This window comes from Haliotis asinina, chromosome 5 (genome assembly GCF_037392515.1).
Source record: "Haliotis asinina isolate JCU_RB_2024 chromosome 5, JCU_Hal_asi_v2, whole genome shotgun sequence".
Classification (NCBI taxonomy): domain Eukaryota; kingdom Metazoa; phylum Mollusca; class Gastropoda; order Lepetellida; family Haliotidae; genus Haliotis; species Haliotis asinina.
The window spans coordinates 40516450-40660628 of NC_090284.1; the positions used below are offsets into that span (position 1 = coordinate 40516450).

Consider the following 144179-nt stretch of genomic DNA (forward strand, 5'->3'; position numbering starts at 1 on the left):
ATTGGAACATATACCCTGGAGATATCGAGGATGGGGTGCAGTGTGTGAAGCATATTTCAAGTTTCCACGCCCTGGTATTGCTGGAATATGTCTAATGTGTACAACACAACTCATTCTCTCATTAGATTCATGGTATGTACATAGAAATTACTATTTTGAAGTACTTTTTAACATGTATATGGTTTAACATGTATATGGTATGACAATATTTTCACACATTTGATACAATGGCAACAATGCCTTCTTTCTAAATGTTATCTGTACAGATAGCATAGGTGCAATATGTAGATAGTTCTGTCTGTATTAGTAGATGTCATACCATTCTTAGTCTCTTAAGATGTAGCCATCTGGACTTCGTATAAACATGAGAGATGTAACGCTACAATGAGGCCATGATACATGTCCTGATAATATCGACACGATTCTTCTGATACGGCACAGTGTTTTGCTAAGTTCATATTATCTCCCTGCATCATAAGTTTTCAAATTCCTCATAGCATAGATAGGATGTTGTAAGAGAGAAACAAAAAGGTTTGGGGCACTGTATAAGAGCAATTTAATTTCATGTTTTACAGATCTGCCAGTTATATTATTCTTAAAAAAAAAAACATCAAATAAACAGAAAATAATTTTCACTGCTCAATAAATTTAATCCTAAAAAGTAAGGAGTTGTATATTTTTTATACACCTCATAAATTGTCAAAAACAAAATGCTTTCAGCATTTAAAAGGAGTATTGCTTTGACTGGTGATTTGTGAAACATTTTCTTCCCTCCTGCCTTTAGGTTTTCTGAGGACAAAAGTCAGTAAAACAAGAAATAAAATTGGTCTGATCTTACATGAAAATATAACCTGTTGTGACTTGCACTGCGATTCATGAGTTGTAAATCAACATAGTGTACTTTGTATTGCTACACCACTAATAAACTTATCAGTGCACTGCAACAAGGGAGATAATAGGGATCCTAAACTGGCTAGTGGTTTTGGAGGCATGCTTTGTCCCTTGTACTTTCATATTGTCAAACATGAAATATGATTGGGATCTGTTTAGCAAAATGGTTAATGAGTTTGTATGGTGTCTGGTTGTATCAACAACCAGAGAAAGACAATGCCATGACCCAGGATTTATTCCACTACACGTCATTCCACTACAATCATTCTGAAAGTGTGTAATGGATTCAAGTCCATTATCATGTGCTTGTCAATCTTCCTTTTTTTTGTGTCATAGTTTGTTCTGGTATTGAAACTCGTGTAAAGTCATCCTGTCATTTTAAATATCAGATGGGCGATGTTGCATAAAGTTGGATGCCTCATACTACATCACTGCATCGTACCTTTCATTATGTAATGTGTCACTGCCATTGGTGATGACTCAACTGTTGTTATTATGCCTTGACATAGACTTCAGTTTCGCACTGGTTTAGTTACACCTTTGATCATTCGGTTAATCAAATTATCAATAAGATATTTCTGTCCTTGTCCTTTCTGTTTGTCCAAGGTCCAGATCCGCAATGATCATACTGCTGTGACGATGATAAACTATAGAGTTACAACAGGTCATAAAGTTATGAAAGCTTTGTGTATCTGGGCCCAGTACAGTCTGTTATGATGTGGTCCCCGAATTCATTTCCCACAAGGCTTTGTTTCAGTCATTTCTACCACTTAGGCGGCACATCATTTCTCCATCAGATGATTGGATGGCTGGTTTGGGTATCATGTTATAGTCAGGCTCAGATGAAGCAATGCCAGCAAAAGGAGTTAGGATATTATCATAATATGTATACAGTGGAAGCTGCCAAAACCGGCATCTGTCTGATCCGGCAAGTTGTCAACACTGGCTTAAAATCTCAGTCCCGTCTGTGCCATGTACATTTATTATCAGCTGTACAATCCAGCACATTGTCTAAACCGGATTATTTCTTCAGTCCCAGTGAGTGCCGGTTTAGACAGCTTCCACTGTGGTTATTCCACTACTGCTCAATGACACGCTTATCTTTTGCATTGGCATGGTGTCCATCTTTAAATATGTCAATAGCTAAATATTGCAGCTGTATTGAAAATCTAGTTTTGGTCTGCAAGCATTTCTGTACAAATCTATAGTTAATCTAACAAACATCTTACCTTTTTCTTGGTTTGTTAGTGTTATTGTCAGCTGTAAACTTTGCTAACCCTCCCAAACTAATAATCATATGCTAAACTGAGGACCACTTCTTATGAAACTAAGCCAAATTTGAACTACCTATGCATTTTGTAGATTTGTTCAAAGTGGGCGATAGTGAATGTGGGAGAGATACTAGTAAGTACATAGTGCATGTGTCTGGTCAAGTAAGCCATTTGAGAACAATCCCAATGATAATCATAGCTGTTGATTTTATAAACATTACTCAGCTGTTGTCATTGCATGTAAATACTGAGCTAGGCTTTTGGTAAGACTGTACAGTGGGCAAACAGCATTCAATACAATGTTAAAAAATGAGAGAAACTTTTGAGTTGATTTTCATTAATGGTCCAGTCAACTGGAAGCAACACCATTTGTGAGATCTGTCTTCAGCTTATTTCTGTTTTTGTGTAAAATGTATGATGTGTACTTGTCTTTCATATAAAACACACTTCCAGAACAAAGTATTCTTTTACTTAAAGTTATATCAGTTTTCTTTGTATTAATATGTCTCTATTCTGCTAAAGTAGTTGAATCTGTCCATGAAATAGGACTTCTGATTCATGTTCATCTGTTAAAAAAGGTGTCTGTAGATGTGTTGATGGGGTAGTCATTATGAAAACAATATTCATGGTATCGCAATCCATTAAACTTGTTCTAAGATATATTAAAAAAAACTGGCACACTTCTGTAAACGAAAGGACAAATTTTTATGTTTTTAAACAAAATCTTTAGTCCTTACAATGACATGAGGACCTGCAGATACTATATCAAATAAAGCACCATTGAATAAACATTTCTCATTGTTTCAGTTTTAGAGACCCTCACTCACTGATGTTTATTTCCTTTTGTCAATAATATAGCAAAGAAAATTAATGTAGTCAGAAAACTGTTGAATTGCTTGAAAGTATGTCATTAGATGATCATTTTTTTAAATTTTCCTTATGGAAACAAAAAATGCTTTTTGTCAATTTAGAAAATGATAGTTGAAAGTGGTTTTGAGCTTTTTGCCGATGTGAATATTAATTTAGCAGAGCTTTGGACAAAACTAGAATATTGCCAAAAGTTTCGAGAATATAAATCTGTATTATCAATTATTTCATTTTAAAGAATACGTCAAGTACAATCTGTTAACATTAATGAGATTTCCCTAGATGGATGAAATATTTTTTACAGCTTCAAAGGTATGGTCATGAATTTGATCACGGATTTATGTGTATAGATTGTGTGTATGATAGTAGTGGTGTACCTGTTGTCTTTGAGAAGTGGAAAAGGGCATTAGACAGATTTGTGTTGTCTGGGTTGGTGCAGTTAAAGTGATAATGTGTGCCTCAATTCATTTGGACAAAAGCACTAAATGGGATTTGAAACCCGGAAATATTCTGGACAATTCATAGCATCACTCCTGTTCAATCCCAGTGGGATATCTCCTCGTCTGCAAAACTTTCAATGCATGAAACCAAGAGATTTCTAAGCATGAGGCATGAGACAGAGTTTGATTCTGATCAACATATAAAAAGAGACAAGGTTGTGTTTTTCAGTGCAATGAGAGTTTCAAATGAAATTTTCCGGGCATCAAATACTCAGCAGTAATTAACATGAAATCACTGTGTGTATCCTAAATGTATATTTTATATCAATGCCACAGAGCAAACTTCTGCATGCTCAAGATTAAAGTTTGCTTGGCGTTTGTAGAAATTTTCATTAAAATTTCCACAAATACACTTGTGTTGTTCTTGTTTCAGATAATAACTGTGAAGTGTTACATGGCAGGTCAGAGCTTGGTGGTTAAGGTGTTTGCTTGTGATGCCAAAGACTCAGATGTTGATTCTCCATCTTGGTGTGGAGTCGATTTCTGGTAGCATTAGAGGAAGATTGATGCAAGCAGTATAAAACCATACTCACTTGTTCTTACACTGGAGGAACATTGAAACGCAGGACTTCAGGTTTAAGTTATGTCCCTTGTTCTCTCAGTGGTATCTAGTTGGTGATTGGAACAAGGCAAGTTCTGTGGATATACTCCTTTATTATTAATACACTGGTCAAAAATAGTTAGGGATACATAAATTTTGAACCTCTGAATAATGGTCTATTTGTTCCTAGACGCACTGATAAAATGATCAATCCTAAAAGTACTAATATCCCTAATATATTTTGTCCAGTATATGAGTGACGTTTTACAGAAGTTACTAACACCACTTGCTTGATAGTGGTCTAAATAGTTACAAAAAGATATTACACATTTTAATATTAAAGAAGTTGTATATCCATAGAACTCTCCTTTTAGCTCCATGTAAACTGAGTGAGTTTAGTTTTACGCCGCACTCAGAAATATTCCAGCTATATGGTCTGTAAATAATCAAGTCTGGACCAGACAGTCCAGTGATCAACAACGTGAGCACTTGATCTGCGCAAATGGGAACCAATGACATGTGTGAACCAAGTCAGTGAGCCTGACCTCTTACGACCAGCATGGCTTATCGAAAGTCAATGGACCTTCATGAGTAAAAACCCGTGAAGGTCCCGGGGTAGAATAGGCCTTCAGCAACCCATGCTTGCCATAAAAGGTGACTATGCTTGTCGTAAGAGGCGACTAACGGGATCGGGTGGTCAGACTAGCTGACTTGGCTGACACATGTCATCGGTTCCCAATTGCGCAGATCGATGCTCATGTTGTTGATCACTGGATTGTCTGGTCCAGACTCGATTATTTACAGACCGTCGCCATATAGCTGGAATATTGCTAAGTGCGACGTAAAACTAAACTCACTCACTCACTCATGAGTAAAACAACATAATAGTATGACCTTGATAAGATTTCCATGTGGAACTACCTTTATGTCCTACTTACAGAAATTACATGTAGTACTCTCTCAACCCAAGTACGCCGTGCCCTCAATACTGCTTGGCTGATAGTATTACCTGATGGCTTGTTTGATCTTAACGCAGGCAGGCATCAGACCAGAATAGAATATCTGCTGATAACGTCATAATGGTTGATGTCTGTTTAATGCTGCACTCAGCAATATTCAAGCTACATGGTGGCTTGTAAATAATGTAGTCTTGACCAGACAATCCAAAGATAAATTGCATGAACTTGGATCTATACAACAGGGATACGATAAAATGTGTCAAACGAGTGACCAGTTAGAAACAGCATAATCCATGCAACACTGGGATACGATGACATGTCAATCAAGTCGGCAATTCTGACCATCAGTGATAAACAGCATGATCATCTATCTATGCAATAACTGCACACGATGTGTCCACAAATCAGTGAGCCTAACCATCCCATCTCATCAGTCACCTTTATGACTAGCATGGTTGATGAAGACATACTGGTTGAGGTCTTGCAATGTTAGGCCCACAGAGTCCTTGGATGGGTGACCGTGTATAGGAACTTGACTCCTGAGCGCTTTTGGGACTTCCATCCTGCCCCACAATGAAGCATACGTGATAGATGGGTTCTCACCTGAGGCAAGTGAGTTTGTTCAAAATGTCTTCTGTTCACCCATCAAAAAATGGGCACCAGGTGGAATACGTCACATAAGTGTAACCTTCTAGTGCCTTACAGTTTGGGTTATCCATGGTATTACTATGTGATGTGTTTTGAACATACTATTATTATTAATTCTAACACAGATCTTCAAGAGTTGGTATTTACGGTTGAAGTATACAGGATGCAAGAGGGCAGGCTGACACAACAGACCAAGGACTAGATGGAACACATATTTTATTTGTTTCTGTCATACAGCATTTAGCAGGCAGGCAAACAAACAGTACAGATAACAACACATGTACAATGGTAGATGGACAGCCCCTCCCTCCAGCTCTGAGTAACACCACATCAAAATACCGCCCTGGATGGAGTATGTAAGATTTTGCCCTAGTCTTGTTACATCTGGACATACATGCTACATTACGTACTGTGGTATATATAATATATCACAGGGTATTGTATGTCAGATTGCCATATGTTTGTTGTAGTAACCTAACTGTTTGGCCAACATAAATTTTTATCTTTGCTTTATTTAATCTAGGGTATGATAACTCCATTCTATATACCGAGGATGGCAATAGGAAAATCGGTGCTCAGCTGAAAGCCTTAATTTGGTGTCATCTAATAGATTTCAGACAATTCACAGAATTGATGTTTGAAATAAAATCAGCTGAAATCCGCTTTACTTTGTGAAAAATTGCCATCCCTGATATGATCAATACTCTGGACCCTTTCTTCAAGGTTTTGCCGTGAGACTGATACAAGACAGGTTTCATGGTGAGTGCATCACCTCCACATTTAAGGTCAAGTCTATAAGTCCTTGGTATTCATTAAAGAATGAATTTCCTATACACTTGACAGTTGTGGATTATGTCTTTCTTACATTATAGATTAAATCTGTAATGTACAATCTCACATAAGTCAGGTTCACTTCAAATGCATCTGTGAAGTTTGATGTACACAGACGCCTTCACCTGGCCCATGTCACAAAGTAATCATAACAAAGGGGATTGTACCTCCCATATTTTAACACAGACTTGACTGTAGCAATGCAGCCACCACTTTGTGAAACAGGGCCCCGTTTCGCAAAACTCTCATAAGCCTAAGATCTTGTAAGTTTTCTCGTAGCCATTGTGCCTCCTATACTGTAACACAGGAGCTACGAATGCTACGAGAAAAGTTACGAGATCTTAGGCTTACGAGAGCTTTGTGAAATGGGGCCCAGGACCATTGTGCGAAAATGTAACTGCTCTCACACCCATGTATGCACTTTCAATGAAAATCTACCTCATTGCCCTATTTAAGTATGGACTGATATTTAGATGGGTATGTTTGCTAGATTTCCACACAACCTTCAATAATTTACATACAAAATGTTTAGCATAACATTTATATATTTTACATATGTTGCTACAACATAACCTGAAAAATCAATGTAAGTATCATGTTCATTTCTATTTTTTTTTCTAATTTTTCACACATTTCATGTGACATATGTAACAGGACACTAACGATAACAGCAATCTGAGTGATCAGGAATAATTCTGTACATGTACATATGTTAATCTGCAGTGTAGGAAAGATGTAGAAAATCTAACCTGCCCACAGAACTGGCTGGTCAAATATTTTACCAATCCTGCCAAAATCTAGCCTCTCCTCCAAATATATATGAAGCACCTTTTCAAGACTTAAAAGTGGTTAGATTTATTTTAAGTTATCATTTAATATGCACAGACACGGCTTGGACAGTAAAATCTCTCCTAGTGGAGTCATATGGTTACAGCTTTACAGAACTAGTCTTCAGACAAGTCATCATCATCATCATCTCCATCAGGATCTGAAAACTTCCCCGGTATGAAGACGGACTAGATTTTTTTTTTAACTCGTCTTCCACAAATTTTCACCCATCTCCGACGTTGGGACAGGCTATCTTTCCTACACTGTAATCTGATTCAACATTCAGGTGCATTTTCAGCATACAACAGTCTACAAGAAGTCAGACGAACCTCACACCCTTGAGACCAGAAAACATTGTCTGCATAGATGCAACATCGCTAATAAAGGGATACTGCCAACATAAACCATGATTCATGGTAATACACATCAAATATACCATTTAACCAATTACTTGAGATGTTTGTAACATGCGAATAGTAAGTAATAGCTCAAAACAGATATATATATACCACTTGATTTCTGACAGGGAAAGTGTATTGTTAAATAAACATACCAGACTGACTACATGTATGTATAAGTTAAAAATATTTTTGGGTTAACAGATCAATATAGCAATTACATTTAGAAAACCAATACTCACATAACATTATTCCCCTACAGACAACTTTGAAAAAACAAGAAAAAAAACATAATTTATGGTTCTAAATAACTTGGACAGTGATTTGTTTTGATCCCTTGAACTGCCTATGGGCCAGGGCCCCATTTCACAAAGTCCTCCTAAGCAAAGATTTTTCTCATAGTATTCATACCTCCCATACTGTACCATAGAAAAGACAAATGCTACAAGAAACGTTACAAGATCTTAGGCTTGCGAACTTTGCGAAACGGTGCCCAGGACTCATAAAGACACACAAGTCATCCACTGCACTGCCCTTCAATTATCTCTAAAGCAAGAACAAACAGAGAAATAACTTGGAACATTCTACACAAAAGAGAGAAAGTGAGCTTTAAGCAATTTCATGGTAAGGGACACCAGAAATGGGCTTCACACATTGTACCCATGTAGGGAATGAAACCTGGGTCTTTGATGTGACGAGCGAACGCTTTAACCACTAGGCTACCCCACTGCCCTGAATTAGAAACACTTTAAGCATGGCATGTGTTTGATATTGTCATGAACACAGCCTCTTTTCACAAAGCACAAAGGTGTTCATAAGTCACTAAGTGATAAAGAATGGGCGTTTAGGTCAACCTTAGTAAAGGTTGCTTTGTGAAAGCGGTCCTGTTTGTGACAAAGATTGTCCTTAAAAATACATTTAACAATCAGTGTTTGACAGTACCCCTTCAGCTAAACTATCTAACAGCAATACAACCACAGCTATACAAATATCTATTGCCAGAGGCAGAGCAGCCAAAATTTTGACATTGGTAAGAAAATCCCACCTTTCCCAAAGTGAATGAAGGGACTTTTTAAAGAAATTTTGGCTGCCATGAGAATGACCATTACTGGAAGCAGATCGTGAAGACAATGGGTGTTTCACAACCAGTTTGTTTGACATCACAGGCAAAGATCATCACGGATGTCAACAAAGATCATTAATTACAGATATATTATACACATTTTGGAAATAGGACAAAGATGTTGTCAATAATTTTATGATACATTCATGTGCTTTTACTCTCTTTTGTCTACACTGTCTATACTCAGGACTACAAGTAACCACACAAGTTATTGTGAAATACCTAGAACACATGGAGTCATAGAGGCTCACTGAGAGACTATCTCTCATTTCTTTAACAATTTGTAAATGAATTATGACTATCATTCCACACATCATAAACTTCAAAACACTATATAACTTGAATCATTTTCCATATGCATTACTAAACTTTACAGCTCTACAACTTTACAGTTTTCACCGACAAAATCGGTTAAATGTTTCAATGTGCACTTAAAATATTACTAATCATTTTTCCCTATGTTTTGTCACTTCTATCTATTTGAAAGAATTATTCCTTTGAAGTAATGCATTCTCTACCCCAACATTATCAAAAACATAAAATTTGTACACATTTAACATCTCCTTGTAAGTCATACCAATGTTGGTCTAAACAGTAGTGACTGGAAAATAGTACTGTACCTCCTTGTACACATTACCACACAACTTACTTTGACCACTATGATGATACCACTAACTACAGAAATCACAACCATTGGAAACAGTTTAATAAGTTTCTGAAACTTTTGGACAGTAAGGCTCTCTGTAATGTTTTGGCATCCATCCATTCACCCACTAGGAAAACTTATGTCCCTGGAAACATTTATGGGTTTCCTGTTTCATAAGTAACACATCCCTCTGTATTTTACTGTAAGAGCATATAAAAAGGAAAGCAGACAAAAAGGATTAGTGAAATATTTTATTCAATTTTGACCCTCCATACTTTCTGTCATAAAAGATTTCAACACCAAATCTTTAATCTTTACTGTTTAAATGACAGTCACAGTGATGAAATGCAAATATCACCAACAACATAATGCCACATATCTTAAATGTCAGACAACTCTTTTCATGTTTTCTGTAACACATAAAATATTAAGGATGGCCTATGCTTAAAAGTGCATGTTCAAAATTTATTTAATTAAAATTATTTTTTAAGTTATATGAATGAGGCCCCAAACTTTGTAGAAGTTTCTGACTTGTTACTACATGTTTCATTTTAGATATTCATATTTTGAACCTATTCATGTTTTGCATGTTTTATTTGATGTGTATTTTGTATTGTCAAAGTCCTGTTTTAAGAAAATTATATGAAACATTTTTGACATGTTATTTTATTATCATTCTTTTCATAGTACAAATAGACCCTCTTTCCTTTCAGAATTGCCCTTTATGGTGACTGGTGACTTCCAATGGATGTTAGTCAGATCGTATCAGAGGAGATGGCTAAAGGAAATGTAGTAATACTACAATGTGTAGTATTGACTGGATCATATATAATGATGATACCATTGGAAAGTTGACTTACATTAATGCTCTGTCTATGAGAGTTGTTTTGTGCAAAACTAACTGATCTAAAGAATCAACAGGCTAAATGTTTTTATCAAGTAACATTAAAACCATGCTTATATAACCAACTGAACTGTGTTTGTGAATACTTAAAATATTTAATACATTAATGTTGAAATATATGGATGCTTAAGACATAATAGGAAACAGCATTGATAGAAGTGGACATCCATAAGTCTCATCCTTTGTGTGTATAACTTTTAAACACCATGAAAAGACTTCTATTGCAATTGTCATTCAAAAGACTCCTACAAAAACTGCTGTTTTCATATGTGCTTTGAATGTGTGTACAACTTTTAATGTCCAATAGAGGGGAAAAGATATATTTTAATAATGTTTTAGTCATGGATGAGGAAAGTTTACAAATCTTTCTAAGCAAATATTTATTGATAACTTCATCAAGCCTTCATGGGTAAATCAATCATTAACTGCAACATCAATCTGGGTGCCATTGTACAAAATGATCTTAGTGCTAAGGTGAATGTATCTCCCACACATTAACATAGACTTGAAACAGTCTTAGCACTATGGCAACCGTATCTCCCATACCTTAACACAGACTTGAAACAGTCTTAGCACTATGGCAACCGTATCTCCCATACCTTAACATAGACTTGAAACAGTCTTAGCACTATGGCAACCGTATCTCCCATACCTTAACATAGACTTACAACAGTCTCAGCACTAAGGTGACCATATCTCTTATACCAAAACATAGACTTACAACAGTCTTAGCACTAAGGTGACCATATCTTTTATACCCAAACATAGACTTACAACAGTCTTAGCACTAAGTTGACTGTATCTCCCATACCTTAACATAGACTTACAAAAGTCTTAGCAATAAGGTGACCGTATCTCCCCCACCTAACTTGGACTTAGTCTTAGCACTAAGGTGACCACATCTCCCATACCTTAACATAGATTTACAAAAGCCTTAGCACTAAGGTTCTGTATAAGAGCACCCAGTACCTAAGCAAGGACTGGCTGAACCAATAGCTGCCTTCCATATTGGAGTCATACCCAATTAATACAGATTCTGGTAACTTCAGCATATACACTGTCAGTTTGATATAACAATCATATCACAGACCCAGCCCATGTCTCCCAAAAGTAACCCATTTCAGTTTTGTTTGTTATTCATGTGAGTTCAAAAAAATCTGAATCAGTATGATGAGATCTCTAATGATGTGCAAATATTAAAAACACTTACTAGTATACCCTTTATCAAGAATATAGATGATAAAATGATTAATTTACACAAGCCCTATTGGTAACAAAGTGGCCTAAACTCAACGAAAACAAGAAAGAACTGGTGCATAGAATAAGGAGCATATCTTTGATCATGAAACCCTTTCCACACCTATCAATGCCACACAGATGAGCACCTTTTATCTGGGAGATATTATGCAGTATACATAGACACACACTGATAAGGGTCATATTTGATAATCAAGTGTCTATATACTGGATCCATTCGGTATCTTTATATGGATTCTGGTTTTCATTGACAAAAGGGACAGTGGAGAACCAAATGGTTAATGTGTTTTTATGCCAAAAATCCAGGCTTGACTCCCCGCTCTGGTTTAGTGTGTGAAGCTCATTGCTAGTGTCTCTCATTGTGATATATAAAATAGCTGCGTAACAATTACATTTTACATGTTTGCTCTCCAGCCATTTTGCTTTCTGTCAGAAGTACAAATATATCATTGTGCTGTGTAAAGACTTGTCTCTCATTTAAGTTCAAATTGACAGCTGAAAGTGAATTTTTTCGTCTTCTTATTCGATAAATATTTTGAGAGCTCACTAAGAATCTGTCATTTTGAATGCCAAAGTGACACTGAGAAGAGCCCTTTTGACTGGCTGTGGATTTCAAGATCAAGAAAACATAATGGTATAAGAGCTGGAGCTGCTGACATCACCGGAGAAACAAGTAAGGTTTTACGCCGCAATATTCCACCAATATCATTGTACCAATGTGGGGCATCGAACCTGCATTTTCAGCATGACGAGCGAATGTTTAACCATTAGGCTATCCCACTGAACTTCAAAGAAAAAAATAGGAAGTGGAAGTGAAATGGATCTGTACATGACTCTCTTCATCTTCCATTCAAGACCAACAGAAAGGGACATCACATTATGTTAGTAAGTGCATCAAATACTGGAGATATGCCCTCAAATTTCTACTTTGAGCAAGTTGGATATACCATTGCACAGGCACACCTTTCATTTGTACAGCACTATGAGAACAGATCAAACATGCATATTATCAAGATCATGCATATGGGCACAATAATTACAAGAAAAAACCATCAAATTCACTTATATAGATATTGTAGAAAAACCATAATACTAAAATCTTGAATACAGTAATGTGAATACTTTCATGAAAGGTACATTGTAGTACCCACACACATTGGATCTCCAGGGTCTTGGTTAATGAAGGAGAGAACTATGCCAACTGTAATCAGTGTAATCAGCAAACCTTGGTTTGTAGAAGTAAGGTCAAAGACGTCATTGTCATCTGAGTGAGTGCACAGTGAGAATGATATTATGCTGCCTTTACCAATATTCCAGCAATATCACAGCAGGGGACACCAGAAAAGGGCTTGCAGGTGGGAATCAAACCCAGGCCTTGTCATATGAGAACTACACTGTTCTGCATATAGGACATGAAGAATTATATGTGCTGCTACAACCCCACTGTTACTACATTTCTGCAACATCAGCAACTTTATGTCACAGGCAAACCTGAAACTCATTTTGGGAATTTAGTTCCTTCCATTGGCTAGGTGCATCCTCATTTCAGAGACAGACCAGGTTCTCAGACATTTCAGCATAATGTAGTGAGCAATGGCAAGTCTTAACTACACTGTGCTCAGTTTAATCACTGTCAGCCAGTTTGAATGATTGAGTTCAGTTTTAGCCTGAAGACTTGACCCTGTCTGGCTGAAAGAAAAGTCTGCCTGATACTGTTTCCTATGGAGTATGTTTTTGTGCCTCTTCTAGCAATATTCAACAACATCACAGCAAGGAACACGAGAAATGGGCTTCACACATTGCACACATGTGGAGAAGCTAACCCAGGTCCTTGGCAAGATGAGTGAACATTTTAAACACTAGGCTCCAGTTTCTACCACTTTCATGAAACCCTTGACCACAGCTATATGCCTACAAGTGTTGAAACAATCAGATTGAATCAGGATTCAGATTTTTAGCACATCCAAAGGCTGCCCCTCAAACTCCATAGCCACAGACATGTAGGCCATATCTGCCCTCTTATATAGGGAAATGAGTCAAAACCCAAAGGTATACCAGCCAGCAAATGCATAGCACTTTGGACAGTACTCACATAGTTTCAGTCAGGAATGATGTGACAGTGCAGCAGAGTCGTATGTCAAACAAAGTCATGTGGTGGTTTCAGTTGCATTAACGTTGTTAACCTATGTCAATGTTGTTAAAATTCCAGCCATATGGACCAGACAATTCAGTGAGCAACAGCATAAGCATCAATCTACACAACTGGAATACAATGTCATGTCAACCATGTCAGCAAGTCCAACCACCTGATCCCCTTATGTTCCTCTTACAACAAGCATGGGTCACAGAATATCAGTTCTAACCAGATCTTCACAGGTTTCAAGTCAAGTGACAACAGATCATGATACTGTTGATACTTTAAACAGATTCTTGGAGCAGGTTTCTGCAGATATTTAAAAAGAATTTGACTAACTGATACTATCCTCAAATACGCTGCGGACGTGTAGACCACACAAAAAGGAAATCCTACCACAGCAAAGGGATGTAACTCTGCATAGCAAATTTGACACTTTAGACCACATCTCCACTCAAATTATGACTGGAAGTACCAATGTACTTGGAGGCCTTGATGCTAATTACATTGACTACAATATTTTTCAGTTGTACATGATAAGCTGGCATGGTAATTCAATATGATTAGATAATGAATATCTGTGAGTAGACCCATGAGGTATCATAAGCAATCTTTCAGTATGTCCAAGGTATCATCCTCAGCAATGGAAGGTGTACTTTTCTTAACTTGATGCAAATAACAACCCTTATCATCAAGGAAACTATCACCAGTATACATCAGGAAATGTTTATATTGATTTTGTGTTAGTTGTGAAGGAGTCAGTTTAGTTATATGCCGCACTCAGCCAGGCGGACAACCCATCAGTCATCTCTTAGAACAAGCATAGTCACCTTTTTGTGACAAGTATGGACTGCTGAAGACCAATTCTACCTCGGATAATCACAGGCTGGGTTAGTTGTGCCTCCTATTAAAACTACCCTGAAACATATCAAATCATCTAGCTATTTTAATATCTCATGCAAAGATTTACCTTAAAATTTACTCTGGGACTAATACTTCAACTGTATTGGTGCAAGTTCAAGATATAGAATGGGGGTGCTAGAGAAATTTCAAAACTTGAATACTCTACTCAACCAATGACTTGCACTAAATTTAAAAGCAATCGACTGTGTATTGTATTTCTGAAATAAATAACTTTCCTACAGTGAAATAGCAGTACTCATTACTAACCAAGCATAAAAATTGTCTGCATCCTCCTGGACTCACCATTTTTATGTGCCCATTAGGATACAGGCTTTTACGAATACTACAACCACCATATCAAAGCTGTAATTCAGACAAACTTGAGAAAAACACAGATATTTTTGGATGAAACAGAATGTTGATCATCTACACGTTGGTTTCTGAACAGTAGGAGTGAAAAAATACAAGGTCAACATGATAGACATCATGATATATACGTCATGATACACATGTATGGATCACTTTGAAAGATAACTATACAAATGTCAGAGCAAGTGTCAAAGGGAAAATTAGCTCTTGATTCATGTTTGTTCATGCTATTTTAGTAGTGAACATTAAACACTAATAGCAATTCATTTTGTGATAACTGACTGAAAAAAAAATGCCAGGGGTTACAGTGTTATTTAACAAGATGTAAGTTAGCAAGCATATCACTTGATCGATTCAGAGAAAAAACTATTCCAGGACTTCTGTCCCACCCTACAGTGAAACACACATATGGTCTCACCTTAGGCAAGTGAGTTTGGTCATAACTACCTCTGTTCACCCAGCAGAAAATGGGTGCCTGGTGGGATAAATCACATAGCTATTAACCTTCTAGAGCCCATAAACTGGCAGCTTGGGTTATCTGGGGTAACAATAGCTTAGCCTGACTGTGTGCTTCGAGCATTCTTATCTTTGGAAACATAAAAAAAATGCACTATTATTATTATTACTGCATCATCAAATGAAACCTCACCACGTACAATGTACCAATGTATCGTCTCACCTTACTAAACACACACAATGCTATGCACCACTATGAAAATAGTAATAAACATGATCAACAAACCAATTAATACTATACTGAAATAAAACAAATGAAGCAAAACAACAAAAATATGCATGACATATTCCAACATGAGTATTTAATTGCATCATTCCATTAAAAGGAAATCAAAACAAGTACATATAAAACTTGAACAATTTTTACAAAAGTGTTGGTATGTAATTGCATAAACAACAAGCTCATTGATATTTACAAAATGCATATAAACTCCCTTACACATTCCAGCACAGACCATAAGCTCATTCTAAAACATGTTATTAAAATGAGAGGGTCAACTTGGATGTAAGAACAGCAACAAAAATGGCATTATGCTATTTAATTAAACTGTATTTAATAACTATAGCTCCAAAGATTGTATATAATAAAACAGTATCATAGCAACAGACATTTAATAGAAAAACAGGAAACGTAATTTTTTTCATAAAAGTGTTGCCATGGTTACTTCCAAATACCATCATCACAACTCTCCACAAGTATAACAGAGAACAAATTCACTAGACAAGCCATCTACCACATCGACACATATGGCTTATGTCCTGAAGCACAGCACTGTACATTTGGTTTTGACAATAATATAAACATAACAGTTCTAACAAAGTTTATGATTTCACCATGGTTAATCAAAATAGTGTTTTGTAGAAATATACAGATATTAACACACTGTCTAAGGTCTAACACGCATCAAGATTGACAACCAAATTACGCGTTGTACGAGTGACAAGACAGTTGTTTCCTTCATTCCACCTGATCAGGTTTTCCTGACGAGCCATACGATACTGAAGAGGTAACACAGGCATCAAGAGTAACAAACAAGTTCGTTTATATACCTACACACATGCATATTCTACAATGTATCATTAATTTGGTTAATAACAATGTACAAATTATATTTTCAAGAACTGAAGTGTGTTTGAATTCAAATACATGTACTTCTAACTGAACTCACAAATTTCATTAAGATGGAAGCCTGTTTGAGTATGTCTGTTGCCAAAAACTATATCAACTTAGAAACATTAGGATAAGCTGAAACAAGGACCTGTGATCGAAAAGAGCATGAACGCAAAAGATCAATGTCATAACCTTGATAGTAACATACCATTTACAAAAAAAATAGGGGATACTGGATTTACAAGTTTGATAAAATGAATCATGAAGCAAAGGAGGAAACAGATGAAGAGAAGTTATGGGAAAACGTGACTGTTTATTCCATGTTTCATTTGCATGATATATATTACTACTTCTCATATTCAAAGACACTGGCTAGTGGCATGCTTTCAAAATGGAATATAGCCCACTTTTTTTTAAATAGTAAAGTTAAGATATATAGGGGCAAAATTTATACCATACAAACAGTTCTCAAGGAAACGGTACATAATATTTGGAATTATCAATGCAAAAACACATACAATAAAAATGGTATCATGCCCCAATAAATATGAAGCTGCCCAGTCTTAGTAAATTTAGTATTATTCATTATACTGCTGTACTGAGTCTAACAAACCCTAGTTGAACGTCGCGTCTGTAAACCTTTGAGCAACCCATCACCATCCAATCAAACACTAGGTTGATGAGCAGATTTAACCAATCATACAAAGGCTGCTATTTGGGGTTTGGAAGGACTTATGGGTTCCCTTTCAGAAAAAAATAACCGATGACAGCTTTAATCTTTTCAAGTTTTTCAGAATTCTTTTTGTGTTTCTCAGTTGAGTGTTTTGGGATGTTCAGACACTGACCTCTAAACAGACAAAAATCTGCACAAAACATAGACCTTTAGTATATACACTTTGGGGTTTCTGATGACATGGTTACTATTAGCATATACTTCCACAAGATGCCACTCGGGAATATTGACCAAAACGCTATTTTCAGCAACTAATGACTCACTGTAGTCAATAATGGCATCCTCCATGTGTATCACTCGGAAACAATCATGTGGAAAATAGCATTTGGAATTGTTTGTGTACAAACGTTTTCAAGGTAAAAGTTCAAATGAGATGCAGAAATGTTAACTTTCATGATTTGGTAAGCTGTGATCTGATCGGTCTATTCAATAGGTTAGCTGACATGACCTTCCACAAGGGTTTGTTCAAATTAGTATTGCAGTGTAACAAATAATACTGAACAAAAAGATTGCCAAGTTGGAAATACTTTTAGGTTATAAACAATGACATAATGCATTCTTTGTCAATAAACTATTGACCAGTGTTGTCTTCTAACAATGAATCTGTGTTTCTGTCAATCATGGCTGCCAGTCACTACACACTTGCATTGAACAGCTGTCATTCCTTTCACATGAAACATGAGGGTGATAATCACCACGTCCAGCACATAAGCTGTTAGTCTGAGCCAGTGTTGTAAAATCTCACTCTTTGTCCACAACCATACCCAGAATACATTCTACCAAAAATGATGCCCAAAGAAAAGGGTTGGTTTGTTTACATCGTTGGTAAAGACCACTGAAACAATTTGAAGTATGTTATGTCTAATCCTATCTAATGTCACCAGTGAGGCCATCCTCACAGTCAACATTTTGATCCAGCTTAAGGAAGATACACAGTACATTTCTTTTTCTAATAGTAAAAAAGATTATTATTAATGAATATATAATTCCCTCATAAGTTGTGGATATTTGGGTTGTGGTATGACGACAAAAATCCATATTCGGAAAACTAATGAAGCTGATTAATTTACATAAAGAACCATGTTCAACAAACATAAAAGTTCAAAGGGAAAGATTTTAGGGATATGCGATTAAACTAATATAGGCCAAACTTTAAAATTTAAAGGATCTCTTTAAATTGAACACTTATGCATTACTGACAGTTCATTCATGCAATGATTTCTCACACTATTCTTGAAACAATCTCCACATACTTAGAGTTCTGTGATAATCCTAACAAGTGTGACTAGAGCAATACTTCTACCTCAGCCTAGCCAGCATGACAAGCCAGCACGACAAGCCAAAACGACAACTGTCATGACCCCTGTAGATGATTGCATATACCCATCCATAAATACATGTACACTATGTACAACAGTTTATATTACGGCACCAATTCACACAATACAAACAAACCACGTTTACCTTAGCATGTTTAGCCTGGCAAATTTGAGGTATTCATTCAAATTCCTGAAATTAATGATTTCTTGGTGATGTTCTCTACTGTATGGTACTACAGTTACCATGGTTACCACATGTTAATGATATAAGTTGTACAATCAGTATGATTACTTGGCAACGCAGACTAAGGTTGTGTGTTTACGTTGCTGGAAACCTTAGAGGATAAATATTTATATTACCTTTTGATATAAACAGTTTGAAAGATGTTGAAGACGTACAAAACAAAGAATCAGAAGAAGAATAAACAAGGAAATAAACATAAACATGAAATATAAAAATATCAAGAATATTCAGTGGTTATATCGTGCACATATATATATATATATATATATATCTGTTGAGGCCATCATGAATTATAACAATCTCATTAAACTTGGGGCTCTCACACTGATATGATACCATTCTGTATGAACGTCAGGTGGCAATTCCATAGAAGGTTGCATTCAGTCAACCCCAAGCGAAATTTGACCACCCACTTAAAATACATGGGTTTTTTGAGTCCAACAGACATTAGTTTTCCAAACTGTCTGGTCTCATTTCTTCATTGCTTCGACTGGAAAATGATTATGGCCCAAGAAAACTACAAACAAACCCAGAATACATACTCCATGGCAACCCGTTTTTTGTCTTAGATGACATGGCACTGAACATCAGAATACATAAACTGTCCACAATAGTACAGCCTGGACTTACTTTTTAACATTCAAATTTTTTCCCATATATTCTGGATACAGAAATCAGATACGCTTGTCTGAAAGCGTAATTAACTTTAATAGACTTGACACTGATCGATGGAAAAGAAAGTCTACATGATATTGTTTCCAATGGAGAGGGTGAGCATGGTTTTCAGTTGCTTTTAGCAATATCCCAGCAACATTATAGCAGGGACACCAGAAAAGGAGTTCACACATCATAACCAAGTAAGGAATCGACATCAGGTCTTCAGCATAACGAGCAGACGCTTTAACCATCAGGACACCCCACCAGCCCTGTTTCCTATGGAAGTGTGCATGACCTGCAGAAAGGTACCCTATCAGAGTTTAAAGTTATTTTAATGAGACTGGATTTATTACAGTTACATTTATTTCATCTAAAATGACAATATTACACATCTCAGCATACAGTACCGTTGAACAAGTCCCAGTTTCAAAATCAATCTAAAGCCAAATGAAACTTGATCCATTGTCATGAATGAAAATGCAATAATTCATAAATATCCTACAACATTTGAAAGAGAAAAATTTACAAATTTCACATAAAATCTTAAATCTATGTCAAGATGATGATTGTGTAACCTGTTTTCGAATGAATCCTAGTTACGAATGGCCATTTTGTTCGTGGTTTCTCATGTTATAATGAGCCATGTGACGTCACTGAGCAGTCGAATGACCAGCAGGAATTCTCTCGCGTCATAGTGCAATTTATGCTTGCATCCTTTTTTTGAATGCATATCAGTGATCCAATGTAAGGATATCTTAAATATACCATGCAAACCTCAATGTGAAGTGTCGTCTGCAATGTTTACATGTCACGTAAAAGTCATGTGACTGTCTCAGCAGGGAAGCCCTGTCACAATTTAAATCCATGGAAGAGTTCGAAAACTGGTGATGTCACTTCACTGATCGGATGTTATCATCGCATGCATCAGAATGTTTCTAACATTGGAAATTGTGTTTATTGACTGCTGGTATGTGTCAGGTAAGGTAGGAAATGCATTTTATTATTGTCTGCATTAATACTGATGTTGTACAAACGCCATCGCCTTATCTGTTCGAAAACCAGTTACACAAGGATACATCAGCAGCATGACTACAGCCATGACTGCCATGACAATATTTGACAATTCCAATAAAATCTGCATGACGTAGTGCATCAGTGAACTCCTTGAGGCTTGTGAATACGTTCTTCCCATAGAAGACTCTTGTCGAGCATGAAACACAATCAGGGACCATCTCAAACTGACCCATTATCCAAAACCACCGGATCAATATTTCTAAAACACTCTCATTAACAAACATATTAGAACACACATAAAAGTAACAAGATCCACATTCATGTATCTCTTATTGCAAAAAACAATTTGAATTAATAGCTTGAGAAATTTTGCGACAGCCCCTCATCAAGATGACATGCTTCTCAGTTTGTGCAATGGGAAAGACAAACACGGATCAGATCACAACACTATTGACGCCTGTTGTCCTTCTCATGGCAAACAGAGTTCAGAGGTCCGTTTGTGCGAACCACAGTGTGCGCTGGCAGACCATAGGACTTGTCCGTCACATTGTTAATAGGGTCATATAAGGGTGTCTTCCATGACCCTGAGTCCCCAACGTCCTCGGTCACCACCAGCAGGAGTTCCTTGTCGCCATCCTCCAGTTGATCCTGAAGGAACTCCTTCACTGCTGACTCATCGCCAATCAGCTCTGGACAGTCCAGCTTTGAGTCCAGGTTGAGGTATTGGTCCTGCACTTTCCGAACAGAAATCCAGTGTTTCCTATGAATGGGCAAGCGCACAAAGCCCCACTTATAGTCTGTAGGAATATTCAGGATGAAGCCCATGATGTTCTCTATTTTCAAGCAGTCGATGGTCCTGCAATGAAGGTATTATGGGCTGTTAGCTATTGTATTCAGATGATGGTGAATGTTTTGAATGCTGCACGACCACCTGGGACAATTTATTTTCAACATGGACAATCAGATTGTCAAACTCACCTGCCTGATGATCGGGTAAAGATTTAGACAGATATTTTGTGGATAGTAAGTTTTGGTCAAGGCCGACAAGATTTACATCTAACCGACTGTGGTCTGGCTGAAAATATTGGGAATTTCATACCCTGGAGTAAGAGTGAATTCAGTTTTACACCTCTTTTAGCAATATTCCAGAAATATCACGACGGGGGATACCAGAAATGGGCTTCACACAATGTACCCATGTGGGAAATCAAATATGGGTCTTCCACTTGACGAGTGAGTGCTTTCTGATAGGGCAACAAACACAACTTACCAGGAATACTGGCATTACTTGTTAAACTCAACCAGAGTGGTGGTCATTGAATGCAGTCATATGCAATTATAATGTTCAGGGTACACTTGCACAAATTGATCTCAGCACAATAACTGTCATATGACTATGACAGAGTATAGAAGGTAGATCAATGTAGTGGTACGGTTCTGGACCCAGAGAATACGTTTTCCATCTTAATAAACTAAATTCACCAAGTTTCCCAAACTGTACTGTTTACTCACTTAAACTGGTTGGTTGATTTGTTGCTTAACACCACACTCAGCAGCATTCCCCTATATAGAGGCAGATTGTCCAGACAATCCAGTCATCAACAGCATGAGCATTGTTCAATGCAACTGGGATAAGATGACATGTGTCTACTAAGTCAGTGTGTCTGACCACTCAATTCCATAGTCACTTCTTACGACAAACATGTTTTACTGAAGACCAATTCTAACATAGATCTTCATAGATTGTAAGATAACTGCTTCTGATCTGAGGTTGTATGTACGAAGGAAGCAATAGTTTGCATCTGGTTAAACATTGCAAACCACAAAGCAAATCCCCAGAATGCAGTGACGATGTAAAAACAAGTACTTACTTTCTCTTATCAAACCAGATAGTGTCATATCCTTTCCTCTGAAGTGCCGCCATGATCACATTTACGTCATAGTTACCAAGTCCGAGCAAACTTCGATGAGGATTGATGAAACTTGAAGGTGAAAGCCTGTGAAAAATCAAACTTAAAACAGAGGGGGGAATACAGTCGATCACTGACGTTCTACTCTAATTCCACTACCCACTACTGATCATGCAGTTTAAACTAGCTATCAAAAGTTGAGCAGACCATAGTTACGTTGTCACTTTATCCTTGAATGGACAACAAAATATTAAGCAGCCTGCCATTCTATTCAGGTACTTGTACACATAATGGGAGACCATCTTGCGTACATGTTACGTCCTCTGTCAGTAGACAGTCTCCCGTTACGTGTACAAGTGACTACCTGAAAGGGGGGTCACTCACCCACGTGACTGCCTGATCTCAGACAGAGAAATTCTGCATGTCACACAAAAGTGCGTCTAAAAGAGTTATTTATGAAAATAATTACACACAATTTGCCACAGTCATTGATAGATGTTTAAGTTATTGGATGACAACAATGAAAACAAAAAAGAAGAAATTAAGTGGTCATAAAATGACAAAAATGTGCAAAATTTAAGCAAAATATGACGATATTCAAGAGCGATTATAGCTTAGTAGTCCTATTATAGTATTAAGTTAAAATAAATGAAGGTTCAACGTCGATTATATATCACAATGGAAACTGAGACTAAATTCACTGGATATCTGACGTTGAACTTATGGCTGCATACTTGTAACTTTGTTCTTCTGTTTTTAGAATCCATAATCTATGGATGTCACATGCTAAATCTTCATCCAAAATGAAAGATGTCACATTCAGAATGCACAAAAAATTATTTCCACAACTATGACCAAATATCTGCAGGTCATAATGGCTGATGTTGATGCTGCAAAGGAGAAGTTGCATCTGCATTTTAAACTGAAGGTCTGTCAAATACAAACACACAAAAGATTAACTCCTACCACACACCAGCTACATATCAAATCTCACAGTAATAGACATAATACTGGCTGAAATAGCACAGCAACTGTCAAACATCACACTTATTATTGCTTCTGATGGTGTCATATTGTCTAAAACAAATGGATTTGTTTGAGTGGGATTTTGGATGTGCCAGCAATTACAGTCAACATAAGATATACTAGGCTTTGGTGTGTTAAAGGAAAAGCAGAGTCAGTAGATACAAGCACTGTAATGAAAAAAGAAAAACATAATAAATGTTATTCTGTATACCACATACTACCAGATGTACTGATAAACTGTGTATCTGAATAAATTACACAAATATTTATGTGAAAACCAAGTTCCTATTACTGGTAAGTCCACTGCATTCTAGTACACTTGAATTTTTGCAAATACTCAAAAGGCCAGACCAATTTTATTTCTTGTTTTAAGGATCCGCCTGTCGTTTTTTTCAAGAATGAGAAAAAAAATAAATATTGATTTTACCTGCTCCAAAAATAAAATCCTAATGTATTTATAGGCTAAAAATGTAAACTCACAAGAAAATACTTGTTAGGTTGGTTTTTTTACCCATATTCATTTCATAAATTGCCAAAAGTAAAATATTTAGAGTATTTACAAGGAATATTACTTTGACTGGAAATTTTATTTTTATTTTTTTTCAAGCCTGCCTTTAGGTTTTCAGAGGACAAAAATCCGTAAAACAAGAAATAGAATTGGTCTGGTCTTAAATGTGATCTTTCATGGGTACACACAAAAATGTCAAATCTTGGCTTGTGTACCAGTGGATTAATGGATAGATAAAATAACTGGATTGACAGGTTCTATTTCAGGACATGAACTTGGCAACTTGCAGCCGTGAACGCAACTCGATGACCCAAAAAGTTATCTGTAGTTCTGACTACTGAATAATGCATGACCCAGCTACAGAATAATATATGTCAACCGCATGACCTCAGCATTCTACATTCAAGTACATTAGCACACAAGTAAGTTATTTTAGCAACAGAAACTGAGTTTTAGAAACGTAATTACAAGGCCAACACAAAATAATAATTCATTTAACTTATACAATGTGCTAAGAATTTCACACAAATAACCCACAATAGGGTGCAAACAGTTTTGTGTGAGGAATTAAACAAAGAGCTGAAACTAGATCAATAACAATTTTCTGAAGCAGTTTTGTTTCATTTTGTCTGACATTATACACATTTCAGCACTTACCAAGTGAGTGAGTTTAATGCCAGTGTCAGAGTGCCCCAGCAGGGAACACCAGAAATGGGCTTCAAAGACTGTACCCATGAGGAGAATCAAACCCAGGTCTTAAGCATGATGAGCAAATGCTTTAACCACAATACCCACTAGGCTACCCCACCAATTACATAACGTGAACAAAATCACAGCTCTGTTTCCTTAACTTTCAGCATTTAGACCGCAAAATGGCAGCATTAGGCATTTTTCATATGACAAGGTTAAATTCAAGCCCATTCAAAAATCTCTGAAAACCCTGGATGAGCAAGATGAACATATCTGATCTGATGGAAACAAAGTTTCTTGATTCTTGGGAGGAAGCTGAAATTATATACATGTTATTAAAACACTCAGTGCAAGTTCAGCATACCAGTTACATGGTTACAAGAAAACCAAGTTTCTCAGATTTAGATTTATCATGCATACAGCAAGTTTGTAGAAGTTAAATCATACGGTGTCAAGTATGACACAAATTCAACTGAACAGCCTGAGTTTGTTGCTCAATGCTGCACTCACCAAATTTTCCAGGTATATGATGTCAGTCTGAAAAAAATCACGTCTTGACCAGACAATCCAGTGACTGACAAGGTGAGGATCAACCTTTGAATTTGGGACACACATAATGGTATGCATGAACAAAGTTGGCAAACTCAACAATTCTGTGAGTTGCCTTTTACCAAAAGCATGGGTTGGGGAAGACCAGTTCTTACCAGAATCTTCTTGGGTAACTCTATACACTATTAGAATATGACAGCCTACATTTTCATACTGTTAAATGCTCTTTTAAAGCTGCATTATGTTCATAATGCAGTTCAAATTACACACTGTACTAACATTAATTTCATTATTTATAGTGTTTAAGTTCAGTAGCCGGTAGGTTGGTTTGGTGTTTAATGCATCACTCAGCAGTATTCTTGCTATATGGTGTCTGTCTGTAAATAATCAATTCTGGACCAGACAACATGGTGATCAACACCATGAGCACCATTCTACGCAACTGGGATATGATGACATGTGACAACCAAATCATCCACCCTGATTTCATTTGTTGCCTTTTACGACAAAGCATGGGTTACTGAAAACCAATTCTAACCCAAATGTTCCCAAGTTTTAGTTTTGAAATCTTCAAGAGATGTATCATACTCATCATGATCTTATGAGTTCCTCAGTTTCCTGTTTCATTCCAGAAAACATCAACATAATGAACATTGTCTTACACATTTACCGACCCGTGATTGTCCAGGGTAGAACAGGCTTTCAGCCACCCATGCCTGCCATAAAGGCAACTATGCTTGTTGTAAGAGGCAACTAACGGGATCGGATGGTCAGTCTCGCTGACATGGTTGACACGTGTCATCAGTTCCCAGTTATGTAGAGCAATGCTCATGCTGTTGATCACTGGATTGTCTGGTCCAGACTCAATTATTTAAAGACCGCCGTCATATAGCTGGAATATTGCTGAAAGCGGCGTAAAACTGAACTCACTCACATATTTACCTTGTACAAATTTCATCCAGGTCTTTCTTAGTGAAAGCATTTTTCTGCTGGAAGAGGTTGTTCAAGGCATGCATTGCACACAGTTCCTTTATTTGGCGTTCATGGTAAACCCCTGTGTCAGCTTCCTCTGGCTCCCCCATTGTGCCGCACCTTGCAATATGCAGGCCCATACCAAGTACCCCACATTCAATCTACCACCTCCCAGACAATGGCACTGGAATATAGAGAATCATGTTTCAAAATATACTTCACACATCATGTACATAATCATGAAAACTTGTCACTAATTACAACGCTTGTCACGTCACAAATAATATCCAAAAAAGGGAGAAATAATGATAAATATTCATTTTAGCATTAACTTATTTTTTCTATGACTTATTTTTAAATATTCGTTCACGTCTCATTGAGAAGGATTTGACAAAACTGAATTGAACTGTTAATTCCTCAGAAGTATTAAAGGGCAAGTTCTTTCCAAAGAGGTATTAAAACTAATAGGGGCATGATACACACTGGAAATGACAAATGTTAAAGTTGCATAAACTGTTTTGCAATATTGGTATGACAATTAATACATGATACCTCAACTACTCTCTTTCTGAAACTTCAAACATACTTGCAAGTTATGGACAGTTGATATGATGAAATTATAACCTTTGGCCATGTTAAGGAATGAGAAAAAAGGACATTCACATGTTACCAATCTGATGAAGCAATATACAGATATGTAGTTATTTTCATCAAAGCATCAACAAACTGATTGATGAATAATCATGATGAAATTTAAAACAAGGCCCAAAATGTTGCTGATAACCATGATAATTCTCATGAACTAATGTATCCTGAAGATCTTACCATTGTTTGAAAAGTCAAATCAGCTAAAAGTAGTAAAACATCAATCTGTGATATGGAATGTTTTTCTGTCTTCAGCATATGTAATGACCCTTTTATGGGAGAATCAGTTTATATTTAATAATGAACAAGATATCCTGATATAAAGATATAAGAACAATCTGCACTGTTGGGATGCTTTAAGTTGCATCCCAAATCTACGTTTCATAAATCTACTTTACGTCCACTAATGCATATCCTGGATACTTTCTGTATTTCTCTTTAACTTTCAACTTTACGTGTAATGAATAAAAATGAAAGAACACTTGAATTGTACTTCAGTCACTAACACAGTATTAGTTAGGATCAAATGCTATGTGCAAGAAGGTAAATTCATTCAGGATACATCTGATAAACCTTGATATTTTTAAAATATTCATCTCAAATCAAACTTCATTATCGAGAAGCCCCCAGTATCTCACATGCTTCAACTTTGTTTTGTAAACAGCATTATCATGCTGTTCACAAACAATTGGTAGTTGAGGACTTTCATAATTACCAAGTATGATGTAATGTGTCGTAAATCGGTCGAACATAATCGTATTGACAGTTCAAATGTCACAAAGTGAGAGCACAACAAATCCAATCCAATCACAAAACCGGAAGCGGTAACAATTGCAGGATCGCAAAGAATATAAATGAATTTTCTTCCCATAATAGCTATGACGCTAGTGTAATATTCATATAACCTACATTATAATTATACTACATCATCTGAGTAATTCTATGCATCTAAAATATTTGTGCTACATCGATAACATCCTACAGTTCAAAGCTGCCGAACGATTATTGTAACTTCCGGTAGTAAAATAGTGATGACATGGTGGTGAAAGCAGACAGCGATCTAAGGTATTGAATGTTTCTGTTGCAACCACACGCAAGGTAGGTTTCATGGGTATTGCACCAGCATCAAAGTTCGTCAGACTATTCGCAGATATAGGCTGGTCGTCTTATTACTGGCGACAGATTAATGTATGAGTCTGTACCTAGCAAGAAGTCAAGAGAAACTTTGTTGCTCGATTCGATGTGGACAGAAACCATCTATGCAACAAAAGTTGTTGGGCATGTGACGTGAAATTGTTAAAGGGTAATGTAACTATGTAGTTACTAAAATGTGAAGAGCGTTCATTCAAGTCAATGATCTGCACCTGACTGCCAGTAATCAGGCTCGTCCACAGATGGTCAGTGAGGATCTGGTGAGTGGGCCAATTGTTGTAGTCGAGCCACATGTGTTCAACAGCTGTCGGGACAATGTATATACTCCGTTAAGAAGACAGTGATTAAATTAAATCATTCTAAATCGTTATCACCTTCTATGCTAGATTCAGAACTGTTGGAAGTGAAATATATGCAGCATTACAAATGTCAAATGTGAAGTGTAGGTTCTTGTGTCTTCTCAAAGTCAGTTTAGTTCTATTTGTCATGTCTATTAAATATTCAGTTTTGTAAATTGAGTTACTAATCATGTTAACAATCTCCCTATGATGTCGTCTTTCATAGCGAAACTGCTTATTCTGCCATCATGTAATGTGTGTTTCCATGTGACATGTAGAGTTTCTGTATTTTTAGCTTATTTTCTTCATTGACACACTTTCTTACAATTGTTAATGTTGTTTTCATTCTTTTTCAGATCTGACTGCTAACAGGTGTTTTTCCAACACCTATCACTTCTAAACATGATTTTAAGGATATGAACTGAACTTACATTAAAGAAGAAAACGTTATCTTGATTATATAATACATCAATCGCACAGGCAACTTCCTGATTAAGTGCACTCCTTGACCCTCAAAAGAAAAGGACATTTTGATCAAGCAACTGGATTGTTTGTTTCTGTGGAAAGAGAAGAACTAGTGTTTGCCACATCCGTCATGGCGTTTGCAGTTGATTGCAATGGTCGTGACTCTCCATCTTTGGAGAATGGAGAGAATCTATTTGGACCTGAAGAGGAAGTTGATATTGACATGGAAGTTGCACCATTGGTGTCTAAGGTATGTGTCTATGTGTCTACTTAATGTTAGCAGATGAAATTGCCTAATGTTTCTTTGTTTTTTCTGAGCCCAGACCAATTTTATTTCTTGTTTTACGGATTTTTGTCCTAAAGGCAGGCAAGAAAAACAATAAAAACAAAATTTCCGGTCAAAGTAATGTTCCTTTTAAATGTGGAGAAAAGTTAAAATTTGAATTCTACACAAACTTATGGACATTTTGAAGGCCCATTAGTAAGAGGTTGACCTGATTGGTTAGAGTGTTTAGAAATATATAATGACAATGAGGTAGTTTCTTTGTCACAATATGTAATACTGACACATTATTATCATGCCTTACTGTGGTGATGACAAATCATACTGTGCTCTGATGATAACCATGATAACAGCCACAATTGTCAGTAAGATGGAGAACACAATGGACAAGTAATCTATACACACTAAACTAAAGTTAATATAGTCAAACACAATTGTGTCAAACTCTGATATGTCAATATCTTGATTGTCTCGATAAAATTTCTCGGTCCCGGCAAAATCCTTAGTTCTTTTAACCCTTTTAACTCGATTCAGATTTCTCGATATTTTGGTAATCTCAATTATGGTTTCATGGTCCCAACAAGTAAAATTACCCATTTAACTCGATATTTACACGTAAAGTTGATATGCACCAACCTTTCTCAGACAAGTATCCATCTGAACTGTGACTATCTCCACACATTTACACACACGCTGCAGCATGAATCAAATGTAGAGGTAGTTTAAGCTAATTAAGGCTAACTGAGTTGTAGGTGACACTTGTTTGTTTTGTCTAATTAGGATGTAGTCGCAATTTCAACTTAACACTTCTGATAACGGATTATAGTATTGAATCAACATAGCAAGAATCTGATCAGCGACTTGTGTCATCATTTGATTGTGACAGTGAGACTGACAGTAAGGAACCAGCCCAACTCCCACCCTCACTTGAACAAGTAACCAACACCCTGGATATCCTGACTCGATTTGAGGAATCAAGAGATGGAGGTCGAATGACATAAGGACTTGTTATGTCAAGAGTGGTTTACCAGTTTTGCTTTCATACCAGCACCAGATGCCCATCAGTTAAAACTTCCTGATTCTTTACTTTGTAGAGGAAATCCAGCTTTTGTGTATTTCAAAATGGATACTGTGACAACATTACCATGTGTATTTGGAATCTCCAGTGGTCCCTGTTGTGTTTGAAATTAACACCTAGTTTGTGATAGCCAAGAACACACTGCAGTACTGTTTCAGCATGAGCTCTATCAGTATTATACTGAGACAAGTCAAATCATTTCAAATCACAAATTCTGTATAGTACTAGTAGGGGCAATGAGGTAACCTAGTGGCTAAAGGGTTTGCTCGTCACGATGAAGACCTAGGTTTGATTCTCCAAATGGGTACAATACGTGGAAGCTATTTTTAGTGACCTCTGCCATGATATTGCTGGAATATTGCCAAAAGCAATAACAATCACTGTTGATGCAAGTGACATGAAACAATTGACCTTTTGGTATTATTTGATCAAGTGCTCTTACAATACAGATCATGCTGATAAAAACACTAAACATGATTAATTTATACATTGTACTAGCATAATAAGGTATTAACTTAACAGTATTTAAATTATAGCTTCAGCCATAAATACAGTCCAAAGTGTCAACATGCTTTGGCACTTTGCTGTACTAAGAATGCTATTTAGTAGATGCAGTTATGCATTATGTCACTTTGCAGTATGCACGGTTCACCTAGACAAATACTTTGTATAAATGTTTCATGAGTCATGGCATGCCTTGTTATTGTTCCTTGAAGGGGGGTGTTTGGATAGCCCAGTGGTAACTTAAAAGTGTTCACTCAGCACTTCAAAGACCTGGGTTTGATTCCCAAAGCGAGTACTGTGTGTGAAGCCTATTTGTTGGACACAGCAAAGTCACAATAATAGTTTGTTTTTTGCTGAATTATTATTCAGTCGGACGTATTTTTAATTCCAGTTCAAGATTATTTAACATTTGCTTCAAACGCATCAGCCGATATCTGCCTCTGGATTAAATGAGAAAAGATACTGCTTTATTTTTTTCTAAATGAAATTACATTAATATGAGTTATATCAGCACAAAGTCTCATCATATTTATAAACATGTGTACAAATACAGATAAACATCACAAATGTAATGGACATTAAAACATGTTACTTGTGACCCTAGCAAATAAAAACTTAACAATTATTGTCAACAAAATCTGTCATCATAAAACCTAGACCTCGCAGTTGTGAATGAACTCCGGGCCCAGTCTGTTCTTACCATCAGCAATTAAATGGAGGTGGTTAGAAGAAAAAAAGTTGATACTCTAGATGTAAAACATGCAAGTTATCGCTTCATATTTTATTTCCTGTTCAAAAGAACTGCTAGTGTCTTGAAAAGATGCCAATATTTTCTGTGTTATGGGTAGTAGTGTTCCGATGATGGAAAATAGTGAAAAATGGATCAATAGGAGGATTAGAAATTATTGATCATTAAATAACATTCAATTTGATGAATATATACGAACAAATACAAGCTCACCAGCCAAAAGCTATGTGTATTGTATTCATAGTTTGTATGTATCATTGTGGAAAATATTACTGTAACCTGTCTATAAATAAATTTTACATATATTGTGAAGGTAATGACATATACCAATTAATGTTTGTTGTATTATAAACTGAATAATCACATTGGCATTAACAAAAAAATGGGGAAAACCCCTTAAAATGGTTATTTCAACAAAAATGTACATATTTCAATTATAATCGATAATTGTTACCACAAGTCCACAAAGAGTGAATAGTGGACTTTGTTTCCAATTCCTAACACTAGTTATGGGTGTGAAAGAGTCTGGTCATCACATTTATGGAGTGAACTAACAGCTCTCAGTGCAAGCTGGTTTTAATAGATCCCTGTCATATTCTATTGAATTTGCCAGTCACTGAAGTGTGACGCTATGTTTTTATTAGGACGGTTTTTGACTCAGTATTCACTCACCTACTAAATGGATGTGTCAAATGGTCATCTAGGTCCTCAGGGCTAATGCCTAAGGGATGAGATAATGAGACTTCATGTTCACGGTCTTGTTATGTTTGTTTGGATACTCCTTGCAAGATATTGGCAGGCATAAATAGTACCCTGTATACTCTATGTATTTATGGCCTTAACGCCTGATGACTTGTGAGACAGCTTTAAAACTAATAATATCATATATCAGTGAAAATGGACAGAACTTAATAGAGAAATCAGGAGGTGGAGGTTTTATTCATTTTTAATTGTAAGTTTATGGCTTGGTAGAATCCTGTGTTTATGACAGGCATTCATGGGTATTTCTGATTATGTTTCAACCGTCCATTTCTCTTATAAGTGGACTGATGAACTGCAGTCTAACTCAAAAAGCAATAAACATGAAATGCTCAATGAAACACTGATCATAATCAAAACATCTGACCCAACCATGAGGCTTTGGCAGAATTTTTGTCATAAAAATGAAAAATTTGTTAAACAGGGATTTACCTCAAGTCTTGTTTTTAGGATCCGAGGAACTCATACTCTTACTTTTCAGGGGTCTGGGCCAACAAAATGGGTGTCCAAGACACTTGACTATTATTATTATACTGTTATTATATTGTGTAACATGATCATCACTCTACTTGTTGCAGTAATTGAATTGCAAATGATACCATAACCCGCCTAGTAGCGAACTCTTTGATAACCTGATAACTTATTGTTACTTGATTGAAATTTTGTTAAAAGTATTTGCCTTTTTCCGCATCCCTGTGTTGCACCCACTATCAGTTTTATGCATATAGAACGCAGAAATTTGCATCCTGTAAATCCCAGGTTTAACAAACTATCATTCAAATACTGACACAGTTCATTATTTGTTACGAGGGAGGAGTGCAGAGAAAGGGACAGCCAGGTGTACAATAACCCCTTACTTTTTAAGGGGAGGGCTTTCCTCAAACATCAAACTGACATGCTATGATATAAGTAAAATACCATTCAAACTTACTTGCATAAACTTACTCCCATTTCGTCATAAAGCTTTCTTGTTGTCCAGAATGCCCTTGTGAGTCCTACCAATGAAGAGTACGAGTCCCTTCTGGAAGAGATCAAATCTCGGGCCGAGGATGGGCAGGGAGAGACGATATTTGAGATAGGAACTGGAGGTATGTAACACATTTTGTCATGATAAATTTCATACTACTTTTACCTCCAAAAATGCATATCCTCTGAAATGTTTCATTATGTGTCGGAGAGTGCTGATAAGCGAAATACACTGGTGCAGAAGAAGCCGTTTTAGTCATGTGAAACATCACATTAAGCTATGTAACAGTAAACTAACACATTCCGGGGCAGTGATGATGTAGAATAACATCACTACAATAGGTTCATTTGCATATCACATGACCAGACTTTCTTCTTGTTTATAAACAAACACGCATAATCGTAAGTAAAAAGATACTAGCCCAATGCAAGCGATTTGGCATGGTTATCATAATGTTTTACATTGTCACCAAATAATCTCCAATAACTGTGACTGTGGAGTTTATAACAATGCATATTTATTTATCAAAGGGGCTGGGTCGTAAGCCCTCCATAAGGCTTTGATGACAGCACATGGAACCATACAACCCGTGCAAACAAAAGATCACTGCGCAAATCAAAATAGTGTTACAAGTTTTAGGGTATTTTCTCAGTGAAACTTAACCGTTCTTTCAAAGATGTTTAAGCAGATGTGTTGACTCTTCAAAAGTAAAAGAGTTGAGAAACATGTACATTGTATTGAATGGACTGTGTAAGACATGTCGAATTCTCACATCTTCTGGCCTATGGCAGAGGTACTATGCTGTTTGCATGGAACTCTGGGTAGGAGAGTGGCTATGTAAGTGTAAGATCTAAGCTTTATTTACAGAGGGAGAAAAGCCTGGATTGAATGACCCTGATTACCAGGCATCTGTAGCCACACTGAAGAGCATTGCTGAGACACTACAGATGGAAATTGTACCACTAAGGGAGAGAACTGCTGCAGAGGGGAAAACAGCTGAATTCCTTCTCAGACGAAGATTAGATTCTGAGGATTTTATGGAAGTCAGGTGAGCTTATAGTTCTGTGAAAAGACAAGGTTTTGTAATAACTACTCACAATAAACTAGTCATGACAAAGAATCACATATCCTTTTTTCATTGCTCTATATCCAAGTTACATTCTTGTGCAGTGCTAGATTTAACAATTATGCAGATTAAACACAAGCGTTTCATAGCTTTGGGTTTGCCAGGCCACAGGGTGCGTGGTCACTTGTGACGCCAAAGGGTTGAATCTCTATGTGGGTACAGTGTGTAGGGCCATTTCTGGTGTCCCCTGCCATGAAATTGTGGGAGTATTGTTAAGAGCGACCTAAATTCATGCTCGCAGACATTCACTTTCAGGGTGGCAGTTGTGGGGAATGTAGACGCTGGGAAGAGTACCCTCCTGGGAGTGTTGACCCACGGGGAGCTGGACAATGGTAGGGGTGTGGCCAGACAAAAGCTATTCCGACACAAGCATGAGATGGAGTCTGGTAGAACCAGCAGTGTTGGCAACGACATTCTGGGTTTCGACACAACAGGAAATGTTGTCAACAAACCTGACCATGGGCATCTCGACTGGATCAAAATATGTGAAGAAGCAGCTAAAGTATGTACAATGTATAGATGGTAGATGTGATAACACAATAGAATCTCTGTTCCAGTACACCAAAGAGTGGAACCAAAGGGTGTTTGTCTAAAAATAGATAAAAATATAGTGTGATATATGAAGATCATAAAGAGCAGATGTCGATAAACCTTATAACTGCTTCAGTTTTAGTTGAAATGAGTAGAAATCGTTAGGTATGTTTCAAAGTTATTTCAAAGTCCCCTGAGTAAACTCCACAATATTGACCATTTGTTCTAGTTCAGACTCGCTTATGTACATGCTGCCATCATTTGTCTTGAATATTGCTGAGAGCAGCATTAAAGATACAAACACTTCTGCTGATTGGTTGATATTTCACCCCAATGTCTTTTCAGGTTATCACCTTCATAGATCTTGCTGGACACGAGAAGTACCTGAAGACAACAGTGTTTGGGATGACTGGACATGCCCCAGACTTTGCCATGTTGATGGTAGGTACTGGCACTGACAGCCCTAGTAGTTAGTACAATTTACAGACAGGGGTCTGACTTGCTGATCTTTAGTAACCCATGCTTGTCATAAGAGGTGACTACCGGGATCAGGTTGTCTGGCTCTCATTTGACGCATGTCATCTTATCCCAATGGCATAGATCAATATTCATGTTGATTGTCTGGTTCAGATTTAATTATTTACTGACCGCCACAATATGGTTGGAATATTGCTGAGAGTAGTAGAAAAGTAAAATCACACACTGACTTATATTACTGGAATATTGCTGAATGAAGTGTTAAACAAGAAACAATTAAGCCTAAAAGAACCACTTGAACCATGTGGTTTTTGTGTCTTAAGTTGTGTATGAACCATATATTTATTGTACCACATGTCTATCACATTTACAGGTCGGTTCCAATGCTGGCGTGATTGGCATGACAAAAGAACATTTAGGTCTGGCACTTGCTCTTAACGTCCCTGTGTTTGTTGTGGTCACTAAGATCGACATGTGTCCTCCCAACGTGTTACAAGACACACTCAAGTTGTTACAGAGGATACTGAAGTCACCAGGATGTCGGAAGATACCTGTACTTGTTCAAAACAAAGATGATGTAGTTTGTTCAGCAACCAACTTCACATCAGAAAGGTACGTCACTTGTGTAGTAAGCTTTTAACATGTTGGATGATGGCATTGTTAGAATGTTACCAAAATCAGTTTGATCTAAGGCCCACTGTCATTCACCCACCATAGCTCTGAAATATTGCTGAATGCAGCATTAGAAAAGCCAGTAAGCTCACTGACTAATAGGGGCCTGCACACCTTAAAGAACACATGAATCCATAGGTATATGACCGAACACCTAGTTGTGGGTACAGCTAAATGCAGTTCACTTGGACAACGTGCTATGTGTCCAGTCACAGATGTGAATATGTACCTGTTAAAGATGAGAAGGTCACAATAACTCAAGAGAGGCTGCAAGAGTTTTATGATCTCCAGGGAGTTGAGTCTGGAAATATGATGTGCAGTTCAGATTGACATCCAATGATCGAGGGAAAAGAAAGCACCTTGAGCATATACTAGTTGTGTGGATATGTGTGCTATGTTACAGTCTTTGTAAACTTATCCTCAGTACTTTTCGTTACACTCCGCCACTGAGTCTAACAAAACCTTATGGGAGGTCGCGTCAGGTAATCTTTGAGATTGACCAATCACAACACAGCTTACCAAATCGCAAAAGTGCACATTCACACATCCCTTATGAACTTTTTATCTAGAAAAGGTTCATACCCGAACGATTCCGAATGGTATTTAGCGTACGATCGCTTCCGGGTGATGCACACAGCGTACGTACTGCCATGACAACAGTGAGTAAACAGTCACTGAAAATAGTGTTTTTGACAATATTCAAGGATGTTATCTTGCGGAAATATTAGCTAATGGTAACCATGTCAACAGAGACCCCAAAGCATATATACTGCAGGTCAAATAACTGCGTTATATGCTGATTTTTGTTTGTGGAGAGATCTGTGTCGGTGACCTGAATATTTTGAAAGTCCCTCCGATCCCTAAATAGTAGCTGTTGTCTGATTAGTTAAATCTGTTTAACCGTCTCGCATTTGATTGGACCGTCATTGGTTGCTCAAAGGTTACCTGACACAACCTTCTACTAGGTTTTGTTAGACTCAGTGGTGGAGTGTAACGAAATACACTGAGATGAAGTTTACTTAGACTGGCAGTGTTAATGGGTGGGAGTCCCCACATAAACCTTATAATCAGGGATGGCAATTTTCCACAAATCTGCACAGATCTGTAGATTTCAATTCAAATCAGTTGATCCTGGACCCCCAGGTGATTTTCAGCTGAAATCGCTTTCACCTGTTGTTGCCATCACTGAACAATGCCATCACTGAAGTTTTCCAGCACCATGATAAGCTGATGGGTTTCACCAGAATTGTATATGGCTAAGGCTTGTCCCTCTTGTGGTTCTAGTTCCACATCATGTAAAGATCAATGCCTATGTCATTCGCTTGATTGATCTAGACTCAATTATTTTCTGTTGTACGTACTGTAGCTGAAATATTGATGAATGAGTCATCTCACAAACAAACAGTAAGTCTGGCTATATGGTAGTCGCTATTACAATATGAAAACACAGTCCATTCAAAAAGTGGTCAAATGTAATATGTGTGATATTTAGGTCCCAAATTCAATGAAGTAAATCTGTACTTCCAGATATATCATATACAACACTATTACCCAGAATCTGGCCATTGTGTTTATAGGAGGCTAAAGAACTGCTTTTAACATGTACAGATCCAAGATTATCTGATGATTCTATGATTCACTGATTTTGCTTTGTTTTTCCTTCAGGATGTGCCCAATCTTCCAAGTATCCAATGTCACAGGGGAAAATCTAGATTTGTTAAAAATGTTCCTAAACTTGTTATCAACACGAGTGAAATGTGACATGCAGAAGCCAGCTGAGTTCCAAATAGATGACACATTCTCAGTTCCTGTAAGTAGCTCATGGGGGAAATAGCCATGCTTATATATCAAAAGATGAAAATTATGCTTGATAGTGAAAGTAAAACAACATCAAGTGATTGGGTAGTCTCATGGTTGAAGTGTCTGCTTGTCATGCTGCAGAACTGGTGTAGCAGACCATTTCTTCCCTGGTCTAAACTTTACCTGCTGAGAATCTGTTGATTCGAGGCCTAGGTCAAACTTTCCCTATGGAAGATTAAGCCTAAGGGGGAAAGTTTACCCATTTCTTGTATACCTAGCCGTGATTTTGCTGGAATAGTGACTAGCACAAATTGCATAAAACTCACATGCTCCTAACGCAACCCATGAAGGTCTGGGTTAGAATAATTGCCCTCAGTAACCCATTCTTGTTGTAAGAGGTGACTAACAGGATCAGGTGGTCAGACTTGCTGACCATGTTGATACATGTCATCAGTGCCCACTTGCGCAGATCGATGCTCATGCTGTTGATCACTGGATTGTCTGGTCCAGACTTGATTATTTACAGACCACCACCATATAACTGGTGTATTGCTGAGTGCAGCAAACTAGACTCACTCACTCACTCACTCACTCACTCACTCACTCACTCACTCACTCACTCATACTATGACTTTGGTTACAGGGTGTAGGAACAGTGGTTTCAGGGACGTTACTCCAGGGCTACATCAGACTGAACGACACATTACTCCTGGGGCCTGATGCACTGGGGCAGTTCATGCCTATTGTAGTCAAGAGCATACACAGGAAGAGGATGCCGGTGAAGGAGGTTAGGGGAGGGCAAACTGCATCATTTGCACTCAAAAAGGTGAGGAAGTGTTCCATGTTTGGTTTCACTGGATTTATTTCTTTAGATGTACACCCATCAGTGCACACATATCTGACAGCAAGCTCTGGCAACAGCCCTGTTATCCAAGTCGGAACAAACCAAACCTGTGATGGATGTTATGAGCGTGTGTCATTTTTTGTTTCAATTTGAATGTCTGTAAATTCACACTCAGCAATATTCATTAGGTGGTAGCACCCTATAAACCAGTAACTGATATTATGAACAACCATCTATGTTGTATGGTAGTGAACCAAGTTACTCTGACTAGCCATCACTCAGTTGCCTTTTGAGACTAGCATAAATTGCAGGGGGTTGAATATACAGACACAGTTTGGAAATTACAATTAATCATTGTTTGAATTGAACTAATACACTGTTAATTCACAGTATGAGTGTATCAAGGTGTTTTAAAGTGTTGATTGTTTCTTGTACCTGTTCTTATCAGGAAGTGTTTGAGATGCCTTGTAGTTTCAATCTCAGCATCTTTTCAGAGTGTGAATCCCACTTTTTGTGACAGCTGCTATGATATCAGCATAATATTACTGAAAACAAAGAAAATATCACATACTTAGTCATTTCAGAAGAATACTCTTACAACCCATGACACTTGAGATGAGAGTCAGTGAAGAAATTGATGCATCCACACTTGGTAATGATATATAAGTTTTCATAAACATTTAATACTGTTATGATTGCAGATTAAGAGGTCATCAATACGAAAAGGAATGGTGATGGTATCACCCCGACTAGAACCCAAGGCATGCTGGGAGTTTGAGGGAGAAATCCTTGTTCTGCATCATCCGACAACAATAAGTGTCCGTTATCAAGCTATGGGTAAGCTATGCATTACTAGGAAGGTAGTTTATAGGGAAACACAAAGTACAATAAGTGTCCGTTATCAAGCTATGGGTAAGCTATGCATTACTAGGAAGGTAGTTTATAGGGAAACACAAAGTACAATAAGTGTCCGTTATCAAGCTATGGGTAAGCTATGCATTACTAGGAAGGTAGTTTATAGGTCAAACACAAAGTACAATGAGTGTCCGTTATCAAGCTATGGGTAAGCTATGCATTACTAGGAATAAGTGTCCCTTATCAAGCTATGGGTAAGTTATGCATTACTAGGAACAAGTGTCCGTTATCAAGCTATGGGTAAGTTATGCATTACTAGGAAGGTAGTTTATAGGGAAACACAAAGTACAATAAGTGTCCGTTATTAAGTTATGGGTAAGCTATGCATTACTAGGAATAAGTGTCCGTTATCAAGCTATGGGTAAGCTATACATTACTAGGAAGGTAGTTTATAGGGAAACACAAAGTACAATAAGTGTCCGTTATCAGGCTATGGGTAAGCTATGCATTACTAGGAAGGTAGTTTATAGGTCAAACACAAAGTACAATAAGTGTCCGTTATTAAGTTATGGGTAAGCTATGCATTACTAGGAATAAGTGTCCGTTATCAAGCTATGGGTAAGCTATGCATTACTAGGAAGGTAGTTTATAGGGAAACACAAAGTACAATAAGTGTCCGTTATCAAGCTATGGGTAAGCTATGCATTACTAGGAAGGTAGTTTATAGGTCAAACACAAAGTACAATGAGTGTCCGTTATCAAGCTATGGGTAAGCTATGCATTACTAGGAAGGTAGTTTATAGGTCAAACACAAAGTACAATGAGTGTCCGTTATCAAGCTATGGGTAAGCTATGCATTACTAGGAAGGTAGTTTATAGGTCAAACACAAAGTACAATGAGTGTCCGTTATCAAGCTATGGGTAAGCTATGCATTACTAGGAAGGTAGTTTATAGGTCAAACACAAAGTACAATGAGTGTCCGTTATCAAGCTATGGGTAAGCTATGCATTACTAGGAAGGTAGTTTATAGGGAAACACAAAGTACAATAAGTGTCCGTTATCAAGCTATGGGTAAGCTATGCATTACTAGGAAGGTAGTTTATAGGTCAAACACAAAGTACAATGAGTGTCCGTTATCAAGCTATGGGTAAGCTATGCATTACTAGGAAGGTAGTTTATAGGTCAAACACAAAGTACAATAAGTGTCCGTTATCAAGCTATGGGTAAGCTATGCATTACTAGGAAGGTAGTTTATAGGGAAACACAAAGTACTGGAAATGAGGGTCAACATACTAAGTAAGCTGTATATATGATATTAGAAAGAAGAGATTTATCTTGTTTATGAAAATGTGCAGATCGATGCTCATGCTGTTGATCACTGTTGTCTGATCCAGACAGACCACCATACAACTGACCACACATTTCAGACGAACTTTTCAATACTTTTCGAACAAAGTAACAAAAGTTATAACAAGATACTTTTTGAAGCAGTCTACATTGTATATAGTCTAGTTTCACTTACAAAATCTATTTAATCGTTATCTGATTGTTAAGTTATTGTGACCCATAGTTCGTGTTGTTAAAGACACTGCAATTCATCGGGTACAGTTGCCTCCCGTGGATGGACCAGAAACCATTCATGGCACATTGACTGTCATCTTATCCAGCCTTTGTCAGTACATTGTCCATGATCAGGGCTCCCACAAAGCCTGCCTTATTTCAAGGTGTCCTCCCGGTGAAGTTGATGCTTTGTGACACTGCTGAAATACTAACAAAGTGTCTTTTGCCCCTCCAGATTCATTTCCTCTTCATAGTTATTACGTTCCTCCATGCTGTTTTCAGTCCATGTGGGCAGTGTGCGACAGACCGCCACAATATTAACAATGACTGGAGACCACTTACGTACCGGGGACAAAGCCACCGTACGGTTCCGCTTCATCAAGAACCCAGAGTACCTGAAGACTGACATGCGGATGGTATTCCGCGAAGGCAGAACAAAGGCAGTCGGGAACATCACCAAGCTGTTCCCTCACGTCAGCGCAGTCGCACAGAACACGCGGCAGCAGAGAGCAACCAAAAAGGCGCAAGAGAACAAGCACCAGATTAATCCTCAGAATGAGCCTCAGAAACCTAGCAAACGAAACAGAAGATCAAGACATCGGCATGACGATCACCATGATGAGGGGAAGGAAAATGCAGAACATGGGAGTTCAAGTGTGAACGCCAGTGTAGGAAACGCCACTTCGGCAGCAAGCACATCCAAAGCACCATGAACATTTGACACAATCGGTGATGGTTGTATTTTATAATTTGATACACAATGAGCTGTTATGACATCAGTTGTGCATCTGCTGATCACATTAATCAATTAAACTATAGAATCTACATGTACAGATGACAAGTATTTATACATTGCGTGGAATATCCTTGAAATTCGTGTTTTCAAATTGTTTGTGTTAACTTATAAGAAAAACAGAAGGAGATGAGTTCAGACAAAACAGCATCCCAGTGTGGCAGCAATACTAATAATTATGATCTGTTGTATCTATACTTGTCACAGATTGTTTCCGTTACAAGTATTTAGTTCCTTCACGCTTCACTAATTTGTCTTCTGTTTACCTCCCTTACTTACTTTTTGTAGTGGTATTGCCAGCAGAATAGTTTCCCTGTCCCCATCATCATTAAACTTTAAAGAAGACCAAATAATAAGTAAGAAGTATGGCTTGCCTTAATTACAAAATGGCACACACAATGGTCCCAACCACTTATGTTTAAATCTAGTCAGAATACATATAACAAACTATTGTTTCAGCAAACTAAACATAGTGGTCCTGAGTTTGTCACAACAATAGTTTATTGTATATAATTGTACTCCAAATTCAGTGGTTGAATTAAATCACTTGGAACACTAGGTCTATATTTAAACAATTCAGAGGCAGTACCTGGGTGAATCCAAAGTGGGCATACCCCCTATTGTCCTGAAAGTTTATCGAATGACCATTGAAACGTTTGTGGAAATGAAGTGTTTACTCCTCAGAAGTATGCCCCACAATTTCTCAAAGAACTGTATCTGTCCCTGGTGAAAGAAAATGTGGGATAATTATCATCAAAAGTAAAGGGGTTTCCCAGATTCTACTTCGAAGTAATTTTGGCTTTGCATATATTAGTTCACATGTCAATGGAATGATATACCTGCAGATTTTTAGTCCACCTTATGGACCTTCTCCTTTGGATGTCTAATAAAAAGAAAACGTACCTGACTTAAATGGTCTCTCCATTAAGCCAGGTTGGTATGTTGTGTGATAGCTCTCTTATAACACTGACAGTTGGTGGAATTAACTCCCATTTGCTGCTTGTTTATATGATCTATAAACCTGCTGTGGATTCTCCAAAGTGGTAAACATCTACAGACTATGATACCAGATATATCTCTCACTCTCTCACTGGTTTAACTGTAATATTGTTTCTGCTGACAACCACAGGTCACAGACTCAATCCACATAGAATGGGATGGGCATTAAGTATCAGACTTCCAAATTTCACTTGTCAGTAATATATATGTTATGATAATTTGTTTAGTAAATTTAGGTGGGAAACTAAAGTCTTTGTTTGTAGTTTTATAGAAAACAAACTTAAATCATGTTAATGAAGGACAGGGGCATGAAGATTTCCTGGTCAGATGACCAGCATGTGTTTGGCTTTAGTAACACTAGCAGGTTCACAAGTAATTATTAAGTGGAATTACTGTTAGTGACGCAAGGTCATCGAAGTGGTTCTGGATTTTCGCATATAACAATAAATCACAATGGTTTACAACAAATTACACAGATGTTCTGACTTTATTTTCTTACAAAGCAATGGATCATATGAAATGTTTTTTCAGTCTTAATTTGTACTTGGTATGTGAAATTCAGTATAAATGTCTTTTTATGAAGTTATGTGAATGACTGTTATTCTCAAAGGCCAATTCATACTTTGTACCCACCTTTTACAAACAAACATCATTTCATTATTATGATTTTGGACTCCGTTGACAATAAATTGTTTTTCTAAATGCTGAAAAAAAACTTATGTGGATTGAAAATGCAATTACACTTGAAAATGTTTTGTCTACCTTACTGAAGTTACAAAACCATAGACAAAAAAACAAGGTATCATTATTGTGTTTTTGAATGTAATATGTTTAAGTTTCAGTGCATTCAAGTATTTTCCTGGATTTTCACATTTTTGTGTGCTGAAAAGTAAACATGTTAAATTTAAATTCAAATTTGAACCTCTCCTCACTGAAGTAACCAATTCAGAACAATCCATTGTAAAAATTTCAACAACGTTTTTACACAACACTGGCATCCAAACGCTGACATCTGGTCTGCTTGTAATCTGTGTGTAATTTGTAAATCTCACCCCAACTTAGACAATCTTTGAGCATTATTTTGCATTTTTTTAGGTTTTAAATGTGTGCAAATTTCATCTGATAATTAAGAGATCATTTACATTCATATAATCATTTTCATTACAATGTGCAAATTAGAAATTTTGCTGTGAAGTGTTTCCTTGAGTATGTTACAAGAGGTAGAAAAACATTGAAAGGCATTAGTGTATTTCCAAGACCTTCATTAATTCTGTCACATGGATTCGTGCTATACCTTGGTTCATTGATGATAAATCTTTACGAATGGATCAGCTACAAATCTGACAAAACACTTTATTAAAACTGGCTTCATAACAAAGGATCATATATCAAACTCTGATTTAAATGAATTTAGAGATTTGATGGGAACATTGTCTAACTTTTTAAATTAGGTTTAGTTAAGTGGTATTAAATATTAAAACAGTTTGAAAAATACAAGAGACAGAATGTATTACGTAAACACATGGACATTTGTCTTCAAATGACTAATATCCAACAGATGTTTAGAAAAATGAGGCATATGTTACCATAGTGACTTGGGAAGACATAAACTGTACTGGTCTGTTCTGATTAACTCCTAGTGAAGGGTGGGTGTTTGAAGATATCCACACAGAAATAGCCAGAATTGAAGTAGGGCTGTAGGGCAGTAACCATGGATGTAGCATGACAACTACTTACAGTATAGACCCATCTGTTACTGAACATCACTAATCTTTGCTGTTGATCATAGTCAGTACGTCACAGGTTAGAATACACTTTTCTCTCCCATGAACTAGAAATGTAACAGTGGGATGGTGATGTAATACATTTCCTGGCTGTGAGGCAATACTTGCTGTTTCATAAGAAAATATTCTTTCTTTTTACAAGAGAATCACAACAGCTATATATTTGTTTTTAAAACTTCTCAGATCGAGGATGGAATACTGAAGGGCAGAAACATAGGGCAGTGTGAATGTTAGGACTTTCATAGCAAACCAGAAGCACAAGAAAATGTGTAGAAGTAGATTATTGTTCAGCTTTTGTTGTTATTAAATATAACTGGTAAATCATGTTTTACAATACACACAGCTGTAAATCGATGTATCAGGGGTTTTGTATTGCAGCACAATACTGTATCATTGTCGTTACACCACTACCATGAACAGATTACTGATTTCCAATGTCTGATATACTGAACAGCAACAGAAACACAATTTTGAAAAAAACGTAATCTCATAAAAGTAAGCATTCATGTTTATGTCTTCTATTTAAAAACTTGACAAAAAACAAGAGTTGTGTTTCTTTTTCTGTTCAGTATATTCTGGACAAAACAAATGAAGCTGAGGCCTTCTTCCAGCTGCGTCTGCTTACATCACAGAAGTGGTAATATTTTCCAAGGGCAGCATGCCAGACCTATCATCTTATTGCTGCAATATATGACACATGAACACCATTGCATGATGCTGTCAGATGTATGTAGACACAAGAGATAAAGGAACCAAAGTTATACAAACCTTTGATGTATTGATGACGTTGTTTTATAAGCTTGGCAATGACCACTTGCATATATATAATTATGTTCTGATATAGGATAAATTGCTCAGCTATGTGTCGGCAGATTGCATATCAGCTTGTGTGAAGAGCTAAACATGTCCATTGTTCATGCAGTAAACATGTTTAAGAAATAAACCTGTACTCACTTTCACTTGATGACATTGTTTATGGTGTTTTTGATACAGGACAGGTTAACAAGTTCAAGATGTTTGATGGTTTTGTTCGCATGGGGACCCAGTTGCACATTCAAAGAGTTGCATCCTTTTGGCATACCAGGAGCTGGGGATCGATTTTTATTTCAAATTTGCGTTTATTAGGCTGCATAAAAAATATTGAATGTTTCTTGGGCACTTATTTTTAAAAAAATGGTAGGACTTTGTTAATAATTTTTGATAGATAGAAAGTGACACAGGACGAATACATTTTTATTTTTTCCCCTCAGGAATACAGCTTCAGAAGTTTAGCACATTTTTATGAGTTGTAGATTGAAAGACACTCGTTCTTACACTCATTCTTGTAGTGGACAAATGGATGATTGGGACGCAGCCAAGCCAAAATCATTTCTTTTCAAATGGCAAAAAGAAACAATTTACTTTTTTTATTTAGCCTTATGATTCTTGTCAACATTTTTCCCATGGTTTTGAGTTTCACCAAAGAGTTTAGTAACTGCATCACCCAACGTAACATGACTGAAAAATTGTTTTTCACAGGAAATCCTCAACTTTATCTGTCATTTTCTACATTTTAAGACAAGATTGAGTAGTTCTGACTTCTCTTTTCAATAAACAAAATCTTCTTTTCATGTGGGAAGACAGTTTTGGTTTTGCTATACAGACTTTCCTTACTCTGCAGTGCCAGTGTCCAAATATCATTGGTTCAAAGCCCAGTTCCACCTTGGTCTTGAAACAAGTCACTTCCCAAAGCTTAGGCTATTCTAACACATCCGAACCGCTATGAGGATGCTGGAATAGAATGGTTCCCCTGCAACAGGTGGTTTTATCGTCATGAGGGCCAGGCATAGCAACTTGCTTGACTGCATGTCATTGTATGAAGATTTGTATCATTGCTTACAATTTGGATGTGAGCACTGTCTGCAGGTTAGAGATGTCCATAGTGTCATCTCAGTGCAGGATCATGTGTTGACTGTATAGTTCCACATCAAGACTCTCGGCTACATTGTCCAGTGTCTAAGAGTCCACTGTGACAGTTCCCCAGCAGACAACCCACATTCAGCTGACAGATGAATTGTAATACAGGGAAACACAGCTGTCAGAAAAATGAACAGGTTTGGTTTATCATTTGGCACCACAAAACCCAGGTTAATGGGTTTCACTAAAGTCAAGGGGGTGGTGGGGTAGCCTGGTGGTTAAAGCATTCGTTTGTCATGCTGAAGACCCGGGTTCGATTTCCCACATGCGCAGTGTGTAAAACACATTTCTGGTGTCCCCAGTCCTGATATAACTGAGATACTGGGAAAAGCAGCATAAAACCAAACTCACTCAATCACTCGCTCACACGCTCACTAGATGTCAAAACTGTACAAAACTAACTCTTTACACTGAAATCCTCATCACACCATCCTTCAGTCATAGTCAAAATATTTAAATGTTATCTATCTACAGGATGTAATAAATCCCTACAAGCAACAAACAATTATCAAGTGTAAGCTTTTTATTTAATAGAAATTAAAATCAACAGTTAACTGCTACCGACCCAGATCAACTTTGGCACAAAGAAGAAACTATTTTAGAAATATTCACAAGAAAAGGGACAACGACAACTCCTGAATGACTTCCCTGCAGTTGCAATTTCACTAATACTGTTATATACCTTTTCAACGAACAGAAACAGATGCAATTATTGTATGATAAAGACAAAAAGGAACAGGGAGTTCTAAAACACTGGTGAATCTTTGAATAGTATTTGAACAAATATCCTTAAATGAGCATAATCTCATTCTGGGATGGAAACAATTTGTGATGTTCTATTCAGAATTGTGCAAAATGTTTTTAAAATCCAGAAAAATACTTAAATTTAAGTTGTCACGGAGGTCAAAAGCATAGTAATATGTTTTTGGGTGTGACTCAACATGATAAAAGTAACACCTTAAAATATAACTTACACATAGTTTGTTGTTTACTTTGTGAGCAAATGAAAAAATGGGAAACATAATGACTTCTGTGGCCCCAACATTCTTATGTTACATAAGAATATGATCAATTACGTATTTGTTTGAGTATGTATGCTAGGCAAGAGAAGTTACAGAACATCAACCTCTCCTTCATTTTACAGCTGTTATATGGAAGGATTACGTGTTTGTTAACATCCTTTTGACAAAGTATGAATCTAACAATCCACAGTTAGTACTAGATTAATATGAATAAAGTAAATGGTCTTTAACGTCTCTGAGTAGAAAAAATATCCAGGGTTAGCATTGTAGTAATATGTATGAATTAGGTGTTGTTTAACTTCATTGAGTAGTATATAATCTAACAATTGAGGATTAGTAATTAGTAATTATGAAAGTAATTGAATTAAGTGCTCTTTAAGTTCTTTGGAGTAGTATATAGATATAACACTCAAGAGTTACTAAAATGATCTGTATTCAATCTTCTGTAGAGAGACATCAAGAGACATCAAGAGACATCAAGAGAAGAGACATCAAGGTCCACTCTTCACACAAATTTGGGCTGTTGTATCATAAGCTAATTTCATCATAATTTACATTCAATTCACAGCTACGACAGGACAAAGTCTGCCAGTAAGATAATAAAATAACACTACAATATCGAATTGCTCAGCTGATGACTCATGTAGACTCCAACAGCTCCAATGAAAACCAACAATTCCAAAATAGAGACATAACAAGGTCACATGCCGTGTTTGAATGGTATTTCAGATGCTACACTGTTGTAATCTCGTTGTCATGAACTTTTTTCACTGAAATGTATTTCTTTTCTACCAGGTGCTGATGCCATAACCATGTGCATTCTAAATACTATAGTTGTAGATATTTTGACAACTTGAGGCCAAAGGTTTTATATCTGAATAATACAACATTCAATATTGGCAAATGGGATAATGCTGACAGCAATGAACCTCCATTGCCCTGAAAAAAATGAGAGGAAAAAAATATATGTTTTAGACCAGTCAATACAAGATCACATGACTTGCATCAATCATACAACATATGTAGATCACATAACTAAATTGGATCACATGATTCATTTCACATGGAACACGTGGCCTATTGACTAACCAAGGATCATATGCGAACATGAGACAGATGGAACAGATGGTGTATCAACTCATATAGAGAACACATGACTCACATGGATCCTGACTTGCATCAACTATGTGACTAATGTGACTAATGTGACTCACATGACACAGATAGCCTGATGAACAAAAGTCACATGACTCAAATACATTACATCAGACATGACACACACTAATTCATGTCGATCATATGAATAACAAAGATCATTGTTCACATGGATCACAAGATGCACATCACAAGACTCACATGGAACATGACACATATCCCATGGATCATATGATACAGATCACATGAAACACATGGATCACATGGCTCAGATGACATGACTCACATCGATCATGACTCACATAATTCACATGACTCCCCTCCTCACCCAGTTCACAGACCAATAAGACGTACAGCAGTACTTCTGTGGAACGGTAAATGGAGGATACAAAAGTATGACCAGTAGAACCTTTTATCTAAAGTACACATGTGAGTGTCAATTATGAGCCATGCTGACTGAAGTCCTCGTTCACATAAAAAAAACAGCAGTGCCAGTATAACAGCCTGTGATTGAAGTGTCAGCTTGTCACACCAAAGACTTGGGTTCAGTTCCCAACAGGTTCACCATGCCATGTAACAGCTGATTATGATATTCGTTATCAAGAAGATAAAATGTATTTCAAGGAATGGTACACTTGTCTTCTGAACCATTTCGTAACTCCCATGCCAAATCTGAGCTGAGGATATATTTACAGAAATATTAACAAATGAAAACAACTTAACAACAAAGCCCTTTTGATATAAGTATAAAATAGTAAGTCATAGATAAAATCACTGAAAAATCAAAAATATTCAGTCACAATTGAGCAGTATTTGTAGAGATGCCATTTTTTAAAGATGCATTCCATGACAGAAACATCAACATTTCATTTGCCAGCCTAATTGGAAAAAGATCTAAAAGGTCTTTTTCTCATTTACAAACTACTTATCATGTCGACAGAACAATATTAAAAGTATTATGCTACATTAAAGAATTGAAGTTAAAATGTTGTAAAATTCCACGATGACCTTGAAGATCATGACCTTCATTGTGTAGAGAAATACCAATATGGAGGGAAAATGTTCCTGTTCTTCAAAGACATTCAGACAATTCCATTGGTCTGTCGATTGAACATATACTTTTCTCAACAAATATAAACATATAAATTTCTTCACTATGCCCTCATTATCAAATGAAACCTGTTGCGGGTTCTAAGGAATTTTCTAACATGCTCCCTGATGTATTTATTTGAATGAAGACAGAACGGAATCAAAACAATCAAAAAACAAATCAGCATGTTTTTTCTGGAAGATCAGAGTTGGTCTCAAGCGGATGGACACATCTCCACAGCTTCCAACATGGATTCCTGAAAGCAAAAACACATAAATACCACACCGATCTATGCATTCTCCAGCACAATATTAGAAGACCTTTCATGTCTCACTTGATGTATTAGGAAGAAATAATGACGGTCACGTTTAGTGTCATTCTGGAATTCTGTCAGCAAGTTTTAAACACAAGATAGCAAATACAATTCAAACAAACTCTTAACTTTAGGTCTTGTAGTATGAGATATGGCAAAAAAGTAGGCCCTGCAGCTAATTTCAAAAACAGTTTGGTAAAAATATATTTAAAATGTAGTGAAATGGTGAAATTTCTGAATCTTAGAAAAGGAAAATAGACATTTTGCACCATATTTCAGGCAATGATGCTGACTATACATAGTGACGCCTTGAACAAACTACATCTTCTCAGTGACATTACATCCACTGAGGACCCGTGGAGGTCTTCACGGGGCAGAATAGGCTTTCAGCAAGTCATGCTTGCCGTAAAAGGCGACCCTGCTTGTAAGGGGCGAATAAGCGAATCAGGTGGTCAGACTCGCTGACTTGGTTGACATGCCATCGGTTCCCAATTGTGCAAAATCAATGCTCATGCTGTTGATCACTGGATTGTATGGTCCAGACTTGATTATTTACAGACCACCTCCATACAGCTGCAATATAGCTGAGTGCAGTGTAAAACTAAATTCACTCACTCACTACATCCATTGAGAGCTTAGCACTATGCCTTGTTGCTATTACAAAATAACATCACATCTATAAAGCATGTTCATTAGTCGCAGCCTGCCCAATTCCTACGGACTGCATCCTTTATCGTTACCTTTCCCTCGGAGTGCCAGGAGAGCCTTGTCCCGAGTGGCAGAGTTGTTGAAGTCAATGGAACACAGGGTTCCGAGGCCTCGGGCATTCTTTACCACCCCAGGAAACTTGGTCTGAATCCACAAGAATTGGAATTGAAATCTTTGAAGACTTGTTGACAGCAGCACTCTCTTCTCAAGGTTAGCCTCTATGCAGTTTGTGTTAAATATTAGAATAACAGAATTTCACAGTGGTGAAGCAAGTCAAATTTTATCATCAATGCACTCACTGCATGACATTGGTCATCAGTTACCATGACAATACAATCAGATGACAATGCTAATCTCTGTAGCTGAATCACTTTATGTAACCTTGAAACACAAGACATTTCATTACTGTTTATTTTCTTGGATGAATTAATTTGAAAGACAAATAGAATCTCTCCTTTAGGTAATTAGATATCAAACACATAGCACAACAGGAAGTTGTGAAAATGTAAAACTTTTATAGTTCTATTTATTCGTCATAAAAATTTGCACAATTTCATGCACTTGGTTCAGCAGAAGTTATTAATAAATTTATAAAGAAAGCCAAATTTATAATTGTCAAATGTGTTTCAAATATTTCATTTCAACTATCCATTGTGATTGAATAAATATTCAGTGTGATACATTGATAGCACCATTCTTCAACCATGCAGTTATTAATTTAGAATTGATTCAACTGAACAGAACTACCTGTGCATCTTTGAGCCCTTGCTGCAAGTATGCCCCTAAGTTAGCCATATTGGCCACAAGGTTTTGACTCTGGATGACCTTGACCACTTCCTCCAGCAAGGTCACCTTGGCAGGGTCACCAACCCATGTGTTGAATATACGAAAACCCTGTAATATAGAAAACTTAAAGAAATCTGCCTTGTACAAAATATTTATTTCCTCACATGTGTCATAGTCTCAGGTGTCTAATTGTCCCAGACTCTGAGTTTCTTTTTAACTTTCTAGTCGTAAGTTAATGTTAATGTATGGCACTTACCACTATCTTAGAGATAAGAGAGTTTTGAAAATCTAGGCCCAGGTTTTGAGAAAAATGATATATTTTATATTCAATGAATATTCTTTAAGAAAGCATTCCCTTAACTATTTACTGATTCAAAATGTATATTTGAAAGAAATCTTTAGACAATAATCTCAAATGTCCAACTTTAGTATTGCAGCATTACAAGTATAAGAAAACTTTTATTTTTTAATAAAACCTTAGAGCAGTCCAATTTCTTTAACAAATTAATTAAACTAAGACTTCTTGTGTAGAAGAATGTACTGTTCATGAATTGTTGATGTATCAATATGTGTGAAGGTAAGAGCAATAAACTATGTTGATGGCGATCAACACCATCACCTGTTGTGGTCGGTAGTTCTGTCTGTAGTAGAATCCTCCTGTCAGCATCTTCTTGGCAAAGGACACAATGTCTGGGGGCTCCCTCAGATTCCAGTGCTCATGGGCCCAGAACTTCCCTGAGGCTGCACACCCAGTCTGAACTTCATCAAACATCAGGCCAATAGTGTTCTGATAATGTCATCAGAGCAGACATTAGGTGAAGTGTTTCAAACAAGCTTCTTCAAATCACAAAACAAAGTCAAGCAAAATAAGTATATTCAGGTACCGGGTATATCAAAAATCATTCCTGCATCCAACTCTGTAAATTAAAAACTCACAATAAAATCAAATGATCACCTCTGTAATGGCTGCCTTCTTCAACTGTCCTCACACTGAAAAAGATGACATGTTATCAGGTCTGCCCTGTGGTCTTTAAGCTAGGTATATGATCATTATATGACAGCAGTTGTAACCCGGGTAATACTCTAATGTATACTCTTCAAAAAAAGAAGTGGATAATGAACTTTCAATTTAGATAGGAAGTGTAAACGTTGAACAAATGTTTCAAGGACAGACATCTTATGAACGCATCACCATTTCCCTCTATTACCACCCCTAAACACAATGCAGTAGCCCCATACACCTGCATGGGGTCCCATTCTTGATTTTAATGTTTTCTAAAGAAGGTCGAGAAATCACTTAGAACATAAATTTTGACACTCATCTTGCATCTTGTTTGTTTCTAGTCATTAGTTTTAAAGTGAAAATCGTATATATGCAAATTACATGCCATGCACCAATCATCTTTCAAAATAATTATGGTTGTAAGGAAATGCAAATGGTGAAAATTGGAAGTGCAATCTAATTGTCTACCAACACTCACCTCTCTGGCAATATCCTGTAAACCTTGGAAGAAGTATGCTGTAGCATGGTTGTCTCCCCCTTCACACTGAATCGGTTCCACACAAATGCCTACCACAGATCGGCCTTTTTTCTGGTACTTCTCTATCAGATCTCTAACCTGTACACATAGTAACACAATGGGTCAGAAACAGAGAGTCTTTCTTCTTCCAAATGTCTATCAAACTGCTCACACAAACCGCCTACTTTCATGTCTTCATTCACAAGGAATATTACAGAGAACAAGTTTAACACTATTTTAGTTACATCACCAACCGTCTGCCAAGTGAAGAAGACTGAATTGATGCAGCTGAAAGAACTTCAGAGAAACCTCTTTAGTGGTAACATCCCCAGAAACAAGACCAGGATAAATCATGGGTGAGATAATGTTTCTTTACAAGTAAAATTACACTACACAGCTTGTTTTGCTGCCTTGACACTGGGGCAATCTTTGTCCCCATACTGCAGGGATTTACACAGACTTTGAAAAATGGGAGTCATGAGACTCACAATATTTATTTTGGGGAGTTATTTTCAATATTTGGGAGTCATAAAAAACATTTCTTTGTGAAAATAAAAAGGCATGTCAAATTGACTTTATTGACCTGAATTCTGACCTAAACCCTAAAACATGCATCAAGCTTGACTGCTATGAAGATATTTTGAGAGTCTTTTGCAAAATTGTTGCGGCAAATACGCAAGAATCATGCCTCATGTAAAACCCTGTTACTGACCTCTACCAAGTATCAGAGAGCTGTACAATATTGAACACTGCGGACAATCTGCTAGCTACACAATACTGACCTCTGTCAAGCACCTGCTACACAATACTGACCTCTGACCTCTACCAAATAACTGCTACACAATACTGACCTCTACCAAGAATCTGCTAGGTACACAATACTGACATCCGCCAAGAATCTGCTAGCTACACAATACTGACCTCCGCCAAGAATCTGCTTGCTACACAAAACTGACCTCTGCCAAGAATCTGCTAGCTATGCAATACTGACCTCTGCCAAGAATCTGCTAGGCATACAATACTGACCTCTGCCAAGTACCTTCGATACAATACTGACCTCTGCCAAGCATCTGTCTTCTTCTGCCCTGTTCTCTTGCACAAAGTCCTCTAGGGGGTATCTCAGCTGTGGAAAGGAGGCTGTTGGCCAATCTGGTGCTGGGAAATCCAGTTTGTGGATTGCTTTTGAATGAGTTAATGCAAGAGCACCTGTGGATCAGTAACAGAATAAGAATGTCAACAGGGGGCATACACTGTACAGTCAAGGAACAACCAACAGAATCTGTATGAAGAGAAGCATTCAGAGTAAATCTTTTGAACTGTTTCCTGCATTCGACACAGTTCCTATTGGTTTGACTCCCTGAGCTGGTGGGAACTCAAAGACTTCAAGGGTCCAAGGAGTACAAACACATCTAAAGCTTACAGATTGCAAATCACCAGATGGGTTGGGTTTGGCACAAACAGAAGTAAAACCACTCTTGGAACACTCTGTGTCTCCCAAACATACTGGATTTATTCCAAATGTTAGATATGTTGCAAAACCACACTCACTCAGTTAAAGAAAAACAACAAATATCTGCAGGAATTTAATGCTGATGCTTCTTGATGCACTCTAACCCATAGTTCTGCCGTGGAATGCTCCTTTAAAGCTGAGGATGCTGAGATCAGGGTTTCCAGGAGCCTGGTTCATCAAACAGCTTGTAAGCTCTTCCTCAGTCGGGGGTGCCCCACCACGCTGTCGTGCCTGAGGATTTAATGAAGAACAGACTTGATCACAACTTACAAGTTTTGTACTTGTTTGAGAATATTTTTGTAAAGTGTTCTGTTTGGAAGTTGAATTTTGAAGCAACCTAAACCTTGCTTTCCTAAATGTACTCTCAGAAGATTCATGCATTCTGGTTTAATCATCATGGGACCTTGACCCTGAGTATGACACAGTCACATGCTTGTTTGTTTCTAATGCCACAAAGTGTGACACAGTCATTTAAGTGAATTTGATCTCCATGATCTTCAACAGGTAGTATGTTCACCAAACATTGGAAGTAACACAACACCGTGTCTTGTGGACTGTTGGTAATTGAAACCCTCTGTCCTGATCAAAACACTTTGTTGTTTGAAGCACTCATCAATATTCCAACTATATGGTACCAATCTGACTGGACCAGACAATTCAGTAATGAACAGCATGAACATCGATCTATGCAATTGTAATATCATGATGTGCCAACCAAGTCAGTGAGTCTGACCAACTGATCCTGCCAGTTCCTACTCATGACAAGCATGGGTTCCTGTGTGTGAAAATCAAATCGAACAAGGATCTTCACAGGTTCAGATAAATGAAGTGTTTCAAGTGTTGTAAAGTTTATTTCACTCATTTTTTCTCAAATTCACTGTCAAGGTCAAGTATTTATCACAGCATTAAATTTGAATCAAATTCTTGGAATTCTCTGAACATATTTCAGAGACACAAGCTCTGCTGTTACTCATACACATTTTCACCTCCACAAGTCTTGTAACTTAGAAGAAATGTTGACAATGTAAATATAATGATCAGCAGGCAGATGAACAACAGGTCCGAAAACAAGATGGTGGACAACACAACATACCACTTGGCTACCACCACATGAGATAAAAACTAAGGATCAGAAGTGTTAATCTGTGACACAAACCAAACACTTTTTCACATATTCCGACAAGACTTACTTTATATTCAATGAACAAAGCTTTCTGGGCATGTTCAACAGAACAAGCTCCACATGCCATCGTCTGAACCTCTGCCATGCCAGGGGGAGCTACCTAGAAGAGAAATCATTCAATCATCCAGTAGCCTGAATCTTATTAGAGATGACAAACCTTTAAGGATGATCAACTTCTTTATTTTTCATAAATAATCCATAAAGCTGATCATCCTTTAAGTTTTGTCACATCTATACTACAAACTTCTAAAATGCTACTCAAACAAACCTTCATGTTCATGCCTACCGTCACTCTCTCCCTACCCGAGACATATTTTCCTATGTATTTTATTTTAGTATTATTTGATTAGAAAACATATCGGCAGAGGTAAAATGTACTCTTCAGGAAACCTACATTAAAGTCAGCCAATGACAGCAGTTGCACTAAATGACTTGTTCTGAATCCTGTCCAACAAACATCATATGAACATGTTTTTTGGTATGTGTAGGACAGCTGTCAAGTTTTCATGTAAACCATGATGCAGGCTCTAAATCTAAATGTCTAAATGTGAAGATGTGATAACTGACATAAATCACAGAAGTTTCATCCACCAGGTAGCTAGACAAATGTCTTAAGATTAGTTTGGGTGTTGTGTAACGTCACACTCGGCAATGTTCCAGCTATTTGAAAGCAGTCTGTAAATAGTATCAAGTCTGGACCAGACAATCCAGTGATTAACATTAAGAGCATGACTGTATGAACCATGTCAGCAAGCTCGACCATGGCATTCCGTTAATGCTTCTCTCGACATGGATAGGTTACTGGAGAGCAATAATAAATAGGTAAGAGGCTTAGCTCCATTTTTTGCCTGATTAATGCATGTCGGATTAATGCATGAAACTTTGTTCAGTGCAAGGGAAGCTCATAATAAAACATATTTTTGGAGAACAATGAACACTGTGTGTCTGTGATTAATTGATAAGCTTACAAAAGTTGTAGATTTAACTAAGCAGTGCTAGTTTAAACTTTTGTTTCGCTATTGGGGTTGTGAATTGGGTACAAGACAATGGAGTACTGAAACAAAAACAGTATGACACATCTGGGTTACAATTGTAAGACATATAATTAGGGTTAGGTGTGGACCAGACTGTCAGTTAGACACAAGTGGGGACATGACACACCAAAGTTCAAGTCAACACGGGCCACTCGGCATCAGTATCATCATATACAAAGGTAACATGTCGGTCAATGATGTAGCCTTACAGTCCAGGTCATCTCACCCTTTTGCTAGCAGTAAGGTGTCCTTGGACATGTTGAAGTGTGTGATTGCAACACAAGTAATATAGTAAGTACTTGACATAAATCTTGGGAGATTATGTTAGTGTTTTTTTAATCTGAAACATGTAATTGATCTAAAAATATTTTTTTCTTTACATGTGTTGACCAATTTTTTCTTTCAAAGACAGTAGTCAAGGTCTGTACATACTCTACACATCCACCTCTTTGTGTGTGGGCGTTGGGTTAGCCTAGTTGTTTAAGCATTTCTTTGCCATGGCGAAGACCTTGGTTTGGTTCCCCACATAGTTACAATGTGTGAAGCCCATTTCTAGTGATACTGGAATGTTGCTAATAGCAGGGTAAACTCACTCATTTGTGTGTGTGTGTGTGTGTGTGTGTGTGTGTGTGTGTGTGTCTGAGTGTCTTGTCACTCTCTCTGTGCATCTGTCAATGTATGTTTCTAAATGTCTGTGTATTCATCTGTCCGTCCATCAGTATATCATCTGTTTATACATCCCTTTGTTCATCAATCCATCTGCCTTTGTCTGGACTTGCATCTCTGATTGTGTCTGGGAGTGCCAGTGCATGCAGTCAGGAGATTTGCTACAGCAAGTTTCCACTCCCATTCTTCAGAAGCACTACTCATGTTAATAGATAATAAGTTTACCCTGAATATTGAAACTAATTTTGGACTAAGAAATAAATATTGTTTTCTGATCCAGTGCTAGAGTTTTTGTATCATATATGCAACCTCTGTGCCAGTAAACTGTTTCCAGATTTGTGTCAGGTATGTGTCACTCATACCTGTTTAGTTGTTCTATATACTGCACTTACGTCACATCAAATTTACACATATGTCTGGACATAACTGACAGCTGTTGTCGTCATCATGACCCATATATATGTATGTTCCTTTCATTTTCATCTGATTGATGATGTGGAGATTTTTAGGTGCAACACATTCAGAGCAGAAACCTAACATAAAATATTCATGACCACCAAAGCAGAACATTTGCAAGGTCATATGCACAAATACTCTGTAACAATGCAATATATGGTCTTATCCAGCTGACACTCACAGGTCTGCTGCTCAGCAAAACCCAGACCCTTCTCTATAAATGTTACATTGATGGTGTTCCCTGATATTGATATTGCTGTATTATTGCTAAAAGCGAAATAAAGGTCAACTCACTCACACTCACTTTCAAAAAACGATGTGAGGAGTATCTTCAGGTAAATGGTATGATGGGAACAGTGACATCATCCTGCAACAGCTAATCAATTCACTGTTACACAGTTTGCAATAATCAAACTATGCTACAGACACAAAAAAGCACAGATTGGTGACCACTGACCCTGGTCAAGTAATCCCAAAGACAAGAAGAGCGCATGATTGACAGGCTCTATCAGTCAGGTGGTGTGTGGTTTTGTCCTTGGATGGGTGACCGTGTTTTGCAGCGAAGAGTTGACTCTTTAGATCTAAGTTTCTACAAATTCAGTCCTGCCCAACAATGAAGCACATGAGATACATGTGGTGGCTATGCAAGTTAATTTGTTCAAAACTGCCTCTGTTCACCCAGCATGAAATGGGTACCCAGTGAGACAGGCAACTTGGGTTATCCGAGGTAATAATAATCAAATTGTAAGTGTCAGTGCTTTGAGCATTACACTTGTATGGTAGAAGTCAGAGCTAAACCAATGCTCTTATCATTTTAATCAAATCTGTCATAAAGCTATGAAGACATGATTTACAAGTCACACAATTAGAGCTTGTTCCCATGCTTGATGGCCATGTTTAGTGCCACCCATTACAAATCACCAGATTGTAAACCAGCTGGGTTAACGGGGTCTGGTATATGGTGTATTTCCATTACATGCTGTGAGACCTCATGACAATTACTGATGGGATCCATTATTGAGTGGGTAGCGTCAATATGGCTGAGCAAACATAGCTCCATATTGTGCAAGGAAGTGTCACAGGACAATACTTCCACTATAAAACATTTGTTGTCCTCTTAGCAAGGTGTATTATGTCCTTCAGAACAAGACTGCATTTGATTTGAGGTCCTGAGTGAACGAATGTCCAACAAATCATGGTAGTCTTACCCACTATTCATTCAAAAAAGTCAAGTTGGAAAATGTTGGTTTTACGCCCTATTGTCCCTATTGTTCATTCATTATCATCATACAACTATTACCTCAAACAAATATTTCTCAGAAACAGTGGAAATTACAGACTATTTCCAGGAATTATTTTTTGGGGTGGTGAGGGTGGAGGTAGTGGTGTTATTCTGTTTAACGCCACACTCAGCAATATTACAGCTACATGGCAGGGGTTAGTACATAGTTGATTCTATTCCGGACAATCCAGCAAAAACAGCAAGGGTATCCATCTGCACAGATTGGGATATGATGACATGAGTCAGCCAAGTCAACAAACCTTGCAAACAAGCATCTGGGATTGCTGAAGATCATCATACATCTCTCAGTATTCACTGCCATTTTTATTTTTAAAGTGATTAAGTGAGTTGGGTTTCACACTCCTTTCAGCAATATTCCAGCAATATCATGGCCGAGGACAAAGGAAACGAGCTTCACATATTTTACCCTTAAGAGGAATTGAACCCAGGTCTTCAGTGTGACGAGTGAATACTTTAGCCACTAGGCTACCTCACTGCCCATCCCTTTATGAAGAAAAAGTGACAACACATGTCATAGTATCACTAAACTGTCTTGTCCAAACTCGATTATTTACAGACCACCACCATACAGCTGGAATATTGCAGAGTGCAGTGTAAAACTAAACTCAATGAGTCAATCACTGTATCCAATAACCTGTGCAGTGTAACCATAAATGGGGCAAGCAATCTAGTGACTGATGGATGAGCATATATCTATTGAATGTGGGCCAATTCAACCACACATTGAGATGGACAACTTTGGATAATTAGATGGTGGTTGGAGAGTCCAGTTGCTACCTAAAGTGGTTCTTCACTGCATCAAAGTTGTGGGCTTGATTAAAAAAAATGTACAACATATGGAGTCCATTCTGGGAGTTTGTTCCTTTGATATGACAGGAATTTTCTTTAAAGTACGTAACAAAATGCTCTCACTCACTTGCTGAAAGCAGTGCACCTTTGAAACCAAACATTAACCTTTACTAGATCAGATAATAAAGATAGGTAATGGGAAGAGACACATATGCTGGAAACATTTAACAAAACCTACTTTCTTATCATGCGAAACCCATTCAATCTCAAAATCTGTAAATTTCCAAAACTTTTCCGTAACTTCATTTGCAAATCGTTATTTATTTCCTTTTACTGTGGATTGATGCTCGGCAAAACAATAACATAAACTGAAAACACTTCAGCTTTCACATATAATGACAAAACATTGAAAAGATGGATGCATAAGATTTTCAAACATAATTCTTTTGGAAATCCTCGAGTCAGTTACAACAGCATTTGAGATGGCTCGTGATCCACAATTCACAGCTGAATCAATGTCTGAATATTGATGTAAAAAAGCATTGCCTTGTGCTAATGATCTTCATCAGTTTTCTTCCAGTGAAATAATTCTAGTATGGCTCCAACACCTGTCGCTCTGATGGCAGGTAATCAATGAGAGCGGGGTAACATCTAATTGCTTCTGTTCACGATAGTTTCGATGTGAGCGTATGGAGAGAATTAAGCCAAAGATCAATAAAAAATTCAATAAATTCCTCACAGTGATGGGGAATCATTTCACATGTTCAATAATCTCGTGGTTGATTGTGTTTAAACTGAAGGCCCCAGGATTTCTTCACTTGAGAAGCAGACGTATTTGAGGGATAGGCTTGAGAAGATCAATAGAAGGGAGTTTGTGATGCCTGGCATCCCCTGTCAGCCTTGTGAAGTGTCATGGCTTAAATCATACAGGTTATATGAAATCAGATGGACACAGTCCAATAATGGAGATATTTAGATATGTCAGGCCATTCAAATTGCATTGCCATTACTGCCTCAAGAAGTAATATTCTCTTTTGAACTGAGCATAATATGAACTAATCCATCAACCTTATGTTTCTCCCATATAGTAAGCACCGATGAAGAAGGGCGAGAACCATCATTTACAAAATGTGAATGAGAGAGCTTGTGTGATTTCAACAATATTCAGCAACATCACATCAAGGGACACCAGAAATAGGCCTCACAAACTGTACCAGTGTGAAGAATCTAGCCCAGGTGTTCTATGCAGTATGAAAAACACAGAAATCCCAGTATATAAACAAGGGTCATCAGAAGATGTTTGAAAGAACAAAGCATCAGACAGATAAAATCCAGCTTGATGTTATTTTTTTTAGGGAAATCATGAAAAATATAAATGCCCCAAATCTGTAAATAGCAAAAGGAACCACATCAAGATCTGCCTCATAAAATTCCATTGAAAGTTCTTAAGTTCCAGTGAAAGATATTGAATGGTTTTCGAGTTCCGCTCTGGAAACGAAGCCCACCCATCCCTTTTGAGACTAAGTCCAAATTGTTTCCATCGAAACCGGGAAAAAAAAATGACAAAACTCTGTGCATAGCAAAAGGCACCCCTTTGGAGTCTGCCTCACATATCTGCTAAGTTTTGCTGACCAAAATTAAGAATTTTTCGAGTTCTGCTCTGGAAACGAAACACACTCCTCCCTTTTGAGGCAAAGAAACACATCAAGATCTGCCTCATAAATTGCCAAGTTTTGTTGAAAGATATTGAATGGTTTTCAAGTTGTGCTTTGAAAACAAAGCCCACTCCTCCCTTTTGAGAGAGTGTGTGTGTGAATCATTTCCATGGAAACCAAGAAAATTAAAAGTAAGAAAAATCTGGAAAAAACAAAATGTACAACCTTAGGCGCCTTAAAAATATTGAACATATTTTTTAGTTATGCTTTGGAAACAAAATGACTATGGACAAACGGACAGACATACAGATAAGGTTACAACTCCTTCAACTCCTTCAAGAGGTGGCGGGGTAGATTTGTGGTTGGATAATTTGCTTGTCTAACTGAAGACCTAAGTTCAATTCCCTACATGGGTACAATGTGTGAAGTCAATTTCTGTTGCTGAAATATTGTTATGAGTGACATAAAACCATACTCACTCACTCACTCAGCATTGCAATGTCAGAGATGGAGAATGAGCCTTGAATTCATTTTTGAAAAAGCGTGAGAGCATAGCAGTACATTCTGAGCTGAAACGACTGACAATATATTATATAGGTTTATAGTATAGGTAGCAAATTTTTTTTTCAGAGACAACTTTACAGAGCGTTGAGGGCATCTGCCAACTAACATGATCCAAGATCTTTAGTCACTATACAAAACCTCTGGGTTCAGAGTTCATGTTTAAATAAATTTGGTCACGTTATCATAATACATATAATAAGACAATAAATACAATCAGGGATGGAAATAACTATAAAATTGCTACTGTACTGAGGTACAATGGCACATGTAAAATCACTTGCCCTAATAATTTTTCCACTATACCGGCAGATTTTCTTCATTTTTTAAAATAAACACCACCATTAACAATGGAAAGTCTACTAGAAAAAAACAAAACACAGGACTGGGACGTCCTGTAATGGGTTATTTCTATCCAACTGTAGTTTGAGCTTTGCAATATGTTTAAACATCATTATAAACAATATTATCAACCATAAATTATCTTTCTTTCTGTCCTTCAGATTTGCACACTTGGGACTACAAGTTATCACACAAAAAAATGTTGAAAGTAAGATAACTTACTAACTTGAGCTACAGCTAAAATAACAAAGATTTTACTCCAAAAAAGTACCAGTAAAGCCACTGCTCTTGCCTTTGGACATAAGCCTTAGTAAAGTATTACTTACAGCTAAGAGAGTATTCCGTAACTTCACAGCCCAGTCCTTTGGTGGAAACACTCCAAGTGCAGGTCTGTTAATGAAGTGCCCCTGAAAGAGGGAATGCTACCTCAGTAAAGTATTACTTACAGTTAAGAGAGTATTCCTTAACTTCTCAGCCCAGTCCTTTGGGGGAAATACTGCCAGTGCAGGTCTGTTAATGAAGTGCCCCTGAAAGATGTGATGCTACCTTGCAGTACCTCTCATCAAAAATAAAAAAGTTTGAAACTGAAATAACAGTGAGATATTTCTTACCTGCTAATGTGCAAAAACAATGTTGTCACCAACAGCTCTGAGTCACTGATATGCAGTGTGCAGAGTTACGCCCCTTATTCAAGCAAGGATCTAATGATGATCTGTGTATATATTTGCAGTATACATAATACTGTGAATGTGAGAAACAGGAAAAGAATAAAGAGACTCAGAAAATGGCCACATTTGAAAATACTGTGATTTTCACTGCTGGAGAGACCTGCATTGCTACGTGAAATTATGTTCTTTAAGCCAGCAAACAAAACATTTCTCTGCAAAATAATGTACATCACAGCAGTGCGCAATATATTATCTACTTAAAAACATGTTCATTCATATATCATCTACCTAAAGTAATGGTCAGCAATATAGCTTCAATGTATTGTATGATCAGCAACATATCTTCAATGTTTGTATATCACAGCAGTTAGCAATATATCATCTACTTACGATAACAATACGTCAAGTCAAAAGTGAGTATACGATCATACTTACATGACATCCTCGATATCTCCTAGGCAAATGTTCCAATAAATCTCCACTATACCCTGGATGCATCTACAGGTCAGCCCGATAACTTTATTACCTCCTTTGGCTGTATTTTATCAAATCAGGTGTCTACGCTGAGAAGTTGAGCAAACCAATCACAATCTGCTTTCACTTTTTAAATGATCTAACTGATTAAACTTGGCAACACAAACCATGCAGCAGTTCTCTGAAAGAGGTAGAAGGAGTTCTTGCATATATATGTTTTCATAGAATTGGACCTATCAATTTGTCTGTATGATTTCCACAAAATCTGAGTCGCACTACAACCAAACCTTCGCAGCTGCGACCACTATCTTCGTTGATACTAGCAAGCTCGACTGTAACAGCAGTTCAGCTAATTTGCTACTGTGAGAATATGGAGCCAGCCAAGGGCCAACACATAGATGCATCCGGGGTATGGAGGAGACTTATCGGAACACATACCCTGGAGATATTGAGGATGACTTACAGGTCTTTTTTTACTATATATCCTACCAGCAAACACCTTGACAGAGCTACAACAATGATGACCATGTCTATGTGAAATATGCAAGATACTTACCAGGTTTTCAGGTTTCTGCATGGCCGCCAGCAGGTTGGGATGGTTATAGCCTATAATATCATCAAGAAATAAGGTCAGAGCGTACTGCAGTTGAATTGTTTTAAAAACATTGTAAAGATGTTCTTCCAACAACTGAAGAACTTCCTGATGAATAAAAATAAGTTTGACTTTTAGAAAAAAATTCAGAAAATAAGGTATCAAAAACATTACATTTATGATATTTATGATATAATGCTCTAAATGTTTCTATATACTACTCCCATGAAGTTAAAGAAAACCTGATCCTTTCATATTAATATAGTGTATCTACTTGTTTGACTGGCATTCTAGAAGTTGGTGAGTGAAAACTGAGGTAATACAAGACACTATTATGGATGACAACTTCTTTAATTCTTTTAACACGATGTTTCAAGGCTAATTCTTGCCCCTTCGTCAGGTGGATGCTGAGGTATACAACTTAATGGATAATAAGCTTGATAATGGTGTAAGAATCTGCTTAAGAATGGTCCGGTGTCATTTAAGTTGGCAAGTCTGTGAGGGTGAGCTACAGTGCCACTGGTTTTCACTAAATAGGTGATTCTCATATATTCAGTAACACAGTCCAAGAAGAAAAACATGAGGATTCATCAGTTAATAGAATGTACACATATCTATACATTAAATGATAGTATTGCTCCACAGGTGGAGCAGCAATTAGCGTAACAAGATGCATAACGCAGTATCTCAAGCCGCAGTGTGCAGGCTCCAGTCTGGTGGTAACCTACTGCCATGGTTATTGGAGTCCAACTAAAGTATCACTTCTAATTTATGGATCAGTTGTAGAATCTGTGAGAATAACTGAACATGACTGGAGCAGGCTTTGTATCATCTGCAGCAATTCTGTAAAACTTGTTTCCCAACACACAACAGGAAAGCCTACAATATGTTTCCTAGCATGTGAGGCAAATGTCTAGAATATGTTTCCTAGCATGTTAGGCAAATGTCTAGAATATGTTTCCTAGCATGTGAGGCAAATGTCTAGAATATGTTTCCTAGCATGTGAGGCAAATGTCTAGAATATGTTTCCTAGCATGTGAGGCAAATGTCTAGAATATGTTTCCTAGCATGTGAATTCATGTTTAAAAACTGTTTGCTAGCATGTGAAATGAATGTCTAGAACATGTCTCCTAACATGTGAAGTGAATGTTTAGAAAACATTTCCTATCGTGTGAACAAATGTTAAAAAAATGTTTGCTAGCATATGAAATGAAGGTCTAGAACATGTTTCCTAATATATGTGAAGGGAATGTTCCGAAATCAATTCCTAGCATGTGAAAAGAATGTCTAGAACACATAATGAAGAATGTGAAGCTAAAGTCTGGAACATGTTTCCTTACATGTTAAGGTAAAGTCTAGAACATGTTAACATCAAGCTAAAGTCTAGAACATGTTTCCTTACATGTCAAGGTAAAATCTAGAACATGTTTCCTTACACGTCAAGCTAAAGTCTAGAACATGTTTCCTTACATGTCAAGGTAAAGTCTAGAACATGTTTCCTTACATGTCAAGCTAAAGTCTAGAACGTGTTTCCTTACTTGCCAAGGTAAAGACTAGAACATGTTTCCTTACATGTCAAGGTAAAGTCTAGAACATATACTGATGGCAAAAAATACAGGATCACATGAAAGCAAAAGTGTTCCCATATTTTCTTCCAGGTTTCTTCAAAAGCTACACAAGACAAACCTTGTGAAGAAACCTGAAAAAAAGTAGAGGAACACCTGTCCTTTCGTGTGATCCCTTATTTTATTCCCTCAGTATATTTCCAAACATGTGAAGCAAATGCTTATATAACATTTCCAAAGCATGTGAAGGGAAAGTCTTAAACACATAATCCAGCATGTAAATTAATGTGTAGAAAATGTTTACTAAAGAGTAAAAAGAAAGTATGAAACGCATCACTTAACATTTGACGGGAATGTCTTGAACACTTTTCCCAGCATCAGCTGGAAGTGCACACTGACACGAAGAAAATGGGAAGGAATCAGTCACCAGTATTGACAATGGGCAGAATGAATTCCATCGTACAAGTACACAGCCAAGCAAGACTGACTTACCGATGGGTATTGAAGCAATCTGGGTGTACAGATCCAGAAGAACATTGTCATCAACGTCAGTGATGTAGTTGCCATGGCTTCTGTCATAGTCCACAAAGAACTGAACAGCTTCAGAGTTCTTGGAAGTCAAACCAATGTTTTGTGAAATTTACATTGGGTAATTCTGCATATCTATAACATGCACCATTACAATATAATATGTGGAGCATAATTATATATCAATCATGGACACATGAACAATACTGAATGTTTTCCATCACTTATAAACAATAGGCTACACACTGGTAGTCAACATCACATGGGTTGAAAATACTTTGTATTACAACACCAGTTGATGATTACATGAACAGAATGGTTAAACATTTTAAGTTTTAAACTGTTTTAGAAACAATGCTTTTCAAAAATACCTTTCACTCAATCATGGACACATGAACAATACTGAATGTTTTCCATCACTTATAAACAATAGGCAACACACTGGTAGTCAACATCACATGGGTTGAAAATACTTTGTATTACAACACCAGTTGATGATTACATGAACAGAATGGTTAAACATTTTAAGTTTTAAACTGTTTTAGAAACAATGTTTTTCAAAAATACCTTTCACTTTCATTTTACACTCAGCTGTCAGCAGGATCAGACAGTAAAATCATCCCAACAACATACACATATACAGATTAAATACATAACATCTTCGCTGAGCAAGCCAATATACATGTACACTTCAGCTAAGAGAGACTTACTTGATAGGTTTAAACAATGACAGGATGATTTCATGCAGTCTTGACAATTTTCCCAATGTTCCCAGCCTTGAATTATTGAAAAATCTTCATTTGGAATATTAGATGTATTTAATACGAGTAAGAAGAATTTCTTTTGTTTCTAAACATGGATGGAAAATTACCACAGTGTACAGTTTACAAACAAAAGGGTCATTTATATTATGAGGGAGGGTTGAGCTGATATTCTCCATTTCCTTGTTTAACACAGAATTGAAATATTCACAAAGTCATTTTGTTTGTTTGTTTGTTCACATGAAGCAAGACAATGTCATTTTCTTACCACTAGTGTCAAGGTTTCATAAAAATGTATGACTTAGATAAGCTTCCTACACACTTCTTTTTCAGTCTTCAAAATCTGGCTTATCTGAATGCGGTCAAAGACAGCAATATAATCACATGGCAACATCTGGAGATCACAAAAATTAAAAACAGTCGATAAAACTGTCAATCCATAAGTGTTGGATATGTGCAAGAGATAAGAGTTCTAAATTTAGAATATTACTAAGCTTGTATAAACTGCAGGAAAACTCAAATACAAGTCTACTTATTTTTAGAATTTGAAATCATAAATTTGCAATTAAACTTCAGTAAACAAGATACTTTACCTTTCAAAATGAACAAAAACATGACACTATTTTAAAATATTTTAACACAAGGAAAATCAACAAACACAGAAACTGCTGAAGACATATGAAGATGGCTACTGAGCTATCAGAGGATTAAGGCTACTGACTTATCAGAAAATTGAGGCTACTGAGCTATCAGAGGATTAAGGCTACTGAGCTGTCTGACAGTTAAAGCTACTGAGCTATCAGAAATAAGGCTACTGAGCTATCAGAGGATTAAAGCTATTGAGCTATCTGAGGATTATGACTACTGAGCTGTCTGAAGATTAAGGCTACTGACTTACAAAAGGATTAAGGCTACTGAGCTATCAGAGAATTAAGACAATTGAGCTATCTGAGGATTAAGCCTACTGAGCTATCAGAGGATTAAGGCTACTGAGCTGTCTGACAGTTAAAGTTACTGAGCTATCAGGAATTCAGGCTACTGAGCTATCAGAGGATTAAAGCTAGCTTTGAGGGCTTGATATATTAGAATCTACGCACATGATTTCACAGGAGATTCTGTTTCCTAGGCTGAAGGGGTCGTTGTTCTTACAGGTATTACAAATGTGTACCCCAGGTATGTTTCCATATACAGAAATGTACACTAAACAAGGTCAAAATACAGAAATGTACCTGATACCCTAAGTGGCAGACAAGTCCATATTTTGCAATAAAAAATCAAAATCATATGTTGCTGTTCCTATTCAAATTGCAGTGGACTCTATCATTCTCGGATTGCTGTATAAACTGGGCTGAACTTACAGTCCAAACCTTCCAGCCTTGATGTAAGAAATTTCTGTGTAACTCGGACTGCTGTCTAATCTGGACTTTTCAGTCGGTTCCAAACCTGTCTGAACTGACAGAGTGCACTGTATTTGAGTGGTATTGTACACCCTAAAATATTTGTTTCTATGTATGTTCATTTCCATCCTCGATATCTCCAGGGTATACGTTCCGATAAGTCTCCACTATACCCTGGACGCATCTACGGCTCTGCCCGATAAATTTATTACCTCCCTTTGTTGGATCTGCCTTCTCACAGTAGCCAATCAGCTAGGCCGCCGTTATAACCGAGCTTGCCACTGTCAACAAAGGTAGCGGTCACAACTGAGAAGGTTTGCTCGCAGTGCGTCCCAGATTTTAGGGAAATCATACAAACAAATTGACAGGTCCGAAACTTTAAAACAACATATGCAAGAACGCCTTCTACCTCTTCCAGAGAACCTCTGCATGGTTTGTGTTGCCAAGTATAATCAGTTAGATAATTCAAAAAACGAAAGTGAGTTGTGATTGGTTCGCTCAACTTCCCAGCGTAGACACCTGATTGGCTCAAAAGACAGTCAAGGGAGGTAATAAATTTATCGGGCAGAGCCATAGATGCGTCCAGGGTATAGTGGAGACTTATCAGAACGTATACCCTGGAGATATCGAGGATGGTTCATTTCATGTATAACACAATGAAATGTATCTAATACAACAGTATGACAGTTCCAATCAAGAAAACGACATGGTGTGGAATTGTCCTAGGGTACATTAATGTATCTGACTTTGCCAGTGTACATTTCTGTATACAGAAACGTACATGGGGTATCCATCTGTAGTACTGTACTGTAGTACTTCCTTCAGCATTAAATACACCATGAATAAAGTATTGTGACACATATCATATATTGTCCATTCAGAGTAGAAGTTCAAGCCCAGAGTAGTTTTGGCTATCGTATCATTATACTCTCCGATTACAGGTACATTTCATGAATTTATGTACATATGTTACATATTTGTATTTCTCTGATGTGTCAGTAGCTCTGTTGATGAAACACAAATTCCTGAAAAGGCAATAAAGTACTAGCCTAGCCTAGTCTAGTCTAATCTAGTCTAGTCTTCACCAAATTTATCAGGCCCTCCTATCAGGTCACCTGTATTGATTCCAGGTCCTTCAGCAACTCCTTGGACCTGGGCCCTGGGATGGGAGTCTTCACCATCGGTGCAGCAGGCTCATCTTCCACTGGCTGTACATTCACAGAAGCAGCAGTGGACTGACATCGAACTGACTCTGATAAAATGACACAGAATACAGTATATACAGTTACCTGTTAATGATCATCATCACTATCATCATCACTATCATCATCACTATCATCATCATCATCATCATCATCATCATCAAAACATTTATACAGTGCCAGTTACTGTTCAACAGTACTGCTCAGTAGTGCTCTCCGAACAACTGGAAAATGAAAAGTTAGACACTGTATGTTTTCTTAAAAAGGTATGCCTTCAGTTTAGATTTGAAAGTGTTTGTTTTGTTAATTGTCCTTAATTCCAGAATGGTTCATATTGTTGTAAGGCAGAAGTCTGAATATTGTTGAACAGATGATTGAACAGATATTTTCAATGTGGCTGCCATGTCTGTAAGCTGAAGTCACACAATAATATTTCCACATGAAGTTTTTTCAAATACTGTTGGAATTATAGCTACAAAAACTAAGCTGGACTATGGCCTTGTTTTGTATTTAGAAATCTTGCCTTTTTCAGCACTATGGCAACTGATTAGACGGGTTCTGTAGCATCATTTCTTGTTGCTAACATCAAAATATCTTAACCATAATGACGAGAAAGTGAGTCAGGATCATTTCTGAAGCTGACATCTGACAGGGTTTCACAGGCCATTCTGACTGGGTTTCACAGGCCATTCTGAACCTGCATTTTAAACCTAATACAACGCTATGCCTTCGTGTGAGTAACTGTACATCCACCAATCTGTGGATTACGAACGAAAGTAGGATCAACAGGTTCTCTTGATTTCTCCATTACAGAATTTTGTAAATACTTTAAAAGTCTAAATTTATTTAGATTTTCACCAGCAAAGTGTGGGTTTTTTCCAGAAATAATTATCTTTGAAACAGATCACCATTTTATCTTTCTGATGTTGACCTGGAAATAATCAAGATAAAATATCTGTTACTCAACAGTCACCAAGTCTGACCCCAGGAATACAAAGTTTTCTTGCCATTGTTATTGTTACTTCTGCTGATTATATGATTTTTATTCCTATGATCTGACCACCTGATTATTGTTGTTATACAACATATAGTGAGCAGGGCAACAGATAAAGGCTTTACATACGGATAAAAAATATGCACCTAACAGTTAGTAGGAAATAATTGAGAAAGTGTAGCAAATTCACACCACTGCACTAGTGTACAGTCTTAGAATCATTTACAGACGTATTTATCTGAAAAAGTAATGTTTCATTGCTTATTGACCTGTTTACACAAGAGTAACAAGGTCATGGTGCATATATGAAATGAAACACAATGGTAGTCATTTAAATTCCGTGCAGTACTCTAAATGTACTCTAATGTTTTTCCAGTACTCTTATTTTGAAAAAATATGGAGTACTACTGCTATGTTGAAAAATTATCTGGAGTCCTGGGGGGCAATTTAAACCATGATTACCCAAGCATGTATTACCAGGCTCTATATCGCAATCAATGTCATGGCCTCAGTGACCTATATGTCTGTCAATTCTCTGGTGAAAACAAAGCATGGTACAAAAACCTGACCTGTTCACGCGTGACTATATGTGCACCCACAAAATTAGGTCATGGTATGCGTAGTGTCAAGGACCTTAGCAAGATATATCTAGCTGAGTGGGGAAAACATTCGTTCAGTCAGTCATGCAAGTATTTATTTATTTATTTATTTATTTATTTATTTATTTATTTATTTATTTATTTATTTATTTATTTATTGTGCAATGAATGCTTGAATACAAAAACTATCTGCTGACAACTAACTCGACAAATGTTAATATACTTTACACAATCATCATTCTTTATTCATGAAACAGATGAGACTATAGGCCTACTGTACATGATCTATGGTGTAATACAAGCTCAATACATTGACACATTTCTTTCATCCATCAACACGGAATATGTAAACAAATAAATGTTTTATAATATTGCCACAATCATACATCATAAATGTACAATACGTTACCAGTTGTGATAAAAATATTCCATTATGTGTTTTATTCTAATATCATCAATTGGAAATACAAGTACTAAATGACATTTGTCTTCGCCTGAAGCATTAGTCAGTATCTCCAGAGTGAGTGAGTGAGTGAGTTTGGTTTAATTCCAGCAATATCCTAGCAGGGGACACCCGAAATGGGCTTCACATGTTATACCCATACTTATCTTACCTCACACATGAATGTCGCTTTCTGACCCCCTAAGCACTATTCAGTTATTTTCAATGTACCCTGCTTACAGGCAATGTATTATTTTCAATGTATACCACTGGGAATTCTGAACTCTTCTGGTGCTTCACGGTAGTACTTTTTTACCTCGAAAAACATTGAATCAAGCATCAAGCACAGAAGTTACTTATGTTTTGCGATTGAAAATCAATGGGAGGGAGATAACTCTAAATCTGTTTACTTGGTGTCGTCTGCAAAATGGCGATTCCCCTCACATTCAACAGAAGTGCTTCAAACGGTTCAAAATAAAAATTCAGGTGTTCTGAAAGATAAATATGTTGTTCACTGGTCCCTCGGGGACCAGGGGGTCATGTACCCTCTAGGTTTGTTTATGTTGCATAACGAAACCTCGAGGGTACCTGAGCCCATGGCTCCCTCGTGACCAGTGAACAACTTATGAGTCATCTTGTGAGGGTTGATATGATTGTTGAAGTAGATGTTGGAGATGCCATAAAGGCAGTCATCTTGCCCTGTTGTGGAAAGTGGATGACGATTCCATTCTTCCTCTATGGTGAAACAAACCCTTTTGTGATCTAAAGTCATCCATTCATTGGTCATTGTATGTATGTGAGATGACAAACATGTTCTTTGCAGAACCAGCAATGAGGATTATGAGGATGTTTCAAAATCTCGCTGAGAGGGGGGTTTGTGGTGGTGTGTTGACATGTAGATTCTGTTCCCAGGCAAAGATATGAAGATCATTGCCACTTAACGAAAAATGCTGGAACGTCCCCTATAAAAAAGACTCCATCAGCAGGTTCCATAAAGCAGATGATTTGTGAAAAAATACATTGTTTTCAATGGAGACTCTGGTGAAAATATATTTGCAACCACACAAACATTCTCCTGTTTCAAATGTTCAAAACAGCAAATTTTTTCATTTCAAAGATAAGATTTTTGCCATGCAATTATTTTTAGTTTTTATTCAAATATTTTTCAAATTATAATGTACAGCAAGGTTATTCATTGAGTGCTGATGAAGTGCCAGCTTAGTTCACTTTTTGACATAACTTGAGATATTTTCAATCTAAAAGCAAACATATGATAGAATTTACCTGGGAGGTATAGTTTCTTGCACTCTTCAGTACAATATTTATATTCATAATAGTGCATACATCAAAAAGTCAGTAAATATGCTAATGTGAACACTATACTTAGTGGAACAATTATGGTAATGTGAATGTTGAATATCCCAGACCTCACAATATGATTAATGTCTCATCCATGATGGCATGGAAGATGCGTGCATGTAACACACAAAGATTAGGCAATGAAGATACGTGCATGTAACACTAAGATTAGGCACGGAAGATACATGCACGTAACACACTAAGATTAGGCATGGAAGATATGTGCATGTACACACTAAGATTACGCACCGAAGATACGTGCAATGAACACACAAAGACTAGCCATGCAAGATACATGCATGTAACACACAAAGATTAGGCACGGAAGATACGTGCAATGAACACACAAAGATTAGGCATGGAAGATATCTGCATGTAACACTAAGATTAGGCATGCAAGACATGTGCATGTAACACACAAAGATTAGGCATGGAAGATACGTGCCATGAACACACAAAGATTAGGCATGCAAGACACATGCATGTAACACTAAGATTAGGCATGGAAGATACGTGCATGTAACACACAAAGATTAGGCATGGAAGATATGTGCATGTAACACTAAGATTAGGCATGGAAGATATGTGCATGTAACACACAAAGATTAGGCATGGCATGGAAGATATGTGCATGTAACACACAAAGATTAGGCATGGAAGATACGTGCATGTAACACTAAGATTAGGCATGGAAGATATGTGCATGTAACACACAAAGATTAGGCAATGAAGATACGTGCATGTAACACACAAAGATTAGGCATGGAAGATACGTGCATGTAACACTAAGATTAGGCATGGAAGATATGTGCATGTAACACACAAAGATTAGGGATGGAAGATACGTGCATGTAACACACTAAGATTAGGTACGGAAGATATCTGTATGTAACACACTAAGATTAGGCATGGAAGATACATGCATGTAACACACTAAGATTAGGCATGGAAGATATCTGCATGTAACACACTAAGATTAGGCATGGAAGATACGTGCATGTAACACACAAAGATTAGGCATGGAAGATATGTGCATGTAACACACTAAGATTAGGCATGGAAGATACGTGCATGTAACACACAAAGATTAGGCATGGAAGATATGTGCATGTAACACTAAGATTAGGCATGGAAGATATCTGCATGTAACACACTAAGATTAGGCATGGAAGATATCTGCATGTAACACACAAAGATTAGGCATGGAAGATATGTGCATGTAACACTAAGATTAGGCATGGAAGATATCTGCATGTAACACACTAAGATTAGGCATGGAAGATATCTGCATGTAACACACAAAGATTAGGCACGGAAGATACATGCAATGAACACACAAAGATTAGGCATGGAAGATATCAACCTTTCTCTAAGGTTGAGAACATATTCTGCCACTGGCATCTTTTAATTTTAAAGAAAATGACATTTTCTATTGAATTATTGAATGTTCCACCAGTGGTGCACTAGGCACTTCTTCAGATGGATGCACTTCAACCTCATTCAGATGATGATCTGGAGTATCACTATTCAGTGAATCTGAATTCCTGGCCCACTTTGATGTAATAAAAAACTCTGATAAGGTTTGTTCCAGTTACGTATAGAGCGTGTTCGGTCAAAGTCAATAACTGACTTGGAGTAAAGTTGGATTGTCATCAAAAGTGTCATTGACGAGCTGCTGAGTTTGACTTTGTGGTGTGCAACTTTTTAAAACTGACTGTCCGGTCACAAAACAGACTGTCTCAGATTGTCAGGCAGATGAGAGTTTGCAATGCTGGTTCCACTCATATCAGATTTTGGTTAAATGAATGCTTACTGATCATGAAGGTACATGTCAGTTTTCTTAAATGTCATAACGATTGTGGAAGGATGGAGGTTACAGTCTAAAGACTATTATTACAGGATATTTATATAGTGCACATATCAATGCAAATATTGCTTGCATTTGTTTCCCTCGATCATTGGATGGCCATCTCAGGGTCACATCATATTATCAATCTCAACTCCCTGGGGAGTATACAACTCTTGCTACAACTAGACGCACCAAGTTTATTGTGGCTCTCTCATCCTCATGAGGTACCCAGTTCACAGCTGGGTGGACTGAGACACATAGTCACAGTACTATGTCCAAGTTTACTGCACATTGCTGTACCAGCAACTAGGTGTAAGCACATATTCATGTAGCCACCATCTGGTCATATACCAACGGAATCATGGGTTCTTGTAAGTGCACAGGGTTGTACATGTATACTGCACACCAGGGGTTGTGACAACACGGAAAGAGTCTGCACACAAAGTTGACTCCAAGGTTTTTACACCTGGTCACAGGTGGGCTCATTCCCGACACCTCAACCTTGCTGCATCACTAGCCTGGCGCCTTGGCCAGCTCGCCCAACTCGCTGACTCTCTCTTACTCACTGACTCCTGTATACAATCTTAGAATCAAACTATGGCCTGTATGAACAAATGCTGGTGGAATCTTTAACTGAAGGCTATTTTGAAGGTAATGTCATAAGACCGCTGGATCACTAGGCTGGTGCTTTAGCTAGCGCGACCCCCATCTCTCTCACCTCACCCTTATAACATAGGAGTAACAATGATTTGAGACATATTACAGAATTTGTGCAATGACAGTTTAATTTAAAAGTAAATGATAGACAAAGTTTAAAGTGAATATTAGTATTGATAACACAAAAATTGTTTTTGAGACTGACATGTTTTCATTAAAAACATAGAAAGCTGCACATTACATATAATTCATTCAAAGAAAGAAGACGAAAAACTTGATGTCTAATTGGATGATGCAATTTTTTTTTAATCAAGACGCTTCATTCTCAAGAGATGTAACGATTAAATCAATAGTTCACTGCTTATACAACTGTTGAATATCAGACTGGAACACAGTATCGCAATGCAAAACATCAAACTGACACACTGTGCAATAAGCATGCAATGAGGATCACTGATACTAAACGCTGAAACCTTCGCTATATGTTACAGACAATCAAAGACTCGCAAAAAAACGTTTTTGACAGCTATCGACACAGGCAGCGCACAGAGAAAACTTACGGATATTCCGCCTTCTCGCAACATTCTGTGCCGCGCATCTGGCAAGCGATCTGCCTACATTTTGTAGAGACGACATTTCGAATCGGAGCAACCGTGCAGCAACAATCGGTGGCACTGAACACTTGGACGCAGCTGACCGTCATACGAAGTTAACTGGTTTACTCGAGTTAACCTCGCTCGCTAATACCACGTGTTTAGCATAAGTAAACACCAATAATCATGCACACTCTACTTCAGTTATCGCCCCTTGATCAATTGACACATTTTAAACGGAATTACTGGTTAGATCCAGAATTTCCACTTCAACTAGGTTGCGTTGTAAAGTGATGTTCATGCATTTTTAAGACGTAATTCAAGGAAACCAAACGTCAAATTCTCACACTGGACTGACTGGATTACATGAATTAAGCAGGGAGACTATAATTATACACATTGTAGATTAGCACAGAATTAGGTATAATCAGGGATACTCTATATAGGCTCCCTGGTATAATGAATCGGACTGATTTTGATTGTTGAGTGAGTAATTATTATACGTATGAAGTATCGCAACACCTTCGATTTTTGATCACCCAATAGCCATTTATGCCCGTAATTATGTTTGTATATATGATTATTTTCACCATACGTTGATTTTAGATATACACATGCTACGATCAGACGCGAGCATCACGTACGTGCAATTACATGTGCATGTAAACATCGAGTGTCGGTAAACTGTTCTTACAGCTTGTTAAGTTAGAATCAATTGAAAAGCAAATAGCTTATGTTAGCCAGGATTAGCGTTTTGTTAGGGTTAGGCTTTCAGATTAGCCGTTTCAACTGATCCGTGAAGGTCCCGGGGTAGAATGTAGGCCTTCAGCAACCCATGCTTTCCATAAAAAGCGACTATGTATGTTTGTTGTAAGAAGCGACTTTGACACATGTCGATCATCGGTTCCCAATTAATCGATGCTGATGTTGTTGATCACTGGATTGTCCGGTCCAGACTCGATTATTTACAGACCGCCGCCATATAGCTGGAATATTGCAGAGTGTGGCGTAAAACTAAACTCACTCACTCAACTGACAACTGCTCCAAGATGCAATTTTTTGGAATGCTGAATGCTGACATGTCAGTGAGACAGAGGGATCATGCAGCCCTTAGTATCACAGCACATCAGCTGTTCATGTCAAATGGTGTCTTAAGGAGGCTTCTACACAGCCTAAGTAAACTTAGTCTCAGTGTATTTCGTTCCACTCCACCACTGAGTCTAACAAAACCTAGTAGAAGGTCGCGTTAGGTAACCTTTGAGCGACCAATGACATCCAATCATACGCGAGAGGGTTAAATAGATTTAACCAATCAGACAACGCTACTATCTAGGGATCGGAGGGACTTTCAAAATATTCAGGTCACTGATACAGATCTCTCCACAAACAAACATCCGCATGTAACATAATTATTTGACCTGCAGTATATATGCTTTGGGGTTTCTGTTGACATGGTTACCATTAGCTAATATTTCGGCAAGATGACATCCTTGAATGTTGCCCAAGACACCATTTTCAGCGACTGTTTACTCACCGTTGTCATGGTTGTACGTACGTGTGCATCACCCGGAAGCGAGCGTACGCTAAATAGCATTCGGAATCGTTCGGGTGCGAACTGGTCTCCTCAACGCTGTAATTTCGAATGTCAGGCTAGTGGTTTATTTTGTGGGTTGCACAACGCTACCAAAATTTGGAAACACATGTATATCGAACACTGCTTCCATATAGTCGTTTGTCCCACAGTCCGGTGGGAAATCGCTGATATCGGCCGGGTATATCGCCAAACGACCTAGCAGCGCCCGATTTCTCGAAAGAAACTTAAGTCTGTGTTTTGACTTAACTTAAAGTTTAACTTAAATTTGAGAAAACGCAGGAAACGCAGGAAATGCATTCCCAGAATGAACTGAAATCAATATTAAACTCAAACATAGTAGAAAATTTGAGTTTGGTGGATACATTACTTATGTTGATTGGGCGTCACTATTTTAAAAAAAACAACAACAAAACTTTAGTTACAAAATCATCTATTTCGGATTGTCAAACTCAGATTGAAATTTGAGTAGAAACATAAGTATATTTTCGAATTTTTTCGGGCCAGGTGCCCATTGTTATCAGCAGAGCACAATTTTTGACGTTATGCGGAAGGATCAATCTATTAAGCGAAAGTCGACCTCGTTTTGGCATACACTACATATGACCCACAAGTAGAGAATATCCTGCAGCAAGTACCATCTGGCGGGCATTCGTGGATGGTGTTGAGGTACCTCCCACATAACTGTAAATCTGATCCTTTGAAGATCAGGCAAAATCTGATTGGAGAACACCATCATCCTAGACTGGGTTGTTGTACCACATGTAGATGGCCATCTGAAGGGTGCCTCCACTCTGACATTTTTTGGCCAGTTAAGGTCTTCCGGTCTTTAGGTAGCGCTCGATGGTTTCCTTTACGTAACACAACATTCGCTCCACGGAGAATCCATTACACCTTTGTCGATTTTATAGGTGTAGTAAAGAGACGTCACTAGTTCATTGCAGAATCACATTCCCCTGTTGTTACATCATAAAACAACATTCACTCCACGGAGAACTCATTACACCTTTGTCGATTTTATAGGTGTGGGGTAAAGAGACGCTCACTAGTTCATTGCAGAATCACATTCCCCTGTTGTTACATCATAAAACAACATTCACTCCACGGAGAACTCATTACACCTTTGTCGATTTTATAGCTGTGGGGTAAAGAGACGCTCACTAGTTCATTGGAGATTCACATTCCCCTGTTGTTACATCATAAAACGACATTCACTCCACGGAGAACTCATTACACCTTTGTCGATTTTATAGGTGTCTGGTAAAGAGACGCTCACTAGTTCATTGCAGAATCACATTCCCCTGTTGTTACATCATAAAACAACATTCACTCCACGGAGAACTCATTACACCTTTGTCGATTTTATAGGTGTGGGGTAAAGAGACGCTCACTAGTTCATTGCAGAATCACATTCCCCTGTTGTTACATCATAAAACGACATTCACTCCACGGAGAACTCATTACACCTTTGTCGATTTTATAGGTGTGGGGTAAAGAGACGCTCACTAGTTCATTGGAGATTCACATTCCCCTGTTGTTACATCATAAAACAACATTCACTCCACGGAGAACTCATTACACCTTTGTCGATTTTATAGGTGTGGGGTAAAGAGACGTCACTAGTTCATTGCAGAATCACATTCCCCTGTTGTTACATCATAAAACGACATTCACTCCACGGAGAACTCATTACACCTTTGTCGATTTTATAGGTGTGGGGTAAAGAGACGCTCACTAGTTCATTGCAGAATCACATTCCCCTGTTGTTACATCATAAAACGACATTCACTCCACGGAGAACTCATTACACCTTTGTCGATTTTATAGGTGTGGGGTAAAGAGACGCTCACTAGTTCATTGGAAATTCACATTCCCCTGTTGTTACATCATAAAACAACATTCACTCCACGGAGAACTCATTACACCTTTGTCGATTTTATAGGTGTGGGGTAAAGAGACGCTCACTAGTTCATTGGAGAATCACATTCCCCTGTTGTTACATCATAAAACGACATTCACTCCACGGAGAACTCATTACACCTTTGTCGATTTTATAGCTGTGGGGTAAAGAGACGCTCACTAGTTCATTGGAGATTCACATTCCCCTGTTGTTACATCATAAAACAACATTCACTCCACGGAGAACTCATTACACCTTTGTCGATTTTATAGGTGTGGGGTAAAGAGACGCTCACTAGTTCATTGCAGAATCACATTCCCCTGTTGTTACATCATAAAACAACATTCACTCCACGGAGAACTCATTACACCTTTGTCGATTTTATAGGTGTGGGGTAAAGAGACGCTCACTAGTTCATTGCAGAATCACATTCCCCTGTTGTTACATCATAAAACGACATTCACTCCACGGAGAACTCATTACACCTTTGTCGATTTTATAGGTGTGGGGTAAAGAGACGCTCACTAGTTCATTGGAGATTCACATTCCCCTGTTGTTACATCATAAAACGACATTCACTCCACGGAGAACTCATTACACCTTTGTCGATTTTATAGGTGTGGGGTAAAGAGACGCTCACTAGTTCATTGGAGATTCACATTCCCCTGTTGTTACATCATAAAACGACATTCACTCCACGGAGAACTCATTACACCTTTGTCGATTTTATAGCTGTGGGGTAAAGAGACGCTCACTAGTTCATTGGAGATTCACATTCCCCTGTTGTTACATCATAAAACGACATTCACTCCACGGAGAACTCATTACGCCTTTTCGATTTTATAGGTGTGGGGTAAAGAGACGTCACTAGTTCATTGGAGAATCACATTCCCCTGTTGTTACATCATAAAACGACATTCACTCCACGGAGAACTCATTACACCTTTGTCGATTTTATAGGTGTGGGGTAAAGAGACGTCACTAGTTCATTGCAGAATCACATTCCCCTGTTGTTACATCATAAAACGACATTCACTCCACGGAGAACTCATTACACCTTTGTCGATTTTATAGGTGTGGGGTAAAGAGACGCTCACTAGTTCATTGGAGATTCACATTCCCCTGTTGTTACATCATAAAACGACATTCACTCCACGGAGAACTCATTACACCTTTGTCGATTTTATAGGTGTGGGGTAAAGAGACGCTCACTAGTTCATTGGAGATTCACATTCCCCTGTTGTTACATCATAAAACGACATTCACTCCACGGAGAACTCATTACACCTTTGTCGATTTTATAGGTGTGGGGTAAAGAGACGCTCACTAGTTCATTGGAGATTCACATTCCCCTGTTGTTACATCATAAAACGACATTCACTCCACGGAGAACTCATTACACCTTTGTCGATTTTATAGGTGTGGGGTAAAGAGACGTCACTAGTTCATTGGAGAATCACATTCCCCTGTTGTTACATCATAAAACGACATTCACTCCACGGAGAACTCATTACACCTTTGTCGATTTTATAGGTGTGGGGTAAAGAGACGTCACTAGTTCATTGCAGAATCACATTCCCCTGTTGTTACATCATAAAACGACATTCACTCCACGGAGAACTCATTACACCTTTGTCGATTTTATAGGTGTGGGGTAAAGAGACGCTCACTAGTTCATTGGAGATTCACATTCTCCTGGGTTGATTAATTAGTGACTACTGCATAAAACAACATTCGCTCACTCAAGAATCAAACACGTCATACATTTTTGTCGATTATATATAGGTTGAAATAATCTCTGTGTAAGAGGTAATCTGTGAGAGGCATGAGTACCGCACCTCGTGACGTACTAGCTGACAAAGTCAACCAACAGGTCACCTCGTTCTTCATAGATGAACCGACCAAGGTTCGCACTCTGGTACCACGTGTGTTGTGCTTCGGAGTGAGTGAGTGAGTGGGTGAGTGAGTGAGTGGTCGTTCGATAGGTCGATTGAGCATGACTGAGTTTGACCCTGTCCTTGGTCACTTTCTGTGTCGGTTGCTAGGGGCTAATGCTAAACCCAGATGGGATGTCAATGGTGGTGACATGCGACTGAAAAGATACAAATCATCCGTTCGAATCGTGAAGGCCCGGGTTAGAATTAGCAAACCATACTATGTCTGGTCTTAATGTGTCTCACATTATTTTCCCTACAGTCTTGCCCTCCCTGCAGTCCTATTGCTATGAATGAGGCAAGTCTAGATTTCCACTGAACCTCCCAACTGACTGGGGCTCCATTTCAGTATAAACGTGTTTACTTATTATTATACTTATTACCATCTCCTACATAGGACTAAATATGTCCTACTTAGTACTTAATATCTCCTATGTAGGAGTTAGTAGCTCCTGTAGGAGATGATCAATATAGACAATCCTACATAAATATTTAGATATAGATGTGCAATTCTGGATATCCTCTCACGTATCCCACCGAATGCCCAGAAAGGTCGAAGTGAGTTATTTGGACATTTGCAGTTGTGTAAATATGACAGATACAGAGTAACAGTGTTATCTCCTATGTATGAGATAATGGAACTCACAAAACTGTTCATCGTGGCCCTGCTGTCAAATTGCTTAGTGAGGCGTACACACACACACACACACACACACACACACACACGCACGCACGCACGCACGCACGCACGCACGCACGCACGCACGCACGCACGCATACACGCATGCATACACGCACCCACATACACGCACGCACGCACACACGCACGCACACACACACACACACACACACACACACACACACACACACACACACACAAAGAATATTCCGTCCAGCTCACAGACTGACTGTCGTCACGTATAATCCTGCATGCTATAGGATTGTGTAATGCAGCATCAGGCACATACAAGGGCTATTCCTCATGGTGTATAATTGGGGATGTGAGTCACAGCCTTACTGAAAAAGAAACAAGGTTCTGTAGCTCACTAACACATTTACAGAATAATATATCTATTCAGACGGCTAGCTCATGTAGGTCGCCAAAATGTTTTGTTTATCGGGAATGGTGAATGCATCGTATTTTAACAGAAGTAAATGTAGGTCAAAGGTGGCTATAGCTCCGCTCTCTCACGAGAAATGCCCGCTGTATTGGCTGTGTGACTGACGGTGAGTGGATGAGCATACATAGTCATATGATTTTATTAATTCATCAGTTTATCAGTATTTTCCTTTAGTTGAAGATCTTCCTGGCCTTAAAGTCGGTTCGCATTTGTGCCGAAAAAAAAACTCCAACTTCATTAACGGACGGTTTCCCCGAGATTAAGAACTGGAAGTTTATTATAATTACGATACGAAATGAAAACGGCTGTGAAAGCTTTATAAATTCTCTCAGCCATAGATATTAGACACATTTCAGTATTTTCAATGTGCCTTTTTGAAAATCGGATCAGAATTGTTGAATAGTTTTACCTGTAATGTTACGACAGGTTATCCCGGCGCCATTCATTTCAATAATCTGTCATCATGTATTTTCTAACGGTCTACATCTTGTCATGTCAAGAAAAGTTTCTTTTCAGTGTTTTCTTTTACAGCAGGTCAGGAAATTGTATTTTACATATTGCAATATCACATTTTAAAATTTATTTTATTCAACAGCAATAGCTGACCTTACAAAGGGACGTTTGTTGACAGAGAGAAACCTATTAAAAAGTGTTTTTAGCAATAATTTAAAAAGAGTACGGCAAGAGAAGGTAAAGGAGAATTGGAAACAATGAATACTGACATACACATGTATTAGGTGTCAGTAACTTAGGGAAGGTATGATGTATTTTTCAGCAAGAAAATCAAATACATGAAACTTCTTCGTTTCGTTTGTTGAATAAATTCACCTTTTGTATCATTCAAGATGGATATTGTAGCATGGGCTCTATCGTGCATGATACCAGTCCAGGTTTGTAAAAATAGATATACAAATAAATATACATAAAATCTACTTCTTGTTCATTGTGATATGTTATGATATGCCCTGGTCGGATGTCGATATTTTTCTTTCTCCCATGAATATTGAGACAACCGTACCATCTCTTTCAGAAAGTGCACTGGTACAAAATGTGACCTGTTGGCATATTTAGAAGTAGGACAGTATTGCAGGAACATCAGAAGAGCCAACTGTTGCCAACAGTCTAATTATTGACGGAGCTGCTCAAAAGTTGAAACTTGGTACGAGCAAACCATTTGATGAATATGCTAGTGAAGTTTTCATACCATACAGCCTTGCACAGATATGAAATGTCACCCGTTTTGGTCACATATGGGCAAGGGTTAGGTCTAACAATCTACCAGCAACAGTCCTAGCTCATCGAGGCACATGTGTTCGTAGACGTGTCATTGGCACTGCTATTGTAAAAGAAAAGTAGCAGAAAGAATAGTGCTTCCAAGGGAACCTTCCTATTTTTCGCAAAGGGTCGTATTTAGTGTGTAGAGGATATGTCTTCACTTGTCCCCTGCAACCATCATGTAGCCAATATTCACCACATACTTTATGTATGGCCATGATACGTGGTCATGAATTGATTACATTACGAACAGTAGCTACAGATGGTACATGCTTGCAATAATTACACAATACATACCATCCCAGCAACGCATGCAGCTCTTATACCGCATCTTAAAAAGACAAAACACTGTAGAATACGTTACGAACAGTAGCTACAGATGGTGCATGCTTGCAATAATTACACAATACATACCATCCCAGCAACGCATGCAGCTCTTATACCGCATCTTAAAAAGACAAAACACTGTAGATTACGCAACGAACAGTAGCTACAGATGGTACATGCTTGCAATAATTACACAGTACGTACCATCCCATCTTATACAGCATCTTAAAAAGACAAAATACTTTAGGCAAGTCTTGTATGGTTATTACATCTTTCACAGCTTTAACTCCATTCTGTACCCGAATGGAGCCGGATTCAACAGAAAGGTGGAATTTGAGCATAGGTTTGTTGCGATTTCTTACGGTTTGAGACAATGTGCTACCTTTTATTGTCTTCTGTTTAGACAAAGAAGGGCGAATAAACACGATTGTAAAACGATTCTTGGACAGCATGGGTTACATTATAGACCGTTCCTTTACCTTTGACCTTCTTGGGTACCATCTGCTGTATTCTGCAATGAAAATGACCATAGAATTGTGTGACACTGCTTGCAGTTGGATCACAGTGAATTTCGACTGGCAGCGTAGGACAATATATGCGAAAGCACACCAAACACACAAGAACGTGTCGCAGCACAATTGATGAACGCGCAAAAGCTCGGGGACGCAGTAGAGAGAGTTAAAAAGTACGGAAGCCTAATGCTGCCAAAAATGTACCATAGAATAAGTTTTTCAAAGACAGTTCTCGTTACTTCGATTATGTACTCGTTGCTTCGAGTATTTTCCCAATATTTCAAATATTTTTTCGTTCCTTCGAATAATTTCTCGTTACCTCGACAGTTTTTTCGTTACTTCAAGTTTCTTTCAAAAAACTTGAAATTTCGAGCATTTTCTCGTTATTTCAATTATTTTTTCGTCCCTTCGATTAATTTCTCGTGGCTTTTATATAGCATGTATAGTTAAAGGAGATCTGATCCGAGCAAGATGACATCCTCATACCCACAGCCTAAGGCACAATTGGGTGGAAACAGCAAAAAAAAAAAATAAATTTAATAAAATAAAATCTGAGTTTAAACCCAAAACCTATCTATCATGCTTGATATGTGTACCAAGTCTGATGAAGTTATCATGAATTGTTTAGGAAATATACTTCGGGTGGCACATTCTCTTCCCACAGTGCTTACTTGTCATATCTTCCTACGGAGGAAGATATGACAAGTAACCTCTGTGGGAAGAGAATGCGGGTGGCGTCGACATTTTATGGTTGTAGTCCAGGAGGAGGCAGGTGAAAAATCTGATGTCGTAGCCTCCCCAGTAATGGTTTGGTTTGACACTATTTTCAGTTAGTATGATGTCTTGGGCTCATGAAAAGGCCTGTAATACTCTCAGATTGTGATATCAAGGTTTTTTTCACAGGCCACTTTATGTGGTGGGGGTTTGTGAGCATTTTCATGACATTTGGTTTGCTGCCCCACAACATCTCATAGTTAATCATGGATAGTTTTACTGCTATCAATCTGATCACTTTCATTTTGACTTTTGTGTATTGCTAAAGGATGTACATGTATAAATGTCTTGCCATATTTTTGCTTTTGAAAATAATCAAAATGACCGCCATTTTGGGCGCCATCATGAATTGTCGTGTTTTGCCTTCTCGGCAGTTAAATCTATATAAAAATTAACATCGAATGTGTTCATTTACATTCAACGTTGATACTTTTGAGGGTTTTTTTTATATTTGTCTCTTCTAGAGTGGTGGCATGGGCACAAAACAAGAAATGTTGTATGGTCATGTCGTGGTAATATGTTTTACCAGGGATACTCTATAACAGGGATTGGTCACTCGCTTGCTTTCCTTACCATTTGTACTAATTAACGTGTGCCTCGTCATGCTCCACTGCACACGTCGACTTGGTTTGTTCTCAGCGCAAATCGGCTGCGCTTAACAGTATTTCAACCAGTTTACTGTCGGAAACTATCGGCATCTCCCGGAGTAATACTCGGTAAATTGGAGTAGGCTCCCCTGAATGTTGTCACAACAAGCTTGTTACACTTCCTGTCGCCGAATGATGCATGTGTGGATTAATGAGAGGACTTGAGAATGTGTTTACACATTGCCTTGTTCAAAGACTCTCTGTTTATGTGACAATTTTGATACAGCGTTCGAAACGATGGCCAGCCCAGAGGCCCAGCGTCGGTTGTTAATGTATCAGGCCAACAGTTTCAGTTATCTGCAGGCCCTTGTGGTCTTCTGTCAATTAGATCTCATTTCTTTTCAACTAGCATCTTGCCCATAATTTGTATTAATGTTCAGGAATTATCCCTGATCCCACATGTTAGGATAACTTCCAGTTTCACTTCATAGTATTATATATTCAGTGCCGCATAGGAATGTCAGCAGTCTATAACTAATGTAAACTTCTCTGTGCTCCATACACTTCACTAATGGATTTTGTAGGGACTGTGAAACTCTCTACAATGAAGACTATTTTGTTTTTTTGGTTTGATTTCAACAAAATGGGTATGCAGACTTTAAAGACTGCAAGTGGCAGCAAGCCCTGATGGCCAAATGGCAAACTAAAGGTTATTATGTTATTATATGTATTTGAAATGATCTGTTACACAATTAAAATGTATCATTATGTTTCAGTGGTTTTCTGTTTGTGTAGAATGCTTAGGCTGCATAAAAATATGTTTCTCAGGCACATTCTTTTCAAAAGTGACGAGTAAGACTTTGATTTTTAATTCTTTATAGAAAAAATGTGACGAGGGAGGAACACATTTTAATTTCTTTTTACTTCAGGAATACAGTTTGGAAAGTTAAGCACATGTTAATGAGTTGTAGATTCAGTCACTCTCATTCTTACAGACGCTCAGTCTATAATGGACAAATGGACGGTCGTGGCAAAGTCGAAATTATTTTTTTTAAGAGGGCAGTTAATGAAGATGACCAGATGTCTTCCTGCATGTGCGCAATTGCATGGATACTGACAGAATGTCAGCTGACACAGTCACTCCCCCCTAAAAAAACAGAAAGTTTAAAACCATCACAAAGCGTTAAAAAGTCCTTTGCAGTTTTGTCAAATATCAACAATAGTTTCAGAACTAAAACATTCAAGCATCAAAGGCATCCATGGCAGATTAGAACAGATCAGATATGTCATACCTCACACTTTCACCAGATAGAATATTCCCCTCAATACTTAGAGGTGTATTTGAAAGAAATGAATTTTAGGACGACTAAACACATTCAAACATTGGCTTGTAGTAATGAGTGATCAGATCAGATCAACGATATGTCATATTTTTCACACACATGAAATACTTGTGAATGTATACACCCTACCAATTATTTTTTTAATTCATAAAATCATCACTATTACTTCCAAACACCTCTCACCAGATGGAACTTTTTTCCCTAACAGAAATTAAAGGGGTGTGTGAAAGAAGTTTTTTGAGCAATAACTAGAAACACTCAAAAAATGCTGTGTAGTATTTCAATGGCGGATCAGAACAGATCAGCGAGATGACACGTTTTTCACACACCTCAAATACATCCTAACAATATGTTTACATTATCAAATTATAAATATTACCTGCAAACACCTTTCGGGTCATAGTATATTCCCCTCATAAATATTTAAGGTGCATGTGAAAGAGGTTTTGGAGCAATAACTAGAAACACTCAAAGTTATACTATTTCAATGGCGGATCAGAACAGATCCGCGAGATGGCACATTTTTCAACACCTCAAAAACACCCTACCGATTTTTTTTAAATTATAAAATTAGCACTATTACTTCCAAACACCTTTCACTAGATGGTATGTTCCCCTAATGGAAATTAAAGGTGTATGTGAATGAAGTTTTTGAAGCTGAAACAAAAGCACTCAAACAACGCCGTGCAATATTTCAATGGCGGATCGGATCAGGTCGGCGAGATGGCACATATTTCACACACCTCAAGTACGTCCTAACAATTTATTTTAGATTATGAAACTCTTACTATTACCTGCAAACACCTTTCGCCTGATGGTAAATTCCCCTCATAAAAATTAGAGGTGTATGTGAAAGACGGTGTTGAGCAATATCTAGACACACTTCAAACAACGGCGTGTAGTATTTCAATGGCGCATCAGATCAGATCGGAGATCTGCCACATTTTTCACACACCCCAAATAAACCCCAACATGTTTTTAAGTCACAAAACTATCACTATTGCTTGCAGATACCTTTCAACTAAAGGTATAATTTCCTGCTAAAACATAAAGGAATGTGTGAAAGAAGCTTTTATTGACGAAACTCAGTCTATCTTCGCTGTGTACCGATAATTGAAGCCAGAGAGTTACAAGATGCCGACTTGAAACTTTACTACAAACATATTTTCTTATACTGACACTAATTACAAATATGTGACTAGAACTGAAGTAACAGAACAGGTGACTTATGTTCTACGTGTAGGTTCCGAGTTGTCACAACACTCAGCGAATGTAATCAGCTGTTGAAAATGAACCGAGCTCAATCTTAAATACTAAGCTGCCGCCATATTGTCTCCACTGGTCACGTGACAAAGCGAGACATACGTTCAGCGTTTTTTCGAGGAGTTTCCTCTCCCCTCTCTATATAGGCTCCCTGGTTTTACAGCTTATTCTTTGAGACAGGGGATTTTAGCGAACTTTTCATGGAAATGTGTGGTGGTGATTCATTTATTGAAAGTGTACATTATTCTTGTGATTAGAATCAGTTGTTTTTGTTTTCTGTTTACTTCTTGAGTGACAGCATGTTATAATGAATTGTTTCATATTATCCAGAATTCAAAATGGCTGCCAAGATGACCGCCATTGCAGTTTTACTACTTATACCGGCATAGCGTAGGACTAAATGTGTTCTGATCTATAACACAAACAATTCAGTTGGTGTCACGTGTTTAACACAGTATAGAAAAAAATTTCAATGTAATGTTTAATAAAAGCTTCACATTCCTAAAATATTTGATGAAATAACATTATCCAAAGTATTAGAAAACTATGCTTCACGGTCGATAACTGCGTCTAAGCTCTTGTTGTAGCTATTCAAATGGTCTGTCAGATAACCCTTAATCACTTTAAATTTGATACACTCAGAAGCTTACAATTAACTCTCCTCTCCACTTTGTTTCATATCATATGTTACATTATGTCAGAATTGTAGTCATCCACAAGCCATAGCTGTTCGGGCACCAATGACATACCATACAAAAAGACATGTCTCTGTGCACAATAAATCAGTTCATATATATTGACATATCTCTCTGCTGGCATATTGACTGTATTCCATTTACTCGACGTCAGTTCAACCAATCCACGGGGAGCAAAATCTCTCGACATCAGAACACCAGAAGAGGGATAAGCTGACCATCACAAATGCTCCAAAAATGGTCAACTGGTGAAGGAATATGATTGACAGCAGATACTGTTTCCAAACAAACAGTTGGTCGTTTACTTCTCCGTGTGATATTCTAGACTGTTGAGTGTTGATGGGAGCTTTTCATTTAATGTCTTGTCTCATCTACAGACACCACTGGATTGTTTGGTACATACATTGAACAAAGGTCCGTGCGATGTGATCTGGTAATGTTGATAGGCTTTTGTATTGTAAGGTTTGTAGATATTATAATACGCCCGTGTACTGATGTATATTTGTTTTAATGTTGGACTTGGTGTGTTTTTGAGTTGGCAGTGTTTAACAGTGTATGGTTGTGTATAGCAAAAATATGCACTCCTACACTTGCAGATCCGATTTCCATGGACAAAAACAGTTCTTCGCGAGTTCACAACTTTAAAAAACAAAACAACAAAACAAACAAGTACAATTGGACCAGCTGTACGGATTACGTTTTAATGTCATCATTCCCAACAAGGAACAGTACCAAATTCTCGAACATAAACACAAACATTGTTGCCGCAGAATGTGTGTCTACATTGACCGTGTTCTAATTTGAGATTTGAACAAGGTCAAAGGTACCTGAAGCCCGACACGTAAAACCAGAGATAAAAAAACTTTTTTTTGAGAAAAAAAATCCCTCTGGAACCGTGTTCCCTCAACGTATGCAACGCTACCTATTCTACTGGAGGGTTTACAGTAGTAGACACGCAGAGTACATTGTCACAAAATGTACGAACAGTAAAACATCCACATCCTGCTCCAGAAGAATCCTTGATCCACTTCTGTCCATGGAATATCTTCTTGGCGGTCGTCCTGCCGCTGGGGGACTTCGGGGTCCATTTCCGCCCCCAGGACGACGGCATCCACGCTCCTGATAATAAAGGTAAACATATTTTACATCACTCGTACTGTGTGTATTAATGCAAAATATATGCCCCCAACGAGAAAAAAGCTCAAACATGAAACTCTAGTTGTAACTTTGTAGTGGTCGTTATTGAAAACAAGGAGGCACTTTATGTTTTCTTTAAAAGATCGTTTGAAAAAACACAGTTGCTTCCGTGGGTGACGTTTCTACTAATAAACGTAAATAGTATTCTACATTATACATACCCCCCTCACATATTATGACTGCATGAGGGTTGTTTTTACACCGCTTTTATCAATATTCCAGCTATATCACGGTGAGAAAAAGCAAATATAGGCTTTTACTCCTGGTCACAGGTGGGCTCGATCCCGAAACCGAAACCTCGCTGGATCACTAGCCTGGCGCCTTAGCCAGCTCGCCCACCATGCCCATCTATACCAACCTTTCCCATCTATACCTAAATGGCTGTGACTATGCTTGTCGTAAGAAGCGACTAACGGGATCGGGTGGTCAGGCTCACTGACTTGTTGTCAAGTCTTGACTTGACTGTCAACATGTCATCGGTTCCCAATTGCGCAGATCGATGCTCATGTTGTTGATCACTGGATTGTGTGGTCCAGACGCGATTATTTACAGACTGCCGCCTTGTAGCTGGAATATTGCTGAGTGCTGCGCAAAACTAAACTCACGCACTCACTCAATCTCAATCTGGGGAATGCCCTGCTCCAAGTTTATGGTGGAACCACAAAGTGACTGAAGGGTTGGGTTAGGGAGAGGGTCTGGGTGGGGAATCAGCTGCAGCAGCTGGCAGCTTAGAGAGGAAAGGAAGGTAATGTAATGATACAGATAATGCGTAAGAAATAGTTAATGTTACAATCTACCTTCCCTATTCAAATTGCATATTGCGCGATCAATTCCTGAAAGTACATTCAAAGTTGTCTACTTCTTTTAATTCACTGTTTTCTTTTAAATATCTGAATCTAATGAATGGTTTACACCAAAATGGCCACAAACAATTCCAAATCACACACCCCACCCCACCACCACCCCACCCCTGTTTTAAACCACAGGGAAAAGTGAAGACAACTCCCTAAATGAGCTACTGGGAGAGGGGCTGGATGCTCTGAGATGGAGTCAGCAACGGTAAGACGAAGGGATTCTTTCGAGGGAAATAATTAAAAAGCCTATGTAAAACTTATTCAAAATTGATGGTAGACAGGGAAATGGATCTCAAGTTTACGTTTGGTTAGTGTCTGGGTGAGGGTTAGGTTGAGGGTAAGATTTAGAGTAAGGCTTAGGGTTAGGATGACGTGATACAACGTATTTGATAATCTGTAACTGTACCAAAATATGAATTCCTAAAATTATTTCCAACAACCGCCATTTTCTTTACATGGAAATAAGTCCACATTATCTTTATACACCAGTGATTGTTGATCGGTTGCCATACGCAAAGCTAGACTTACTGAGTGTACAGCGAATACCCAAACCAATTGGCTTAAAAGACCTAAATAATGTACCTTGATGGTAAACACTTGCTGCACTCGTGAACATGGCGCAAAGTTGGCCACAAGTGTGAATCAAATCGTAAAGAGACAGCAAAGACTTGGATTTTGCAACACTGATGCTAAACAACAATGGCGTCGTTTACAGAGAACAGTCGCCATGGAGAAGTTCTCGCGAGATCAGAACGGGTGTGTGTTTTTTTTTTCAGGTGAACTGGCAGGTGAACGTGTTGCGAGAAGAACGCTATCCAGTCTGCTTCTGGATATGTTGACCATCACCAGCCCTCACTTCGAAGTCAAATGAAATTACAAATACACAACGCACACAACTAGATTTTACAGTTTTGAACTTTGCGGCCATCTTCTCTTTTCTAGATACCATCCACTAGAGCAACTTAAACGTGCTGAAAATGGCTTTTCATAATATGCCCTTTTTACGAAATCGCGATTCTCGGTGTCATTTGGTTATGTTTTGGAAAGAAAATATCGGATAATTACTCCAAGTACTAGATATCATCAAATCACAAATGGCAATTCTCAAACGTTCAATCGGTTGGAATACTTTGGAAAAAACACCAACGCCCATGTGAGCTTTCCGCCACATTGCATACAGTGCACACAGTGCTCACGTTTCGGGACGCCTGTTATAATCCATCACTGAATGCCTCATTCAGTCTAGAATCAAATAGCAAATGATATGTGTCACCAAAACCAAGTGTCTTAATGACATCAAACAAAACACACTGGGTGAGAAAACAAAAGGCGTTTTCGCTGCCATTTGTAAAAATAACTCACATCCATCATACTCACTGTATGATATTGTACAGAGCAAAGTGTATAGATAATGTAGTTGCTTTTCAGAAAAAATAGGAAGATACGTATCATTATGATGAAACCGCAAGCGACCTATTGTGGAGACCTCCATTCAGCCAACCTTCGCCTCAAAGAAATGACCACATATGGACAACAATGACTAATGACCTTACAAGCGGTGACCAAGTTTTTTTCATCTTTCATTGTATAATATAAAGAGACATAGACACATACTTAGGAAAAAGGAAAGGCTCTCTGCTGACACAATAGATGCGTGTTTTGATACGATCTCTTTGATTTAGGTTAGAGTGAGTATGGTTTTACGCCGTCGTTAGCAACATTCCAGCAATTTCAAGAATTGTACCCATTCTGGAGAATCGAACTCGGGTCTTCGGCGAGACGAGCGAACGCTTTAACCACAAGATTACTCCACCGCCCGATTTATGTCAGACTATAGTCAACCAGGTGAACGTGTTATCCACATTCAAGCAGTCAAACGTCTCATTGGGCTTTTTTCTATTCGAATGGTAAAATCAGTCATTTCATGATTACACGATGCCATTTAGAAAGTGGTCAAATGCAACATATGTCATATTTGGGATTTCACTTTCTTAGTAAAGTACAAATTCTAGTACTTTTTTCGGTTGAGTCCCATCCGGGTTTCGAACCCGCACCCTCAGAGTCAGGCACCTAATCGCCAGCACACAAAGTCAGCCGCCTAGCCCGCTCAGCCACCGCGACTTCCACAAAAAATGAAAGTCGGACAACTGGTAGTCTAGACTGCGTACTTTGTGTACCCCTCTGATGAGTGCAAACTGGCACGGCTCCCACGGCCGAAAGCTATGATTACACGATGCCATTTAGAAAGTGGTCAAATGCAACATATGTCATATTTGGGATTTCACTTTTTTTTTTTGTGGAAGTCGCGGTGGCTGAGCGGGCTAGGCGGCTGACTTTGTGCGCTGGCGATTAGGTGCCTGACTCTGAGGGTGCGGGTTCGAAACCCGGATGGGACTCAACCGGAAAAAGTACTAGAATTTGTACTTTACTAAGAAAGTGAAATCCCAAATATGACATATGTTGCATTTGACCACTTTCTAAATGGCATCGTGTAATCATAGCTTTCGGCCGTGGGAGCCGTGCCAGTTTGCACTCATCAGAGGGGTACACAAAGTACGCAGTCTAGACTACCAGTTGTCCGACTTTCATTTTTTGTGGAAGTCGCGGTGGCTGAGCGGGCTAGGCGGCTGACTTTGTGTGCTGGCGATTAGGTGCCTGACTCTGAGGGTGCGGGTTCGAAACCCGGATGGGACTCAACCGAAAAAAGTACTAGAATTTGTACTTTACTAAGACAGTCATTTCATGTTTCGTCAAAATAGTGTCAAATTCTGACAACCGAGATTTTACATTACACTGAGCAGAGCTTCAGATAACGTTCTGGGTGATTGGGATTGGTACTCGTTTGTATTTGTCTCCATTGGGTATCCAAACTTTCCTTTGGGCAACAAAATAAATTATCAAACTCAATTGGGCATCATGCCATTTTCCAGTAATTGTAAAACTATAATAAAATTTAATATTGCTTTTACTGTTTCTTATTTGATCTGTAATATGAGAAACGATAATAAAGACTGCAAGTTGCCAAGTTCATGTGTTGAAACAGAACCTTAACAATATAACTCAGCTATTTTATCTGTCCACCGGTACGCAAGCTATAAGACGTGATTTGTTTATGGGTACGCATGTGAGATCAAATTTATTGAGCATTGACAAAAATACAAGTAGCAATAGACTCAACAGGACTTGGTGTTTTCACATAAATGTATGCGTAATTTACGTAGATACACAGATCGTCTGTACCGGCAGGGATACACTACAACAACTATATAGGCTCCCTGGTACCGGGAATCACTGTTCTGGTGATAAAATATTTGAACCATATATACTCTAGTCCAGGGCCTAAATTCGAAAATGCAGATAACACTTGGTAAAAAAGAAAAGAACCAGGATATTTTGAAACTCTTTCAGGAAACTGGTCTGTAAATTCAAACCTGAAAATTATGAACATGTTTTCTCGAGTCAGTAAACGGGAACGCGAATGATAAAGTCGACAGTCTAATTAATGTATAAAAGGCCTCAAACTATTAGGCGAGGACTGATGGCCGAATATGACAATGACTAGTCTCTACAGTACTATTAACCCACATATCTAACTTTTGCCTTTGAGTATATTTTAACCAAACAATGTCTCCTGACCCTTACATTCGGTCAGTCTTCTAGATCCCGAGACTAGACTAACATGTGGTCTCCTAAGTTACACATTATGAGAAACAAAGAACTCCACTGATACTGCCTGCTTCATTCTGGGGTTAGCATTTAAGCAACGGCTGAGTGAAACTGAAGGTTATATTGCCGAAACGGGTGTGGGACAGGTTATTCCAGATTAGGCATTTCTGCAAACCTGCACCTTGTAATGAGAGGACCCCCTTCCCACTTGGTAGTGCCGGTTTACGAAATGTGAGTCCAGGACATTCGCCCAGGATGATATTGCTGGTTACGCCTGCTTTCCCCACCCAGCACGTTGAAGACACCTTATAAAATACATGTCCTTATTCGTACTGATGTATATGAATCAATCTCGAATTTAGTCCCCATCCAAATACATTATACTGTAATAACGTTAAGGTAGTTAATTTAGCTTTCAAAATGTTCCAATGGTAGTCATGAGGACATTTCAAAATTTGGAGCATTGGTGTGTCACCGGGTTCCATATTTCTAAAAATAGGGCTCAATGTTCCCAATCCCCAGGGCAGCTTAGCCCTGATTAGCTGGCTTTTGTTTTTGTTTACCCCTCTTCATTTCGACATTTTAAAGTATTGTCAAAATTCCATTCAGCAAATTATATATCAAACGAAAGCCCTCAACTTCTACTTTTTACCATTCACATTCATTATTTTATAAAATACTACTTAACATTGTATTACGCTAATAACTACTACAAAACGCACATATTGTTAATTTTCTATTATGTAAATATGATTGCTTAATAAACAATATATACCATTATTTAGGTAAGGAAACTAGCTTTCCATTCATATATAATGTATATTATTTCATTCACACACAGTCCTGATATTAACCTAATTAGTGATTTAGGAAAGCACAGAATTGCCTAAAGTTATTTTATGGCACTGAGGGCTCGGCCGTTTTCTCCGACGTCCGGTCCCCTGGTATTTAAATGGGGGTTACTTGGGGGGTCGGGGTCACACATCCCAAGTGCCAGTTAGGGGGAGGAACCGACGGGAGTTCTGGGTCCTGGAGGCAGGAATTGTGGTAAGCCCAGTTTTTCCTTGTGTTTTATTAGGGAACTGCAATCAAGACTAATTTGATTAGCTTTTACCCATTAGGGCCATCCATATTTCCTTTTTGGTATAAAACCATTATTTATTCCTGTTCTCTATAGGTCCTCCCCCCATCACAATTATTTAGACCAGTATCCAAATTGACCTTCATTACTTTTATCTCATACTTATTTTACGTTAGGGTTGTGTGTGACCTCTGAATTGACCTAATCTTCATTTATAGTTGAGTCATTACGAATGTATACCTTACCTTTGATTACAATACAATAATATCAACAAGTACCTTCTTGAGTTATTCATTCATCACTTGCATGCTTGCACCTTTAGATTTTTGGATACAAACAGAATACATTTGGTTTACCCTAGATATACTTAGATAATTCCACCATCTTTTAATTATGTGCCTAGGAGAAGAACCCATCTCCGTGACAGGTGACAAAAAAACATGTCCGATGTAATTCCCTTCTTTAACGTGTACCATACTATCACAAATATTTTAAGATATACTGACTACTGCTATAGTCTTTGTATAGGTTTGCGGTCGTAGACACTGATGGCGCAGGATACGCTCATCTTATTTGCGAACGCCTGGTATCATTATTTCAAACACACTGTCATCCTATGTAATGACGTCAATGTCTGGGTTTTCTGATCCAGACCGCACTGACACAGCTGTAAAATTGATCAGTGGTGTCTTGAACAAGCCAGGACTGACACACATGTAAATAATATAGCCACAGTTGAAGTACAGTCAAGATTTCTAATGGATGTGGAATGGGTTTTGTAACCTTTATTTAGATTCAGAATGCTTGTTTACTGCATTTTTCTAATCATTGCAGGTGATCTAGTGGACACTATGGTTTGCCATCAAATCAAATTTTGTCCTGAACTACAATTATCCACTTTCATTGACATATTTACCGATTTAACCATTTCTTTTTTTTAAATCTATGACTACTTAGGGCTGATTATAGAGGGCAGCAGATTCTTATGCACTGTCTACTGAATAGCTCATGGTATTTAATATACTGGACAAAAATGGTTTGGGATATATGTAAATTTTGAAATTATGAATAATGATCTATTTGTTCATTGACAATCTGATGACATACCTATCTATCATATTAATACCAATACCTAATTATTTTGTCCAGTATATTTGACGATATAAAATTCCTGGGATCACTGGGAACAGTGCCATCCCCTCGACTTCATCAATCAAAAAATATTACACAGCCTGAAAACTTTAAAATATCTCCAAGCTTGGAAATCCTTTTTTCAACCAATCTCACTGCACCATCCGCTTTAAATAATTTCACAAGAAAGATAACACAACACGTAATCATATTATTCCTTGCGTTTATTACTCGGAACATGATATGGTTGGAAAGTAACTGTCAAATATTACAAGAACAACTGTTCAGGACAGTTCTGTGTTAATTTGCATCCAACGTTCAGGACATTTTTGTATTAATTTGCATCCAAACACGAGGATCTCAATGGTATTTCTGGCTGTGTACACCTATGTAGCCACACAGATGGGATCAAACTCAAGATTTAAAATAAACAAACAAAACAGCCCTTCATACTACCATCATGTCAAGGTATATTCATCTTGTGGACTATATATATATATATATATACACTGAATGCAATGTATACAACAGAGCAAGCCTTATGACATTTCCTAGGGGCGATAGGAAACATTGTGAAACATTCAGTAACTCATCAGTTTCCTGGTGATATTCAATAACACAACTTCATTTGTGTGATATATCAGTAACACATCAATCTCCATGCATTAACTCCTGTACTGCACCAACCCATGAGACGAAACACTTGAATAACAGGCAAAATATCCACTGAGATGGTTTCAGATAAATCGTACACTACATCATCTGTTATGAATAAGGTTCCGTCAAGATTCCACGCATTTCTTTCGATTCATGTCTAATCCTCTGTAATATTCCAGCAACTCTCCTCTCATGTAATATTTCAACACTACATCCATGCATGAGTTTCATTTATAGTATCCAACACTTGACCAATCACATATAGTCAAATGAAGAGTCCTTAGCAAGGGTAGTATATACCTTCTTGAAGGACACCATGTTTGAGTGTTTCATAAAAAAAACAAAAAAACCCCTCACATAATGCATTGAAATGATGTTATTTATGAAGGAGATTCATTCCATAAACCCTCGTCATAAGTTTTTCTTTTCAAGTTTCCCTGCAAATCATGCACAGGTTTTGGCAAACATTTTGGTAATAGCCAAAAACAATGGGAAATTTTCAGGAAAATATGTCGACTATAACAGCTATAATCAGCATTGTTTAAAAACTGAGGTGCTAAACTGATAAAAGTCCAAAACAAGGGAATTCTTGCAAGCACAAAATCTGCTTTCATGGCATCCATATTGAAACAGTCATGCTGTCAGAACATACTGTGTTCCTAGCTACTGCTTTAACTCATATAACCATTTCTTTAGATGATAAATTAAATCAATCAATAAATCATACAAAAATGTTTTGGCATACACACATTAAATTGAAAATCATTTCAAAAATTGCATATCTTTTCAATTTATGCCACCTGAACTAAAGCAGAATAGCTGGTTGAAAAGGCTGTAAGAAAATAGTATTTCTTGCAAAGGTCATAAAAATTGTACATATTGCTCAAGGCAAAGTTATAAAAGTCATAAATTACTTAGTAATTTGTATATCAACATTGTATAATCTTTGTACAATATATCTATATAAACAGGTTAAAAATACAAGCTTTGCATATATTGAAGAGACCCTGATAGAAAGCAAGAAGAGAACAGTTGACAACTATCTACAAGGACTATATACATAAGTGAAGACATTATGCGGGGGAGGTAAGAATAGGTGATTACAGCATATATATATACATTAATTATATATAGGTTTGTACACAGAACTCAAACTACACAATGAAGCATATGAATGTGGAATATTCACAAGCCATTTGAAACTTCATATTATTAATTAGTTGATAAGATATTCATTCAAAATGATGCATATGCAAATTTTGAATCTGTAAACTCTCTAGGTACTCTCCCCCCAAAATGTCATGATTTACATGGAACAAAAGAATTAATTCTTTAATGCTGGTATATTAAAATTATGCAAATGCTTCCATAGAAATAACATTATTTTTGCATAACATGAGATCTCAAGAAATATTCATATATCATATTAAAATGATTAACTTGCCAAGAATGCACTAATTCAGAACTTTTAACATTATTCAAACGATATACAATTAATATACAACAGGAACGTACATATATATATGTATAAGACAAGGAAGTGATATGTTAATGTCAACAGTTGTTGGGGTTACTAGGTGATACCAAATTTTGTATGTTATTGTATGCTTCAGTTTTCTAAAGAAAACTTAAGTTGGATGACTGTTTCATTGGGTGGAGCAGCACAATGGCAGTTTGTAGCAAACAAGATCACAAGGCACACACAGAAGATATTTTTCTACTAAAACATATTTCAGTGTTACATTTGGCTAATCCCACCTATTCAGGCATTGGTTTATATACACATTTGGCACACAGACTGAATCACCCAATCAGATTCGCAGATTGTGCCTTGTGCTTTTTATCCCGCTATTTTAAGATGTTCATAAACTGAGATAATTCCAAATCATCAGATCTTTTGACACCTTTAAATATTCAAATCAGATGATATATCAATAGATATATGTGAACAGTTATTAAAATATAACAACCTAATAAATGTCAGTCATACACAAAAAACCCTCATTTATTCAACACTTATTGCCAAGACATGCACTTTTTCCAATTTCACTAAAAAATTCTTTATTCTCCACCTTCCTATTTCACAGAATTGTGTAAAACAGCAAATTCTTCACAAACGAAAATATATACTTTATTCTAAAACAACTATAGAATTTGAAAAGTATGAAAAAAACATGACATTTACTGGCAGAAGAAGATCAAAGATTTTAAATCAGGACTAAAGGTTAAAAAACTTTTCACATTTTATGCATATGTTATGCATTTCAAAAATATATCATACAAACTGTCAGCTCATAAATCAAGGCACACAGTAACATAACATTTTACTGGCTAAAAAAGGAATTATTGACAAGTGGATGGAGTGAAAACTAACACCCTAGCTAGTTAGCCATTGCACCACAAGGCACCGCAAACCATCATCCATGGAATAACCCAGTCTTTCAGTCAAAACGTATCTTTACTTATTAGTCAAAGTTGTCAGAATAATCATTTCATCTTCCAGTGTTGTTCTATCGTACATGTTTCTTGCAGAAGGGTTTTCCTGCCTTGACATAGAAAGGAGCACCTTCCAAACTAATTTGGCAAGTCTGAAAAAGACAAGAGACAAAAAGTTAGCAGATGTACGATGGAATATCCACCTAAAATCAAGCTAAACATTTCCTACAACAAATTCTGTTTATTCAAATTCAAGAAATACTCCAAACATAGCCTTATGTAATGAGTTGACTGAGACAAGTTGTGGGTTAATACTACCCCATACAGAAGAAAGATAAGACAAAAATGGAATGTTATTTGGTATCAAGGTATCAAGTATACATTAATGTGGCTTTGACATACAAATATATTTCATTCATTCATTCATTTATTTATTTACATTTTTCAAAATAAGTCTTAAAAGTATTGTGAGAAAATCTGAGCATTGGGTATGAACAGAATAGAAAGGGAGGTAACTCACCGAGCAGTTGAAGCATTCAGAGTGGAAGTTCTTGCTCATAGCCTCAACCCACTTGTCACCAGGTTCAATGGGAAAGCTGCATCCAGCACACATCGTCTGGAACATGGCGTTCCAATCTATGGACAAAACAAATATATGGTTGAAAATGTATGAAAACTTATCCTGAATGATTTTCCTGTCATGTTCATAAGAAATGTAAACCAAAAAAACTTGGAGCATCTATTCAATAGGCCTAATTCTTCAACAACATTTCCACAGGGAGACAAGCATGGGGTACTAGGAACCTGACTGCCGTCAAGCACCACTGGACAATGGAGATGTTCTGGGGACCTCTTCTGACCTGGAATTTCCATGAGAGGGGAACTGGGGGTCTAGTCTGCCCTGGAATCTCTATTGAGAGACAAGCATGTGGTATTGGGGGTCTAGTCTGTAATGGAATCTCCATTGGGAGACAAGCATGGGGTACTGAGGGTCTTGTCTGCCCTGGAATCTCCATTGGGTGACAAGCATGAGGTACTAGGGGTATAGTCTACCCTGGAATCTCTACTGAGAGACAAGCATGAGGTACTGGGGGTCTAGTCTGCCCTGGAATCTCTATTGAGAGACAAACATGGGGTATTGGGGGTCTAGTCTGCCCTGGTCTCCACTGGGATCCACCTTGAATCCCCTCTCACCATGAAGTTCTGGGCACTGACTCACCTTTCTCACAGTAAGGGTTTCCGTCCTCGATGTGGAACTGGTTTCCACCAATGGGCAGCTTACATTGGAAGCACAGGAAACATTGAGGATGATAGCTCTTCTGCAGAGCATTCACACATTCCTGGAAACAAGACGCATTACATTCAGCACATAGTGAATAAATCAACACCATCCCTGATATAATGGTCAGAAATCATGCCTTGCTCTACACAGAAACCGCCGAACTGCAATAACTCAGTCTTTGAACACTATTTACAGTTTTTGATACACAAAAGGCAGGAATTTATGGATGTCATCTTATTTATTTTGATGACCGGATGAAGGAGTAAGAACATACTCTGAAATTTTATGTCCATTACATGCATGAAAATAGCTAACTTAAAACTATTTTCAAAATATATAGATACTTATGATCATCAAAATGTAAAACCAAGTTTGCATCCTTAGCCATGAAGTATTGTGGTGTGAGTAAGAATTAATGATTTAGACAAAAACAAGTAGTTGACATCTTTCTTGGAACCCTTCTGTCATGTATTATCTGGTCTGTGGCAATTGTGACATCTCATCCACATCCTCACCAGTGACAAGAAAAGTATCACTCACCAACTCTCTCACTATCTACCGTGCTCAGACTCATGGCTATTTTTGTACTTCCAAGTTTCAATATGGTAGTTACAAAAACACTACTCAATAGGAGTTAAAAAACACTCACAACAGTTGCAGTTGCCATCAAGAATGATCCTATTATAAATGGTGTTCTTTAACTAATTTTGAGTACTACTCTTAAACAAAATACTTACTCCAACAATGGCAACACTGCACTTAATACATTTGGGGGCAAAGTACAACTCATAGTCTCTCTCACAGTAGAGGTATCCGCCCTCCTCAACGAAGCCGATGTCAATGAGCTTCACACCACAGCGGGCGTTGGCACAGACAAAGTGGTCAGGACACCATGTCTTGCCCATGGCAACCACAAATGGACCTCTGGAATGCACAAACCAAGTCTTGTGTTTCAAACATGTTCTTTGTAAGTATATATGAAATAAGTGCTCAGTATCCCAATCATGAAGTGTCTGTGGTATTACAAGTTATCATAACAGTATAGCAAAACATAGGCTTACAAATGACATTGTGTGTGAACGTTTTATGGGCCTAGGTTTCCGAAGCTCTCTTAGCGCTGAAATCGTCAAAAGCACCACACATTAATATTAACTTAAGACTTAGCACAAAGAGAACTTTGAAAATCTAGGCCCTCGGCTGTTAGAAAAGCAAAATGTGATACAATTCTTCTTCTGATCTTTATATCTTAGCAATTTTAAAATAAAGTGAAACAACTTAACAATTTTAGAGTTGTTCAAATAAACTAATCAAAACTTTGTGTAAGCAATAAGGACATGAAACCTTTACCTAATGGTATTCCCGCACTGGGCACAGGTGGCAACTCTGGGAATGTCTGCTCCTGTTGCTCCCTGTTGGCGCACCACAGCATCACCCTTCTTAAACTTTGTTGCCCCCTTGCCAGTAGGCTTGGGACCCCCCACAGGTCCTCCTACAGGTGCCCCCTTGGATGGGCCAAGAGGTGGTGGTGTAGGAGCAGAAGGCGCCCATGGCTTGGCAACAGGGGTACTGGCTGGCACTGGAGCTGGGGATGGCTTAGGTGGAGCGGGGGATGGCTTAGGTGGAGCGGGGGATGGCTTCGGTGGAGCCCATCCAGTGTGTTTGGCTGAGGAGAGGAAATATGTCAATGTTCAAAGGTGACAAAATGTATCTTGAATCTTTTCTGTTCATCATTCACTCTTTGACATATCCTATCTGTCTATGAGATGTCAGTCACTTCAATCTGTCTGAACATTATCATCTTCTTAACACAGTTCACCCCTCCAATGCACATCATCCTTGCAACACAGGTCACCCACCCAACGCAGATAACCCTCGCAACGCAGGTCACCTTCCAAATGCAGGTCACCCACCCAAACCACCAGCATCCAACATACCTCCTCCAGCTGCCTGACCAGGTGTTATTCCTCCGCCGCTGTAAACAACAAATAAACAATCAACAACAGGTATATGCATTCTAAAGAGTTGACCTAAATGTATTATTTCATCTGAAAGGAAGGCTCTAATTTCAAATATCACAAAAAGATAATTCAGAGTATTACTATATGTATATCTGTTAAGGAGGGTCCTGACCCACAGAACATTGTTAAGTGCAAAGAAATATATCCAAGGACATAAACAGTTATAACACAGTATCGACATACAGAAGTACTGTTTGTCTACAACTAATCACTAGTCTACTATTAGTAGGCTGGAGCAGAACAGATTAATATCTCATGCACATAATGCTAAACTATGTCATTATACGTGATTATTCCAAAATGTTCCATATGTTAAACAATACCCTATTCATGGACTTACTGACAATAATCACTGATGGTTGGATTCAGCAACTTAACCACATATTCAGACTAACTGGCCTCCTTTATCTTATTCCAGATCTTCCTCCTCTACAGATTTAGACTGTATTAAGTTTGGGATTTTCATCCACATACTCTAACATCATCATATTGGTCCAAGTAAAGACAGGAGTATTAGTACAAGCACTAAATTCTATGTTTTCATAATGACCCACCCTATACATATTGTATCTCCAAAGATGAACAAACACCTGATGAGAATCACATCCATCAACAGTTAACACAATGTGAGCAATATTATGAATTATATATGCAATGTGATACATTAAAGGATACAATGACTGATACATGATACATCTCATCTTATATTCTGCTATAAAGTAGTAAAAATCCCCATCCCAGCACATGTGTACCACTGATTTAATTTGGCCGGTCTATGACAAGTGATGGTAAAGGTGGTGCTAAAAATATCCACATAAAGGTAATAACAAAAATTAATGATTGCTCATATTTGTAAAAATGACTCATTTTTGACTGGTAACAGAACTATTATGCATAAATATAGATAAGTATAGTTTATTACATATAAACATCACAAAATGTCACTAACAAAAATAAAACCCCATTTTAATAAATATCAGTTTTTTTATCACTATTAAATGCATCATCAGTATTTAACATCCTTTGTATAAACTAAGTATGTACTGTATAGAAGAGTAAATTATACTGAAAACTGATTAAGAAATGTATCTACCAGTTTGACTGCTTTTCCTTTTCCTATTTCAAAGTTAAATTTTCATATTTTTTCAGACCTAATATATACATCAGATTCTACATGAGTTGTCTCCCTTGCCCCATGTTCCCACCAGGGTTGTCCCCATTATGTATGACCCATGACCTTGACTGCCCAACATTACCATACCTCTCCAGTTGGTCCTGTAACATTTTGAGCGACCGAGATTGAGCAGGTTTGAATCTCTGATCCCCCTTTTCTTGCTTGTTTTCCTCCTCCTGAACCAATTTATATGTTTCAGAAGGACAATATACACGTTTTTCAGGTTGGAAATTATTTTCGGAGGATGTACCATTAATTCTGCGGAAAGTTGGTGCTGGTGACGGTTCATCGTTCCTGAAAGAGGACACTCCATGCATATCATGCGAAGTCAACATTCCATACTATGAACAATATAACTCAGAAAAACACCTCAAAGTTTCAACACATGACATTACAATAAATATTTGACTGAAGCCTAAACTCCCTATGGCTATCATTTTGGGAAATAGTCATCCTGCGGTTAAATTTGTAGCACACTGGGATGAGAATGGGTGTGTGAAAAAAGAAGAAAATGGGCTGGGCCTCTTTGGAGTTGTAGAAACAATGTAACATATACCATTCTTGAATACGCCAAATTTTATAAACATTTTACTTCTCTAAAAAATATGAAAAAATGACTGTTTACCCCTAGCATTCCATGCTATGAACAATATAACTCAGAAAAACACCTCAAAGTTTCAACACATGACATTACAATAAATATTTGACTGAAGCCTAAACTCCCTATGGCTATCATTTTGGGAAATAGTCATCCTGCGGTTAAATTTGTAGCACACTGGGATGAGAATGGGTGTGTGAAAAAAGAAGAAAATGGGCTGGGCCTCTTTGGAGTTGTAGAAACAATGTAACATATACCATTCTTGAATACGCCAAATTTTATAAACATTTTACTTCTCTAAAAAATATGAAAAAATGACTGTTTACCCCTAAAACTTTTTTTCATCTCTAAAAGTGCTTTAGGTTTAAATGTACAAGTTGTGCATTTTAAAACACTGAAAGAGTGCAGAGAGATCAAACAGATATAAATCTAATGGAAATTCAATACATATATCAAGAATATGTTAATAGTATCATTGAATACATGAAGTCTCAACACAGCTCTAGCCTACAGGTTAATGGGGAAGTGTTATCAGTATGGTATTATTTGTATGTCACACTCTGCATGCTGAAAACTAATAAATACATTCAAACTTCATCAGTCAAACATATGCATGAAATATTGGAATAAGCCATCGCACATAAATAATGCATGATGAAAACTACTTGATCATATTATGGACATGTAAAGTTATGTTTAGTTTCAGTTAAGAAAAAACAACCAGTTGACATGAAAGTCATAAGGATCACTGAAATTCAGTCATGATTATTAAGGCACAAGTCTTATATGTTCAGTAATACACATCACAAAGATGATGCAATACAAGTCACCTAATGAGAACACTTTCCACATCATTCTACTGTGTAGGGTGCTGGATTCTATATTGTCCAATTGTGAGACACATCAACCTCAACACAACACAGGTTCCTAAAGGATTTTAACAAATACTAAACGCCTGATAAACCAATGGAAAGAGCAGAACAGGTCACACGACCTGCACCACACGACACACAGGTGACCTATCTGTTGCAAGGCGAGAATACCTGCGCCAAGCCTGGACAGGTTCGGCGGCTGTCCATTGGTCTGAAATACAAGGCCAATGAGACAGTGAAGAGACATATTGTGTTTGTTGGTGTAGAGTTCTTGCTGTCAGGTTGTTTGGAGTTCTGTGACTTGCTACTTCTACATCTAAAAGGGCCATAATCGAATTATTTACGACCTTGCATCCATTCTGCTCTGTAGTGGGCCGGGGTGGGGGCAGGGGGCAGCCAACTTGTCCTTGCAACCTCTGTATAAAAATGTGCTGAAGTCAAAATATTAAGGACCTTAACCCATTCCTCTCCAAGTTGTAAGGGGCAGTGGATTATCTAAGTGTTCATCCTTTCCCATATAGGTACAAGTGTGAAGACCATTCCTGGTAACACTGTTGCTGGAATATTGCTAAAGCGACCTATAACCTGACCTGCTGTAGATGAACCAGTAACTAGTGTGCTGGGCTTAACATCAGTTTGAACAGTGCCTAATTGATATCTTCACAATCAGCTTAATGAGGAACGGCCAAAGACTGTAGAGGTTCCCAACTTGTTTGAAACTAATGAACAAAATTATAATGATGACAGATTAACGACTATACTGGGAGTAAATTCCAGGATTTCAACTTCAGAGAATGAATCCTGACACAGGGATATGGATCATAAAGGACATTTCTTGAATCCTAAAAGCCTGGGCCACATTTTGGGCAGCACAGTTCCAGAAAGATTTTAAATAGCCAGTGCCTTATCCTGTAAGAAGAGGGCTTCTGTCAGGAACTTACTAGGTTGTATACAACACAGATATTATACAACACAGATATTATCCTATATTTAGAAACATCCTTCCTCACATTCTCCAAAGCAAATCCAACACCAAGACAATACACTCTGTCCACTTGTCAGTTGAATGATTTCAGTGGAACTGAGATGTCGCCACTGACATCATCACCATCAGATACAACATAACATCATAGAAGATTTACCCGCTGGCATCTTTGACCAAGAACTTAGACTGTCCTTCGAGTTCTCTCTCCACATTGGTGTCTGAATATAGTCCAATGGGGTTGTTATATTTCTGCGCCATGATAGCCTTGACCTTCCCTTGGGAGGAGCCTGCTGCGCCAGGCGTGTCCCCCGTAGGGGGCTGTCCGAAGGACGTGGGGGCTTCTGAAAGGGTGGGTGTATGAGTAGGCAAGCATGATGAAGTGAGGATTCTATGGGTGGAGGTTAAATGACATTCAAGGACCATCCATTTCATATTCCAAGGAAAAAATTGGCATTTGTTGTAAAACGTGATTTATCACCAAAGAATTTTTTTGTACAAAACACGCTAAAAAAAAATTATAGGGTAGAATTTTTTTTAAAAATAAATAAATACACATTTCCAGACAGTCTGAATAATCTGAAATGTACTAAACAATATGCATGTCTCCTAAAAGATTATGTCTGGAATCAAGTCCTAAGAAATTGTCAGCTTACAAAAATAAAGGATTAAATCCATACAAGAATATTAACTGGATGGTCACTAATTGAGTGTTAGAAAAAAAGGTAGGCCTTATGGTCCTTGCTCCTATGGCATTTAAAGCTACAGAGTTCTTGAATATTCCATACTTCAAACACTGATCATACATATGGGCTCTAGAAGGTTGGCCATGAGCATGAGACAGCTATGAGAGAGAGACTGGATATTGTTCTGCCACATCAGTAATATTCCAGCTATTTCATGGCAGTCTGCAAACAAGAAGGTCTGTAGAGGCAGATGAACCGGTGAGAGAATGCATGAGAAACATGGTCAGGTCGTCTCTTACAACAAGCATAAACTCAAGGGATCTATTCTTATCTAGAATGCAAAGTTGGGAAAGGTTGCAATGAAGGAACAAATGATCGCTGCCTGTCGGAGTCTGAACATACGACGATATTTATATTCCCAGTTGTTATAGAATTTTACAATTTTTTTCTGGTTATGATACTTTTGGCACTTATTGCTGTTGCTATTCATACATTACCAGCAACTGACACAAAACAGAGGTGTGCAGCATTTGATAATGTGTGCACTGAACAGTGAGCATAACTAGCTTACTTACATTCATGCTGAAGGAATTTCAAAATGAATATATGTTGTGCATAAGGTGAGTTATCACCCTTGCATCATGACTGATCAAACTCCATTTGCAGTGCATAACATTTCCTTCCTGTCTCTGCATTATTGCTGCCACCATTGAGATGGTTGTCTTTAACCCAGTTTAAAAACCAAACCAGTGATGTTTGTCAACTGTAAATGTGATGAGGCCACTTGTCTGAAGTAGTTATCTTTTTACTTTTCCAAAGATACATTCAGGATCCATAAAATTATCCTCTATATACCATTCAGTTTATCACACTGTCTGTTTTCATCAAATGTAATGAGATTTAACTCTGACATACAAAATAATGAATCGAATGACAGCTATCTAGCAATGCATTCTTCAAGGCTCATCTCTCATTTGGTTGTTGGGTCATGTTTAACCCCAAGCAAGAGGATATCTGGCAGTGTGAGAAGTTCTGAATGGCAACAGCTATTCAATGGGAGTAGAAGAAATAGTGTATCACTGTAAGGAGCTTGATGGCCCTGGTCACTACACTTTTTAATGGAAAACAGTGAAACTGCTGAGAGTTATCTCCCCTCAGATATGGCTGGTATCAGGCCCACCTTGTCCACTGTCCATGAGACCTTGAAGAAATTTGAAAGATCTTGATTGGTTCTGTGAGGGGTCTGGTGCCGTCTCCCTCTCTGTATACCGCTGTGCAGCATTAAGGTAGTCAGGTGTCTGGCTGCTGGTAGGAGACATCAAAACTCATTCACAGTTTCACTGAAGCTTATTCTATATCTCACTGTACAAGATATGTAAGATATGTATTGTTGTTTATCACACACAAAAAGAGTTCCCTCATAAGCACTAATTTACAGTCAGACAATAATCGTTGTTTACATACTTTGTATTAGAACATCTACCGAAACAGGCAGGGACCCATTTCACAAAATGATCATAGAGCTATCTTAAGTCTATGTTTAAAAGTTTGGGAGTTACAATCACCACAGCACTAAGATTGCTTTGTGAAATTGGTCCCAGATCAGTTCAACTGTAACAAAAGTGTCATTGTGGACGCAAACACATTTCTGTGTTGTTCTATTAAGTGTCTGTCTTGTGTACTTACAACACTAAGTGTTATTCTTAATGGTAATGTAACTAAAGTACAACAATACTACATAAGCCATGCCACTTCTTTTGTGCACTATGTTTTCTTTTATATAGTTGTCTATGACAATTTCTGACATACACAAGAGCAGCAATGGAAGGATACATTTTCATACATGAGTTTTCACAACATTGAAAAATCAAATGATTATAAAACATTTCTATACAAAAGCTGTAAATTTCATTAATTTGTTTGCAGCCATGGTAACTGATTGGTTACATTTTTAATTGACATGGTCAGTAATTACATTAAATAAGTATTCTTGTCTAAGTGTTGGCCTCAATCTTGGTTAGAATTATCCAGTCAAGCCAGTTTGTCTGGATGCTCAGTGTCAGTTGGCCTAATGGCAAATACAGTTAGCCTAATGACATAAAACAGCATTACATAAATTAAGCTTCTTTGATCAGTCATTTCTATTAGCACTGTGTGTACATCTAGCAGTTAAGACAATACCAACTTTGCATAATATAAAATACTGAAAAATAAAATCTCTCATTAGTAAGTAATTTAGCATTTTGTTGTTTGTTTTCAGCATTTTAATTAGTCTATTATTATCATATTTAACAAAAGGGCATGAACAAAAAGGCATGCTTTAGTTCCAACAAAAAATTAAACAAATTTTCAACTGCAGCATCAGCAAAAACATCACAACAAACAAACTAACTACACTTTCATCAGCTGTTATCTGCCATATCTCTGTAGTGTACTGAACAGTAGAATACTACTGACTGCCACCGAGAAGTAATTCCCCATTTCATAATTCACTTCTCAAATTCAAGTTTGTATATGCTGTCATCATACCCAATTATTTTCAATTACATGTGATTTCCAACACAAACACTCTGCTACCATATTAAACATAACCTATGAATTATTCAATCATGCCAAAATAACAATTAAAAAAATACACTTTATTTTAAATGTTGAAATACCCATGCAACTTATCTACAGTAATCTTCAGAATTTGCTGACTTGGAATTGTCTGACAGTCTTGAGGCTAAAATTCAAAGTATCAAAAATGAATGTCTATTGTCTCTATCTGTGGTTACCAGTAGTCAAAGTTACCTCCCTTGTGATGGCCACATGCAGACAAGTACACTTACCTTGAGATGTTCATGTTCTGTGTCTGCTTGGACAGACTGTTGACACTAGGGCTACTGAAACTAGGGGCAGCAGCAGGGGCAGCAGCAGGGGCAGCAGCAGGGGCAGCCGGAGATGGTGCCCCAAAAGGCTTGGGGGCAGCATTGAAGTTCTGTAGACAAAATCATTAAAAATAACAATGATGAAATAACAGTGTTAAATCCTTTCTTTTGGGAATACACGAACAAGAAACAGATACTTCTAAATGCAGCTATTTTCACTTAGAGATGCCAACGTTCATGAAACTAGAGGGCAGCAAAAGTGTATCACTCACCATTTATCATCATATGGTCAGCTGGAGATATATTTAGCCCACCAAGATAATATTTCTTTCATGAACTTCAACTGTTTATAAAGCTGGAATGTATTTCAATGTATTTTTATTACCTAGATAATATTCCAGGCTTTTAGGAATATGAAGTCTTATCAGTTCAAGATTTCCTCCCTTCCCTTCTGAATATCAACCTGTAAACTACTACGGCTGGACCAAGATATGTGTCTCAGCGGATGGTATGAATCATCTCAGATCACAGACAGTTCAGGGAGCTAGATGTGATCTGCATCCCAGTCTCCAATAATCTGGCTAGCATGATTTCACTGAAAACCCACATGGTTTGAACACCTCCATCAATCCATTTCACTGGCATAAAATCATCATCATTGTCATCATCACTCTCATCAACATCTGATCCATGTTTCAGAGGTGATGTATGAATGATTCTTTTTATTACAGTACACTATACACAAGTGAAAATCATACATGTGCCCAGTCACTAACATCAAGTTTCAAGGAAATGCTTAAGAAATCACGCTTTCTGTTTCAATCAATTCCATTCAGTGAGTGAGTTTAGTTTTATACTGCTCTCCGCAATATTCCAGCTATATGGTAGCAGTCTGTAATAATCGAGTCTGGATCAGACAATCCAGTGATCAACAGCACAAGCATCGATCAACCCAATTGGGATCCAAAGACATGTGTCAACCAAGTAAGCAAGCCTGATCACTCGATCCCGTTAGTCGCCTCTAACGACCAGCATACAACTCCACTCAGACATTTGTAAACATGTTCAAAGCAATCTCTGGGGCTACATTACAAATAGCATTAAAAACCATAATTCTCCAGAAGAATCTTGTTTACAGGGTTAAAAAGCAAGACTTGTCAGACAGTGTTTGTTGAGGTATTCAGAGATGAGTGTATACAGCCCTCCAACACTGTTCCTGAGGTCATCAAAAGCAGGCAGTAAATTCTCAGGCTTATCACCTAAAGATAGAAACCTATAAACTGTATCAGCAAGTTATTTCTTAATGAACAGTTTAAATATCGGCAAAACAGCCAAATTGCTTTGGCGATAGCGGAACATCCAACAAATGAACATGTGTTTGTGTAGGCAGACGCAACTATTTATGGCACATTCTTTTAGTGGCGCTCTCCTGGAATATCAGCAGAGCCTCTGCCAGGTATAACTATGATAACATCCCACATAGTCCTGCCGGTGAAAACAAGGAATTCCAGTTCCTGCTAATGCAGCACATTTCAGATTTATAATTAAGTGTAGTTTACAGACATTCTATCAGATTAATGATCTCTATGTCCCTAATCACTAACTTGCCATTTCCAATTGAAATTTGCTTTGTCGTCAACCTACTTCAACTATATATATGTTCACTTATTGGAACACTTTAATGTACTGGAGTGGCGTTAATATAAACTTCTTGACTTGTTCGCCTATCCAGATTTCAGCACATTTTGAAATAAAAATATGTTAAAACCAAATTTGCTGATCAAGAGTGTAAATCAATTTTAAATGTCATTTCATTTGACTCTGGCTCAAAACAAATTGGCTGAAGCAAATAACAGCAAATAACAATGAATTGAGTTGACCAACTTTATTTACACATGTTCTCTTGGCTGGAGACTGAACTGATAGAATCTTTCTCTTAATTTTATGTCACTTTCAGGAGTCTTCAAGCAGGGAACACCAGAAAAGGGCTTCACACAATGTATCATCTGTTGGGAATCAAACCTAAGTCTTCAGTATGACGAGCAAACACTTTTACCACTAGGCTACCCCATAGCCATCTTGAATTTTGAAACATCATTATGATACTGTACTCTCGATACATAAGAACCAAAGATGCAAGACAGGCCTGAAGTAAAAAATCAAGATATCCTACACAGCACAAAAATGACCAACACTGATTACAATTATAGAGAACACACTACTTCCTAACTTCTCCATGAAGGCTCCCTTTGGTCTTTCTCCATGGAGGCTAAACCCAGCACAATCATCAAATCCTGAAACTTCTCTATCCCCTGCCTCAGCATGCCCCAGTATCACCTACAACAGCCACACACAGTGCTGACTGCTGGTCACTTGAAACCCATCAAAGCATGTTTGACAAATCACGCATCTATTTTCAACTATTCAACAGCTGCCAAACCAATTCTTTCCACATTGCTTCTAACAGTTGCACGTTCTACATCCCCTTACACACAAGTGCACACCAATATGTGATCTTCACTGACCTTGACATTCAAAGCTCCGACCAGTTTCCGACTCAACAATGATCATCATTAAATAGTGTATCTTATGATGTGTGCACCAGGGTAAGAAACTGTCTTTGAGCAGAAAAGATGGTTTATCATATGTTTACATTTCAAACTTATTTTACAATATTACTCAAAGAAGGATTCTGGATTTTGAAAAATATTGGGCGACCACACTATGAATGTCACAAATTACCTGAGGTAACTTGGATGTAGTTAACACATAAAGTGTCTCAATAAAAGTTCCAGGTCTGACCTGGGTTGTGGTGGCTATATTCTCAATGTTAAAATTGCCGATACATCATTTGAGCAATATATCAATATTTGGGTATCAAACAACTTTCATGTAATTTTCACAAAAGTCATCACAGACATCCCACCAAAAATGAGGATATGAGGTTAATGATATGGAATTATACTGAGGTGTCAAATAGGCATAACATATCCTAAACTTTCCAATTAAAATTCAGAGTAGGTATTTCTCCTACATGCGCAAGCCATTTTAGTAAGAAGGTGAGTTGAAATGAGATGAGGTGAAAAGGATTTCACCAGTGTGTACTCACTTACTTTACTCAAGCTATGACGAGTATGCATGTATACATGTGGTGGTAAGTACTAGTGCCCTGTGCATGCACCTAAGGCACCATGCTAAGATGCATGATTCTCACCTGCAATATTATCCCATGATACCTCGCACAAGGCAGTCTATCAACAAGCAGCATCTTTTAACGTCTTTGGATATGACGTGATCAAAGAAAAACACCATCAAACAAACATTCTGTTTGAGTGGCATTCTAGAAGTTGTGGGTATAGAGAGGACAAGAGTTTTATGGATGATCAGCTTCTCTACTTTGACAATGTTTCCATTTTAGTGTAGATTCTTAGGGCCTTTTCAAGCATATTGAGGATGCTGGGGTACACCAGTTAAATAGAAGATAATGTAATGAGATAACAAGGGTGGGAAAACAAATCATCAAAGAAAATTACATGATGAGCTACAATAGGAAGATAATGAGCTAAGATAACATAAATGATATAAGTGGGATTACCATGACAATTAGTGAATGCTAGTTAATCAGGCAGCCATGGTAGTGGGGGATTAATTATTCCTAACCAATGGTTTTCTATGTAATTAATCCTCAACCACCTTGTCCAAACAGAGACTTTCTATCGATATGATTTATCTCATGATTTACAAGTGTCTGTCCAAAACGAACCAACACTATTTCTAACAAAAAGAACTAATATCAAGTTACGCTTTTCAAACATTTTTAATTACAAAATTTTCAAATTTCTCGCAGTCACATTTCCATGTAACACCATAATTATTTTCACATATCTTAATGCAGATTTAATACTTTGTATGTGACACTACATCTTGCACTTAGTTTTGCTGGCTTCATCATAAAAGCTTCAAATGACATTCTGAACCTTATTCACCATGGAAGAATGTACTATAAGAATCAACAGATAAATCAGATAATGAAACCAGAATCAAGGCAACTTGGAATATTTGGTACAATTGGTATCAAAATTTAGGAATGTGAAAGTGTGTCAGCTAAAATTTTACAGATGTCTCGTTCGATGCTTGTGATGACAACATATCATCCATGTTATCACATTCCATTACCCAAACTGCTCAAAATCAGAAAAATCACACCAAAAGCTTAAACAGGTGATTATTTATTAATTATTAATTTGCATAGATACCAAGGAAAATATCTAGTTTGAAGTATAAGCAGTGTTATGGACACTTCTGTAACATACAGCAAAGCATAGTTCTGACAAAATTTTAACTGGGTGGCACTTCTATGCTAGAGTAACTGAAGACCCACAATATCATCCTGGGTGATAGTCCAAAATATCATCCTGAGTGATAGCACAAGTCTCAGCTCACCTTTCGCTGGGGGACTGAAGGCCAGCTCCAAACTGACCCCACAGGCAAACCATGCCCACCAGAAACAAGGGAATCAAACTTCATAAATATTTACCCACAAAACAAATGGTTGCATGATATGTACACCCTACAATGATAGACAATATAATTTTCAGATGTCGGTCTCCTTGAGCTGACCTTCTGCTGGCGCCATTGGTTCAGGCCAGTCTGAGAATTCCATGCCACTCAAAATATAGATACTGATTATCAAGCATGGAAAAAAAGAAACATAATGTATCACATGATTCACAAGTAGCCCTAAAACACTTTGACATTTTTTCTAGAAGCTCTTAAAAATGAAATTTATTCAAATGCTTTTGAACTCACCAACGTCAGATTTTACTTACCACCTGTTAACAAACTGTTAACACAAATATGTCATGGCACAAAAAAGAGTAACGGTTTAAAGGTCTCCAGTAGGTTTCCATATCTTTGATACAGACCATATTCCAAGTCAATTGTCTGCAAGAATATTCCCTCATTACCAACAAGCAATTCCAGCTTATTACCTGGCTGGGTTATACCAGGACACAATATACATACGCACCCTGTACATTGGGAGGAGGAGCAGGATGAGGAGGCAACTGCTGAGGGATAAACCTGACGTGGTATAGGACAACCAAGAACATGGACTTGGGATCCAGTTACTTGATCTCCAACACCCAAATCTAACGCCAAATCCTTTTATAGTGAACTGCCTGGCTACATGGGGGCCAGCTGTCTACACAATGGTCTTATACCATCTCACTGCAATAGGACCATTGCCGCTATGGTGCCCAACAGGAAGCCTGCAATGATTTGGACCGACAAAGACGCCAAAGTGAAATGTCAACGTCCCCTGATACATTTTTTGCCCCATTTGTGAACTATTCACCTGCGGGGTTAAAATGAGGTGACGGTTATTTGTGCATCATGTTTATTTTGAAACATGAAGTATATTCCAGATGTCATATAAACTGTAATATTATTAGTCCTTTGCATTTTCAATTTGAAATGCTTTTAAACTTGAGATGGTGGTGAACTTTAGAGTAGTGTTTTCATAATTATATGTATTTGTAATTCTTAGTTGTATTAAAACTATTTTTGCCATTCAGTGTGTTGACTTTTTATAATGCTGCATGATATATTTGACATTTGCCTGTCTGCCAGATGGTAACAATTTATGAAGGTGGGCACTCCTACATCCTCATTCTCCTCCTCCTACCTTTCCCTGTACTACTCATTGGTAACTGTAAAACATCCTCACACAATATGATTGTATGTTGTCTTACATTAGTGTATAAAAGATATTTAATCCTTTAATGTCAAATACATCTAGACTAGTTTTATTTCTAAGGTGTATTTATTTGGTGTCAAAATAACCCCATCAATATTTCATACTTCCTGCATACAACTTTTGGAAATAATTACTTAAACTACAATCAAGCAACCCATTCCAGTGCATGTTTATTAGCAAAACAATACAGTTTATCTACCACAAAAATAGCAGCCTACATTTCTGCCATGACAAACTGTGTGTCTTCGAGGACAATCTGTTGCACAGATTTTGTAATTTGTAGGACACCTGCCTTGGAAACCTTATAAATAATTCAAGACATCAAAAAAGCTTTTATACCTAATTTGGTGCAAGTTTTGTCCCCCCTTTCCAACTGTATGATTACAGCATTTGTATTCTGAGGTAGCTGACAAGTTTGCACAGAGATTCAGATGACTGCATCAGTTTAGTGTCATTTCAACAAGGGATCTCACAGCTTTGCAATGTGTCTGTGTGCTTTAAGTATTAAAACAGTGTTCATTTTGGTTATGCACATAAATTTTAAAGTAAAAAAAAAGACACTCGACACCTGCGTTTCAAGTAGATGTCCTTGAGATGGGAGAGCTGTTAGACTCATAAACACACTGTGTGACACTCATCTGATGTTCACTCTGTTTTAATAGTGTTCTCCCAACAACTACCTACAAATGGAAAGATGTTTTGCCACCAATGACCACAAGTTGACTTTTCTTTTTTGCTAGTTCAGCAATTTGAATAAAAAAATATCCAATGTTTTAAAAACCATCCATTTTTCTGTATTTACATCAACCTATCTGAAGGAATAATAATCAATTTCCCATTTTGATAAAGTAGACATTTCAGAACTGTTAGTGAATGCATAGTTTAAGGATTTGTGAATTTGTTTCATATAGCTTTCTAAACCCTCTTGAACAGCTACAGCAAGAACATAACATACAGTAAACACACTAATAAGCTATCGCTATGTGGAACATCTCTACACTTACCTTAAACACTAAGTTGTAAGTGGTTTGACTTGCTTTAGGGTTTTGAAATAATTACAGTTAAGTTTACTGATCATACTTCTATCCACTATGCCCTCACAGTTGTACAGACAGTATGTAGTGACATCCACTATACCATCATAGATGTAATAACAATATGTGACGATATCCACTATACCCTGACAGATGTACTGACAATATGTGATGATATCCACTATTCCCTGACAGATGTACTGACAATATGTGATGATATCCACTATACCCTGACAGATGTACTGACAATATTTGGTGACTGATATCCACTATACCCTCGCAGACGTACTAACGATGTGTAGTGATATCCACTATACCCTCACAGATGTACTGACAATATGTGGTGATATCTACAATACCAACACAGTGTTAGACAAAAGCCATCAGAAGATGACATATCCTCCCGGCCCCCACATGTTTGAAAGGACAAATCATCTGACAGTTACTTGATGTTTTTTAAAACTAAGTTTGAATTGTTTCCATGGAATTCATGAAAATATAAATGCCACATATCTGTAATCAGCAAAAGCCACCATTTCAAAATCTGTCTCATATATCTGCCAAGATTTGTTGAAAGATTTGAAATGGTTTTCGAGTTGTGCTCCGGAAACGAAGCCCATCCCTCCATTCCACGGAAACCGAGAAAATAATAAATCACAGACACCTGTACATAGCAAAAGGCACCACTTTGGGGTTTTACTGACAGATATTAAGAAGTTTTTGAGTTCTGCTCCGGAAACGAAAAACGCCTCTCACTTTTCAGACTATGTCCGAAACACTTCATGGAAACAGAAAAAATAATAAACCACAAAATACTGTAAATAGCAAAAGGCACCACTTCAGGTTCTGATTGATATATCTACCAAGTTTTGCAGAAAAATATTGAACGGCTTTTGAGTTCTTCTCCGGAAACGAAACACACCCCACCATTAGACTAACACCAAAATGTTGCATGGAAAAAAAAAAAAATAAATAAAAATGCCAAAACCCCGTAAATAGCAAAAGGCAGAACTGTAGGTTGAGATTATTATATCTATCACGTTTGGTCTAAAAATATTGAATAGTTTCTGAGTTATGCTCTGGAAACAAAATGATTATGGATGGACGGATGGACAGACGGACAGACGAGACGTCGACAATATACTCCAACATTATATGCCGGGGTATAAGAAAATGAATATATCTCCTCAGCTTTCACTCTATAACATACTGAAACAATATTCATTTGTGTTGACCTTGATCATGGTGCACAGACTTCTTGTACCGTTCTGGATTCACTATGCAGGGAGTCAGTTCCTCACTTGACAAGTGATGCTGTTTTCGCCAAAAAGTAATAACTAGTATCTCTTGTACAGCAAAGTAGGTGTTTCTATTTTGCCAAGTATCTTGAAAAGTGAACATTTAATGCAGGTACATCCTCACCTGACTCTCTGTCACTTACATCGAGGCGTCATTTTCACACTTTCTGATTGTTAATTATTTTCATACGTTTAGAAACTTGTTACACAGCTGTGCAACAACTACCGATGTAGCAGCATAAATGATCTGGATGCAGCTGCCTAGATCAGTGTATGGAAAGTGTGCTTGGTGTAATAAATGGTGCCTAAACACTGCTGCAACTATCAGCAAAAACCACATACAGGATCATGCCAAATCAGAGAGGGTATGCTTTAGCAAAGTGTGACTCAAAATCTTTTCAGTGTGTGCACTGAATCAAGGTGTATGTGTTCTATCAAGGTGTGTGCACCGAGTTGAGGTGTAGATGTTCTATCAAGGTGCATGCTGTGGATCAGGATATATGTGTTCTATCAAGGTGTGTGCACTGAATCGAGGTGTAGATGTTCTATCAAGGTGAGTCCACAGAACCAAGGTGTATGTGTTCTATCAAGGTGTTCAATGAATTAAAGTGTGTATGTTGTATAAGGAATGAATACTGTATCAGTGGGTATATACTCTGTCTAGGATGTCTGCCCTATTCAAAGTGACTATCTCACCTGTGAGGACTGGAAACTGCCCTGTCCTGGGCTTGATCCTCCCGCAAACTGGTTGACAGGAAATTTGTCATATGCAGGCTGGATAGTTGAGCCACCTCTGAAGACGAAACAAACTTTAAAACTAGAGGGTTTTATTTGTTCAAAAGTGGCAATTATGGATGCCATATCATCATCTGATTCCAGTAAACCACATGCTTCATCTTGACTTCATAACCTCAGTAGTATTTCACAAATGACAACACAATTTGGGAAATTAACATTTGAATATCATTGACATAATCAATAAAATGTCAACATATTTACTCATACTTACACAATTATTGATAACATAGAAATAACCAAACAGGCACAAAGTTTCTAAAATTTGTACAGTTGATATGCAACTAGTTTCTTAAAGCAAGATGAAACATAGGATTATCCGACAAAGCCATTTCCTAATAACACTTATGAACACATACACATTCAGACTATCATAACATGACAAGGCACATGAAGCTTGAGAGGGCAGATTCCTTTGAAGTCAATCCGATCAAACAGAGTAGACAACTGAAGAAGGGAGATAACTCTTGCATGACAAATGAAAAAGGACACTGATACTGGGTCAACCTCAGTCTGGATTTGCACATGGAGTTCACCAAAAATTTGGGAATTAATGACACATTCACACTGTCAACAAAATGACATTTTTGAACACGTAATTTCATGAATGCTGAAAATCGACAATGACAACCCAACAGGGGGTATAACAGAGTATTCAGGATACTTAGTTTTATGAACAAATAACACTCAAAGCTCAAAGGAATGAAAAATGACGTAACTACAAGCTACTGATATATCTAGTTCTACATTGAATTTCAAGCAAACATAGTTCATGCTTAACTTAAGCTATAAATATTCCAGTGTACATAAATTTTCCATCAAAAGCATGCACATCCTCATTCACAAAGTTCACAAAGTTCACAAAGTAACCACTGTATATGAAAAAAGTTTCCCACCAATTATTCAAATTCCATATGCATCAGAATTTCAAAAGTTTGTGTAAACATTGTTCCTAAACTAACTGGTTTGGCAAGGATATATATTTAGACCACTTCACAGAATGTTGGTTTTGCCAGCAATATTCAATACGCCTATTCATCGTGGATAAGGGAAGTGTGTGGTACTCTATATGGAGATACTTAATCTGTGACATATTGTCTCAGTAAACAAAGAAAGTGTTAGTTTGTTATCTATGAATAGTCCTGCACAGCAGTCTGTCAAGTCATGAAACACAGTGGCTTTATTGTGTAACTCATGAAGTAACTAACTCAGGCTGGATAAGGTAAGCAGAATTTCAGCAATGCTGTACAGGCTTATCAAGAAATAGCTTCATACAGTGCATTTTTTCAAGAACTCAAATCCAAGTCTTGCGTACACAAGCAAAATTCTTGACCATTAACCAAGGTTACTCTTTCTCTATTACAAGTAAGCTGTATTGCTCATATATTACACCAACTATATCATAATAATGCATATTTAAACATAAGGAATATATCACAGAATGCAAAAAATGAAAAAAATTCCACTAAACAGAAAACAAAATTTCAATAATGGAATTAAGAATTTTTTCAAAAAACAAAAACGTCTAACCAAAACCATGCTGACTACTCAATTAAACTTCTTCACTCTCATCTCATGCAGTTTGTGGCAAAGGACATGGCTGTAACTGGTTACCATATAAGAACTGTGAATAAAAATCAAAATTAAATAGTTGAAACAAACAATTAACCACTTGTTGACAGCAAAGGGTTAATACACCATGCCCACAAGTTGTACACAACATATAGTACTTATACATGTTATACATTTCTACGTAAGTCCATTTGGTTACACATTGTACACTATGTATATGACCCTATGGTTATAATCGCTATATTATCCATCATGCGTTACAGTTTTACTACACAATCATACTCACCCGTTAACTGGTTCACTTTTCTTTTCTTTAATTCTAAATTAAATAATTTAAACCTCTTCAAAATTCTGATAAGTATTTAAATCATATATGACTTGTAAAAGTATCATGAGTATTTCAGTTGGTGTGTCTTAGCAAAATCAGTCACTAAGATTTGTCTTCTTACAGTAGTATGAGGACAAATCTGGCAGTTCTCTCCAGTAGTGTGAGCATTTTACTGTATCCAAGGCAAAATTCAATACAGATTGCTCTGTAAACCTTTATTAAAACCCTCTTATCGTCTTCAATCTCCAATCTTTGATCTTTCCCATTTCTCCTTTAAAGCACATGATTAGCATAGAGAGTAATCCATCAGACACTGGCAAATTTTGTCAGCCCTTATCACAAAATCCCAGTGATCAAGTTAGAGGAGTTTGGATTACCAGACAGACAGTTATGGCATTGACTATCTGCCCCGCTAGATCCCATGCACACTCACTGTAACAAATAATCATAAGGTACAAGGGTTCTTTTACACCAAATCCGCGTACGCATGTGACTGAGCATGAAAACCCATTACTTTGTGCAAGTTTCCAGTGAGTGGCTCTGAATTGCTGTGGACAGAATGTCAGGCACTGGTTGGAGCATAATGAGGGTTATTCTCCGTTTCATTTTACCTACACCTACACATGATATATGGCTGATAAGACGTGGAATAAACAGGATATACACCATGTACAGAGGACTACAGTCTAGCTGTTTATGAACCTTTTTACTATCATGGACTATTTGTTTGTTAACTGGGTACTCTAAAGTGGTGAAAGTACTTGTTAATCATCATTCAGATTCTATTTGAATGGGAGATAGGACTTTAACATACATCCAGTCCTGAACTTAATCTCTAACACACAAGTGATATGGGTTTTAAACCGCTTTAGACATATTTCAAAGAATATCACATCAGGAGACACCACAAATGGGCTTCACACATTGAACCCATGTGGAGAATAGAACCTGGGCCTTTAGCATGATGAGCGAATACTTTAACCACTAGGCTACCCCACTGCCCCCACTAACACATGATGATGACAACTAAAGTGACTGTATACTCAGATCATTATTATCATTCATTCTAATCTTAATCTCTACCTGCGTTTCTTATCATATCTAATGCTGATCAAAAATATTTGTTTCATTCATTTCCAAAATATCCTGAATTTCATAGTAACAAACTGCTATTGAAGGAGCACATTACATTGTGAACATAGGCTATGCAAGATAGGGCGATGTTCAAACTGAATGCTGAAGCTGTCCATTCCAGGAATAGCTGCTGGTGTAAACACGAACAACGTGATGGGGAGTAAATCTCAGATATGTCAACAACATGGGAGATGTCAAAATGGCTACAGTTACCCTTCCAACATGGTTGAAGGTTTTCTCAAAACCCATTAATTATAATATGTTCCTTGCTTACTGGGACATTATAAAAATATTTTACTCAAAGATATCATCATTCAAAACATTGTTTTATCTTACACTTTGACTAAATTCCTAAAAATAATCTTGGTGTTTATATTTTTATACATATGTTAACTTTTGACATGGTTCCTGTGATGGACGGTGACATTTGTGTGTGATGTGGGTCTGTTTCCGTGGCAAGTACATGATAAGGTCTGCAGGGTATCTCACATCAATACTGTGAAGGGCTTGTCAGCAAATGTCAAGTCAGAACGAAAACAGGAGGTGCAGAGGTTGCCTGTTACCACACTCCCTATAACAATACTGCATTTGACTTGGACCCAGACCATCAGGGCACAAACAGGAATTTTACCCAACCACAATACTGAGGAAAACTCCAAGAAAAAACCTTCAAAACGCATACAGGAAAACCCTAGGAAATTCACATATATGATGATGTAACAATAAGAACTCCCATAAATATATGCAGTGTGCAAAATAGCTGATGACCCAGTAGCCTATGGCTAGAAAAAAATCAGTTGGGCCAGTAAATATCCAGTCAATGGCCCAAATCTTCAGTCACTGGCCCAACTGGCCAGTGTAATTTCATTGGGCTATTTCTTATAGCACTCTCTCTGACTTGTTAAGATATATTGGACTTAAATCATGTCACAATATGGCCTGATTAAAATGTTCATCATGTAGCAGCTTAATGATGAAATACATGTCAACATTCAAATTTGAGGCAAGTTACTTATTTGGTGGGCTGGTGACTTTCAAGCAAAGCTAGCCCAGCTGGCAGGCAGGCAAAGTTTGCAAACAATTTCGCGCACACAGTATATAAGCAACAACATTGTATATATCACATACCACTTACTACAACTACCTGTACTGAAATACAGAAACTTGGGGGGCAAAGAAGTGACACAGTTTTCATGAGAGCTTTTGCTGCTGTTTTCCCTTAAGAAGCAAATCCTATCCAACTTCAATTTGCACCATTTTATAGGGTTCTATGAAGGGTCCCCTAATCTCACTGCTGCCTGTGAAAGAACCCTATGGTCAGCCTTACTCTCCAATGTGATAACATGGTGTAAGTACATTTACTCTAGGGAAGATGAGGACCGAAAACACCTACCATGTTTGTTTAAAGCATAAAAAAATACTCAAGGACATTAAATCTGATATGTTTGTAACATATCTGGTTCACATCTATGAAAAACATGTTATCATAAAGGCATAATTTTCTCCCTTTTGGGCATAGGTTTAATCATGATTTAAGCACAACAAATTATCAAAAGACACTCCAAAAGTACTAAATATCTATTAGAGTGGATCAGTGAAAGCATGACCTGTCACGTATATGTGTCTAAATGAAAGAGTGATGACAGTCGTCAAAGAACACCTTTTCTACTCTACATGAATGAACTGAGGGCTCAATGAAGGAGCCAGTGTTCACACCTAGGTGACAGAACGTGACTGACCAAGTTTGAGGAGATGCTGAACCAGTTGCTACTATGAGGACATCTTCATCAGGGTCACCATAGCACCCGGTACACTGCCTGCCCCTACACTGGTGGGAGCTCGTTAACACATTCCTGATATCCTCACTGCATCTACAGGTGTTTCTTGACACCTGGTTCGTACATCCTACAACAGTTGAAGGGAAGGGAGGGGACAGAAGAGTTCTCTAGACTCTGATTGGAGTCCTAACCCCTAGCGTACCTAAAGACACCATTCCAGATAAAATACAGCAATGACATGAAGATGGGTTAAAACATGCATATATTTAAGTTAAGGTGGGGTGGGGGTTGGGGTAGGTCTGGGGGTGTGGGTTCTGTTCTTGATGGTTAGCTTCTAAAGTGAGGAAAAATATATCATCTTACAGCTGTGGTCAAATGATTTTTCTTGCTAGCCTATAGCCTGTGCTTTATTTTTCCTGAGTGATGCTAATCTAAATTTAATTTGTCGTACACTTTACCAATTTGTGAACAATGATAGAAAAAACCTCAAGGCTCCAACAAAAGCTTATGACATGATAAAATCAATCAATTATTTACTTTATAATGAAACTAGTAATGACAAAAACAGATGGTTAATACCTAGGAAATCTTAAAAAATTTAACTGCAACAAAGGACACTTTGTGTGTTAAAAATACCCAACTTTTAATCTGAAAATGATTGATTTAGGATTACATCTGACACAAATTTGAAAATTTCCCTTTCAACCTCAATACTAATATATCACCTGCATGGCTTCAACAGTACAATTAATAACTCCCTAGTACCTGAACATGGAGCCAAGGCACACCCACACACAAGTTCTGAACACTATCAACAACAGGTATTAGGCCAAGATAATTAATGACATCCTAATGAAAGTGAGAGCCAGTTTATCACTTCACTGGCATTGTTTCCTTGTGTTTAGGGCAGTCTTGTTATCTAGGACCATACACATTCCATTTTACAGACTGCTGAGGCGGCTGAACTTTTGATTCAACAAGAAACTATTTCCACAAGTCTACAAAGGTTAAGAGGCCTATGCAAGTTTGCTCTACCTGAATCCAGTATTATGTGGGACTGTCCACAGTTCCCTGAGAGAGCCTGGGTGAAAGGCCCTGACATGCTCTCAGTGGAGGGTCAGAGTTGGACAGCGGGGTTGTAGGGGTGGTTGGAAATACATGTGATACAATGTAGACATTGTACTGGTGAATCAGAGCAAGTGAAGCTGGTACAGCGGCCCATCAGGATACAAAACCAACTGTTTGATACACATGGCCAGCCTGTACACCATGGTGACATCAGACACCTGACTGTCCTGTAAATGCAGTATCAGAGTGTTGATGTGTGACACAAGAGGCCTGACAACAGATATTGCATGGAGGTTGAGAACAAAGTATCTCACACTGCTGAAATAGTTTACTAGGATTTACTGCTGGTATAGCATAGTTCATAAATACACAACTAATAAAATTCATGATGCAGTTATGATTAGTTCATATTGAAAATAAGTATACTGTATACAAAATAGTATCAAGAATAATATTTAAGTGTAATGGACAAGCATTTTGAAAATTAGGTGTATGAGTTCTAGGGAGCCTCAAATACAGTGCTCAAGGTAAATCCCTGATACTACTTAAAAACACACATCATGTTTGACACCTTGTACAAGTTGTAGAATCCCTGGATACATATCCAACACATGTCAAACACCGAACTACACAGAATTTATACTGCTGGAGCCAATAATCTATGTGCAGTTACCATGGTAATAGATGTTGGCAAATATGCTTCAGTGTCTTGAAGGGGCCCCCATAATATGCTGAACTGGTAGCTACTGAATTCCACAGTGGCACACCTGTACTGAAATGGACTCTTCTGCACATGGCCTTGCCCACATCTGTGGTAAGTGAATCGGTTTCTATTAGCAACATCTACAATCCTGCTGAGAATACATCAAAACAGTCAGCAAGGTGATATGCTCTGCAGTTGAGTGAGTGATAAGACTTGCATGAAAATGCCTTTTAAATGTATCTACAGTGTAAACGAAGATGAAAGTATTAAATTCTGTCATCGTTCAAACTTCTTGTTTTTAGTCAAATAACGATGACCACAGACCAGAATGTGAAAGCTGCCTTGGTACAACTCCATCATGATGAACACAAAGAGAACAAACTTTCTGCCTCTTAAGGAAGCCTTTGAACCTCATGAAACAAAATGAAGGCAATCCTTCTGCCTGCCTACAGCCCCTCACCCAACCTTGTGTCTATATACTCTTCCTCAGTGAACACTGGTCAGCTTCTCAGTGTTATCACTTATTAAAGTCACAAATCAGGGCAGTGTGTCCACCCTACCACTGAGTCATCGATACCTACATAAACACACATGTAGAGACTCTGTGATGAGACAGGCAACAGATGATCAATAATACAAAACGCAAAACACCTGACATTGAACAGGGCTGCAGGGCAACTGGAGTTCACATACTTGCATACACAGACAATTGATGAAGAAGGTGATTTCACTTTTCTTTATACTATAACAAAATCTGATTCATTTTTCATCTCACATGATTGTATCAAATTAAGGCAAGATCAAATTATCTCTTCTTAATCTGTATAAGTTGTCTTAACTATTCAAAAAAATAAATTGTATAAAGATTTTTGGAAAGGTGTAAAACAAATCAAACGATTTTTAAAAAAGTATGTGCAAGTTCACTACTTTATCCAATTGTAAGGTTGACTCAATGACAAGTAATTGGCCTGGGTAATTATTTAATACCAATCACAAATAATCATCAAAATGTCAGTGCGAAGTTCCATGAATTACCAACATTATCATGGGGCAATTATAACGTACAGCAGGTCGATATCATGGTCAAAATTATGTCATTTTTTAGCGGTAAGAACAGGCACAAGCAGGAATTCCGCGAGCAGAGTGTTTGTGCGTGTGTTGGCCTGATCACTTCACATACACAGGCAAGTATTTCCCGTACAGGGAGGTCTGAATGACTGGGCCGGTGCAGCAACATGGGCTGGCTTCCTGGCAACACAATCACCAGGTACTGTCCAATGTATAACACCACAGCACTGTATCACACAGTGGATGGAAGGAGTAAGCATGGGATAGCAGGTTCATTACACCTTACTAAATAGGCCTGTAGACAAGTCAGTGGTAGTGGAATAGGCAAACAACAGACCAGCATCAAGCATTCAGAGATGATGATGATGATGATGATGATGATGATGATGCACACTCAACTGACTCAAAGTCATCCTCCACAATGTATTTAGTTGCTTTTCGCAAGCAGCAGAGCACTAAGTATGTATAATATTCAAGTTTTGAAAATACTTTCCACCAAGGTGCAATGCGTGTAATAGTCACAAATACAGTGCATGTGGTTTTACACCATTTCCTTATATTTTAAGTATTATCATCTCAGAGGACATAAAGAATGGACTCCATGAACACATGTTGAGATTTGAAATATAACAATTAAATGTGCACCAACTATAAGCTAAATCATGCACTCTACTGCTGATGTAATATGTTCCCGATCATTAACTCCAAGCATGTTTCTGGCTATAATAGTGAGTGAGTGAGTGAGTGAGTGTGTGAGCAAGGTTTTATGCTGCCCAGAAATGGGCTTCAAACATAGTACCCATGTGGACAATTGAACTGTGACAAGCTAACGCTTTAACCACAAGGCTACCATACCTCCCCTGCAATAACACAGGTGTTTAATATGGCCCAAACAATTATGCATTATTAAGACTTTAAAATGTGCTTAACTCATTAGAGATTTAAATCATGAATTGTTTCTACTACCATGAGATTCAAATTCTAAAAACAAACTCACAAATAAAACTACGAACTACACGTCTGAATGACATAATTATAAACATCTCAAATATTGAGAAATGGAATTAAATCCAAATAAGGCCATTCAACGGTGTGCAGCCAGACTAGGGATGATTCACTGATTAGTCGTGAACAGAACTCTCCGCTCCTGAAGGCAAAGATGTGTCACAAGCCATGGGTTACCTCATGATTATCTCACACACACAGGGAGGGGGGATCCAACAGGACGTGTCCAATGACATCACTGCATTCATTTGTCTCGGAGGATGAGGGTGACACTGCACCCACGATTTGACATGGCTTGTCTGTGCAAGGATTAACGGAGCTGACTAGTCACCAGTTGTGATTTCTCACGAGTAGTCACTGTATAGTTAGCTTGACCTTAGTCAAACAGCCGAATTGATGTGTCAGAGGCCTTGGCCACAGGACAAGGGACATGATATGCCCTGTTCCTGGGCAGAGCGACACACGACAGATAACATGACAGTAATGTCAAACTCAACATGACAATAATGAATTAAGTTTACTGTTTTTAGTGAAATTCTTAAGTAGATTCTTACACTGTTATATCAAGCTGTTATTCAGCCACAATAAACATGAAATTGCTATCCATCAAGTTATGTTACCTTAATTACTCATTAATATTATATATTCTATGCATCTATATCCATCAAAGAGTTATTTGGGTTGTATCTGGAAAGAAATAATGAAAGAAAATCTGAACTGTAATCTGAAAGTGAAGACAATTGAAATCACTCCTCAAATGAGTCCTGGACATAAATAAAAATGTCTTCCTATTTCATATCAGAATAGGTCATTCATGGGGCATGACAGAAAGAGTGAAGGAATGAGTGAACAAGCAAGCGAACAAGCCACCTTGTACCTTGTTCTCATGAGGAAAAGGCTTTTTGCCCACATACTGAACTTGTCTTTTTGTTTAACTAAAGGCAGGGTGTTGCACTGAGGGTCATTGGCAAATCCTGTAAACAGTGTAAAGGTTGCACAAATAAGACAGGCCTAAGAATGGCTCATGTCAGAAGTTCCCCTGACGTTTTTGTTACTTTTAGTTGGCACATCAAACACAGCAGCTAATTTGTTAACTTCTCCAAATCTGATTTTTTTTTTTTTCGTCATTTACCTTCCACCAAGGTCGTCAGTGAAATCGTCACAAATACAGTGCATGTGGTTTTAGACCATTTCCTTATATTTTCAAGTAGTATCATCTCAGAGGACACGAACAGGGCACTTTACACCTTGTACTTATGTTTAGATTTGAAACATACTTTCAGCCTGACAAGGAACATTTTAACTACCCTATCACCTACCTCACCCTGCCTTTAGTTAAAAATACAAATTTTTCTGAATGAGTGTATAACTGAAGTTTCAGGTCAAGGACGACATAAAAAAATGGGTTCCACACTTACTATTTGGATGGGAATTCAAACCCAGGCAATGATAACGCATTTACCACTGTGCTTACAGATCATGTGTAACATCACTACAGATGGTGCCGAGCTGCTGCTGCTGCTGCTGCTGCTGATGATGATGATGATTTGGAAGCTCAGTGTGTACTTGCTATTTTGCACATGTACCAGTAAGCCACTAAGTGTGTGTAAAAGGGATGATTTGAATGAAATATATGGCACCTCCTTAACGAGGAGATGAAACAAGATATAACTACCTCAACCATCATCAACACACAGAGAAATTCCACATGGTGATTGGTGAATCCTCTAAATGAGCTCACAGGCCAGACAGGTGAGATGACAACTCTCTAGGACAGGTGACACTACAGGTGAACTAATACAACCGGTGGGTCAAAGAGGTCAGTTGAAGCTAATTAATTTGTTTGTGAAACTGAACATGATGAGAATACAGATGGCACATGGCTGTGGAATATTTACTTTATCCACTTGTCAAGTAAAAAACTGTACCAACTCATCTGGCTGCAGAGTTTACTTGCAGACTTAGCAGACATGTTTCCTTTAATTAACAAAAACAGTCTCTTGTTTTTTGTCATTAAGGAAACATTGTCATATTATGACTGAAGGTAACTGAAAAAATAAATTTATTAAGGTAGGACTGTTGATGTAAGATTTTTGACAGTTAAGTCTTCTACAAAAGTAACAATAATGGATACAAATGTATAACTTTTGGTGTAAATATTTCAACAGCTTGAACATTCATATATACATACAATCAGCAAATGACACTTGACAATCACTTTCACTGCTGGTAATATGTTCCCAATACGTAGTCAACTGTGGAACCCAGCATGCAGAGACAATCACATGGGACCAATGGACAGGCTTGGAGATGATGATGTGGACTATGCTCATAACATCAATCATCAGGTGGTGGCCCTGTCATCAAAGACTCTGCTATTAAATCTGCAGAGTAGCATCCCTTGGGCATGCCTGGAACCAATCATCATGGATTTGAATCCCATATGCCCTGATTGTGATCCCATGTCTTCAGCACCATACCCAAGCTTAAAGGTTTCAGTTAAGAGGAAAACATCTACCTCCTGCATCACTTCAGGATTTCCTTTCACATCAAGCTGACAGGCTATGTTATACCTGGACTACTGGTCAAAGCAGTGTAAAAACCAGAGTCACTCAAACCACTAATCAGAAACAGCAAGGTCTAATACCTTGCAATATGACACCCTCACAGTGTGCAGCATTTGGCCTGTCTGAAAATATACTGGCTCTTGACTCTGTGCCAGCTGAGTTTGGTATGAGGTTCCTGTGAGACACTACCATTGTGTGATCTGCTACTGTTGAGCAGATGTGCAGATGTGCTCCCATCAACAAGCTGCCTGGCCAGAACTGGGAACGAGTTGACCTAACGAAATTGTACCTGATGTTTTCCACTAAAACTGCATTTGATCAGTCAAATGACCATTGGGTGATAACAGAGTGTGATCGGAATATTATGTGTTTGTTCATAACCACACACAATATTTCAGCTATAGGAGTTAGTAAATAATAAAATCTGGACTGGACAAAACCGATGATTGATATCCTGATATGATGCAAGTGACATAACTGTCTGCAAAGTCAAGATTATCGACTGTGTTGATGGTGTGCCACTGTGTCCTCTTATGGAGCAATCACAGAATTGTCTTATCTATGCTTAACTTTGACAAATATCTAGTCTCTGAAATGAAGATATTTTACAGAAATATGGTTCCTATACAACATTTATAAAATCTAATGTAAAGTATCATGGAAACTTTCTTTGCTTTACACTGTAGTACCTGTCATCTAGACTTACCAAACATTCTAGTCTTGCATGGGCTTTACTGGGTATATATATTTCAGGGACTATTTGACAGACTACACTCAACTATGTACACATTGTCGTCACACAGCTGGAGTATTTTCTGGTGTAGCATTAAACACGAAAAACTGAGCTACAAAAGCAGACATATTTGTTTTCCATACATGTTCAACAAACTGGAAATAAAAACTGAAAATCCTTGTTCAGAGTGTACATTTAATGAGCCATATGAGTCCAGCGCTCCTCTACAAGTGACTTATGAGAATGACTGAAAAGGCAATATTGAACGTAACCCTAATATAATAGCATGCCAATCTAGCACTCACTGACATAAAACTTGTGTGTAATAACACACAGACTAGTAGATATGTCCATACAGACACTCCACACAATCAAATACTTAATAGTCCCATGATCCAAGTCAACAGACTCAACCCATAATGTTAATTCAAATAAAACACTTTAACAAACATACTAAAACCTTGAATTTCTATTCCAATTATGAGTTATTTTCAGTCCCTAAATTAACCACATCCAAGCTTCTGATACTGCCTGTCAGGAGATAACAAAAATGGCATATTTTCATGTACAAGAGTTGAAATCAACAATGCCACATATAAAACTATGCATTGTAACACGAGAGGTTTTATGGGTATAAATAAGGTAAAACATAAAACCATCAACAGCCAGCCCTCTTTCACAATAACAACAGAAAACTAGCACTAATTCTTAATTCACCATCCAGGATTTCAGGACATCCATCAAAAGACTAAATCCTCCACAGTGACAGTAAGAGTAGCTCAGTCCATTTGATTTGCATTCCTCGCTCAAGTCATAGATTACTTTGCCTCTCTTGGGAGTCGTGTCAGTCTGTTGGGAGATATTCAAGCATGCATCTACCTATGTCATTAATTCAATAGCTATACAAACATTCCATTGAGGGCCACAAAGTTTTTATTTCTAATACAAAGCCTAATTTTTCATAACTCAAGCTTGTATCTTGATGGAACTGAATGTTGACATTTTCATTCACAAACATTTTACAACATCCTACACTAAAAAAAGGGTTCAGGTGTACTATACTATTTTCAATTGAAAACAGGAATCTGTAGAGCATTTTTAACTGTCTTACATAATAACTGATGAGTCCTTTAAACATGTCATGAAGATTTGAAGCACAAAGACATGTCATGAAGATTTGAAGCACAAAGACTATTTGAACAGCTCAAATTCATGGCAAAAAGCATTTCACAATTTTGTAACCACACTTGGACTGAAACACAGGTGTTCAGTGTGGTAACACTTTAATCACTAGGCTACCCAATCTACCCTTTATGTCTCATAACTAGTCTGTCCTACACTCCCTGAACCACATCATTTCTTTACTGCCTAGCCCTCTCTGCAAAGCAAAAGCCCTAAGTGAAGCAAGTCTAGATTTCTCTGGGATCCCTGGGACTTCTTTTCAAGTTAGGTGGGTTTGTTTGCTACTATCAAAACAATATGTATTCAGAGACTAAGTGTTAGTCTGTGTCATAGACCACAGACTAAATATGATTTGACACAATGTGTGAACTCCACAGGTAACCCAGTGTGAAATTGAATCCAGGTGTGTTAATGACAAGCAGACTCTAACACAAGGCAACTCAACCTTGTAATCCATGGAAAATTTCAAAGTAAATAGTAACACTACACTTGATGCTGTCTCCGTCAAAATCTCAATCTCTCAGCTTATTTTTGATGATCCTCCTTCAGGGCCAATAGTTTGCATTTTCTGTACAAATTGTTTCCCACCTGGCTATGTCATGGCCTACTGAATCCCAACCCATCCAGATAAACATCTTTCTGTGTCCGCCTCCAGCAACCCCCATTCCCCCTGAATATATCCTGGTTCATATTGCCAACAATGGTGTAGGTAGATTTAACACTAATTAGTTAAATCAGCCACAAGTGACCGGCTTGTCGCCATTGAGGAAGAAGATAGGTAATGAACCTGTCTGAATAATGGGCTCGTTCCACAGTATTAGTGGGATAACACTATTACTGTGCTGTGACACAGAGGGATACTGGAGGTTAGGTTAAGTTAACAATTTTTACCACAGAAATTACTTTAACAAGGAAAGATTGATAGATCTGTTATCTGAATGCCTGAGTACTGAAACTCCTCAACTGTAATCCAGACTTCAAACATATGGTGTTGACATTATCTGACCTAAAAAGCACTGTGTGAGTCAACCAACAATTCAAATTAATACTTTGAAAAGTTCTGTTCATATGTACTAAACAGCAGAGTCAATGTCAGATTTGAGGGGTATCTAGGTCTTGTGACCTCGACCTGGGGGCTATTTTTCACACCTCCAGCCAACCAAAAGATTTCATCTTTACAACAGAAAAAAATAGCTTTTAGAAGAAAGGAAATTAAACCGACCCTGCAAATAAAGTAATGCTAAACAAGACTATGAGAGAGGTGTAAGAAGACAGCACTGATATGGGTATTATATCATAGCATACCCCTGTCAATACTGTTCTGCTGTTACACTGTAGGACTAAGTGCAGCAAAAGGACTTAAACAAAGTTGGACAATTTGTGGGTGCACCCACTATTGATTCTCATCGAATTATCAAAGAAATTTGTCCATCTGGATAGAAAATGCCCACACTGTAGTAGAGAATGTTGAGAAATGGAGAAATGGGATCCCGACAATATCTGAGCAAGGAGCGTAAATCAGGCCTTGATCCACAAAACCTAAGACCAGTGATTGGACACATTATCCTTTGGGTGACAAGTGCCAGAATCGCTACTCAGGTATTATCAGCCATGTACAGAGATTAGCCACTTGACCCTGCCAATAAAGTGAATCTGTTTCGTGTTATCACCAGCTTGGTGGCCTTGTGCTGTGTTTATTGACCACTGGTCAGGTGAATACTTGGAAAGAAGACCTTTGGCTGTTGTAGCTGTGAACAGCAAAATGTTTTGTGACTCAGGAAACCTAAATTAGCATGGTAAGGTCACTATGGTACAGAAGTGAAGGATATGGTTTATTTGTTTATCATTTAATACTGCAGCCAGCAATATTCTGTTTACATGATGACAGTTTGTAAACAGTTGGTTCTAGATCAGACAATGCAGTGACTGACATTGCAGGTAAGATAAAAAGTCACTAGCCACATGCAACATCTGTGTTACAATGTAACCCATGCAGTAAAAAAAGAATATGCTCAAACATATTCAGGTTGTATAATTTCAACCCTTATTCTTGTCACTAAATTGTTCAATTCTAACACATATCAACAAATGGCACCTTTTACATAAAAATATAAGGTGTTTTTTAAAAAAAAAGTTTTTAAAATATTTGCAGGAAGAAATACAGCAAACAACGTCACCAAATGAATCTACGGACTCTTTATATCAGTTAATCTTTATATACAGTCTCACTAGACTAACAGTATTACTGAGTTGTGTATATAAAACTTGACTACAAGATAGTGTTTGTTATGTAGTTGAAGTCAAGAGCTACCGCTCATCCCTCTACAAGAATTATGGTTACAATCTGTCTTCCATCAGCCATATCACCAGCTAGCAAGGCCTACCTGAATATACCAACATCACAGATTACAGCTTCACTGTAGTGGGAATAGCAGGCTGACCAAATACTTCATAAGATTCTGGGCATGTTAGAATGATAACAGACATGATACTGATATGGCAACTGGGATTCAAGATTAAGGAAATAAACTCCTTTCTATTCCTAACATTTAGAATCTGATTCTTAACATGTTTAAAAGACATGTTTTATTTCAGTGTAACATGAATTTCTTATGTCCCTTTCCTGATCCCTTTTGAAATAGACATCAACATGTTTCTATGTTTCTAGAAAGAACACAAAAAATATGCAGCATGTAGACATAAACTGGAGAAGCAGTATAGTCAAGTCTGGAAAAGATGTTCTCAGCCAGTCAGCAAACAAACATAGCCAGTGTGTTACTCAAAACACACAGTACATTCCGATGATAATGTACTCCTCATGACTGTTCCAGAGAAAATAGGATACACTGAAGACCTCAACCAGGAATGTGTTACCACTGAGAAAAGATGGAAGGTGCATCTGTCTTACACCCAACTGACAATAATATTGATTTCTTTTTCAAGCATGTTTATATTCTGTTGAAACAGTGATGTAAATGATCATTGAAATTATATTTTTCTCCACCAATCCTTTACACACAAACAATTCTAAAACCATAACCCTTTTAGTCACTAACCAGTACCATCCTTTGGGAAACCAAAGGACTAATTGCTGCTTATATGAAGAACTACTTATCCCTGGTGGAAATCCCTAACAGGCAATATTGTTGCCTAAGCTTCAGCTCAGTGCGGAGTAAGCACATTAGGAATATCAGCTGTGGAATATAGTACAATTATAACACTGCCACATGTCAAATGCATGCAGTTTGTCAACAAATGCATTGCTAAAGAAAGCAGACCTCATTGTATATCTGAGTATGTAATACATGATTAGGTTAGTTGTTTTTCACCAAGTCTAGGGTTCTATGGCTTGCTAAAGAAGCTAGAACAATTATACAGTGGTAGCTGTCTAAACTGGCACTCATCGGGACAGAAGGAATAATCCAGTTTAGACAAAGTGCTGGATTGTAGAGCTGATGGTAAATGTACAAGCCATGGATGAGGCTTAGATTGTATGCCGGTGTTGACAACTTGCCTTATTGGACAGACACCAGTTTTGACAGCTTCCACTGTAGACATCTCTGTGTTTGCTATAGTTTGCAGGTAAATGATTCATAGTCCATATGTTTTGAGCATTTTCTGGTCAGACCTCTGCCCATATCACCTTAAATTTCAACAATGAGGAAAACTTTCTTTGATTTCTAGAAGTAGACTTCTAATAAAACTAAAAATATATTTGAATGGAATAAAGACATGAATCAGTGCAAGTTCGATTCCCAGATGTTGGCTCAACCCAAAGATAGCAATAGAATCTGTCCTTAACAAAGAAAGTGTAATTCTGAATAAAAGAGGTTACACTTGACCACTTTCTAAATGGCATCATGTATTAAAAAAATACACTGTGACAATTATTTTTCTGAAATCAGTAAATTCAGTACACTGAAGGGAACATTTATCATGTTCAACATACAACATCAATGATTTATTCATTATTGATTTCAAACAAATCTGTGTAGAATGAGTAGTGAATGATAAAAACCCAACTTGTCAATACAGGAAATGACAGGCAGTGTGGAGACCAATAGCTTATTGACTGAGACGGGGTCAGCCAGATTCCACACAAGCTGGTTATAGTATCATCTGTCAGTGTGATGAGAGGGTATCCATTAACATTCCTAATGGAAATAGAACTATTGGCAGGCAGTTAACCCATCACTGTCAGACAAAATGGTAAAAAAGGGACATACAGAATGATGTAGTACTAAGGGTCAAAGAACTGCTTCATCAGCATTGTTTATGAAATCAAGCCACTAAAACATAGCCTGAAAATGATAAAAAGCATATAATACCTAACTGGAAAAGATTACTGCCAGTTTGTTCAGCACATTTTTATAATCAGTGTTTATGTATCATGAATGTATAACTTGTTTCTGTCATGACATGGTTAAATACTGCCGATGTGACCAAAATCTTAAATCACACTTGTACACTATCAATTTACCTTATACAGTTTACATCAAATTTCTGCATGGTCAAAATGAAATTACACCATAACGAAGTTTGCAAAAACACTTTCCCTGTCCCAATTCTAATTCATCAACAGTAACCATATTTTGATATTCAAGGGTCACCTGCCTGTATGCAGCACTACATATTAAATCAACTAGACATCAGGTCAGACAATAGGATATGACTGATACTGGGGCTATACAATACAGTTTCCATTAAGTGGCCAGGGTTTGTGTCTGTGTTGACCTGTCATCTCACAATGTCAATTGCAATCAAATGTTCACCTGCCTCACAGGAGGTCTGGTTACCTGTGACAGGTAAAACTGACAGTGACGAATGACATTGTCACAGTTTGATGCTTGGTTATGTCCTATGGTCAAATATGAATTACCATCAAAAGGTTTTCTATTTCACACGATTTGTCATAATTTAATTGTCTCTTCAAAAAATCACTGCTTCCATTACTTGCTGATTGCTGAAAACAGCAAAGCGAAAACAATTGGTTTTTATTTCAGTAATCAAATTCCTTTTGGTAAAAAATATGTTTTTCTGATCCTATAAATACCAGTAGTCACATTAATTAATGTCTGAATAATGACACCTGTATGGAATTCAGAGAAATCATCAAACAACAACTGAGGTACTCAATTAATATGATCACCTGACTTAACAAATGTTCATGAAAATATTATTGCATCACTTATTACTTTGATTGTTAATAACATTCAACTCATATCAACATGATCATGTATGCATATGATACAAAGAACACATCAGAAAATTAATTACACAGATTTGATAAGTGACACCACAATAACATAATTCACTCTATCAGCACAGCAAACACTATACGCCATGACTCACTGGGCATGCATCTCTCTAGACTTGAACAAGTCTCTAAGGAAATGCTTATTATTTTAAAAAATGATTTCCAGCTTATATAAACTAGACAACAAGTTGTTCATATTATAAACCAGCTTACCATTGGCTTAACTAGAACTGTTGAATGTAAGGAATGAATTACTTTGTATGTTCACAGACATATTATTCAGTAGAGCCTGGCAGCAAGGCTAACTTCCCAGAAACTAACTCCTTAAACAGCTGACTAACTGTCAGGAAACCAACACTAACCTTATCACAAACACCTGGGTCATTCAGATTTGCATGCTGCACAATGGGAAACACGATCTGTGTAAGGTCAGACCTTGGCTGTTTTTCTACATACTATCAATGACAACAAATAAAGATTTAATTATTGGTTTTCTTCATTTGGAGTTACTGGTACCTTCTAAAAGCAAAAGTCTCTTTAAATCAAATTGTAAGTAAGACCAAATAACTCTACAAGTAATCCCATTACCAATAAAAATAAATAATTTATAAATCTGCATTTAATCTCTGCCATATCATGTAGGAAATATGTCCAGACTAGAACGTTTTTCACATGGAGTGTATTATCTAAAACTGAAAGTTAAATGTGAAAGTGAAACTCCTTAAAAATTTTAATCATCAGGACTTTAGAGCAATAAAAACATGCTGTGTATTGTTGACAGCCCGTCTGTTTGCCCAAAGCCTGGGATATTTAACTACAGTGTTGATTTGAATGATCACATGCTAGACATGTAGTCAGAGAGTGGAGATTTTTTTCCTGTTATCTACCATACATCAATCAAGCACTGACAGGAATGACTGAATACAAGAAAAAGCACTTCATCAGTGTAGCATCATGTGAAAATAATGGGGAATACAATGAACAAATTCACTTTCTCCTGTGTTCCAGCAATACATATGACAAATGCATGTATCTCATAAATGTCTTCCCAAAATATATGTAGTGTGAAGTTAATGACTGATTGAATGCTGTTTTATGCTAGTCACATCACAGTGACCTTTGCCGTTTAAATAGTCACATCTTACCCAATTAAACAAGTGGTTGAATGTGTGAGCACCATTCCCCTCTGTCGAGATACATGATATAATTACCATCAGTCAAATCAAACACAAACACAACCAAAATACCATTCTACACATCTCTGTCCACAAAATGCATGGGGTATTGCAAACCAATTCTCACCTGGAATATTTAACGAGGTGTGAAATAACAAATTATTCTGAAATATGACACAGGCTTTGAAGACAGACTAGACTCTGGTTATCTTACAACCAAAGTAAATATCACAAAACTTCAACAGTATGATACAGACATATTTGATCAAAGACTTGTACTACCCAAAAATAACCACCAGTTCTTTGATGTCAGATATCACCATCTTTGAAACACCTATCACCTGTTGAAACACCATATTTCCTTGTTGATATTCTTCCAACTGACCATCTATTATCCTTCATCCACCTACAAGTGATGACCTTGTGTTCAGGTGTTCAGCAAGCAAGCTGCCCCAATGATGGTTTGGGCGAGGGGTGATCTGTTTGAAATGTCACCTCTACTTCCACTTCTGGTGGGGAGACTAAATGAGGCTCAAGGTAACCCTATTTACCACAGCTTTATCTCAGGATAATAAACAGGCAGCATGTTTACATACATCTACTCACCTACAATATCAAAGAAGAGAATTCCTGTCTCCACATCACAGTTGATCCCTGCCCTCATTTTCCAATTAATTAAAAATGTATACAGGAAAAGTACCTTATAGTCAAGTTTATATATCATAACATCACTACCTCAGACATCTGGGTGAGTGAATGTGCCTTATATTAGAGTGAACAGGCTTTCTATTGGACAAGACTCCCTTCCCTGAATATCAATCTTCATGACAACTAGTACGACTATTACAGCTCTCTCTCTCTCTCTCTCTTTCTCTAATTGTGTGTGTGTGTGTGTGTGTGTGTGTGTGTGTGTGTGTGCGTGCGTGCGTGCGTGTGTGTGTGTGTGTGTGTGTGTCTGTGTCTGTGTCTGTGTGTGTGTGGCTGTCACTGACTCAAGTCTAAGTAAACTTTCGTTACACTCCCCCACTGAGTCTAACAAAACCTAGTAGAAGGTCGCAACAGGTAACCTTTGAGCTACATATAACCGTCCAATTAAATGCGAGACGGTTAAATAGATTTAACCAATCAGACAATGGCTACCATTTAGGGATCGGAGGGAATTTCAAAATATTCAGGTTACCGACACAGATCTCTCCACAAACTAAAATCTGTATATATCACAGTTATTTGACCAGCTGTATATACGCTTTGGGGGTTCTGTTGACATGGTTACCATTAGCCAATATTTCCGCAACATGACATCCTTGAATATTGCCAAAAACACTATTTTCAGGGACTGTTTACTCACTGTTGTCATGGTTCTAACGTGCACCGTGTGCATCATCCGGAAGGTATCGTACACTAAATAGCATTCAGAATTGTTCGGGTATGAACCTTTTCGAGATAAGAAGTTCAAAAGGTATGTGCAAATGTTCACTTTCGCGATTTGGTAAGCTGTGTTCTTATTGGTCAATATCAAAGGTTACCTGACGTGACCTCCCATAAGGTTTTGATAGACTCAGTGGTGGAGTGTAACGAAAAGTACTGAGGATAAGTTTACTCAGACTGTCACTGACTCATACTTAGCAATCCAAAGTTTCAGACAACAGCCACAACACAGCCCAGTCTGGACTGAACATGAACCAATGATTGATATATCATAACCAACAAACCATGTTGTAGAGAAAAGAGGATCGAACCTAACCCTCACCACCCAAACCATCCCCTCACAACCAGTATTGGATGCTGGGTACCTCTTCTATACATGAATCACCACAGGGTCTGTACAACATGATAACCCATGTCTGTATCACTATCCACAGGTCTTCCAGTATGTGATATATTCCACTAGCATCCTATCAGCTCCCTGTACAAGAGGTCAAACACCCACCCAGCCTTATCACCTCCAAACCTCACAGAAAGGCCCCAATGTCTCCCACAGTGTAAACTGTTTGGTTTAACACTCAATACACACTAGCATGCAGTTACCCCCTCACATTCACCTCCTAAACAGCACTGCTGTTGTAATATGCTGAAACTGTTTAATGAAAACATATACTTCTTTATCAGAAACTAAATTACACCGAAAAATACTGAAAATAAACAAATCGCTAAGTCCAGTGATTGTTTATCTTCCAGAGTGATTTTGTGTTGTTGCTACTTTATAAGTATTTACTTCATCTCCACAAGGAGAGAAGTCCTGAGTGATGCGGGTCTTGGCTTTTCTGGGTGAGTGAGTATGGTTGTATGATGCGTTTAGCAATATTCCTACAATATCATGATGAGGAACGCCAGAAATGGGCTTCACACATTGAATACCTATGTGGGTATTCGCTTAACTACCCCATCCCATTGATTACCCTCCACTGATAAAACCAATGAGTATGGTGTTGACCATCCTAGAAACCTGATCAGACTGAACAAGGATTTAAACTCACATTGTCACTGCTTCCTGCTGGACTTATCTGACTCAATGTACTGCCTTTGTATTGAAATATTTATTGATTATTCAGTGATTTTGTGTGTCCATTCACTGATGTCACTATTCAACTAAGTGCATACCCATTTCTAGGTTAACTTTTGCACATCAAAATTGCTATAACAAGTGGTATTACACTACCTAATAATGCAGTATCACACACAATTATTATACATATCTGTACAAGCCACTAATCAAAGTATAGCCCCGGAACAAGCATAACCAATATCACCTTAACACCCACTTGGATTTCCTTATCACAATATTCAAACACTTATATGTCACAACACTTCAGCAACCTCTTATTATTGAAAAGCTTCTCATTTCAAGTGTGAGACTAATTTTCAGTTCTCTTTCCTAACTACAGTTGCTGCAAAATTTCCTTCTTCCTGTTCAACCTATAGACTGACAAGTTTCTGGTTTCTCCTTGATTTATTCCCAGATTACCTTGCCTCTATCTCCTACTATACAGCATGTTAGCATCCACCACATCTGCCTCACTGGGAGTGACTGCTCACAGTCAGCAGCAGAAAGGTTGGACACATGCCATAATAGCCTTACACAAGTCTCAAGGCAATAATTATTTGTTAAAAATCAAAATGCCTACACTATATAGGTACTAAAACCAAGTTGTCAATAAAACAGACTAATGTATGTAGACTGTCCTCATGTCTAAACTTGTCTACTATAAGGATAGGATCCATCGACTTCTGACTCAGGAGAGGCTTGCAGCAAGGCTATATTAGCCGTTTCTTTAGTCAGGCAGTACACAAGCAATGGTGACTGGCTTCAGATGAAGGGGATGCTGCCAAATCCCCTTTCTCGGACTGTTTAACATTGCTTTGCCAATATTCATACAGTGATTGTCTCAGTGTATGTTTAACACGCTCCTGTCTTTCATGACCCTTGATCTGCCAAAGCTCAAGTTTTTTGGATGTCCTAAAAGTTGGGTGAGTAAAACCTGAATTGTATTTATAAATGAAACTATACTATCATGTTGCCTTTGTGTAAGAATTGACTGTAATATTACCCTGACAACAGATCTGTGTTTATCAATATTTTCAGTCTTATCTTTATGAGAAGTATACATGCATATTACCATGGATGAGACTCAAGTTTTCTTGACCCGTGAAGGTCCCGGGGTAGAAAATTCCTTCAGCAACTCATGCTTGCCATAAAAGGCGACTATGCTAGTCGTAAGAGGCGACTAACGGGATCGGGTGGTCAGGCTCACTGACTTGGTTGACACATGTCATCAGTTCCCACTTGCGCAGATCGATGCTCATGTTGTTGATCATTGGAATGTCTGGTCCAGACTCGATTATTTACCGACCGCCGCCATACAGCTGTAATATTGTTGAGTGTTGCGTAAAACTGAACTCACTCCCTCAGTCAAGTTTCTTCCATCTTTAACACCATTAAACCAGTTAAAAATTTATCATGACAAGAAACTTATACAAAGACAATAACAAACCAATCACATCAGTTGTTACATGTATGACTGCAGGGAATAAAATCTGTATCACACACCTATTAGCCATCTTACTGAGCAGCCTATGTATGATCCCCCTCTGTTAACATGTTACACAATATTACAAAACATCACAGTGATGTTACATTGTATCAAGGTATGTATAATTCAATCCTGATCATAATCCCAGTTGTCTGATTGTGTCTACTTGATTTATTTATCAGTGTAGGCAAACCACTGGTACCAATGCAGGGGAAAAAAAAAGATTTTAAAACTATTTCAACTATGGAAATAACAACTTTTCACATCATAAAATACATGATTGTGCCTACACTGATAAAATATTTACTGTGTACATGTGTTTATGTTAACTGATATGTTTATCTTTAAGAAACATGATCCCCTCATTCCCACTGTGAGCAAGTCTGGAACTACTGTTTCACTCAAGTATAACTAAACCTAGGACAGAATGGCTATTTT

At 37.7% G+C, this 144179-nt stretch overlaps 4 protein-coding genes across 9 annotated transcripts in view; 1 reads left to right on the top strand and 3 right to left on the bottom strand.

Annotated features, from left to right (window-relative positions):
• Window positions 1-20210: 20210 nt before the first annotated feature.
• Window positions 20211-27790, bottom strand: LOC137283760 (josephin-2-like). 2 transcript variants are annotated; one of them, XM_067815433.1, is made up of 4 exons: window positions 27680-27790; window positions 26290-26503; window positions 22536-22661; window positions 20211-21520 (listed from the first exon to the last, which is right to left on the bottom strand). In XM_067815433.1, exons 2-4 carry the CDS (start codon window positions 26457-26459, stop codon window positions 21112-21114), a joined length of 705 nt encoding a protein of 234 aa, XP_067671534.1. In that variant the 5' UTR covers window positions 26460-26503; window positions 27680-27790; the 3' UTR covers window positions 20211-21111. The 2 variants fall into 2 exon arrangements, with proteins under 2 accessions (XP_067671534.1, XP_067671533.1); XM_067815432.1 differs by having other exon boundaries at window positions 20475-21520; window positions 22536-22676; window positions 27680-27766.
• A 172-nt stretch (window positions 27791-27962) lies between these two features.
• On the top strand, window positions 27963-45659 carry LOC137284439 (GTP-binding protein 1-like). 2 transcript variants are annotated; one of them, XM_067816238.1, is made up of 11 exons: window positions 27963-28029; window positions 28811-29169; window positions 33271-33379; window positions 34126-34306; window positions 34640-34886; window positions 35261-35356; window positions 35766-36004; window positions 37730-37874; window positions 38508-38690; window positions 39410-39545; window positions 41407-45659. In XM_067816238.1, the coding sequence occupies exons 2-11, from the start codon at window positions 29050-29052 to the stop codon at window positions 41835-41837; spliced, it is 1887 nt and encodes a 628-aa protein (XP_067672339.1). In that variant the 5' UTR covers window positions 27963-28029; window positions 28811-29049; the 3' UTR covers window positions 41838-45659. The 2 variants fall into 2 exon arrangements, with proteins under 2 accessions (XP_067672339.1, XP_067672338.1); XM_067816237.1 differs by having other exon boundaries at window positions 27969-28062.
• A 1505-nt stretch (window positions 45660-47164) lies between these two features.
• On the bottom strand, window positions 47165-76601 carry LOC137284616 (4-aminobutyrate aminotransferase, mitochondrial-like). 2 transcript variants are annotated; one of them, XM_067816498.1, is made up of 13 exons: window positions 76397-76601; window positions 69850-69986; window positions 66541-66658; window positions 64448-64497; window positions 63076-63156; window positions 55951-56043; window positions 54865-54991; window positions 54308-54456; window positions 53212-53349; window positions 52350-52517; window positions 51692-51838; window positions 50977-51088; window positions 47165-50179 (listed from the first exon to the last, which is right to left on the bottom strand). In XM_067816498.1, exons 1-13 carry the CDS (start codon window positions 76470-76472, stop codon window positions 50058-50060), a joined length of 1518 nt encoding a protein of 505 aa, XP_067672599.1. In that variant the 5' UTR covers window positions 76473-76601; the 3' UTR covers window positions 47165-50057. The 2 variants fall into 2 exon arrangements, with proteins under 2 accessions (XP_067672599.1, XP_067672598.1); XM_067816497.1 differs by lacking the exon at window positions 63076-63156 and adding an exon at window positions 63196-63276 and having other exon boundaries at window positions 76397-76556.
• Window positions 76602-97886: 21285 nt separating this feature from the next.
• The window catches only part of LOC137284451 (PDZ and LIM domain protein 7-like), a 48155-nt gene continuing 1862 nt past the window's right edge, over window positions 97887-144179 (bottom strand). The window contains exons 3-14 of one of the 3 annotated variants that reach the window (XM_067816261.1): window positions 120042-120138; window positions 111217-111365; window positions 109566-109690; window positions 107860-108043; window positions 105335-105541; window positions 103990-104027; window positions 103694-103718; window positions 103403-103651; window positions 102793-102979; window positions 101993-102113; window positions 101294-101409; window positions 97887-100925 (exon numbers count right to left, since the gene is read on the bottom strand). In XM_067816261.1, coding sequence (XP_067672362.1) covers window positions 100848-100925; window positions 101294-101409; window positions 101993-102113; window positions 102793-102979; window positions 103403-103651; window positions 103694-103718; window positions 103990-104027; window positions 105335-105541; window positions 107860-108043; window positions 109566-109690; window positions 111217-111365; window positions 120042-120138 — 1576 coding nt within the window. In that variant the 3' untranslated portion in view covers window positions 97887-100847. Of the gene's footprint in view, window positions 100926-101293; window positions 101410-101992; window positions 102114-102792; window positions 102980-103402; window positions 103719-103989; window positions 104028-105334; window positions 105542-107859; window positions 108044-109565; window positions 109691-111216; window positions 111366-120041; window positions 120139-144179 lie in introns of all 3 variants that reach the window. The other 2 variants (XM_067816260.1, XM_067816258.1) reach the window with 2 other exon arrangements.

What these genes read in the sequence shown, in the direction of transcription:
- LOC137283760 (XM_067815432.1), bottom strand. Translation starts at nt 26,459, where the DNA reads ATGGGCCTGCATATTGCAAGGTGCGGCACAATGGGGGAGCCAGAGGAA. An exon ending in CTGGATGAAATTTGTACAAG is followed by an intron (nt 22,677 to 26,289) that starts GTAAATATGTGA and finishes CTCTGTTTTAAG; the next exon opens with TTTGATTTTTCACAGGCTTT. An exon ending in ATCTGGTTTGATAAGAGAAA is followed by an intron (nt 21,521 to 22,535) that starts GTAAGTACTTGT and finishes CCTTCATTGCAG; the next exon opens with GACCATCGACTGCTTGAAAA.
- LOC137284439 (XM_067816238.1), top strand. Translation starts at nt 29,050, where the DNA reads ATGGCGTTTGCAGTTGATTGCAATGGTCGTGACTCTCCATCTTTGGAG. An exon ending in ATTTGAGATAGGAACTGGAG is followed by an intron (nt 33,380 to 34,125) that starts GTATGTAACACA and finishes CTTTATTTACAG; the next exon opens with AGGGAGAAAAGCCTGGATTG. An exon ending in GAGGATTTTATGGAAGTCAG is followed by an intron (nt 34,307 to 34,639) that starts GTGAGCTTATAG and finishes ATTCACTTTCAG; the next exon opens with GGTGGCAGTTGTGGGGAATG.
- LOC137284616 (XM_067816498.1), bottom strand. Translation starts at nt 76,472, where the DNA reads ATGTCGTCTCTACAAAATGTAGGCAGATCGCTTGCCAGATGCGCGGCA. An exon ending in CTTTGTTCATTGAATATAAA is followed by an intron (nt 54,992 to 55,950) that starts GTAAGTCTTGTC and finishes TTAAATCCTCAG; the next exon opens with GCACGACAGCGTGGTGGGGC. An exon ending in ATTCCACGGCAGAACTATGG is followed by an intron (nt 54,457 to 54,864) that starts GTTAGAGTGCAT and finishes ACTGATCCACAG; the next exon opens with GTGCTCTTGCATTAACTCAT.